At 39.3% G+C, this 144,179-nt stretch overlaps 1 protein-coding gene across 5 annotated transcripts; it reads right to left on the bottom strand.

The window, feature by feature from the left end:
- Positions 1 to 11,675: 11,675 nt before the first annotated feature.
- Positions 11,676 to 103,202, bottom strand: CHRM2 (cholinergic receptor muscarinic 2). 5 transcript variants are annotated; one of them, XM_061372006.1, is made up of 3 exons: positions 103,095 to 103,190; positions 102,654 to 102,805; positions 11,676 to 13,461 (listed from the first exon to the last, which is right to left on the bottom strand). In XM_061372006.1, the coding sequence occupies exon 3, from the start codon at positions 13,420 to 13,422 to the stop codon at positions 12,022 to 12,024; it is 1,401 nt and encodes a 466-aa protein (XP_061227990.1). In that variant the 5' UTR covers positions 13,423 to 13,461; positions 102,654 to 102,805; positions 103,095 to 103,190; the 3' UTR covers positions 11,676 to 12,021. The 5 variants fall into 5 exon arrangements, 4 of the variants coding, with proteins under 4 accessions (XP_061227990.1, XP_061227991.1, XP_061227993.1 ...); XM_061372007.1 differs by lacking the exons at positions 102,654 to 102,805; positions 103,095 to 103,190 and adding an exon at positions 28,276 to 29,521; XM_061372009.1 differs by lacking the exons at positions 102,654 to 102,805; positions 103,095 to 103,190 and adding an exon at positions 17,779 to 17,837.
- Between the last annotated feature and the right edge of the window lie 40,977 nt (positions 103,203 to 144,179).

The raw sequence follows: 144,179 nt of genomic DNA on the forward strand, positions 1-144,179 counted from the left end.
TCCAGAGGAGACTGGGAGACTAATGACACTCCTGGATGCAGAGCAAAGGCATAAGAACCAATTAATTTTGTTTTCTTCTTCCATGCAGTTTGCAACTTTGCATAATGGATTTCTCTCCTCCCATCTCTACTTTTTCTCTCATCCCTAGCACAACCCATATCAGGCTTACATTTGAGATTATGACTCTGACTGTGAGCACAAGTAACTAATTAATCATTAAGCAGCAAATTTTTTTCCAGCATAACACCATTTACAATAATTATTGTTACAGCTGCATCTATAGAATCTCACAAACACCAAGACCCTGGAGCTGTGCACAAGTGGGCTAGAAAGAATCTCATTTAACTGTAGCTGCTCAAGAGTCTTCAGAGCTAGTCCTTCTGGCTCTCCCTATCATGAGGCAGAAATAACTGTATCCAAAGAGGTCTTCAACCCATTTAAATAAGGATCCTGTTCTAGAGAAAATTTTATTTCTACATTGCTCCTAGGAGTGTGCCCTACTTTTGACAGATGAAATATGACATGCCTCATCTTTTCTTGCCATGGCTTCATAGCTCTTTGCAAACATCATTGAGTCACATTTCACCCCTTTCTACTCTGAAACTTATCTGCCCAGGGATTAACACATATTTTAACACTCATCTTTTAAAATATATATTCCTCCCTTTCATAAATACTTCCCATTTTCAGGGTCCAAAGTATTAGAGTACCTCTTAATATAAGTGTTCATAAAAACGTAATCATGCTGATTGCCTGCTTTGGAGTAGGACACAAGCATGTCCAGAAAAAAAGCCATAGTAATTTCTTTTCTCTGTGATGTGCTATGGAAATCTGGTTATGCTTGTTTTAGTATGGTGCATCTCTTTAACATCCTCTGCTCAAGACTATCCATAAGCCATATATCCTCTCCCTGTCCTGTTCAAATTTACAATGACGTGTTTGGATAGCAGTGTTCAGCTGGCTTTATCACCAATATCCATTTGTAGCTCGGTTATATGAAGTTTCTCCAGAGGCTGCCTGAAGAGGACCAATTTCAGTGTACTACTGTTAGGTGTAGCCCTCCCTGACACCCTGTGCTTAGCTGCACAAAACATCCACTCAGACAAGCTAGCAACATAGGAAGACCAAATTTAGGGAGGACTTCAGATCAGTGTAGGGACAGATGTGTTGTAAGCATATGTCTTTTGTCTCTTGAGTCATGTTTGATTTTTTCCTAGAACATTTCAACACCACATGATCCTTTTAAAATGACCCCTTCCCACTCAAAAAAGCACAACAAAAAAAAAAACAAACCCAAACCAAAACAAAAAACAAAGAAAAAAACCCAACAAAACCACCCAAAAACCAACAAAAAATCTAACAAATCAATATTTTATAATGGAAAAATGTTCCTAGTCAACTCCATTATTTTGTAATTGTCTAGCTCATGGCTTCTCAGCATGATGTGAAAGCTGCCAAACACAAGACATTCTTCTTCTCTTTTTTTCTTTTTCCATACATGTAATGGAAAATATAACAAAACCATGGAAAACTTCTGGTTTCTTTATTTTTCATTTTAGGAAGATAGCATAACAAAATCTGGGATTTGATGTCCATATTTGAATTGTCTCATTTGTATTTTCTATAGAACATCATTTTAGTAACTAAGTCTGTATACACTTCAGTTCTGCACTCATCCTTCTTTATCTGCTGGCTACGGGCAGAAAAGTTGAAGCCTAATGCTTCTGTTGTAACATATGCAATCACTGGCAGTTGCTTAGCCTTTGTTACCCAAAAAGTCAGCCTGGCCAGATGACCCAGGGGTATCTTCCTTTGTGCCAAAAATTGTGACATTTATGGAGGGAACTCCTTGCTCCTTTGGGCTGCTGGCACTTCTTAGTCTGCCCATCTGTAAGGCGAGCTGAGCTAAATCTTCTCTGCTGGAGGGATTTAACTGCTTTGACCTTGCTGCCTATTCTTTTTTATGCTGGAGTTTTAGCAGGAGGAATTTTATGATGCCACAGATCCGTTGTGCCCATACTCCCATGAAATGATTAGGTGCAGCTGCCACCAGTAATGATTCCACTTGGGAATATTTCTCCTGTGCCATATGGATCCAATCACCTTTGCTCAGTCCTGCTTCTCAGTGTTTTTCAATTGCAGGCAAAATCATAGTAGTGATTATGGTGGGAGTCAATGGAAGCCTCCGGTCTCTAAACATAAATTTACTCAAGAACTTTTTGAAGCATTCCTCTTTTTCTCCTTTCCTCCTACAATTGCGTCAGATTTTTAAACCAAAGGCTTTGCTTTTGCAGTGATTTATTCAGCACCTTTAGAAAGGTATTAAAGAGACAGTGAAACCTAGAGAGCTAGCTGAGACATTTCAGAGACAGGAGAGGAAGAAAGGGACAAGGGAAGGAGGAAGGAGCAAGAAAGGGAAGGCTGTCGGGGAGATGAAGCAGTGATTGAGGGAAGAAGTAAAGGGGTATTTTTGTCTCTCCATTTCTTTGATACCATTCTTGCTGGCTTTATTATTCTTCCTGGTTCTGTGTGTTGGTAGAAATTAAGTTACCAAGCTCCACTGAGAAGAAGGTGTCAAAGTCAGTTTCCAAACACTGCCAACTAGGTTTCCATGTCTAGACAGTGCATAGTCCGGTTGGCAAAAAGCCAGAAATGGAGTTAATGGATTTACAAAATAGCAGCATTTCTCTGTATTGATTTTCTCAGGGCATTTCCAGAACTCAGGGAGAAGCAGGTAGTTACATTTTAGATTTTTTCTGCTAATAAAAGCTCTCACAAGGAGCACTAATAAAGACACTTGTGAATGTGGGGGACATTGACTAAAGATGTCTCTCCAGAGGGGAGAGGGTGAGTATTGTTAGTTATTTCATTAACTGTAAGTGTTCCTGGCTGTAGGTGGAGGTTGAGGTGCAATTTTTGTGGTGTTTGAGCACAATTCTACACTTTTAAAGCAAAATGTAACATTTTTCATATGCCAGTGGTGAAACTATAAATCTAAGAGAACGGCTTAGGCACATCCTGGCACATCCAGGTCCCTTTTTCCCTCTGTGTCCCATCAGCTCCAGCAACAAAGTTTTAAAAAAATATGTGTTGCCAGTGAAAGGTACCTAAACCTCCTTTGGAAAGACAAGCAAAAGTTTAGCTTCAGTGCTCTGAATTTACAGGTGCCTTTAGCTGCAGGCTTTCTGTAATGTTAAGTGAACTTACACACATGTACAAGTAAATAAATGTGCATGCTGTAAAAAAAAGGGGTGCTTAGAGCTCTGCTTTCCAAAATATATAGAGCAGGAGATTACGTCTTGGCCTGCCATTCTGTGTTCCAGATAGGATTGGCACCTCCACCCTTCTGGAAGTTAACCCTCATATTTGCAGAAACTTACTCCATCTGTTAAAACTCTCACTGTCAGCATCTTGAGGGCCCCCTGAAGCCATATGTTGGCAATTAGAGGATGGTATAGTGTGTGTGAGAGAACTACCTGGACTGTAGAAGTATACTGACAGTTTGAGTTACACATATGGTCTGTGGTGTGATGGTTAGTATAGCAGGGCCTGAAACCAGGAACCTGTTCTTTGAAGGGCAGAGACAGATCAGAAATAGGTAGACCGTGACTTGGGAAAACAGAACTAAGGTACTGATTTGTATCTCTGTTGTGATCTTGGCAAGTGTCTTTAGAACATCAGGATCTACCTGTAGAAGAGACATTGTAGTATTTTCCCACTTTACAGACTGTTTTGAGAAAAAAAAAAGCATATTAAAAAAGTGACTTTTCTTGATTTCATTGTTGAAAGCCGATGGACAGTAAGGTGATGAAATGGTTGAAGGTGGTCTTGGACCAAAGAAACCACGGAGCAAATGGCAGTGGTGGGAAGTCTTAGACAGATGGGATAAAGAGAAGCATAAAGCCCTGAAAAGGTGAAAACAATGAAAATCCTCATTAACAAAGGAAAAATTCAGAAAGAAAAATTTAATATAGACTACCTTATTAAAATTATTTATTTCCATTTCAGAACTGCTGGGCTGATGTATCCTGATCCTGACAGAGCTGATGGATGCATTGAGATCCACTATCAGTCACATGTCAAATTGCTAGACTGACTGTGCACCAGATTTACATGGGCAAGATTGATCCCTAGTCACTCACACTGTCTTCATCTGCTGCATCTGAACCTTGTCTGTTGCTAAAGTGCTAGTGAGACAATATCCTGAGAGCCTGCGGAGCTGAAGATACACAACCTATTCCTACTCCCAGATGCTTTTGAGGTATGTCGTACAGCTAGGTTTGCATTCATAAGGCAAAAGAAGCTCAGAATACATTTAGCTGTTAGTGGTGTCATCTACATAATTAACTAAAAATTTCTTTTGCTTTGATATAACAGGATGTCTACAAGAGTCTTACCTATTCCGTGTTAACATTTGAATGATAGAAAGATATGGAGAAATGTCTTATGGAGGCCCTCCTCAGCTTGCGGAAGGGACCTTACAGTTAAAGTAAAAATCTTCTTAAGGAAGCAGAGCCCCTGGAGGAGATGAACTGAAGGAGGAACAGAGATGGGGACAAGACAAGGATGTCAAGGAAATGGTATTCCAGACTTCTCTTGAACTTGCCAGGAAGGCTTGGAAACAGAAAGTTAGATTTTTTTTCTCTTATTTTCCACAGGCATTCTCACAGCCCTGTGGCTGCTGTACGGAAACTTTTTTTCTCCTCTTACTATCCCTGTTTCACATTTCGCAGGGTAGCTCACTCAGTAAAAATAAATAAAATAAACAGAGATACCACATACAAAAACGTTTTTATTATTGTTATAATTCACTGTTTAATGCAATGCTTTAACTAGGAATACAACTCAGCAGAAGTACATATACATACATTGCATGTCATTTTAGTTGTGTCTTCAAGATATTTCAGACCCTCATCATCTCGGTCCTTCATCAGTTGTTTTGGTGAAACACATTCTTCCTTCAATCTGCATAACATATTTAAATGCTGCTGAATAACACAGATGTTTTTCTTCCAAATGGCCCACATTACATCCATTTTCCCAGTTAATATAACTTTATCAAACTTCGCTTTCACTGTATGAATGTTGTGTATAATATGTGCATATCTATACAGCATATATAAATATATATCAATAATCTATATATAATCAAGTGGGTCAGTTTTACACAGCTAACCATAAACTTGTGCTTATCTTATTTATATGTGATCAAATGTACGGCATCAAGAATTTGGCTAGTCTCCAACTTGTAAGATCCTCGGTTCCCAGTTTTGCCATATGATTTTGAATATCACATACAAGTAATGCATTCCCTTCTTTCTTGCAGTAGCCTTTTCTTTTGAAGAAAAGAATGCAGTTGTTATATAAATGAATAACAGGTTTTCCATACCCTTAAGGTAAAAAAAAGTCTAGGCAGAGATTAAGTTTGTCCTCATATACAGAGCTTGAAGAGTAATTGGACATTCATCGTAGATATATTTACATTGTAACCTTATCTGGATAGTATTACACATGATGTATTATTTGTTTATACAGTTAAGTTAATGGTATTGGTCATGTTAAAACACGTTACCTAGAGGTATTTACAAACTGTAGTCTCTAACTTTCCAAACAAGTTGCAAAGTGGTGCCAGAATTAAGGGATAAGATAGAAGAAGGTATCTTTATCGGCAGCCATGACACTCTCACCAGTGTCTTTATTATTATTACTACCACTTCTACCATGATGTGCTTCAGAGAAAGGCTGTCTTTGGGGTAGAGGTGTAGAGACAGATCCTTCAGTGGGGGCAGAAATTCCCCTCTGCTCCCTACAGCCTACCTGAGCTGGAGGAGCAGAAAAGCAATCCAACTGTGAACTGCCTGTCCCTTTGCTAGTTAGGGCATGACAATCTTGTCCCCCTGTGCTTTCTTCAGTGCTGTCAGGTGAGTCAGTCCAAACACTAAACATCCAGCAAAATCCTTCCTTCCAAAGGCCACTGAAACACAGACTGTCATCATACTGCTTCACTTATCACCCACAGCCACTTCTCACAGTATGTCAGAGCTCTTTAGGGAGCCTCAGAGAAAACAGTTTCTGTGTGCTTCTAGACAAATACAGTCAAAAAGAAACAAAAAAAGAAAAAAACTCACTGTAGAAAGATGATGAAAAAAGAGTTGTTACCTAATGGCACTTTTCAGGTTGTGGAGATCTTTGGAAAGCAAAAGGAGACCAGAATTTGTTTCCTTTTATTTTGTTAATACCAGAATGAAGTGTGTATAACAAATCTACACAGTATTCAGAAATATGAGGCCTGGGAGAATTCATAAGCTCGTGTAACCCACTGGTTCCACAGTGTAGCCAAAGAGGCCATAGCAAAAGGAGGGAAGTAAAAATATAGGAGAAATAATTGAACTGGTTGTGGGAAATGTTTCATGTCCAACTCAGCCTTGTTATAATTACATTCTTAGGCTTCATTTCTCAGTGAATACTCTGCTAGCAAGCACAGGAATGAAAAGGTATTCAAGAGAATGGGGGGCTGCGTTACCATTACACGTGGCATAAAATTAATCCATGCACATTGCAACATGGTATTTCACTACAAGAATATTCAGTCTTTGTCACTGTCCACGGTTGTTTCTTATGTGGAAATCCCAAAACTGGGAAAGAAGAGAATTGATTTGGCTTTGTTTCACACAAGGGTTGTTTGTTGGTTTTTTATTTTTACATCCAATTTAAAGCCCATGCAGAAAGGATTTATGAAACATCTCACTCCACACAGCAGTCTGGGCTTCAGTGGAGGGGGATTTGCAAGCTAGGGAGGGCAGAATTATGGTGGGGTTAAAGAGTCTGGATACCAGCATTCACAGTGCCTGAAATGGAAGAGAAACTGCACACCATGCAGCTGCATGGCATACTTAAAGGAGGGCGGGTAGAAAGCCTTTTGTCAATACTGTGACAAAAGAGGAAAGGCAGGCACAGAAAGAAGACGCCACAGCAAATTAAGGACCATCCCTCGTATTCCTTCAGGGAAAGATTTTTTATAAATAAATAAATGTTTCTTAAAAGTCTAGCACTTTTCATGATATACAAGAACAATGAAAGCAATAATGCATAGGAATCATACCGCAAGCAAGTGCCTCCAAACATGTTATATGAAACATCTGTAGACCCAGGGGTGAAAAAAAGCTTCTTTTTAGCTTCTCAATTTCTACCACCTGCACTACTGCCAACTGAGAGTACAGAGCCATCTAAGAGGGGATCCTTACAAATATCAAAGATACTAGACACTAAGCCCACTAACTGTCAGCAAACATCCCCCACATGGGACCAGAGTCTTTCCCTTCTCTTTGTTTCCTAAAACTGTAGCTTCTCACAAGCAGCACCCTGATTTGTCAAAACCCAAAGATATTTAGGAACTATTGTCAGGAGAGGGAGGGAAAACAAATACAAGCAGCATCCTTCCTTCATCCCCAGCCCCATTATGCCAGTTTTGCAGTATGATGGCTGTGAGAATGCTGCATTTTCCTGCGTGGTACTTAAAGGCCAGTACCAGGATGACTTTTGGTAGCAAAAGTGGAAGGAGAGGTGCTGCCATTCAAGGTAAAAAATTCTAAGTGGGCCACCTCAACACCACAGGAAAAATCAGGAGCTGCATCTTCAGGCAGCACTGGGGCAATCCATAGGAACGAAGAACAGGGAACAAAATCAGTCAAACAAAAAATTGCCCATGGCCTCCTGCCTCTTCCCTTCTGGGGTATCCAGAGTTTCCTCACCTGTGTGTGGGCTGTTCTCACCACAGCCACGCACACTAAAGGCAACACCTCTTATGAATATGTTTCTCTCCTCTACAATAATATAAAATAAAAAGCTGATGGGTTTAACGCTTGCTTTTCTCTTTTTGCTTTGTGGATGCCAAAACCTGATCCCTGATGTCCATTTGGGCACTCCTGTCCCCATGAGCATTTGTGGGGCATAAAAGAAAGACAAAGCAATCTGACCTATACAGATGTGTTTGTTGCCTTTGGAACATTTTTCATGAAGCAATGTTCAAACACTATGCTATCTCTGAGCATATCATCACGATTCCTAGTTAATCAAATGAAAATCCCAAGCAGAAAGGAGGCTGACAAAATGTTTTCTTAGGTTCTGTCTTTACTGGAAAACAGATTTCTTGACATTAATGCAGCTTTTTCTTTCTTTCATTCTTCCTTTTGTTTTCTGTTTTTTACTGCAGATGTCTTTAATACTCAGAAAAGGTGCCAGTTGGATTGACATATCTTCAGGCTGTTGTTCTCTCCCTGGAGAGTGAAGGTAGGGCTGGCCTGTGACAGTACAAGTCACACCCCATGGGCTGCTGACGTGACAGATCCTGCTGCAGCAGGGTTGCTGTCAAGGGCTGGTTGGGCCTTTTCAGTTTTAGCCTGTTTCTGGAAATAATTAAGATGAAGAAAAGGAGAGGGGCAGAAGTGCTAGCTGCAATTTGTTGTTGTTTTGTTGGTTTTTTTTTCTCATGAGTCACCCACAATTTTCTCAATCGCTATGTGAAACAAAAGTGGCCAGAGCAGCATATAGTGTGGACATGCTAACGCGACCCTCTGGCCAAGCCCAAGGTGAAGATGTGGCAGCACCAGCACGGCCACCTGAGATCTTTGGGGTGTCAGGGCACAGGTGGCATCCTGGGGAAACAAAAGGAGGTACCCAGGGAGTGCTGCTTTTCAAGATCAACATCTAGATCTTGCAAAGCTATCACTCAGAAGGAAAATAAAACCTGGTGAACACGGTTTGGGACACAAAGGAAAGACATGAGAATTCAAAAGGTGTTCAGAAGAATAAATTATTCTGTGGCTCTGAAAGATTATCCCACTTTCTGTCTTACTGAGACAAAACTACCTTAGGACCTGAGAGATTCCCAGAGACCTCAAGGCAGGCTCTGCCTCCTGTCTGCCTCCTGTAGGAGGTAGACAGTGTCATGAGTTGGCTCTGCACCATCCACCAGCTGCCAACGAGCACAACACAGACAACATCCCATGCAATATCTTGAATGATAGATGATTATTTTCCGTGTATATAAACCATGCTGGGTTGTGTGTTTGCACGTCAGTACATATATGTGTAGGTGCATTATGGCATCTATTTTTACATTGCTTAATTGGCTGTGAATGTGGATGTACCACAGAAACGTTTTTTCATTGAGCTGGTACAAGGTGGAAACACAAAGGATTGTGTGCCCTGCAAATCTTTTAAATACAGTATAACACAAACCAAAGCATCTTGTCCTTTAGGATTAAAAGTGGGGTGGTGCTAGGGAAGAGTGTTAGGAAGCTTCAAACTGAAGGTTTTTCTTTTTTTAATATTGTTATTGTTTGTTTGCTTCATGAATGCGGGCCCCAAAATGCCTGCTTTTCTCTATAGTATTTTGAATGTCCTCACATCACATGATAAAAAGGATAATTGTAATCTACATCTTGCACATCTTAACCTATAGAAGTGTCCTCAGCTGGTAGAGGAATCAATAATTTATGAACAAGTGACATCTTCAAAGATCAAAATACAGGATTTTCACTCCCATTGAAAAACTGAAGTTAAAAGATTAAATAGCAATATAAATCCCATTATTTACCAATTTGAGTACTTGTAGTATTTATACTCTCAGTACTTGCTGAAAGAAACAAACAGGTGTGTTTCTTTTATGAACCTTCTCTAAAGGAGTAAGATGTAGAAAATGAACAGATTTCATTGTATCTTTGGTTTTTGTCTGGATTACTTAACACTGTAAAAGAATGAATCATCTAAAAGTGATCATGTAAGTTTTTCCCTTGACCTGTCAAGATAAGTCTAGTGAATGTAGTTTTGAAAGACAAGCAACGCTGAGTTTTGCAAGCCTTATCACTGAGTTATTCTTTCTTGCAAGCAGGAAGATGAAAATAGTGATAGTAAATATGACTCAAGGCAAGTGAGGGTTGTAAAATTAGATCCTTGGCTGCATGGAGACACTTAGATATATTAAGATGAAATCACTAGGGGTATAAAATCAATGAATGCATATTAAGTCACATTAATCCTGAGTTTAATGTAGCCTTAATTTACTGAACTTTAATCCTCCTCATTTTCACTTTCTGCTAGGAACGTGTACTTTGAAACATGAAAACTGTCAGATTGCCAAAGTGCTTTGACACTGTATTCCAATAAGCTTGTCAAATGTAAATTTTAAGTCAGCAAGATTAATTTCCCTGTAATCTTGAAGGCCAGATATTTTGAAGTGCATTTTGGAAGACTCTAATGTGGCAACATGAAACAACAGAATAATTTGTAGGTGGCTTTTACTCCAGAAGACAATCCCTTGGGACACTGTTTGTGCAGCAAGCTACTTTTTGGGAGAAGAAAATCTGTAGGTGTACCTTCATAGTGCCTTGAAGTTAAGGTTACTAAGAAGGAGGTAACTAGAATATGCATAACTCAAACAACTGCTGTTTTCAGCAATCAGATAAACTTTGTCCTGTCCACACAGTGCTCAGTTGTGCTACATTAAATATCAAATATTGAAATAGTAAAATATTTGCCAGACAGAAAGAACTGGAATTTGCGCTGGTGTGAAATAGCAGATAGTATTTGAACTTGATCTTTGCCAGCCCCCCAACCAGACTATTTCAGTATCTGGTTTTGTGTAATCACTGTTTTCCTCTCTGCCTTTTTATTAGCATTATCCCTTGGCTTACAGTCAAAATGTTGCTCCCAGCTGCTCCAGAAGGAGATGTAGCCAAAATCTTTTCCACAAAGTAAGCATCTTGTCCAGGATACACCCAGGAAGGACTCTAGGTTCACACTAATGGCTTAGTCAGAGCTCGATCTGTATGGACACATCAGTCCATTTATTCTTTTCCTCAAAAAATGAGTGTGAATCCTTTTTTGACTGGTCAAAAGCATGACCATCAGTATTACTCCTGTGGAGTCTCATTATACCTCTCCATCTGCACATCCATCTTTAAAAGGATTTAACATCCATTTTTCTAGTAAAACCCTTGAATCTATTCTTCAGCTGAGGCCCTTTGTTTGGCCACCGTGGTGGTTGACTGGATGAGATCTTTGAATTTAGGACTTCTTTTGATATTCGGTTTGTATGTCCTGGACAAGTAAAGTACAAAAAACAAAAAAAGCTGATGGAAGTGAGAGACAGATCCACTGGTGGATGTTACATGACAAACGAAGTGAACAAAATTGTCTCAAAATCTTTCGTGCACATAGATGCTGAAATAGTCTTGGATGTGACAATCTGGAAAAGACTAACTTTATACTTTTATTTTGAGGGGATGAAGGAATCAAGGAACAAAAGCCCCTTAAACTGTGGTAAGCAACAGATTTTGGATAGGTTAAATAGGTTAAGCAATGATTACACATTGAGCATAAGTACACTTTCAGAACTGATGCAGTTTTGGAAATGGTAGTGTTATAAACAACATAAAATAACTTTCATCATGATTTACCTAACATTAAAGTTCTTACATGACAGTGGCAAAAAAGCTTTAGACAACTTTGAGGTTTAGAAACCTTCTACCATGATTAATTTCAAATACATAATGATCTTCCAAACTCACTCCCATGCTTCTTCCACACAGTTGCTGTTAAAATTTCTTTTTTTTTTTTTTTCCCAGATGAAAACATACTAAACAGACACGGGGGGGGGGGAAGGAAGGAAGAGAAGAACAAGGATTTTGCACAGAATGACCAAAAATTGTAGACTCTAAAGCCCTTCTGCAGAATACTTGCAGAAAGCAAGGAACTGTGCCTCCAGTCCATATCCTTGAATAATTCCTCAGACATCTCCATGTCCACAGGATTTGTTTTCAATAATTTAAAAAAATGTTTCTAAGTGTAGTTCTCAGGAGTGGAGCTGATGCTCCATGTCAGTATTTCCACTAACATCCTAGATTGCACATTCTGTAAAAGAGCATAAAGTGCTATGGCATTTATCTAGTTGTTTGTGTTTTTTTTTAACTTAATTTGGATCTTCTTCACCCTTTCCATTATTATTTTTTGTTACTATTTTTACCTTGTAGCTCCTATATTCTTGTAATGACACATAAGAAGGTGCTTAAAGGTCTTCTTGAAGGTAGCATTGCAGAGCGCATAACAAGCAGGGTTGATGGTGCTGTTGATATAACAGAGCCAATAACCTATGGTCCATACAGTACCAGGGATGCAGGATGTGCAGAAGCTGTTGATGAGCACCATCACATTGTATGGGGTCCAGGTGATGATGAAGGCCAGGAGGATGGCTAAAATCGTCCTTGTCACTTTTTTCTCTCTAGAAGGAGGTGGTTTCTTTTTGGCTGGCTGCTTTGTCATCTTGACAATTTTCCGGGCTACACTATTCTGCTTCTCCTCCCCACTAGTGCCTACAATCTCCACAGTAGTGTTGGTGGAAGCACAGCAATCACCCTTTTGGGACTTGGTGACTATCCTGATGCATGTCAGCTTGGAGTTTCCCACTTTGAGATGGTCTTGGGAGGCAGAAGCCTGGCTGAAATCTTTGGCAGCTTCATCTTCTTTCATGTTGGAAGCGACCACACTGACAGAGGTGGAGTCGTTGGAGCTCTCCTTCTCCTCCCCTTGAACACAGTTCTCCGTCACAGTCTCTCCAGTGGCTTTTCCATTCTGAATTTTGCTGTGTTCCAACCCATCACCACTGGCTGGGATGTTGTTATTGTTTGGTTTCACTGTTTTGCTTTGGACAAGGCTGGGGGAAACTGTATCTTGGTTTTGGGCAGCTTCCTTTTTTCCTTTCTTTATTCGACTCTTACTGGCTTGAGAGATTTGCCAGTAAAGGACAGTCATGATGATAACAGGCAAGTAGAAGGCTGCAATAGCAGTACCAAAAGTGACAGCAGCATTGGAAAAAAACTGAATGTAACAATCCCCGTCTGGGACAGTCCTTCCTCCCACAATGAACTGCCAGAAGAGAATTGCAGGGGCCCACAGGATGAAGGACAGCACCCACGCAGCTGCAATCATCATGCCTGCCATCTTAGTGGTTCGCTTCACAGGGTAGGTCAGAGGCTTGGTGACACAAAAGTATCTGTCAAAGCTGATAATGAGGAGGTTCATTACAGAGGCGTTGCTGACCACATAGTCAAGAGCCAGCCAGAGGTCACACACGACAGGCCCCAAAGGCCAGTACCCTATCACAGTGTAGAGGGTGTATAGGTTCATTGAAAAGATGCCGATGATCAAGTCAGCGCAGGCCAAGCTGAACAGGAAATAGTTATTGACAGTCTGTAGGTGCCTGTTGACTTTGATTGACACCATGACCAGGATGTTCCCAATTATGGTGACTAGGCTGAGAGACCCTGCTACCAGGACAATAAAGACCACCTCTACAGTTTTATAGGGACTCTCCAAAGCCATCACATTTTCAGTGGAAGAGTTTATGTACGTTGAGTTATTCATTTCTGTTCTGCTAACAAGTTACCCAGTTATCACTTAAGCCTGCAGAGGAAAGAAAACAAAACAGATACCATCACAGAATTAGTCCCTCTGCCTTTATGAAATGGATCCCTGAAAAACTACCTGGAAAGAGTTTAAAGGTAGAAGATGTGTTCAGCAAGACCAGTTAACTTTGGCTAATGAAAGCAGCTTGCAACATATAATATCCTTTTAGGAACAACATACCAAGAGGGTACCTCTAAATATGTGACAAAGACACAGCATTTGAACACAGATCTAGGTTCTTAAGTTCTCAGATGCATTTTTCTCTATGTCCTCTTATAAAACTAATATAGACTTGAAAATTTTGGAACCAGACATGTATATTGTTTTCTTTCCTACCTCTTTGACTATTTCAAACCATATTCGAAGTAAGAAAGTCCAGTCCTGAGGGTGTGCCATGTTCATAACCTGAGGTGAAGGTGATTTACCAGGAGACATCACGTGAAGTTGACTTACTTTTCCATCTTTCTTTCGTGTTCCACCTGAGTATGCTTCTCTGAGGTTGATGGAACAAGATCGCATTATATCTCCCTCTCATTCTCTTACAATGTAGTTACTTTTCTTTTTCAACACTTGCAAAGATTTTGGCACTGAATGAAACTAAAGTTATTATCCTGCCAATGAACAAGAGAAGGATAGGTCTGTTGAAGTCCATTGAATTAGTAAATTCACCTCAGTTAAGCATGTGGCTATTCTTTTTCATTTAAGTGAGATTAAGATTATTTTTTACATCCTTTAGACTATTTGTACCTGAAAAAAGGGTTGTTGTTTGTTGTTTTTTTTTAACATGATGAGTTTGTCTCTTGATGATTGCTTGCTTGTACTTTGCTATATTTTTTCAAATCACAGTATATTTTAACTGTATCACATAAAGCTACAACAGAAGCTCTGACATAGATAGCATGGTAATGATAAACAGTTACAAATCAGTTCTGTTTATGCACAGCAATTTTCTTTTGTGCCCTTTATAGCCTACCATCAGGACTCAATGAACAGTGATTAAACTACTAGCAATATACATTTTATAGAAGACCAAGAAAACAGCACACGCTTTTGCCTTCAGGATATGTGCTATCCTTTTGTGCATCCCCTGGAATTCAATAGAATGCACTGGAATTGTACAGTCACTCTCTGAGCACTCATTATTTATGAGCTCTGCTCAGGGGATTATTGAGGCATGAAGGCCAGATGTGACAGAGAAGTTAGGTTGTTTCTAATTGGAATGTTCTCTTTTTCCCCCCCACACAAGGCATAACTTCTTCGGACAGAGATTTTTAGAAGTGGTGACACAATCAAAGAAAGAAAAAAATCCATTGTGTTTGCCTCCTCTATATATCAGGGATTAAGGAATCCTCCTCTGGCCCCTGGAACTAACCTGCTGATGCACAGACATATACAATTCATGTCACTGAAATGGAGCAATGTATTTTCACTGTTATTTCAGCACTGCATATTTTCCTTCAGATGAAAAAGGAAGAAGATGATGCAAAATGTCAACACAACAGCAAATACCCTTCTAACCTCTAAGAAAAAATAAGCAAGTCTGTCTCCATAGAAAACTCAAAATGCTATACCAGGGTAAAGGTTTTCTGTCTGAGGCAACTCTGTAATCTTGTATATATATACTTAAATATAATTATACTTAAAGAAATACAACTGGCAGAAAGTGGGGCTCATGCGTTTGCCTTTGCTTTTAAAACCAGACAAGATTTTTTTGCTCACAGAAATAAACAAAGGCTAGACTGAATTTTTTTTTCCCACTGTCTATTTTCAGGTACATCCTTAAAATCCTTGGGATCACATTCAAGAGAACAAAACTGTGGGAATGAATGCTTTAATTACATATGTGATTTGTATAGCAAGAAAAGGCTGAATGGTATATAACAGAATTTATACTCCATGAAAAAATAGACAGGAGAATAGCCCAGACATCTTTAATATATAGGACTGTCTTTTCAGCAATTCATTGCGTGCTTTTGACCCAAAACCTCACAGCTGAGCAGCTGTTTAGATGTGTAAGATATCAATTTTTTGGGACAAGAACATTTCCCAAGCACAACTGTTTATGAACATTCCTGACAGAATTCATTCACTGAGATGTACTGATTTCAAAACAATTTCCTCTGAAAAGTTTGTGATCCAGGGCTCTGCAGCTACCTCTGGTGACAGAGAGTGAGAGGGTAAGCAGGAAAGGAAGAGAGTGAGAGAGGATCAGAGCTGAAAAAATTGTGCTTTATTGTTAGAAGTGTTTCCCTACAATTTAATTTTGACAAATGTTCAGAGGTTTTGTTTTCATTCCCCTGAAAAACTAAAAAGAATTTTAAAACCTTGATACTTGTGAAACCAAATTACTCTCTCCCAGCAAAATTTATTCCTATGTCTTTTCAGCTAAATTTTTTACCTACTTCCAGTGGAAATATTGGTAATTCAATATAAATTCCCTTGATTTTATTACCTGAGATGAAAAGAGCTGGATGAAAGCTAAAAGTTTATTTTACCTGTTATGAATAGGTTTTCCCTGTGTGGAACAGGATTTCACTGTCTTCTTCTGAATGGAAGCAAAGCAAAGGAGTCCCTTTCCCAGCGATCTCTCTTTGCACAAAACTTTCCTGCCATGAGAAGGCTGGTAGACTGAGACTACAAATTACAGTTACATCTTTTTTAAGTATGGAGAAACCTACCTGCTTTCACTTTCTCTGTTTGTTTGCATGAATATGATTACAAAGTGAACCATGGTTTTCTGTTTGCTGCTGAGAAGGTATAGGGCTGGAGAAATCTTACTATCTAAGATGGTAGTACTACCATTATAGGAGCAGAGACAGGGTTATGACGCTTTCTAACCTAAGACCCCCTGAAATCTGCCAGACTCTTTCTTGATGTTTCCACTAGGGTCTGAATCAGGTCTGTATTGAAGTCTCTTGTTACTCGCTGTGGCCTCTTGCTTGCTTGATATAGGGCTGTCTGTGGACTACTTTTGCTATTGGCATGCCATGGAGCCCATCTCTCCTACTGGAGAGGCAGTTGTTATGGGAACAGATGTTATTCATCAGGCAGACCTGCGGAGAGGAGGCTTTTTAAGGTAATATGACCTCCCGCTATGAGAAGTACCAGATCTTATTCTTGAACAAACAGAGCTCTCCTCTGCAAGCGCATGGGTGTTTGTGTGAGTTGCACAATATGACACTGGCTCCTATGGGATACCATAATTTATCCTTCTATACTAAGTGCTTTCTTGCTAAACAGAGAATACCCAGAAAAGGCAAGAAATTTCTCCTGTGACCTCAAAACCAAACAAGTTCATTTTTTGAAAAACATTTTAAAATACACATGACTTTCTGGAATGCAAACACAATAATCACCATATGAAAAATGACCAAAGCCAAGAAATCCGCATACAAAATAATTCACTGTTTGATATTTGATATGTACTTGGGAAACATTTCCAGTGCAATAGTTTCTCCCCTGTAAAGAATTCAGTGCTGAAAGTCATTCACTTCCTTTCTCTCAACTAGACACGGTGTTGGGGAAGGTGTAAAGTCCTTTTGCAGTGAGTGGTAGACATGTAGAAGCGGGGCATGAGTGGATTAACCTGGACCCCCGTTACCACTGAAGGAGTAACAGAGTCCAGGCTGTCACAGGCTGGAATAAACCTTCACATAGCATGCTGGCAGCCACAGTCCTTTTCCTCATTTACCTCCTTAGCAGTTGCTTGGAACAGCAAAACAGATGTCTAACGGGTGAAGTCTGTAAGCTGGTTCATTGTAAAAGGGAACCACAGTGAGTATAAAGAAGCAAAATGATGCTATTGAGTGTATTCCTTTTATTCCATTGCAGACCCTGAGGAGGAGGCCTGCAGAAACAGGAGGGCAAGGAGAAGAGACAGGAGGTACTTAGAAATTATATCCTTCTGACTGTACTTTCCACTTGCCTTGACAAGACTCCATCCCTTTAGTGCAAATGAATCTTGTAACAAGCATTGTAACTTTAAATTTAAGTTACATCTCCAGCATCTCTCACAAAACAGACTATAAAAATGTTGTGCATATTGAAAAAAATGCTGATATGCCGTGCCTGTCAAAGTTTATTAGACAAATCCTTCTCCTGTATTATGCATATTTCCAAGTTAAATATGGTCAGGATTTAATGGCTTCTTTGAATCCTCTGAAACCATATAAAGGTCAGGACATGAAAGAGGTAACAAACGATCTGTACCTGAAAGTAACTTTTGTGATTTAAATGGGATTACCCAGGAACGTATGTGCATTGCTACTCTGAGCACTTTTCAGCATTCAAGTCTCAAAGAAAAGCAAAATATACCTTTTAAACTTCTCCTCTTTGATCCAGTTCCTCTTCAGTCCAAACCTGTGTAAAATGGATTTGATTTTTGCTCTACCAATAATTTCCTTTTTTTTTTTTTCCCCTGAACTGATTTTGCTCCTTACGGCACTGGCTTTGATTCTAATATTCCTTCCTGGCACCATTTAAGTGGAAAAAAGGAAAAAAGAGAGAAACAAAAGCCCTAAGCCCATGACAGATACACAAGGCACATCCGTCAGAATTTATTACAGGCTTTATGAGACATTATAGATCTAGTCTGGGCTTTTGATAAAAAATAAATTTCAGAAAATTCCCTAATGCTGCAAGACTAAAACCTTCACCCCATGAGTTATCTTCTGCATTCCATTTAAAACTAGAAACATCTTTGCAGAGTGTCACTGCCTTGGTGTGGCCCATTATTTCTATTTCCATGCATTTTTGTTTTTCTTAATCAACACACGTCCTACAATGAAAGATATTCTGTGGTCCTGTCTAGATCTACTTTCCCCCATCTCATTGTGAAGGACACCTAAAAGCAAAATAAAAACTTCAGCACCTATCTTGAAACAGTAAGTGGATCAGAGTTGTAGAGCAGTAACAAAAGAGTAACACTGTGCCACTAACAACAATTGAAATCAAGCAAAAAGAAAAATATCACCCCCAAAGCAGCAGATGAGCAGTACCTGAGTAGGTGGCAGCACTGGCATCCACATTGCTGTCTCAATGTTATTGTTAGGGTCTGAGGATTTGTACAGCTATTAACTACATCTTACTCATGTTCTTGTAGGCTAAAACTGGCAAATATAGTTTCATGAGCACAACTGGCTTGCATTCAAAGTCACACAAGGAAAAGTATGGGCAGTGTAGGAAAAAAACAAAACAAAACAAAACAAACAAACCAAAACCCCACAACCAAACAAACCCTCCTCAGTAATCTCTCTAGTTTTGGGAATAAAACAAAAAAAAAAAAAAAAAGGAATTTTCCCTCAAAGGTATTATGTATTTCTATTATATTGGTACTGTTGTTACTATTACTATTGTTATGCAGATAGTCACCCAGTGGTACTAGGGCACTTAATTCTCTTTCTGTAAGTGTAGTTTTAGCTGCAGATATATCTTTGTTTTTCAGGACCTATGTAATCAAGAGGGAATTTGCATCCTGTCTTTGGGCAGCTGACACTATTACAAGCTAAATTCTGCATCTTAATGGTTCGGCAAACCTGAAAAATATGTTTACTACGCGTGTTTTTATCTAACTGGTTTTGATCCACAAAAAGGGATTTTTATCTCTGTACTAGAGGAGATAGGTAATTTCGCTCATGTTTCTGCTTACTCTTGCTAGGAGCTAGGGTTGTATATGAAGAACCCTTGGTTCCAAAATATCAAGCAAATAGCCAAGACTTGTGAAGTTATGGCAAGGCTTTCCTCTGCACTCTGATGGAAGCTTATGATAAAGTCACCCGTATAGGGTAAGGTAAGCTGTGAAGTCAGAGGGGTCTGAAAATCTAGTTACTGAGATCAAAAGAATTTTATAACTCAGAAATCAGAGAACAAACTAATTTTTGGTCTATGAACTATGAAAAGCAAAATGGAGTTCTTACTGAAGCATCACACAGTTGTCTGGAAGGTTGAGTTAAATGGGTAGGATCTCCATCTAGAGGCACAGAAAGGCAGCTACCACAAGCAGTTATTTCCAGCAGTAGTATGGATTCAATATGTGTTGAAAATTTAGGTACATTTCTCTCAGGTAGAGGAACCCCACGTTTTATTGCAATTTACATTTAATTACAATTAAGGAGCAGAGATAAAATTTGATGATATTCTGAAACCATTACAGTTACAGAATACATTATTAAACCAATATATTACAGTGTATTTGTAGCAAACAAGTCTGAATACTGAGGCATAATTATACTGGGGTAGCCACTGAACAGACACACATGCTCAGGCCTGAGCTTATCTACTGCAACCAGCATTATTTAGTTACCACTTTGGGCATGATGCAACTTAAAGTGTTGCTTCAGAGTAGGATGTAAATGGGTCAGAAGAGTGTCTGGTGTCATTAAAAGGTGGCAAAACTAGGGACTAGCTCCTGCCACACACACATTCCATCAGTTGATCTATGCTGATTTACATTTGCAGAGGTTATAGGCTAGCTAGAAAAGGAAGACCAAAGTGATTGATTTCAGTAAGTCACTTCTCCTCTCTGCACTGCACCACCATTGCTGGAAGTTGTCCAAAGCTCCTCACACCAGTCAACCCTAACAAAACAAGTGTTATCTGACTATGTCTTCTTCAGGCACTTTAGATAAAATACTCATATGAGTACTCAGACTGAAATTATAATCATCCATGAGGAGGGTTGCCTCAGCAGAAGCGCTCTTTAAGCTTCTCTTAAGATTGAATTGAAGATCATTAGGTTCTAAGATATATTCTCTGAAGGAACAGTGCCATGATAGGTAAGCAATCCCTCTGCAGCCCAGCACAATTTGGAGGCACAGTACTTCATTATCCTTGTATCAGATATCATGCCTGTGCTATTAAATAGAAAAACCTCATGAGATCTACTCAAAGTCCCTGGGTGACAAGTGGCAAAGCTAGTGAAAGAGGAAAGGGTTCAGAAGGCTGATGGAAACCAGTTCACAATTTATTCCAAATACCTGGAGATAATGCATAACAGAAATGCATCTCTTATTTAAAACACGTAGACCAAAAAAAACCAAACCTGGCAAAACAAAACAAACAAACAAAAAAGTCACTCAACAAAAAAACAAATGCACACTTTTCCTGGGTTTTTTACTTGGTTTAATTTTTTTCTTTGTTTGATTTTTTCTTGGTTTTTTTGGGGGGAGGTTTTGTTTGTTTTCCAGGGGTTGTTTTTGTTGGGTTTTTTTGACAAAGCCTGATGGAATATTGGTGATGAAATAATAACAGAGAACTATAATACAGTACAGGTGGGTCTCTCAAAGAACTGCTGATTAACCCCCTCTACCTGCCAGTATGTCCAGCAAAGATGCTGTGACATTTCAGTGAATCTCTGCAAATCCCTCCTAATCATGGAGGTTCTGGATAAACCTCTCACTCTTCATCATAGATTTTGCAGCCCTCAGTAGTGTCTCTGACAGGAATATTGCTGTGCTGAGGGCCCAGAAGGACTCTTACCAAACTTAAAGAAAATCTTTCCTTTTCGCTTGGTTGGAAATGGTGTCTGTACATTGCTTTCACTAGTAATTTTCTTATTCACTCATGATCTAGCAGACTCACTTGTGATGCCTCCAAATGATCCTTGAACCTGTTTTGGAAAGTACCCAGTTTCTTTACTCAGCAAATGTTTTTAAAATTCTTGTGAAGTCCATCATGGTCACTTTTACATGAAGTTCTCAAGAGCTTGAAAATGTAGTCCGTTCTGCTTCTGTGTCCATTAACCTTGGGGGTTTTTACACATCTTCCATCTTACTTAACCACTTAACCAAGATGTAGATTAGAAGCACAGAGGAGAAAGCTGACTCAGATTATAAAAGGAATGCAAGAATTTAAGCATATATTGAATCTGTGCAAACCTGTTTCTGAGAGGGCAGATTACCCATTTTTTATGTCTGTATTTCTGCAGACTGTATTTTAGGCAGTGATAGTGAAAGATAATGAAATTAATTCTTTACCTTACCAGAAACTAATGGCAACTTAATTCCCAAAACAGAATTCATATTTCCAAGCCCATTCCACAGCCTGAAAGTAGTTTGGGAAAGATGAACAGATGCTAACAATACTTAAAAAAATGTTTATAAAATGTTTGAACTGCTAGAGCTAATTATAAGCTTGTTGATCACAGCTATGAATGTTTACAGCTAGTCTGTAAAATAATCTTCCTTTTGTGGACAGAGAAGCTTAAATATTACATATTCTTTGCCAAAGGAATGAAGTATTTATTTAGCACTTTTTCTGCAGCATTTATGCTCAGTTACTACATTATTATAAGCTCTCTAAGTCTCTGACTGTGTTATGTTTCACTAAATGACTGCTACCGACTTTAATTATGTAGACTGTAGTTACAGGCTAATTGCATTTTTAATCCACTACAGGTTTAAGAAATCCATGGCTAATTCTGGCTCTGATGCATGACTCCAGATATTGGTCTCAGCACACTTAACAAGGTAAAATACCTTACTTTTGAATATGAATAGTTCACCATGGCATTAAGAGAAGCCCCTATCCTATGTTAAACAATAATGTAATGTTTAACAAGGTTAACCTAATAGAAACTGGGCAACTTGTCTCTGACGTACCTTCGGTTAAAAACACGTCCAGCATCATTGGGCCAGGAAGCCAAAATGCATAAGCAAATATTCTCAAGCTCTCTGCTCGTTTTGATTTTTAAAGTGACATTACAAAGGTAGTTCACAACAAACTTTGACCTCTCTTGTATGCTTACAAAAGAAACTAATGGGAACATTTGAAATGCAAGGTTTCAGAAGTGTCAAATGGGATTATTTGAAGCCAAAATTGTTAAAAGCTTAAAGGGCATTAACCAACACAAGATAGAGAAGAGCAGGCATTTCTGTATGCAAAGATCTGCGCTCTGAGGCATGAAAAGGTTACACTGAATGTAGTCCCCGGGTGCAAAGGCTTCAGCTCAGCTTCTTCCTCATGGGAGACAGTTTGCTATGATGACTAAACACAAAACTTTATGCCCCGTCACAGAAAATCCTTGTACACTAGTGTGTAAAGAAAATCCTGCTATCCCACACAGGGTTTCACAAACTGGTCTTGTCACTTTAGCAATGAAGCCTGTGAGATACAAAGCTTTCACAGGGCAATGGTGATCAATATACTTGATCTCCCTTGTGTGTTTCATTCTAATTCAAAGATGAGTTTTGTTGTGGTTTTGTTTCTTTGTTGTTGCTGTTTTTTGTTTGTTTGTTTGTTTGTTTGTTTGTTTTAAGAGAAGAAAGGCTTTTGAGACAAATAGAGACAGGTAGGCTGACTTTGAAATTCAGGCTTCTGGAGACTATGCTTTTATATTTACTGCATGGGAACCTCTTTCATGTCATGGCAAAAGCACCACGTCAGCTTCATCAAGACCATTGCTAGAATTATTTCACTTGTATGAATATACCCATTTCTGGTACTGAGGATTTCAAACTGTTTTTTTAATATCCAGAAATTCTGTAATCATGCTATAGATTACTCTATCTCTTCGTTGCCAGGCTTATCTGTCATTGTCTGTAAGTTTGCAATTTCTGTTTCCTCATCTCACACCACCTTTCCACAGAAAATACATCTGAGGATTAAAAAGACTACTAATGAATTTATTTTGTTTCCTGAGGTTTTACCTTACCCTCATCTTCTGCAGTGCTGCCTACATGGTCCAGTCCTCTCCATCTAATCCCATCTTTACTTAACAACTCTTTGAATTGGTAAAGAGCTGGTAAAGCAAGGAAGTGAAATACTACCTAGATAAGAACACTATCTAGTAATGTACCTAAGGAACAATCTCCTCCATCAAACTGCTGAGTCCCTGGGGTGTTCTGTCTGAGGTGAAATCTCTCCCACTGTGCCATTCCGCAGCAACAGAATCACTCAGCAGCGATTGCTGCATTGCAATGTGTCTCCATGCAACACAAACCTATTTCATGGGACCAGTGCCTGCTGAAGAAAGACATATCAGAGGTGTCGGGCAAGAGAAGAGAGAAAATAATAAATGGGCTGAAGCAAGAGGGAGGAAATGGGACAAGACTGAGAAGTGAATGCAAAGCAAAGTTAATGAGGAGAAAGCAAGAAAAGAGTGCAAGAGAAACAGAGTTCTGAAAAAGCATTCACCTGGTGTCTTTGAATTGTCATCCCTTATTACCTGTTTTCAGTAGAAATTCCTCACTGTCCCCAGTTTCAGCACCTATTTGTATTATCCCATACCAGCCCACAGAGACATTGGTTAGCATTCCTTCACAAAGTACACTTTGAGCAGCATTGTCAAAACACTAAAGTGACTTGAAGATCTGAAATCTCACTTCCAATAGCAATTCAAACATTTAATTTCTTAAATTCTGCTGCCATTCACTGGGACTTGGCCTCCATACCCTCTTTGGAAATGAGGGTGGAAATTATTTCTTTTCTTAAAATTACCCTTTTTCATCTAATTAGGAATTTCAGTGTATTCAGTTTTCCTGTATAGATTATTTTTTTCCCTGGTAGATTGCTTTTGTTGTTTCCCAAGCTATTATCTATGTTGTGGATATGAACTTATTTCCCCTTGCCTTATTCTTTTCTTGCTCAGTTCTGAAGCAAAACCATGACCTTGGGTCTGAGACCATTAGCAGCCATTCTGTGATGGATATGTCTCCAAACAGTATGAGATTTAGATAATCAAATAGGATTCATATATTTATCTCCAGGTAAGGCTGGATTTTCTTGAAGGGTTTCTATATTTCTCCCTCTAATCCCTGGGGAAGGTAAAATGGAAAAAAAGTACAAATGGAAAGAAATCGCATAAAGTAAGCAAAACTGTGACTGAACTCTGGGGACCCTGGGTCCTGGTGTCCAGCACACCACGTCCCTGCTGTCTCAGCTCAACTGTCAGAGGCACAGCTCAGGTCTGCAGAACAGTCACAGCTCTCCGTAAAGTCACGTCCAGGGTATTTGAGTTGTCATGGTATCATTTTTTGCCCCATTCCTGGTTATATCCGTGAGTGCTGCCTCACATCCTTGACAGCGACACTCCTTTCTTAGGTCTTTGCAGAAGCTCTGCTTCAGGGAGAGGCACTATCTGATCTGTAAACAGTGGTTCTGAGACAGACCCACATCATTTTTCCCATTCATACCCTTCCCATTTTTCCTTGCTGCCTATTGCAGCACCTTGTTACCTTCAGCCTCTCTGGTCTTTCTTATCTTGTTCTCCACTTCTCTGCTGTTCAGGTCAGTCTTCTGGCTACCATTTCCACACCTTATACTGTGTTGTTTCTCTCATCTTCTGGTCTAACAGTTACTCCTTTTGTTAGCAGTGCTCAGCTCTCTTTCCTCTGAGCACTTTAAACTGCAGAAAGTCAAAAAAGATTCATGCAGTCTCATATAAACCTCCTGGCAGGTCTAGCAGGAAGCAAAGCTATAATGACACACTGCAGTGCGGCCCTCCCACTTGGGATGATTATTGAGTGAGGCTGATCAGTGGCTCCACCAAATAACTTACAGAAATAGTTCTAGCTTTCAACAGATTTTCTTTGAAGTTCGTAAAAACCTGATACATCAGTATTGACTGCTCCAAAATCATGAGAACCAATTTTGCTCCCTGTTTGAGAATTATCAGTGGAGTATCCTTTTATAATACCCTTTATGTAATAGATGTAATGAAAATGTTTTTGAATGAGAAATGCAGAAGACCCGTGAGTGGATAATCAGCAGATGTAACCTGAACTGCCAATCTGTGTGTTTGATTAAGAAGTAAATCAGATCCATCTGAACAGGAATTGTTTTAGTAAGCATGAAAAGTGGTGTATTGTGAGGGTAGTTTGATGGGGTGACCTTACAACACCAGAGAAGTGGGAGTATATGTCTAACAATAGGAAAACGTACATCAGTAAGCAATAGCAAGGCTGAACTGAACAGAAAATGGAATCTATACCTAGTGTACACACATACAAGAATTATATTATATATAGAATTTATGTGTATGTTCTATTATTTCTTCATAAGCAAATTACACTAACACAGTCATTGCATATGGTAGCAGAGACCCCTCAAAAGTAGGAAGGTGGAATGAGAACGGGAAAAGTGATTTTTCCTTGCTGAAGATTTTAGTTCTCTGAAGCTCCCAGAGTTTGAGACTGAACAAAGCCTCAATAATGCCATGCTGATTTGCAGATGTCGTGTACCCCAGTCATATATGCCTTGTGATATTCTTTGAGAAGTACATGGCTCAAAGGCGCATTTCACAGCTCCTTGCTCTTAGTCACTCACACTATAAGCCTGTGACTTCAAAGGGACATCTGAAAGGAAATGTTTGGAGGAAAAAAAAGAGAAAAAAGAAAGAGAAAGATTGTCTGCCTGTCCTTTTTTTTTTTTTTTTTTTTTTTCCTGCTTATGATATAACAGGTTTAAGATACTTTGGAATAACTGCTTCTCAGTAGGTTAGTTTTAGTTCTTACTTTACAAAGACCATAAAAAATTTGGCAGTAAGAAAACAGCTGTGTGATCCCAATCCAGATGCTGTTATCTTAGCGTGGGCTTGTCAAACAGCAAGCAAGCAACTTTCCATCTCTGAGCAGGCTCCTTGTGTCAAGCTGGAATGATGTCCAAGATGGTTACCCTCAGACTTTCTCATAACAGGACTTGCAGTTGTAGCACAAACAAAAGCAGGTAGTGCTCCTTGCTGCATATCCAGTCATAAAGTAAATAAGAAAACCTCAGGGTTGGCAGTGCCTTTTCGGGCTTTAGGCAACATCACTAAGATAACATTTTCTCTTGTTTCTGAGTGTAAATGACGTTCAGTTCTAAATTCAGTCCATTTTATGGTTCTAAACATGTTACCCATAACATCATGAAGTCTTGAATGGCTTTTATGAAGTATCTACAGTGTAATTTCTGGGGCTAAGGGATAAAACACTATGTAAATTAGGATTAAAATTGTTTTTTGGGGTTTGGGTTTTTTTTTTTTTTACATTTTTAATGAGTGACTATCGATCTTTTTGTTTTAGTATGTGACATGCAATGCACTCACATTTGATGTCTGATGCACTGAATGGCACTGAATAGTTAAAGTGCAGACATTCTTGTTTGCAGGAAAACATAAGGGAGGGATTTACTGTCAGGTTAATGTTTAACCTCTTAATCTTTCTAATATTATGCCTGGAAAATGCCCTTTAAATTTAATTATCCACTTCTTTATATTTACGACTTTGCAAATGAGCATTTAAAAATGTCAGTCATCTCTGTTTGAAGAAATCTATAACAATTTTATATCAATTTATAGTGATGCTGGTTATTCTAAACAAATGCCACCAAACACACCATACCACTGACAGCATCATTTATTCTCCTCTTAACTGTCTGAGATTTGCATATCTCAGACCATGCAATTTAAGGCACAGTGTGCTTTTTCCTTTACTCCACCAGATATTAGAAACATTTCAAATCTGATTAGATTATGGCTCTACATCTAAATGAAAAGACTTCTGGTAATCCGTATAGTAAAAATCTCAGTAACTAACTGGGGATGTGTCACATTGTTCTGAGAAGAGATTAAACTGTGAAGTTTAACCATGCCAAGTGCAAGGTCCTACACCTGGGTAGCAGCAATGCCAGGCACAGCTACAGGTTGGGCAGAGAAGAGATTCAGAGCAGCCTTGCAGAGGAGGACTTGGTGGTGTTGGTCACTGAACATGAGCTGGTTGATGAGAAACCGAACATGAGCCAGCAGTGTGTGTTTGCAGCCCAGAAAGCCAACCGTATCCTGGGCTGCATCAAAAGGAGCGTGACCAGCAGGTCAAAGAAGGTGATCCTGCCCCTCTACTTTGCTCTCGTGAGACCTCAGCTTGGAGTACTGTGTACAGTTCTGTTGTCCTCAACATAAAAAGGACATGGATCTGTTGGAATGAGTCCAGAGGAGGGCCACGAGGATGATAAGGGTACTGGAGCACCTCCCATATGAAGATTGGCTAAGAAAGTGGGAATGTTCAGCCTGGAGAAGAGAAGGCTGTGTGAAGACCTCATAGCAGCCTTCCAGTATCTGAAGGGGGCCTATAAGGATGTTGGTGAGAGATTCTTCATTAGGGACTATAGTGATAAGACAAGGAGTGATGGGTTCAGACTTAAAGAGGGGAAGTTTAGGTTAGGTATAAGAAGGAAGTTCTTTACTTTGAGGGTGGTGAGGCACTGGAATGGGTTGCCCAAGGAAGTTGTGAATGCTGCATCCCTGGCGGTGTTCAAGGTTTGGTTCGACACAGACGTGGGTGACATGGTTTAGTGTAAGATGTCCCTGCCCATGGCAGGGGGGTTGGAACTAGATGATCTTAAGGTCCTTTCCAACATTAACTATTCTATTATTCTATGATTCTTCCAAAACAAGGTCTAGATATTTATGTTTTGACAAACAGAAAATTAATCTCAGGAATTAATTTAGTATGGATTCTATGTAGGATACAAACTATATCAGTATAGTATCTATACTTCCATATCATTTTCTCAAACATTTGCAAGAGCAGGCACCAAATTTTTTTATTTGTTTCAGGAAGGAACTGTGGGGTTCTGCTGTTTTTAAAAAGGGTTGCCACTGTGACTGTTACATCATTATACAGGAGTGAGAGGCTCCATGAGGGCCTGGAAACTCTCTGGTGAGACAGAAAGGAAGGGGAAGAGTGGTACCATCACTGTTTCATCTACATCAACAATATTGCTTATGTTTCTAAGACCCGACACAAGGGATGTCTGTTATCCACACAGGCTGGAAACAGGCAAGGGTCAAAAATAGTGCAAAGGATGTGGAAAAACACAGGACAACTCCTTACTTACATCTTACACAGAAGTGTATTAATTCTTTCTTCCATTACCTCCAATGTAGGTATTGCAAATTCAGAATCCATTTAGATCAAAGGTAACACATTTGAATTGCATGATTTGTGAAAAGTAGATCAAGCACGCAAAAAATTACATTCCCAAATAATATAATTATATCAGATAATAAGACAAATGTCTTTCCTAGCTACTCATGCTAGGAGTAGCACCTTCTGATGTACTTAATTCATGCCCCATACTTGAGCACAGTCTTTTTATAATGGGACATAGCTACATAGTTCATGCTTATTTTCAACTGTCAATTTGATAGAGAAATTGAAAGAAATGAACTATTACATCTTTTCTGGGACAACGTCTTCTTGCTGCCTTGTAGTCTTCACAGGTGAAGGGGGTCTGTTGCTTTACATTAATGGACTGATTTAGAACTCCAGATAGCAAGAAACTGATGCAATTTACCTTGAACTAATCTGAGCCAATATGCCTTAAACACCCATGTAAATACACATGGACATCAAACACAGATAGAAATTTGAGTTTCAGGCATTCCATTCTAGAAAATTTGTCATGAACAAGCTGCACATAGCTTGTGATACCTTCCATTTTTTTCAATACTAGGAAACAGGGTGATGTTAAAGAATTAAGTAAATAGTGATCCAGACTATTCTAATGCAAAGACTGTACTATATTTGGCTGAGAATAAAAATAATGTAGTAAAAAGAAGGAAAGCTCATAGCTTTCATACTTTCTCTTTTGCAATCTTGTGATGCACGTTGTGCTTCTGTAGTCAGAAAGTGGTTTGATCTGCCTGTTTGCTGCAGTCAGTATTAAAATACAGAGTGAACCTGGGTAAGTGAGCCAAAAGGTTTTTTTCTGAAAGGCTGTATACAGGAAGGCATGAAAGGTGTTCAATTTTTTCTCTTTCTGAGAAGAAAGTTCATTAGAACTTTAATTAGAATTTTATTTTCAAGAGAAAGTTGTGTAGAGACTTACAAGCAAACTGGCAGTGGTAGTTATTATTAATGGGGAATGCCAAAAAGTTTAATGCTTCACTTTAGAAAAGTAATTGATTGCTATGACATTCTTAAGGCTATGAGATCAAGATTGCTCATGAGAATATGACATTTCTTGTTCCTGGAGAGCCAAGACACACAGTTTGGAGCTTTCTCTTTAGAGCCCAAGAAAAGGACTGTGGAAAGCCTCTTGGGAAAAAAAGTAAATGAAAGCTCTCTCCAGCCTCAAAAGAACACCTGAGTAAGAGCTTGCCACGAATAAAGTATGCTTGTCTCTCCTTACCCACACAGTATCACAGTATCACAGTATGCTAGAGATTGGAAGGGACCTCAAAAGGTCATCTAGTCCAATACCCCTGCCGGAGCAGGAACACCTAGATAAGGTTACACAGGAACGTGTCCAGGAGGGTTTTGAATGTCTCCAGAGAAGGAGACTCCCCAACCTCCCTGGGCAGCCTGTTCCAGTGTTCTGTCACCCTCACTGAGAAGAAGTTTCTTCTCAAGTTTAAGTGAAACTTCTTGTGTTCCAGTTTGTACCCATTGCCCCTTGTCCTATCATTGTTTGCCACTGAGAAAAGCCTGGCTCCATCCTCGTGAACAACACAGGTTGAAACAAGTGTTGAGGCTTAAGAATTGTTTTGAATTCTTGTGATTTTTTTCTCTAAATACCTTTGTCAGCTATGAGAGAATCAGCCCACATGATTTTGCCTCACCAACGAGTAGTTAACACTGTTCTGACTCTAATGGGCTATTTCCTTCAGAGTGAGAAACTGGTGACACAAAGCAACTACTTATTACTGAAATTTCCTTATTTACAGGAGTCCTTTCTGCTTCTCTTGGAGGGCTGAGCCCTACCAAAGTCTGTCCCTGGCAGGCATGCCACAGGGGCCTTGGTGACTCAGAAGCCTTCTCCTTGATTTCCATAAAAATCACACTGAAGTGACATCCATCTCCCCCACCTCCAGCCCAGGCGGAGCCTCCCATCACCAGCTGAGCTCTGGGGAGAGCTGGGAACTGCAGATATCAAAGTGCTTCACATCTTGTATTTTCTCCTTGTATACTCTGTAACTCGGAGAGCTGGGGAAGGACTTCACTAACCAAATAGGCTGCTCTGCCCTACCCATTGAGCTTAAAAGCTTATGTCTCATCTACCTTGACATTAGCATGGTGGTTGTTTGGGGACATCGGGCATCTTTGTCCATCTTTGGGGACAATGGTCATCTGCTGGCAAACGGTTTCCTTTAGGAACTGCTACCTCTTGATGCATTAATTTGAACTAAGCATAGAATGGTGACCCACCATACAGTTTCACTGAATATAGGAATGTATTTCAGCTAGGATTTTTCCTAGAGCACCTGGGCAGTGTCCAGCACAGCAGATTCCTTACCCTGTCTGAAGCTTTCAGCTGTAACTAGGGTGTCAATTAGGGAATATTTATGTTCATAACAGGCAAATCCTAAACACATAGCAAAGGTAAATGGAGAGGTATTCTGGTCTCAAGATCAGAACTGCAAATGTACTTCTCCCAAAGTAAGTTTAATTGCAGTTCTTGGAAGTATCTGTTACCTCTTTATTCGGTACTTTTGACAGAGTAGACTTTGTTATTTGTACAGTCTTGCTTAGGTTATTACTAACATTGGGCAACAGTTGCTCTCCAAGATTTTCCTCACTTCCTATTTTCACTGTGGCAAACATATTGGCTGGACAGAATAGGCAAATTTAAATAGGCACCTGTGAGGAACTTTCAGTATAACGCAACCAGCACAGCCAGAGAAACAGCACAGACTTTTTCCTGCTACTTTGAGAACATTCAGAAGATACCTCTGCACTTTTTCTCTCACAGGATGCATGTAGGAAGTCTGTGAATATAAAGCTAATGCATGCTTGTGTTAGATATCTCTGGCATATGCTCTTTCACACAGCAGGAACGCTGTCTTGCACATTGCATATCCAATCTTGCTCAGCTCAGCTGACACCATCCTTATTCAGTATTGTTTCCTTCCTTTTAAGGAAGGGACTTGTGTGCTTTCCTTCCTTTACTCCTTTTACAGCCTGGACCCTAAAGCTTTATCCCTACTGTGTTGTCTCAGTTATCTCCTTTTGTCTTCCTATTTTTATTCAGGGACTTGTTATATCACAAACAGTGACAGTAGCTACTCCAGAAAATACAAAAGGTGTTAAGGGCTAATCGCTATTCAAACAACTATTTTTCCCATTTCGTTCAAAAGAATCTGTCTGCAACAGATAGAAAATCAATGCCTGCAGAGCATAATCTCTCTTTCTCTGTGTATGTATATATGGAATACATATTTATGTTCTGCTGTAGTTTTATTTCCTGTTATTTTTTGTTCTTTATTGATATATTTCTTGATGTAGCTGATCTGCATTGCATTTTCTCCTGTTCATCTGTCTTCTTATCACAGTGTACACAAGCGGTTTGGACAGAACTGTGAGTGTCAGACAAAAGACGGTAAATCCAGAGTAATTCAAACTATATGGGCTAATCAACAATAAGCAGTGTTTCTGTCAGCACACAGCCTTTGAATGTGCAGTGTCTCTGATGTGTCTTCCTATATACTGTTTGGTTTTGAGATTCACAGAATTAATCTGAGCTCCCTCCGCAGCTAATAAAACTACCTACTCATTACAAAAATGCACAGATAATATTTGCTTGTGTAGATTCACTTCATCTGCTCTGCAAACTTTCTACTTTTGTGCAGGTTTATATTCTTAAAAATGAATTAAATATCAGGTTGCTCATGAAAACAGCCACTGGGAGGATACTGCAGATATTTCATGAAGTGGGTTGTGAATTTTCACATATCGACATCAGCAGTGGAAGCCTGACTTGTAGAACACTGAAAGCGGAGGTCTACCATACAAGCCACATTACTCATCCAAACGTGAAGTTCAGAGTCTGAAACCCCATGGTAATTTGCTCTGAAAAAAAATAATAATCAGTAGGTCAAAAGCCTTGTGTATGGCAAAACTTCTGTTGCTTTTGGTAGGTTCAGGACAAACCAGGGAAAAAAGGGAAAACCAGGATTGGTGTCTGAGGACTAGCCCAACTTCATTGTTTTATTGGACATAGAACTATATTCTTCTGTTCCCTGCTGTAAACTGTCCTGGGATCACGCTTGCTGTTCGTCACCTGGGAGAAAACTCTTGTCTCCAGTGCACTTTTGTAGCATTTTGCGTGCCCAGCCACACATTTCCTCCTTCTGAAGGACAGCGCTTTCCCTTTTTTTAGCACAGGGTCACGTGAAACTAACTTTGACTGTAGCCAGGCAGTTGGCAGACATAACTTATTGCAAAACAATTCTACAAAGTATAACACTGGACTCAGGATTGGTGCCTGATGTGCTTCTGAGTATCCCAGAGGTGTGGATGCAGTCTTCTTCACATACATTTTTTCCAGATGTATTTATTTTACAATAATTCCCCACTTTTAAGCATCTGCTGCAGTTTGCTCAACACATTGTGTTTATGGCTAAATGGATGTCTACGTATATAACCATTTTAAGTTCATAAAGTAACATTGAATCCTTAACTGATAAAAACACTTTGTAAATGACAGAGACTAGGAAAAGCACCTTAAAAAAAGATCATAATAATAGTCTCATGACCAGACACAAGCAGCAAAACAACTAAGGAATAAAATCTCATCTTTGTGATTCACCTGTTCTGTGGAGGAGCTGTGGATAACAGACATTTCATTATAAACTGGAAATTAAAACTGTGGAAATAGCTGCAGTGGGATGGGATGGAGGAGGTCCTGGCAAAGATGAGGTCATCATACTGCAAACAGAAGGAGGGGAAAGAAATAATATGACTGCCATAGGCAAGTGTTTCTCTGAATAAAACAAAAAGAATCCAAATCTTTACCATTTTTACTCATCTCTTGATGCTGAGTGAATAGACAGAAGAATAAATAAATATCAGGAAGCAAATTGAACTCCCCCACATTTGCTCTCCCACCTCCTAAAAAGGAGAACCTGTTCCCTGTAGTAGAAACATGAGCACTAGATTCAGACTTTTCTTTAGCAGCTTTATGCCACTCCTGTGGCGTAAGGTAATGGAAAAGCTTCCAGGCAACTGAGTTTTTCCCCCCTGCTGGAAAAACTCTGGGTGGCTTAGACTGAACATTTAAAAACACTTAAAAATGTGAATAACTTCAAGATACCACAGGTGGCCACATCTAATGGTTTAACACAAAGGGCACTGATTAAACTCTTTCCTGTGTAAAAGGAAAAGCAAAAAGCAATGCTATATATATATATATGTTTCCCTCTCAAGGAAATCAATGGGGGCTACACGAAATTTCTGAGAGAGCTGTTGGATGGAAGATTGGTTCTTTCAGTTCAGTTACTGAAACCATACAGAGTGGAAGAACCGATGCAATATTCCCAGGGGCAGCTGGGCTCTGCCTGCAAGACTGGGGATAAGAATCACCACTGGGAGATGCTGATTCTCAAATTGTATTCTGTCCTTATTCTCCCAAGTGTTACCACTGTGGTGGCAGTGGCTGTCATACAATGGACAGGGGCTTTGCATATCTCTTCATTTCACATCAGCCATGAGACAGAAGGTATGCCCAGGGAGGGTTGTGTCCAGCACATCAGAATCTTCTGTAATCTAGCAGAGATTTTGAATTAAAAAATGCTTTTATCCAGTAACTGATCCATCTTGGAAAGTAGTTTGACAAAAAGCCCTCTGTCCAATATCAGTCATAGAGTATATATTATTTGATAACCTGAAGTATGTGACCTGTGAGGGAAGTTTGAGAGAAAGGGTCTTCTCTAGCCTGAAGGAGAGATGTCTTTTGGACTACCTAATAGCAGCCTACCAATACCTGCCTACAGGGAAGCTACCGAGAAGGTGAAGCCAGTCTCTTTGTAGTGTTGTGTGGTGGGAGGATGAGAGAAAAAGACATAAGGTTTTGATGGGATTTAGGGAAAAATTCTTTCACCATGAGGACAGCAAAGCAGTGGACCAGTTGCCCAGAGACAGTGTACACACTCCATCCTTGGAGTTTTTCAAGACACAGTGTTTAAAACCATGAACAACCTGGTCTGAGCTTAATACTGACCCTGCTTTGAGTAGGAAGTTTGAGTAGAGACCTCCTGAGGTTCCTTTCATCTGAACTATACCATGCTTCTGTGCTTATATAATTCTAGCATATGCCATGAAATTCTCAGTCACTATGGACCAGGGAGGAAGAAACACATATACCTTTGTTTAATATAGAGTCAGATGTTATGAAAGCAGCCCACATGATTGTGCAGAAAGCTGTCTGGGAGTCTGCCAAAAGCACACTGGAGAGGAAAAAGAATCACCATAACGCAGATCCTTGGTTTCTTACTCAGAGCTGACACATGCAAGTCAAGGCTCCCACAGCGTATTATCTGCGCTAGAATTAACTGCCCCAGGGTTTGCCCAGGGGGAGTAACAAGCCTGTGCTCTGCAAAGTGGAATGTCTGTTGCTTCCCAGGAGCTGAAGCCTAAAGATTGCCCCAGAGAATCAGTAAAAGATCCCTCTTGCCCCTATTTCCACAGCTTTGACCTGTTGTTGACCACCCTTGCAAACAGTGTGAAAGAAAGGGACACACGTATGAATGGAAGAGCCCACAGAAAGCAGCTTAAGGAATACAGATCAGTCTCTTTGAGTTCTGCTCCACTTCCACTTTTGTTAGTGCAGGGCGCAGTCTGAGCAGGACATTTATGATGGGAACAAAGCTGTATGTTGGTGATAATCAACCCCAAGAGTGACTACTCAAGTACATACCTCAGCTCATATCAAATTAAAAGGCCTTTAAGCACAGGTGAAACAGGCTCCATGTTTGCCCTTAGCCATTATTTTGTTCCTTTCCCTATCACAGGTTCACCTAACAATTGTAATGAAGTGATTGAGAAGATCCCAAGCTCTGTATTGGCTTGAAACAAGTGTTAGTGTATGCACAACCTAGAGAAATGGCTGTTTTAGCATGCCCTAGCAAACCCATAGAATATTAGTGAACAGGATCACACAGAGGTAAACTTTTCCATCCCTATTACATAGTGTGTATCTTTTCCCTTGCCTCCAAAATGCTTTTACCAGGAACAAGGATTGCTGTCCATCTCTGGTCCAAAGCATGCAGGCCTTGAAGGAACATCTGTTTCCTCTCTGGTTTATATTAGTTTTCCAGTGTAAAGGTTCAACACAGAAGCATTAAGATGATTAACCACATACAGTTCAAACACAAAGGCTTGCTGGAAAATAGTCAGGCTCACTGTATTACCGTTTTGGTTGTTAATATAGTGGTCCTGATATTCATCCAACATGGAAGATGATGAGCGTATACAGATTGAAGCATAGTCCAAAAGTTATACTGATGTTCAGTGAAGAGTTACCTCCATAAATAGTCCAGCTCTAATTAACACTCAGCTAAATCAGCATTCTTATTTTTTGGCTGTCCTGAAAATATCAGAAATATACTTTGCAAAATACTTGAGTATGAAAGAACTGGGAGGATGTGTCAAGGCAGACCAATTCCACTGTAAGTAACGATGATATTGCACATTGCACAATGTGACACACAGTTTTGCAGAAACAAGAGTTTTGCTATAAAAACAATGACTTAGATTGAACTTGTTTGGAATCATTGTGTGTTCCTGAATAATATGGACACAGTACATCACCTTAACCTCAAAGACACCTCAAGTACCCAAACACTATTCGTTATGGTAATCTGTTTCTCCATTTCAGTCTTCTTTCGACCATTTTGTCTCTTTCGCATGCTTCGAGTTTATCTTGCAACTCAGAGCTAACAGAACTATAAGACATGGGTGATCTTTCACATTTGAGTAATGCTAGGCACAATAAGTCTTCAAGACACTAGAGCTAGTATATAACTGCAGAGCATGCCATAATTCAAGGCAAAGAAGGGAGCCAGAGGTTTGCTCACCTTTTCACTTGTTTGTTTGCTTGTTTACAAGAAGGGCATCCAGTAAAATGGGTGAAGACTATCCCTGTGCTTCCGCATTGTTACACAGAGCCTATGCTTGCTTGGAAGTGGTGGGATTTTGAGGCTGATGTCAGGCATTTCTATGCACATATACAGAGCTTTTGCTAAGGGAGAGCTAGAAAAATGCCTGAAAATAAAGGAGAAGTCAGGGTCAGAGAAAAGACTAAGGGAATCTAAGAGGATTCATTTAATGCAATGAAGCTAAAACCTGCATCAAATCATTGAAATTATACCATGAAGTTGGTGTGAACTTGGCACAACTGATACAAGTAAGACTGCTAAATAATAAGTGATTCATGCTTATCATTCCACTTCTTTTTATCTTTATGTGTGCTGAAAGTAAGCGAGCCCTTATTCCATATTGCTTTGTCCAGTGAAACAGTGAATAAGCAAGGGTTGAGCTCCAGCTGTAACAGCAAGAACTGGCAAGAGCCTGACAGGTTTGCAGTATTTCCCCTAAAAACTGCAAGAATAAAGCAAAAACCCCACCACCCCCAACCACCATCACTTTCTTTATTTACTAAACTGCTCTGGAAACAGATAATCTCTTCAATTCTCTTATTTGTCTCACCTACCTTGAAATGGTAGCCACTGGCACTTTGAAAAATAGACTGTAAAGTTGCTGTAGCTTCTCTAACACTCCTGTATCCTCAGTCAATATGCCAGCTTTGTGAATCTACAGCAATTTAATTCCCAGTGAATTACTGCAAGGAGATTTCAGCTTCTTGCAAAGAGGGTCACTGGGGGTGATGTCTCTTTCCTTCCATGTCAGGGTGAAATCAGGGCAGTACCACAAAACGTTTGATCAATCTACTGGAAGATGAAGTCCTAGCAAGTCCTGATTTTGAAGATAAACTTCCATTATGTCCCAGAGCCAGATTCTAGCACCTCTTAGCTTCTCTATGCTTTAGCTGTCTAGCCTGCTTAGGCATTTTGTAAGACTTTTTATGAATACATACGTCTTGATGTACATGAATAAATCAGTAATACCTCTTCCTAAGAGTGAAAATAACCTCAGTGCCATGAAAATAACAGGACTGCTTGTGAGCAGATCCTCCTTTCAGTCTGCCCTACAGGATTTGTATAAAGTACAGTATCTGTACAAACACAAGATGGAAGTGTTCTAGGACACTTTCATTCAGTCAAAAAGTACTGGGGAGTATCAGAAGGAAGATTCTGGAAGGGGCGGGCTGGAAACAAATTTAAAAATATCCTTTCTGTAATCTCATTATAAGTGAGGACTTTACCACATAGATGTGTTGTTAGTTTAGCTTTCTTTGGCTCTTAAGTCCAGTATTAACATTCAGCTGTTTCTGAATCATGAGAAAAGATTACTTCTGTGCATTTGCAGAAGAAAGGTAGTTAATTATCCAGGTTTCATTTTGAGGAGCTATTTGACTATTACTGTAGTGACAAAGGCTCGCAAACCCAGAAAAGATTTTTCTCTCTAATGACAGCACATCTCAGGTGCTGTTTTAAGAGGTCAGCTCATGACTCATCCAGAAGATACGTTACCTCATTACTTTGTACAGGCCTTTCCAATACAGTTTTCATGAGTGCTTCATAAGACAGCTCTTATGAAAATTAGGATTTGAATATTTTTTTCTGGTACTGTATATTCATAGCTAATTCTCTATGGCATACAAGTGTTCTAAAACACATTTTCTTCTTAGAGCCTTTCCATTGCACTTTCAGCCCTTGTCAAAACTGCTAACATGCTTTTAGGTTAATCTTATATTTCACTAAAGAGTTTTGAAATTGTCCAAGATGTTCATATGAAGAGGAAAAAAGAAAAGTACTGAAGCAATGGGTGGATTTTGTACAAATGTGACCCATTTGAATGTTATAGTTAAAACATTATAATGTGTCACTATTCCAGTACTAAAGAAAGATAAATATCATTGATTCCAGTAAAGTTGCATCCTTCCAAAAGTGGAAAGCAGACCTGAAATGTGATCTCTTGTCAGCCACAAAGCGAATGAATTGTGTATACAGTTCCCTGTCCTAGAGGGGACTTGCAGGCTTCAGACCTCTAAAAATTGCTGTTGCTATTTGCTACAGAGTCTCAGATTTGTCAGATCTTATTTATTATGGAAAATTCTCTCTCTCTCAGGGCACCTACTAGGGAAAAAGTAACTTTCTAAAATTTGCATTGGTGAATTTCTTTCCTATAGCATCATGTGCTCATCTTTCCTGTTTTGTCTATATATTTTTTCACTGAATTGTTTGCTCATAAATCATACTTGGTTGTGGTCTGATGTCTACTGAAATCTATTTCTTACCCATATTTTGGTGAAGTATTTCTGCATTGCTTTCCTGAGGAAATTCTGCTACTGTGGATAGTGAATGTGTAAAGCATCAGTTGGTGATCAGAGACTGACATGAAAGATGGACCGAGTAACATGATGCAAAAAATGTGAAGATTGGTTGTGCCTCCACAGGACAGAGTATCAGGGATGATTCATTGCCACATGTGAAACTGCAGTAAGGGGCTTGAACTGTTCAAAGGGGGAAGCATGGGTATGGTAAAGAGGTAAAGAGCAGTAATTTTAGGATGAAGATGAAAGAAATGTTAAAGAATATGCTAGATAGCAGAAAGACAAAAGTAGGAATATAGTAGAATGCAAAGAAATAGAAAAAGAAAAAAACTAGGAGGCCAAGGAAAGATACAGTGAACCAGAGCTGAAAGCTGTGTATATTGTGATAAACAGAAAGAAAGAAGTAGGAAAGAAAATTCAGAGTGAGACAATGTTATAAAGTAGATTTTTAAACTGTGTTATTTGCTTATATCTGGTTCATGCATCATGTGGCGTATGTTTCTATTTCTGATTATAAGAAGAGTGGTAGAAGATAGTTGCATAGACTAACAAATTCTTAATTCCTCCCTTCAAAAAATAAAATTAAAAAACCTCAAACCTTTATCTCTTATTATTATCAAAATTGCAAACTTAACTAAATAAATTAAGAATTTCTGGATTCAAGTCTACTTTCGCATCCTTCAGTCTGTAAGAACTGGTGTTGGGAAACCAACTGGCAGTCATACAACAAAACCCTGTACCTAGCATGATGCTTGCAAAACATTAATTTTCACCTCTCCTTTCCTTTAAAAAATCTTTTAGTGAATTCAGTTACAGAAAAACTCCCATGAATGTCTATACATTCTGACTCATTAATTCATCCATTTCCATAACTAGTCCTCTGATGCCATTTGAAATAAAACTGTTGAAAATATTCCAAATGCATATGCTTCCCTAAAGATTGTTTGATGCACACCACAGCGTGTTCCATCTTTTGTATCCACTAAGCTGTGCACCATCTCTCTCTGTTCTGTTGCTTGCTGTCCTCCCTGAAGATTATCAAAGATAAGTTATTTAGGTTTTGAAGACTCCACAGGGCTGCTTTCAAGCTGGCATCTTTTTTTCATAATCATTTTTTTCTACTCAGAGGAAATATCTCTCTTTCTGGAACAAACTTCTAAACCACATTCTGACTGATATTTGCTTTCCCTGTTAATCTTTACATCCAATTTTGTAGATATTCAGGAAATAAGAGAGCCAGTTCTGAGACCTGAAGAGCTGTGGTGCTTAGAATGTGTTTTAGAAATCTCTTGTCAAATGATTGGTGTTCTTGGTTTGCAGAGCAAGTCCCCTACATTTGGCTGCTCCTTCTGCAAACATTTGTACAAACTTTCTGAAGACCCTTTGATCTTTTTCACATAAACAGACAGATGAAGGCTGGGTTGGACAGAGCCCTGGGGGACATGGTGTAGTCTGAGGCATCCCTGCCCATGGGAGGAGGGGTGGAGCTAAGTGATCTTAAGGTCCTTTCCAACCCTAACTATTCTGTGCCTTGTAGAAAACTACTTGGTTATTTCCTCCTTCTGCCTCTTCTGGCCTTGCAGATACTGTGTGAGCAGGAGCTCTACCATGCCTTGCTCTTCTGCTGCAAACTCAGCAGTCTACCAGCCTCTGCTGAGAATCTCCCAGCTGCGATCCCTCAACAATTTAATTGTCCAGCATTGTCATTCTCCACTATGTGATATGTCAGGAGGATTTGAAGCAGGTTGCCTCACTGGAGTGCTTTTTACTCTGAACAGTCTATGACTTCACTGATCCTATTATTTCTATGCTTACTCACTTATTTGATGTATTTTCAGGATCTCAAGAATTACTCGGGATGACCATCACTTTGTGTTACATAATCTAAAAAAAAATTATTGCTGCCCAGAAAACTTGCTGATCTCATGGTCTAAAATCTCCTTTATGACACTTAGATTGTATCATTCCTTAACCACATCATAAATACTTGAAATGCAACTTTAAAGTATACCTTAAATGAAGAAGATCACATCTTTAAAGAAAGTTACCTTTGTGACATTCTTTGCAAGAAATTTTACGTTATGGCAACTAATTCAAATCCTGTAAAAGAGATTAAAGTATGGGTGACCAGAGTCTTGTAATTTTTTTTAATTATTATTTCCAGGCAGACCTGATAATATTTAATAGGAACATGAGCATCTTCCTGCAATGATGTTCCAGTTAATAGTAAGTCTGGTTCTTTCACTACACAAACACTTCTGTGGTTTTCAGAATCCCCTTATGAGGGGTTAACCTAAGAATGTGAGCAAAGAGTTGTCTGAAAAGAAGCAGTTGATCTATTTTTCATACAGGTACTTCTTTAGCAGCCTCATGTGACTTACACAATTTTTTTCAGTGTGGTGGACTTCAGGGTTAATAGGAAAGAATCCATTCTGGATTGTCCCAGGAAATTGTGATGTTCTGTGTTCATTACATGTCTCCAAATAAGTAATATTTTTCAGCAGTGGGGTAATACCTATCTTCAGAAAAATCCAAAAAGTAATAACCCACGTTTATTATTGCTGCCAATGACATGCATTAGCTTATGAGACATTTCCAGGACAAAATTGGAAAGAGATTGGTAAGGGAATAATGTCTAGTAGGTGGGGTGACTTTTGCAGAGCAGCTGACAGGCATATAAGACTTCTAAACTTTGTCCTAATCTGGTCAGCTCACATAGTTCTGTTGACTTGGGTGTTGTTTTTTGTTTGTTTGTTTGTTTGCTTTGGTTTTTTGTTTGTTTTTTTATATATATATATCAGAACTGTGAACAAAGTCTTACAACTTTCATTTTAAATTATATTCAAATCTCTTTGGAAATATAGAAGAATGTATAAGGCAGGACATTTCAAGTGATACATGTGATGTATCTCAGCTTAGAGGAGATTTAATTTTGTTGGCAAGCAGGAATAACTTCAAGATTTAATGTCACTTCTGCACTGACTGTAACAGTGATGATAACAACCTTTACTGACTTTTTCAATCTTGTGAAGGTTGACAAATGAACAGTTCCCTCTTCTGATATTTCATGACCCTACTCAGGGTTCTCCACTCCAGAATTATGCAACTATGTTGTAGGAAGTAAAGAGATAAAGATTAACAAAATGTGGAATTCAAATGGAATAAAATAAGAAAAAGTCCTTGTCCATGGATAGGAATAAAAGCCATGCAGTTGGAATTGTACTATGACAAATGTAGGGTCTTGCTGTGCTAGTGTACAGTTAAATATCTGACTGCTATGGTTATTGGTTTACTGGTTAATTACTGCTGAGCAAAAGAAGGAAGGAGGAGAGAGTTTTCATACCTGGAACAGTTGACAATTAATTATACCCAGGTTAGCAGCCCATCTTCAGCTCTGCAATGGATGATAATGGAGAGGTTCTTTCACAATAGATTTGGCTCTTCAGAGCTCTGAATTAGCTTCCTGAAGTCTTTCTCTCTGCTCTCTTAGGCTCCTAAACTAAGCACCTCAGCTGGGTGCCCTGGGATGTGAAGCATGAATACTCATCATGCCAAAGAGTGAACTGTGCCGTTTAGTCTCTGTTATCCTGTTTAATCTTAGGGACTGTTTCAGTCTCTCATCTTTGTTTCATCTCCCGTTCATGCTTTACTGTGCAACACAATTTGAAGAAATATGACAGTCAATCAAGTATGCTATAGATACCTGGAAATGAGTAAACAGCATGGCAATAAAGCTGACCAGCCAGCCCCCCTTGTGAGATGATTTTTATTATGTTCAGCTGCAAGTGTCATTTCACTAATGTGCCCATTCATCTTGTGCTGGGTTACAAGTTAAATCTTCATGCACTCATGCTTTCTTGGAGGTGGAGATATCCAGCAATGGCCATCTTATGGCAAATAAACTGCGTCATAACACTGCAAGGGTTCCCACATAATTTTTTCTCCTAGCTTTTTATTTTGTTGCTGTGCAGTAGGTTACTGCAACTGGACGTTCCTCAGATGCATAGATTTGGCATGTCAGGCAGCTATGCATTGTTTATTTGAGAGGCCAGAGCAATAGCAAAGGGATTTAGAGTGGGAGAAAAAAGGAAAGCTCTGATGTAGTTGAAGCAGTGTGCAGTGGTACAGTAGTAAAGCAATGTGCAGTAGTTCAGGGTAGATACAGGATGACAAATACTACCTACTAGTAAACTAATCAGTTCAAATTTGTCAGTGCTCCACTAGCATGATAACATTCACAGAGGGGAGAAAAGGGTATATTTATGCGTTTTGTGAAGGGAGGGAAACAAAGAAATGAGAAAAATTCAAGCACATTGCTGTACAAAATAACAGTGGAAATCGTTATGAAAGCAGTTGCTCAATTTCTCACCCTGAGTCAAACTGAGGCAAAAGGTCAGTGAATGCAGCAATGGCAACCGTGATGGCAGTTCAGCATTTATTTCAATAAGCATCAAAGTGACTTTGCCCTCTTCAATCTTTTGACATGAAGAGTGACTTGATTTTTAGCACTTAATGAAACTAAATCATGGCCAGCTCTAGAAAGGTCAATAAACTTTTCTGGTTAATATATTTCAGAAACCCAAATAAAATCATCTATCTAATACCAAATCCTAAAGCAGATACTTCTACAAACTCCACAGTATTCATATCTTCTGATGCTGGCACTACAGCAGGCAGAGATTTTTTGTTCTTTACTATAGAAAAAGCTTTCGTGCTCTTTGTTTTTTGTTGAGTCATTGAAAAATTCCCTTCTAGAAAAGATCCAAATATAATTTACATTCATCTTTTCATATCCTAGTTCAATTATGTTTCTCATTACCTCAAAAGTCAGCTTAAATGCTCCCTGTTGCCCAACAAGTAAGTATATAAATAAATAAATAAGCAATTAAACTACAGGGAAAGGAAAGCTTAATTCCACCATTTACTACAAAATACTCTAAGCAACTGTTTCCAAGCTGTATAATGGCTACACTGAGTTAAGATAATTCTCTCTGAACATTTCAAATAGAAACATCTTTCACCTCTTCTGTTTGTATCAAGGTTTATTTAGTTGACCTACTGAGCCATCAGAGAGTTGGAGACTTCAACTTGGAGAAAAAAAAGGAGGGGATGCAGTGATCACATGAAAGGCACTAGTTTTTTTTAGTTTTACTAGTAACAACTGTTCATCCTGGTATTTATTTAGGAGCTTCTGATATCTCTGATGAGATCATTTAAAGCACTATCAGACACTAGCAGAGGGAGAATTAGAAACTCACTCGTCAAGTCCTATGTTGCTACTTTTTGGCTAGCACAGGGCATGCTAGGATCACCCCTGACTATGCATATCTTTCAGCCTTGGTTAGAACATTAGATCTTCCAGAGATGATATTTTCTTAAAAACATGTTTTCTTAAAAACAGGCTCTAGGGACCTTAGCTTAGTCTTGCTGTGAGGAGGAAGCAGGAAGGCTTGGAGGGGATAAGATATCAGGTTTTGTAGTTGAAAGTACTTACAGTAGCATAATTGCAATTATTAATAATGGTGAAAGGATGTGCCCAATCTGTAATTTGATATAATGTTTGGCAACTTGAGCAATATGAATCATGAATCATTCATTAACTGAGCAATGCTTTTAATTAGTTAGAATTAATTTTAAGATTTTCTCTGTTATCTTGTTGTGTAATTTAATGTCACGAGCATTTTTTTTTTGTATATTATAATTACATTTGGGCTTATATGCAGTTCCCACCAAATGCAAATGTATTATTTGATGTAGTTCAAACTCTTTTCATACTTACAGAAAAACCCTTGAGAATAGTAGTCTTAAAGATGAAGCCTGTGGTATCTTTCCAGTTGTATATGAAGTGCCATTCCTGTATTATAAGGTCTGAGAGCCATGATGCTGTAAAGAGAAGTTAGTGATATGTCTGCCTGCTTGATGTTTCATATTCTCTTTGGCAGTAAATAGGCAGAGCTTCATTGAAGCTAGCGAAGTCCTACTAGCTAAAAACCCAAAAGTGATATTATGGCTTTGAGCAGAGCTCCATTCCCCAGTCACTAGGTTTCCAGACTGCCTACCACTCAGCCAAACATCAGTACATTCAAATTAATTAAAATTCTTTTTGGTTGCTCCATCAAAAATTATTAAAGCTTTTGTGACCCCAGGACATGGTACCGTTATGTTGTATCAGGCCAAAATGGAGAGGCTTAGGTGGAAAAGCCCATCTTTTCAGAGATGCAAGGCACCTTTTTTCTGCACTGACTTAGGTTCCATTTTTCTTCCATTGCATCTGAATAAATTAATGAAAATACCCCTTCTCTTCTTCACAGTCCCATAACTTACATCTTAGTTGTACATTTGTACATGCTTTCTCAGTCTCTGGAGACAGGCATCCCCCCACTCCCAGAGGAATGAAGACAAAATTCCAGCTTCCTGAGAGAGCACTAAGACATCTTTAACCACATAATAATTGGTGTTTTTATGGAGTTCCAGGTCATTTACTGATATTGAACACTTCAGTGGGTTAATCCTTCCGCACACAAGGTGTGGACAAATAATAGCTTGATAGACTTCATCATTCATGAAAGGCACACAGAATGAGCAAGCCAGCATGAAAATATTTTAGTTATACTTTGTCAAAAGTATGTCACAGGAGATAAAAGTGCCCTCCCTTCATCAGTTTTATCTGGGGAATTTATCCAAGGCTAAATTTATTTACTATTAAAGACTGCATTTGTGTTCAAAGATTGGATTTCCAGAAGCTAGGAAGAAAGAGAAACAAGATAAAAACCAGTATAAGAATGAAGAGTGGCAGAACACCACAGACCCTGAGGACAGGGTCCTTTCCAGGCTTGGAAAAATAAAAAAACTTCCTAGAAAACGGTGTGTGTTATGGAAAAAGAGGATAGGACAGACCTCAGGTTTCACTAACTTTTTTCTTTATGCAAATTTAATACGGGAAAGTACGACATAGAATAATAGATTCATAGAATCAGCTAGATTGGTAAAGACCTTTAAGATAAGTCCAGCCATTACCCTAGGACTGACAAGTCACCACCAAACCATGTCACTAAGGGCATCTGCATGATTTTTGAGCACATGGCATCACTGGACACATATAAGCAGGGTCAACTCACTGCAACAAAAAATCCCATTGGTAGATGTTCTCCACACTAGTAGATGTTCTCTAGGCATTTCTGCCTAGTTTCCCCAAACTATATCAATAACGTATAAGTGTCTAGAAATGTAAATGAGTGGCACCTGGCATTGATAAGGAACATAGAAAAGTGGTTTTCTCATCAAATAAAAACCTTATGTCATAAATTAAATTTATTTCTGGAGATGAATCTAAGCTTAGCAAAGCCAGAAGGATTTTCTCCACTGTGTTTCACTAGTTTTGGGATTGGTGCCTTGTGAAACTATGCAAATTGAAATAGGGCATATTGCAAAATAGGGTTGTTGATCATTATACTGCTCAACTTCTGCTTCTGTGGGTATTATTATTTTTACATTCTATAAAACAGCCCTTGATAAACGTTTAAATTATTTTGCCTCCAGTGCAAACCTAGTATTGCTTTTATGTGTGACTGCTGATCTGTTACTGGTGGCTTATCTTCTAACAGCATGTCATTGTTAGGAGATGCGTAAGAATCAGCAATAATAAAATGGGGTAAACCATGTACAATTCTATTTTCTTTCTTGTCAGTTGGTATAACAGACTTCAGAGTCCTCATACTGCTAAGGTGATTGCATTGTAGGAATAAGGATGAGAATAAACTATTTAGCTGGCCTTTAGTGCATGCTGGTGCATGTTGATGGTTTGTCTGCCAGCTTGGTTGCCATTGAATGTCTCAGAGGGAGATTTAAAGAAGGGATTTCCAAAAAGGGGCTAGAATTTGCATTATTCTGTTACCATTGAAAGTCAACAACAAAGCACTCTTGACACTTTTACTAGTGGGGTCATAGCAGGATAGGTGCTTGATACTAGTGGGGTCATAGCAGGACAGGTGCTTGAAATTCTTCTGTTCCTAAAAGCTCTAAACATACTTTGGTAATAAGGGGATCAAGCCCCAGGTGTCCAGCCATGTACCTCATTCTGCAATAATGTATCATCTGTAATCAACCACTTTTCAAAACATAAGCATAGATCCTCCATGTAATTCATACAGGCACGATCTTTTAAAAAATGTTGCTAAGCTTTTAGCATCAGTAAAATTTCCCTGCAGTGAGTAGCTTCAATTTAATTAAATGTCGCATGAAGCTGTATTCCTTTTCCCCTGTTGTACATTTGCTGCCTATTAATGCATCCTGTATTATTGAACTCAAGGTAAACAGATATCCCCATTTAGCCTTATCTCTGCAATTCATTTATAATTCTATCATGATTGATATAACTCTTTTCGAAGTAGACTATCATGCCTCTTCAATTCCTTCTTTTACTGATGTGTCCTCTCAGTGCTTTTAGACCTTAGAATTTCTATCTTTTCTTTCTTAAAGACAACTGAAACTAAGGACAAGAGAGCTGAAACTACTGTGGATGACACACTTCATTCCATTTTACACATTTCCTCCCTCTTCAGCATTTTGTTTCTGATTAACTAGAGGTTCTTAATTGTTATTTTCTTTCAATAGGAAGGTTACTTTGATTTCAAAGCTTATCAGTGTACATGGACAACCTCAGGTGTGTCTATATTTACCACCTTAGTATGTAATGTAATACTTTGGGCGTACTTGGGAAACCTACCTATTCTATTTATCTAACTTAACTGCCATCAGTCAATTTTTCGAGCTCAACCTTTCCCTTTAGCCTATTGACTTCTTTAGATTGTTAACAATTGCAACTGCTTAAGAGCAACTAAGTCAGGTAGTAGCCCATTTATCTTCCGCTGACGTTTGATGTTACATTATTTCTGTTAGCTTACTACCTCTTAGAGAAAGTTTTTTTTTTCCTTAAGAATGTGGGTTCTGAGGGGAACTGAAGGATGGAGGTGAAGAGTGCTTTCACAGAACAGAAACCAAGTCTTAATAGGATATGAGAGTATTCAGGTACTTCAAAACCGGCACGCTATAGAATACACACTGTTCTGATTAACTTTTCAGTCAGAGAAATGTAGAAAATTAAATTGTCTTCTTGTAGGAAATATTAATAATTTGGTTTTGACCCACGCTAATGAAATTTTGACACCTCAACTATTTTCATATAAAAGAAAGTGGAAAACAATCTCAGTTTGGAAATATTGGACTGGAAAATGTTTGCATTCTTGATCAAAAGAGAAGGCTATTAATCTCCAAAGGCTGATGCATTTGATACTAAAAATATTTTACAGTACTACTGATGATGGAACAGATAGCTGTTGGGGGGTTTAGATTTAAAAAAAAAAAGGTTTTTTTTTAAATGTTCTCCTTGATGTATTCTATGACCTCTATTATAGGGGAAAAAGCTCTGTTTTGTTGCAGTCTTTTTTTGTTGTTTTGTTTTGGTGTGGTTGTTTTTTTTTATTTTCTTTTTGCTTCTTTGATATTCTAGATTTTTAAGGGAAATAGTCAAAAGGTTTTAGATTTCTCTCTGCTTTCCTACTCAAGCAGAAAAAAAATTAGAAGGAGCATCTTTGAGAGGACTTTCACTTGGTTCACTGAAGATACAGAGAACTTTGATGCTAGCACAACCATGCAAGACCTCTTTATGCAGTGTGTCGGGGAAGAGATGTGCATTTTGAAGAGATATGCATTTTAGGAAGACACCATATCTTTCTGCATGAACTCAGACATTCACTTATTTTCATTTAATATTCTTGGGCCAGAGAGTAGTGCTGGTCCTCTGGTTAAAACATTTTCTTAACTGTGTCTACTTTTCATTTTTATTAAAATATTTCTCGTAAATGATGGTAGTGCTGTCTTTTTTTTTTTTGCTGTTGTTAATACTAAAGGAAATAGAGGAGGTGAAATTATTGTTTTGATGTGGAAATGGAGCCTAATAACTTCGTAATAGGAACCAAAATCTTGCGGTTTGACTGCAGGCAAACATCTGTAAAACTGGAATATGTTTTTTAACAGCAGCAAAAAGAGTCAGTTGTTGAAATTAAGTGCTACAGTTATGTTAGTTTACTTGGATAAGAGAGTTATGTGGCAACGTATATGCCACCTTTTGGGTTTCAAGGGGTCTTCATCTCACCTCTGCCACCACAAGCAGGTTGCTCATGGTGCACTAACCCTCACTGCAGGCTTGGCTACCTGGGGGCGTACAGCAGAGGCAAACTGAATCAGTTAATTGTGTGAATTAAAATACATTAAAACTCCTGCAAGTGCTCTCTTTTTACTGTTATGAGGCTGTATGTCACTGCAGTTTAATCCTATGGGGAGGGCTTGTCCCCAGTAAAGTGTTACCATAAGGTATAGCTCCAGCACTGTTTCTGGCTCAGCTCCTGCACATACAGTGCAGCCTCTGCTTTGAATTAAGCAATGATTTAGATACCTTTGCTGAGTTTCCCATCCATGCTGGTGGATTAACTGAAGTGCCTGGTGTCTTCCTCATCTGGGTGTGGAGGCTTGCTAACAGCTGGAATGCAGTGCGCCATACTGCAACAGAGCTGAATTAGCTGGCTTGTCACAGGCCCATGCTAAAGGTTGAGTAACTCTTATTTTCAAACCAGCAAGGGAAATTCAGCCACTTATTGCTAATCCCTGCATGGAGTGTGTCACTAACCAGTCTCTCCCCACAGCTTCAATGTTTGCAGCATGACCATGTTTGACCAAGGGAATCCAGTTACAGAGGAATCATGATGCCTCTGAGGGTACATGCATATGACTGGAAGCAATTGAATTACTGAGGCTTAACAAGTTACCTCTAATCAGTTGATCAGCTATAACGCAGACACAGAGATTTTATTGCTTTTAATTGCATGTCTCCATCTTTGGTAACCTGAGTTAACCCTGCACTAGAGATGTTTCCTGAGAAACTACAATAACATATGAGCAGAGAGACATGAATGGGAAGGAGAAGGATTCATTGCTCCCACTTTCAGTGAAATAGCTGGCTTATTTCTGTAGTCTTCTCTAGAACCAAAGAAAAGAAGATCCTCTGTGAAGTGGCTTTGAGTATACAAAATAGGTGCTTCCTCAGAGTCTTTCTCTGCAGGAACGTAATTCTGCACTGATCACAGAAGTCATTAGGAAGAATAGCTAATTTAGGCACAGATGATCATTTTGGGTACTATGCCTACATAAAATGAAAACTGGGGTTTTGGAAGTCATTGCCATATGTGTCTACTCTACCAACAACCAGTAGATGTTTCCTCTATAAGTCAGTGTCTGATGTCAGGTCACAGGTTTCCATTTAATTACACCATTTTGCATATGACAGAAATTTAATATTTTAATTAAACTTCATTTTCTGTCCTCATAATTTTTTTTTCTCCCTAAATTTGTCCTGTACAAATCTCTGAAGACTTTCATGTTTGTCCTGGAAGTGGCAAGCTTATGCTGATTGTTATTAGTGGGAATGAATGGCACCAGGTGAGGCACAAAGGTAACCAACAGTGCTACCCTCCAGCAGAGCCATCTGAGGCAGTGGAAAGGGATTTTTGGTTTTTTTGGTGATGAAATATGGGGACATCAGATCAGGGAAATCAGATCAGATGTGATTGAGGAATTTGGCCACAGAATAAATTATAATTAGGATTTTTTCTTTCCTCCAGCTGCAGGCTGCAGCTACTGTACTTTCAGACATTGTCAAACTGCACAGTGAAATGACATCAAGAATCTATTTCATTTCCTAAATCAATATTGGCATTTCATTCACTTTTCTATCCTCTTGAGTTACTCAACTCCATATTAGAATTATTTAATGCCTTGCATCTATTCTCCTTCATTGTTTATATAATTGAAAAGTGTCAGTAAAACTGTGATTTTGTGGTTTAACTTTAGCTGTTCTTACTGACAACTGTGTAGAATATTGTTATATATTATAGTTTAGAAAATCTCTTGTGTACAAAAGCTTGTCTTAAATACCAGTTCTGAAAGCTTTTCTACAACTCCATGGGGTAGATGGGCTTAAATTTACATACTTTGCAAGTTAAGGGAACTAGTGAAGGTTATGGTAACCCAGGGTGGCTTAGAGGGATTTTAGCAACAGCAGTGTAAGCACTTTTCTGCGAAGTTCTACTCATGCAAAATGCCTCTGACTTGTTTCACAACATGTTTAAAGCCTGATTCCTACTCATCATCCTTCATATCCTGGTTTTGGAAATATGGAGCCTTTTTCAAGCAAACTTGACTTCCCAGTGAAAACTGGATGCAATATAAGGTTTCATTTTGATTTTCTGGGATATTTAAATGTTATATTCAAAATCAAGTTATTAATAAATAGAGAGAGGTCTGTCATAACTTACAATGAAAAACGCATATACCCTCACAGTTGAAGTCCTGATGCCTCACTTCTTGTTCTTTTTATGTGAAAAACAAGTATATCAAGTTTTATAATCATAGATACTTAAGAGACCAGTAATGCCCCTAAAATCATAGTTGAATCCATAGCACTCTCTTATTATGGTTCAAATTCCAACTGAATTCTCCTCTATGGGAATTTGCTTGAGGAAAAACATTGCAAGTCGACCATCTGCTGGATTAGACAACCACTTCATTCCCAAAGCCCAGCCTCCCCAGTGTGTCCTTGTTGCCTGCCTCCTTGCAGTTCCATGCAGCACATTTCAAAGGCTAAAAAAAAAAGCAACACTGAAAATTCTTTACCCCAGAAACCCAACTGTATACCCTGAGGAGAAAACTTCTTGCTTGGGGGCAAGTCGCTCCAGTTTTAATTCCCATGCACTCTTTTTTTTCTTCTCCCATAGTGGGACTATATATTGGTGTTCACAGTTTCTCTTCACAGGTTATCCTTGCTCCTTTTAAAGCCTCAACTGCTCTTCAGCAGATGTGAGACTCTCAGGCTTTCTTGCTCTCTGAGCCACAGAGAAGAAAACCTGATTATACAGAAATAGGTATTATGTAATTTTAATCAAACTGCTTAGCTTGAATAACTGCTGAAGGAAAACTGCAATAGATGGATAGATAATAGAATTGATGTCAAGAAACTGAAAAACAGTTTGAAAACCAGAAACACTGGGGGTAGAAAAAACAGCTTTGGAGGGAACTGTGTTGCACTGACCAACCCTCCCTTGAAGGATTTTAGCAATTCAGATAGAAGTCTTTACAGGTTTAGCAGCTGATTGTTGAAAATACACCTCTATACTGCAATGCTTAATTCTTAATTCTTTTGTCAAGGACGTTACTAGAAATAGCTGTCCGCTGCTCCCATGGTCTGCAGCCTATGATTGCAGTATCACAGCATTAGATACGTGAACTCTTACTTCTACCACTATGCTGCTCTGCTACCTCTTGTGATACCTGTCAGTGCCATGACTACTGTCATGGGAATCATGGTGCTGAATTCCTTGCAAAAACCAAGGTCTGATACAAGGACATTCAGACTCCAGAGGTCAACACTGCTACTCGTGTGACCTTCCTCTCCATCTGCAACATGCAGCATATAGATGCTTTCTATATTAATCCACTTTTATGTTGGCATGCCTACATTAATATGTTATATTACAACAGCACGGTGCTGAAACAAAGCAGTGATGAGCCAGGTTTCATACCTCATAACTCAGTTTATTCACACCTGTCCTTCAAGTATGTGTGTAAATACATATGCATCTATACATGTATGTAGTGTGCGTTTGTGTATTTGACTGCACATAAATATTTATATTCTTAAAGTTTGAATACTTTATCAGGAAAAGGTATATTGAAGTTAAAGTTAGGCCAGTATCATTAGAAAATACACATATCTGTGATCATTCCATGTGTCCATTTGTTTGAGCTGGGCTCACAGTCCTTCCCCCATCCCACTACTTCTCCCCATTTCCTCTGGCTTAGGATGAAAGGCATTTTGCTCCTATAGGACAGCTTCAAGGAGCTCTTAAAGCAAGAACTTAGTAGGAACAGTAGAGGCTGTTAGTTATAATAAAGTCCATAGACATGAACTCCAGAAAATAGTTAACAGCACAGTTCAGGTAGGTGTGTTTCAAATTATCCTACAGAATTCACCATTCCTCTGCAAGTGTATGGCAACAATGGGTTCTTTCACACTTGTTGCTGGTACTATCCTTTGTGGAGTTTCATTCAAAGAGACATGACAAGCAGCATCAGCAATTCCAAGGCTTCTCTACCAGCCTGCTGTCCTGCAGTCTCAACACTGGATAAGTATCTCAGCACTCGGTGTTTTGACAATGACAATTTGAGGTTTTTCACACAAAATTAGAAGCACACAAATGCATAAACCAGCTTAATATTGAAAATCATGAAACACACAAATGCATTACTAGTGATGGTACCAGATATCTAGGTTACAGCCTTCTTAATATTCAGTGCTGCATATCTGAATAAAAGAGGAGAAAATATTGTACTTTTTTTTTTTTTAAAGACCAGGGCGAGCTTAGGATACTAGCATTAAAAAAAAAAAATAAAAAAAATTATAGAATCACAGAATGGTTGTGGTCGGAAGGGACCTTCAGAAGTCATCTGGTCTACCCTCTTGTTCCAGCTAGGGTCACATAGAGAAGATGACCAGTTTGAACATTTAATCGGCTTCTTTTATTTTGAATGTTTGGGGTTGAACTTGCAGTAGATAATCCTTCAAGTGCTTAAAGAAATTTAGATAAGCATCCAATAGTTCAGAATTCTGCCTGAAGACGAATTGACTGTCTCTGAACCTTGGTAAAAAAATCCTACTGAAAATCTTGTGAAAAACAATTATTTCATCACCATGAACTAAAATACAATAGAAATCCACATGCTGAATAGCTCTTCCCCTTGTTTGTAAGAATCTGAAGTGTTGCTGGCCTCAGCAAATATCTCAAAGTTCCTTGAAATTTTGATCACTTTTTCCCTTGTTATTTCTAAGAATTCCTGTTTCTTCTGTTCCTTGAACTAGATTGATGAGAACAGTCTTTATTTTTCTCTGTTGGTATTTTCATGTATGGATAAATAATAAAAGGACAAATGCACACATGAACCAAATCTTTCCATAATTGAAAATCAATTTAGTTTGAGTTTTAGGTTAATATTAAGGTATATTCTCATTTTAGGTAAACAGTTTACTAATCAAACATCAATCTTAGCTTCAGCCAGAACCTAAACTGAATGTAAGCTTTTTCCTCAATAAGAATAACTTTTCTGTTTATGGATTGAAAAAGAGCTGCAGTTCATTAGCATTCTCCTGTATTCACAACCACAACTTTCTCCAAGTTTCAATTACTTTCAAGTAACACAGTTCATGGCCAAACCACAGTTCTAATAGAGAGATTAATTTAACTCTCCAATGTATATAGACAGTACACTTGTTCCAAAAGTAAAACACAGCAGAGAAAAGACAGAGGAACTGACACTGTATAGTAACTTCATGATTGTCTTGACATTGTTATTAACTTTTCAGAATATAATGGAAAGGAACAAGGTGAGGAGGTACAGGGTGACTGCAGAAGACAGTATTGAACATATCTAAAGCCTGGAGAGTGCAGAGATTTCAACACACTTCTTGTCTGAACTGATGGAAGTAATTCTTATGTTTCAGGGCAGAACAGATTTCTTCTTCACTTTGGGATCAGAGGTCTAACAGGAACAGGATGTGTTCCTTTAAAACTTTCAAGGCAAAGTCACCAGCTCATATAAATCCATATAACTCCATTGTGACTTGAATTCAATTATGCCAGTGCCTGAGCATCTTGCCCTTGAATATTTAAAGAAGGAAACTCTTCCCTCTCAATGAGTGTATCAATGAGAGAGGTAACATGGAAGGAAATATTACTGCCTGTAATAAAAAATACTTATTACAGGCAAGTAATTGTGGGATAAAGTCATAGAGAGCTACATTTTATTTTTCCACAAAGAAATCTGTGCAATAGAATTGAAGAAGACATCAGCAACGTGACTGCGGCACACTAATTCATGTGGTCAGTCAGAGACAAGTCGTATCTTGTAACAGTTCTTATGCCTGGTGTCACCTAAAAGGACTTTCCATGGCTGGAAGAATGGTATAAAAGAGATTTTTGTCTCTGCTTCCTCTTTGAAATGGAGAAGGAAGGTGACATGTAAACTGCTATTACAGTTAATTTGCACTCAGAAATCCCCTTTGGGCATAAGCAGCAAGGACATCAACCTATTTCACAGTTGTGTGAATTAAATGAAAAATAAGAAAATTTTGCCCTAAACTTTTTCCAAAGGAAAGCCTTGAGAGTCAATAACAGTACAATTTGGAACCCAGTTTTCTGTATGTTTTTCACTCCCTTGTTCATGAAATTGTCCTTCCCTCTTATTTATTTCTATTATCTTTATTCCTGGTTATGGAAATACCTTGTAATCCAAAACATTTTTTGTGCAAAATAAAAAAATTCATGGCAACATTTTGTCAATCACATACAAAGTAACCAGATGCTACAAGAATAAATGGGAACATTATTCCACTGTGACACATTTAGAGATATCTTAGCTACTACTGCATTTGTGTCCTGATATTTCAATGCAACTTCAGTTTAGATCACAGCAACATAGATTTTAACTTACTATATTTTCTTCCTGCCTTTTTGTTTGTTTATGTCTGTATACATATAAAAAACTTCATCTCTTCTCTATGTAAAGTGAATACTTCTAAATTTCCTCTTGACTTCTCCTTTTCCTCCTACTTCTAGTCATTGACCCTGTTAACAAGGTCACTTTACACACTAATAATTGCATTCTTTAAGCCTATCTGAAATACCTTATTAGAACTGTTATATTTTGACAATTTTATTTCCCTATGTACATGGTCCTACCATAGTATCATGCACTTAGACATATGTAAACCACCCTAAAGGAGATGACACTTTCTGACTTTCAGTTCATTTAAATCCATTTATTGTATACAGGGTCTGTGCCTGTCATGTTATTTCCCATTTCTCAGAAGGAAACCATTCTGTCTGAGGACCCCTTTAATGGTCTTAATACTGTTTTTTATTCTCTGCTGAAACAGAGCTAAGACTCTTCAAACATTCCTACACAAATGAAACTGTGCCAGACCAGGATGCCTTTGATTCAGGAAGACTGCTACGTATATTATCTATTTTCCCTTTAAAATCCTAGGTGATGACATTATGGGGCTATTATGTGACTCTGTGGAGTCACCGATAACACATGTAGTAAACCACAAGGTAATACTCTTATCAAATATGGACAGGTATGAGAACCCTAACTGTTTTTCACCATCCTACCAGCATCACTCACTGCAGTTTTCATAGAAAATGATGTCAACAACACCTCTGTCAGCACACCTCCTTATGCAAGAAGATAGTTTTACTTCTTGCTATAAACATAAGGCAGTCTTTTGCCTATCAGTAGATTTTAAAAGATTTTGGATATGCTTATTGCAAAAATAAGACAGCCATTAAAAGGTAACCTACACTCAGGTGGCAGTGGTTTGAAAGCATCACAGTTGCATAAATGTCCATGTCGTATAAGAAACCCACTTTTTAAATGACTACACCATTTAAAATAGCAAAGAAGAGGAAGGGGAGAATGGGAAGGAAAGCTTCTTACCCATAGGAAAGTAAGTCCAGTTGAGCACAAGGATAAAAGCTACCATGGCCCTGTCAGTTGACCTGCAGTTATCAAAAGCTGGATCTGAGCTTAACGGGGTGAGGTAAATATAATTTTGTGTTCTGCCTCATGGTGACTGTTCCCATTACAGGAATGAGAAAGAATGTGCTCATCAAAATGTGAAAGCACCTCATGTAAAAAATGAGGTTTGGAACTGTGGTGTTCTAGGCAACCTGTTATCAGGGATATGGAAATTGCAACCACAAGTGGCTGATGACCCGCATAAGCCAGAGCATCCTTCTGTGGCCTCAGCCAGCTCTTAAGCAGTCTTGCTGCTGGGCTTACTGGGGGCTGGACAGGTACACCAGAGGAGTCACAGAATGGGGCACAAACTGTGGATGTCCCTGTTCAACCTTCTGCTTCATATTGGCAGGGAAGGGACCAGTTCTACCAGTCTACCAGGTTGGAAGATGAATTCTTCCTGAAAAAGAACATGACGCCGGTCTGCAGTGGTTGTTATAAGGGAAAAAACATGTGGTCAGTGAGATAACTCACTGCCTCATTTAACTACCTGCATTACTGGAAATGTCTGTTAAACTACCATTCCTTGGGGAGAAATGAATAACAAAGAAGGAAAATGGTCAGTCAAGCTGAACAACACCAATGGTATAATTGACATGCATGTTGAAGAAGTATTAGTAAATGAAGTGTGCAAGATGATTTACCTGAAATCTGCTCGGTGAAAATTTTACACTGCGAGACATGGGACAATGCCAAGGTTGATCATCTGCATGGCTTGTCCATAGCAAACACTCCCCTACACAGACATCTATTTGCTCTTTAAAATTAAAGAAACTGTAAACTGTAGTCAGGGAGGAAGAATGAAAGATCTGACTCTCTGCATCATATATGCAAGACAACAAGTGATGTTTTAAATTTCCACATGTTACTAATGAAACTATGAAGCTAATAGAGTGTGAGAAAAATAACACATCATCTACTATATGAAGTTTGCATTTTAAAGAACAATAGGGAATGTCTTTAGATGTAAGAGACTTTGTAGAATATAACTAAAAGATGTTTCATAAGTCAAAAGTGTTTCCGTACCATTATACTAATATTAAAAATGAAAAAAACTCTTCCAAACTACTGTATTTCTCGAGTCTAATTTGACATTACAATTTATGGCTAGTTTTGTATTTATCAGGGAAAATATGACCAACACTGGCAAATGTTCCTTGAATTAGTACAATGCCAGACACTGCATCTGGTCAAAAAGAGAAAATGTATTAATTTGATATTGTTAGAGGAACCAAAATATCAAACAGCCCATTTCATGGAGATATGCATGTTAATTTCATTGTTTACAGCAACTGCAAGATTCAGTTCTGGTTTACCAAGGTTTAAGCACTTGACATTAATGAAGTGTCTGTAACTAGTTAAGATGTATTTTGCAGATTATCTTGTCTTCAGAAAAATAAATTTTATTAAGTCACATTTCCGCATAATTGATATGCATATAAAATAACTGTTATCTTGCAATAAAGGGCTGCCTTCAAAATATTAGTTGGACACCACTAAGAAACACAAGAATGTAAGAAGGGACAAAGAGCTTGGATATAACAATGACAGAATTATCTTAAACATTTATAAAATATTTTGAAGTAATTTTCAGTTAGGAGATATTGAAGGGTTTATTTTAATGGTATAGGTGTATATACGATTTTACAGAACTGTAGTGTAAATTCCCTGTTTAAAAGGGTAAAGAACAGATTTTTGGTTTAAAAGCTATTTGAAAGAAAAAAATTGACCAAACAGAGCAAAACTTTGAAGAAAAATTACCACAGAAATTTGATGTAAACTGCAAACCTCTCTGTTTCTGTTTCTTCTAAAATCTTCACCAAAATGCAGAATTTCAGATTCTGATAATGCAAATTATGGTGTTTGTCATGTTAGGCTTGAGTATTTGAAGTCCCTTTCCAGACAACATATGGGTAACAGGGAACTGTGAGAAAGCGTCATTTTCCTCATGGAAAATGATGTTCTCTGTAGAGGCTGTTTTTCCAATAGAAACAATTCTCAACTGTCATGTCTTAAACACACATGCGACGGTTGATCAGGGAGAAGCTACATACTAAAAACAAGGAAGCACTTGGGAATGATTTCTTCTTTTAGCCTTTTGCTACAGAGAGTGATAAAGGGTGAAAGAATCTGGGGATGTTTAGCAGTCAGAGAACCTTGACTGTATAATATATAGATTGAGCCATATCTGAAACCTGTTTAATATACTTCCATCATTGGTCCCCCACACTTTTGTGCAGTCCTCAGTTTGTTCCTTAAATATTTGTGAGTGACAGAGTTGGCATACTTCAAAGCAGGTTCCTGCTTGCAATTTCTAACATAATTTTATCTTTTTTATTCCAGCTGAATCATGCAGAGAGACTTTACTAAAAGTGTGAAACCTCCCTGCCTGCACACGTGAGGCTGAGGGTCACCTCTGTCCAGAGCCCTGCACTTTAGGCCTCAGGTGGTATAACAATTCAACAGGATTCATACCTTATAAAAAGTTAGGGAAAGGGTCTTATAAAGATAAGGATTCATTACAAGCATTCAGTTGATTCATTTATCCCTTTATGCATCCCCAAACTTTATCAAAGCAGATATGGCTGTAGTCAACACCAGCACTAAAGAGGGTGAAGAATTTTCTTTTCAATTAGCAGTGACAACTAGAAGATGTAGCTTTTACCTGTGCCCTAATAGGGCGTGTGGTACTGCATCATAGCTGAGCTTAGTGTTTCTTATCACAGACCCCTTTCTCAGGAAAGGTGTGTGATTCAAGATCTAATTGCATCATTTTCTCTATACTTAGTCTAAATGCTGACCTGACACTGGAAGTCTAATATGTTTAAGGAAATGAAAGATGTCTGTCCCAGCTTATTTATATTTGTAACACTGTTGTAGATATTCTTCAGAGAAAACATTGCTTCTCTCCTCTTGCCAGAGACAGGTTTGACGTGAATGGCAACCTAATTGCTGGTTCTGGGCTAAGAATAAGGTGGGTGAGGCTGAGGCCCTACTGCAGAAGCACAGGGGGCAAAATATCTTGGAAGTAATGAGCATGTTTCAAACTATCTGCACCACCAATGCCAACGTTTCAAGGCTACATGAAATTCGAGTAAAAGGTCACAAAGAAGGGTGGCTTGTGGAATTTGAATGGTCCTTTTCTGAGAAATTGGATCTCACAATAAGTTCAATTTCTATCTGAGAGATTGTGAGTGAAATGAAACAAGATCTTATAGTTGGCTCTTTTTCTCCTCTCTTCTTGTCTAACAATAAATACAAGGAAATTCTGTTAAATTCCATCATGATTTCTCTCTAGTTGTGGCAGGCTGATCCTCTGCCAAATCTTCTGCTGGCAAAATTCCACTATGCAACTGGAGAAATTCATCGATTATATGAGCAGAAAACTTGGCTCATAATTTCCAGTCATAAACAGATGTAATTGCAGTTTCTGAGGTGTGCCCAGGATGATGGAAGTTATTGAAGTTCAGTACTAGAAGTAATAATGCTATTTTAGGTAAGAGTTTTAGTATCTTTTGTCTATTCAAACCCAGTAGGAGTAAATGAATACGTAAATAGTTGAAAGTCAAGAGAAAAAATTGGACAATCCATTTAATTTAATGAAATTCCACAGGACAAGGAAACCTTTCTGGAAAGAGAGGGAGGGAAGTGTCAACTATTGTTCATGGAACAGGAAATCATTGCTTTTAAGAACAGGAATGTTGCATGTTTGAGAAAGAAGTCCTTCCAGAAGGTCCACACATGCTGAAGTAAAGAATACTGTATTGATTCAACCTGAAATTTTTGCAATTTTTTATACTCCACTACTAAGCAAATGTCTCACTTAGCTGTATTTTTTTTTTCAGTATTAAAACTCAATAAAGAATATGTTTGGCATTTGTAAGCCTGAGGAGACAATAGAAAGCAAAATGTGTTCCAGGTTCTTCTCCTCTCCGTAATGTTTTCTGAAAGGAGAGTGATGGGAATAAGCACTGTATTTTAGCTATGTTTGCAAATGTGGAACCAAGTTTTTATTGTAGGGGAATTTGGACGTGCTCTCTGCAAAGGTACTTTGAAAGCTCTGTCAGCAGGACTGCAGTTGAGCCCCTCCAAGTGTCTCTAAATGGCATGGCATTTTGCACCAGCCCAGCAGTAAGAGGCTAACCTGGTGTGACTATAATCTCTAGTTAAAGATTACGGGAATCATATTAGCAGTAGAAAAAGAAAAAATATTGAAGCATGCCTAGCTGACTCAGAAGACTACAGATTTAAAACAACAATACAGTATCTGCACTTCTCATTCAGTTCCAAAAAGCATTTGGGTTCCTACATTTCTCCCTAACATACAGAAGTGTGAGGAAACGTTACTCATAGTAGCGTATAGATATTTCCCTGCAGCTATTTTATTAAAACAATTATGTTAATTGTATAAAAGGCATCTTTTTTGTTTTCTTTTTACCACTATTTACTTTAAAGGTTTGACTGATATAAACAGCTTCATTGCCATTCATCTTATTTAGTACCCAGTTACAAGTTTCAAAATGACCCAGTATTAGAAAAGAAATAAAAACATCACAGACAAAGAATGAAAGTAAAATGGTTCTATAGATCATCAGACTCTCATTTGCCCCTTTTATTTGTACTAGTATTATGGCGTAGTAAAAAAAAATGTAGATTTGGAAAAGAGTACTGAGATACTAGACACAGAGGTTGACCACTGAGCGTAAATAAGAATTTAGGAATCTGGCACTGAAGAAGTCATTAATTGGGAATGTGAGGAAGTTGCAAATTAGAAAGAAGAAGGAGAAAAAAAAACGGGTGTCTATGCTTTGTGCAATCTCCATGTCACGTTTATCTGAACATTTCACAACCTCAGTATAAGATGAATTATTTCATCCTACCATACTCCTTCAAATTGAGTGATGAAAACTTAAGTAGAGAGTGGGGAAAAAAAAGCTAGAATAGACAGCATAAGGAACTATTCACTTTTTGGTTTCATGTAGTTTAATTTTGACATTATGATATGCCCTGAATAAACAGTTGGATAAGCAGGAACTATTAGGAGTGAATTTTGGTTTATTTACACTTGATATTTTTCATTGATTTTTCTGAATTAAGTCTTATGTGGAAGAACCAGAAATTCTTTCTCTGCTTTCTAGATCTTTGGGTGTTTTGGGTTTTTTTTTCAACTCCCTGCCACTTAATAACATTTGTATTCCACATTGGGTCTCAACTTCTTAGGACACGGCTGGAAAACCTTTCATCTTACAAAGGTGATGTGGAGGTGACACTGCTTCCAATGAAAGCATGCAAGGACTGGATATCCTGGCCTTTCTTCTTGAGACCCACAGCATGGGCACCCTGCTCACACACCAGGCTTATGCCCAAACCTATGATATCTTGATTGCATGGCATGCACAATATTCAGGCAGGAGACAAGAGGGCTCATTTCTGGTCAGGTGATACGACAAAAGAGTACAGCAAAGGAGAGGCTCCCAAAAATAGTTTAGTTATCTCCCACCTCACTCTACACCAATTTCTGCAGTCTCTTAGGACTAAATTGCAGGCTAGGTTATCTGCTCTAATGGTCATGCTCTGCCTAACAGCTATGGGGAGACCACGGACTGAAGCATACGCAGAACAGTGGCAATAGTTCCTTGCATTAGCTGCAATATAACTGAAAGCCATATTATCCTTGACTTTGAGGATTGTCCCTGGATGAGGGTTGATCCCTGAAGGTCATGAAGTGCTGTTAAATATGCAAAATTTTGTTATGCTGATAGTAGCTATGCTATGAGGCAGTGGACTTTGTTTCTCAGTTATCAGTTTAATAGCGTCCATTAGCACGGAACAACCTTGAAGAAGTGTAATTTGATTAGGTTTTTAAAAAAAACACATTGTTACCTTAAGAATGTTAGGAGATGATAAGTATCTGCCTACTGTAATAATCCTTTACAGAAGAAATGACACATCCCAATCAGGAATTCTTTGGGGACAAGACCTTGTTTATCAAAACACTTGTTAGAGAGGACCAGTGGTCCTAGAGGCTTCATGATGAATGCAGAACAACTTGCAACATAAAATTATTCCTGTTAAAAGCTTCCTGCAGCCTCTGATAGTTTGCTCTCCTGCAATAAGAGGAACTTTATTCTGCAACTTCATCTCTGGAAGTTTCCGTGTATATTGATTAACAAAACCTCACAGCAATCTCCTGAGGTCACTGGCTGTACTTTGCTGGGTCCTACCAGGGATACAAACACTGAAGTTACTGGGGGTCTCTGAAGTCTCGGGAACTGAATTGCAATGAGTATCTCCTCAATGATAGCTGAACACTGGCATCTGATTGTGGCAAGCTGAATGTCTCTAAGCTGTTTTGAAATACCTTCTGTGAAAACATCCCGCATCACAGGAATGAAACTTTCCCATAAAAGAATGAAGGCAATGGGAAGCATATGACAATACAAGAGTAGAAAGAGGGACAGAGGAAGGAAAACTAGGGATAAAGGGAGAAACAACGGGAGGATGAAAAGCATGAAAATGGGGAGACAAAAATTGAAAGAAAGAAAAGTGAGATCTTCTGAAGCTTTTACAGACACACGACAGATTTTCTCTGGAGGATTTGTACAGTGTTTGCTGTTGGTGAATTATCCCATGTTTAAAGCTTCAGATGTTTCAATTAGTTTCTGGCTACACAATAGCTGGGAGCAGCCTAAAGATTCTCTAAGATCTTGTTCTTTTCATGTGTATGAAGAAAGGCTTGAGCCTGTTGATGAAGACAAAATTTTTTTTCCATTTTTTTTCAAGTTAATAAATACTAAAGACAAAAATTGCTGTTGCAGGCACATTGTTAAATAAAAGAGCTCTGTCACTTATCTCTACTTATATCAGATCACTAAATTCCACCTTAGGAAAGGTACACAGTAGATCTTGATAGAGGATACTGATAGGAGAATGAAATACCATTAAAAACTTGCTTTCTCACTGTGCTTCAGGCTGCTCCTGCTCATCCTAATGATTTTAAGTACAATTGAGTGTAGTACCGTATTAATATCGGATATCTCTAAGTGGAGACTGCATCCTACCCCCAGAGCACTTAGCGGTATTGTGTTTTCTATGTGTAAGTGATGTGAGCCAATACATGACATGAGAACACCACATTATACCATGCCACTGTGACACCATGTTTCACCACCACCACACTGAGATGCAGCCCAATGTTGTTATCATGTTGTTGACCTTAGTCCTGAAAATGAGCTCTTTAAAGGTTATAATTATAAATAGACCTGGTACACTGTCTTATCACCTCTGTGTCTTGAGCTGAGGGGTAGCATCTGGTACTCGCAATGAAATGAGATTGGCTGCATATTCCCAGCCTGCTAAGAGCAGATCACAGCAGTGCCACCAGGGCCCTGTGTTTTGCCAGCCTTATGAGAAGTTGAATGTTTCATGTGCTGGAATCTGGGATGGATCCTATCTATACCAGAGAGTGGTATCATTTTAACTAGCTCAGTAAAGATCTAACAAGTGTTTGGTCTCAGTACTCTTAGGCACAGGTCTCATGCTGGGCAGAACCAACCGCTGTGTGCAGTGCCAGATAAGCAGAGCAGTAGCAGAGCTCAGGGCTTGCTGCTGGCTTTACCAAGGCCATAGCTCTAGAAATCCCTGTTGCTACTGCCAGGGGAAAGAATAGAAGGCACCTAAAAGCAGATACTGCTGCAGTGATGACTCCCGACGGAAGCAGTAGCTGCTGACTGCTTCCCCAAGCCTTTCACCCTCTGATTTCCTTTCCTAGTTGTGCCTTTTTTCTCTACCTTGTTCTGGCCCCTAGGCAAGACATAGTAAGTTTTGGTCTTAACTGGGCAGCTATAACCCAGCACTTAATTATGCGCATCAACAGCATGTAGTTTCACTTAAAGAACACATGTGTTTAAGTAGCACCAGAACCCTCAGTTCAGTATCTGCAGGTACTAAAAGATAAATCAGTAATAGGTTTTTCAGTTTTCATCTCCATATTAATTTCTCATATAATGATCTAAGAGGCACAATATCAAATAGTAATATGTTAAAGTATCTAATGTAGACCCTCAGAAACCCCATCTGACTTAAAAAAGAAACACTATGGTGAAGGAACCAATGAAAAAAATAAAGACTGCAAATAAAGTTGACAGCTCTGCAGTATGTCTGATCCGGGAGTGATATCCTCTAATGTGGCTACAGGGAGAGCTGTTTGATTTAATTTTATTTAACATATTCATTAATACAAGAACATCAACAGCTTAAAAATGAAATAATGTGAATATAAGAAAAAATAGAGCAGATAGAAAGCTAATAGGAATTGACTTGAGCTCTCATTTGGAAAAACACTTATTAGGGAAATTCTTAAAATCTCCTGTAAAATTTTAGGAATATACCTGTAGACCTGGTGGTGGCCAGGATATGGATGGAAACATTGCACAGTGACACCTCTTTTTGTCATATGTCCTTGTGAGTGCACTTAACCACATGAAAAAGAGAAGGGTAGGAGTTTTTCCCCTTACCTGTGAAATCTGATGCTGTAATTTTTACTTTAAACTCGGGATTACTGTTAAACATCTTGTTAAAGACTTTTTCAGGGGTATATTTTTATGAGTTGGTTTCTCAGGACATTTGGAGCCAGGACAGGAGAAAAGCTACATCAGCTATCAAATTTGAAGAAAAATAGTCAGAATACAAATATGCAATGAAAGTGAGAAGAAGAATATACTGAGAGTCCTGAGCAAGAAGTAACATTAATGAGATAGTATACTGCACTGCAATATAGATAACAAGGAACAGTGTGATTTAACACTTTCCTGAGAAAGGTCATTTACCAAAAAAACCATAACTTGGAGTAGCATATTTCTTTTAGTGAGTCAGGTGCAGATAAAACAGATATGGCTCCACAAAGATTCCCCCTAAATCTCTTCCCCCCCAAATCCCTAGGTATGCTAGTGAGAACTGACCATTCACAGACTATACCAATGTCAGTACGTGTGTAAGAATTATAAGCACCTAGCATAAGGGGCAGAATTCCAAATAATCAAATACACTGAAAAATAATAAATCATAAACCAAAAATTAATAAGGACCAGAACAAAATGTTACATAAAGGAAGTGAAAATTAGATAGACAAACATAAAAGGGAAAATAAAGCACTGAAGAAGATCTGGATATTAGTAGAAGCCAATATAAAATGTTGCTATGAAAAGATAAATACTACATTCTGTTTAACATGTCACTTTCACAAATGCACAGACATATTGTCAGGTGTCTGGGGCAGGAGAATTAAAGTGATCAGAGGTTGAGAAACTATGCAATAGAGAGAGAATTGAGAGAAATGGATTTTTTTTTTAATTCTAGATAAGCTTGAATTTCAGAAAGCTTTTTCAAAGTGTCAGAAACTGTTCTCTGTGGTGGTAAACAGTAACACAAGGAATAGTAACTTTGACCTGCAACTAAAGAGATTTTGGTTGCTAATTAGGAAAAGTTCTAACTAAAAGGAGAGTTAAATACTGGACCAGTGTATCACAAGAATTTTTTAACACCTCCATCCATGAAGTTCTTTAATACCAGGTTATACAAACATCTACCAAGGATAATCAAAATACTCTTGGTACTCCTTCCAGAGAGGTAGAGTAAAAGCATATATGTGAGTACACTTCTAGTGTCTACTGGTACAATTTCTAAATCATGACACCATTAAAATGCTTGCAGGAAAACCCTGAAAGAGAAGAAACATACACCAGTAGGTGGTTTAATAGCTCTTTTCCATTTTTACTCCATGTGATTTTCAACTTTACCTTGCTGAACTTGTTTGATATTGCTAAGGATGACTAGCAAATTCACACATGATTTTACTCTAGTGAATTTCTATAAATGCAAAAAACAATAATATTGTTCTGTATTACAGTGTGCTAAATTATATAAAAAATAGTAATTCTTCAATATGAAGAAGAGGGTTCTCTCATGTAATATGTGAACATACTGGAAGAAGTAGAGAGATCTTTTCCACAATTTCAGTATAGCCTTGTAATACTATCTGCATATACCTCTATTCCTAGAAAATCCTGGAATGAGTTTAGGAAGGATAAATTGGAGCAATCAGTGGTAGAAGACCTACAGATTTGGGGTTGAAGGAAAGGCTGTAAAAGTGAGGAGAAGAGAACAAAACAAAACAATTTTTGGTGTAGCTATAAGCAAGTTATCTATATTGGCATAATCACACATAACAGAGGCACAGAGAACATTAAGTTAGAAAAGGGGACTAAGATCATTGACAGCAGTATCATAGTAGGACATTGGTCATTTGCTTATTTCTGAAAATAATTTATTTGTGGAGCTTTAATGTCCAGGGAATTCAGCTGTCTATAGCTGAGCTGGAACTGACTGTGGGTTCAGCATCTAGTACAAGGTAAATTTTCTTGGGAACTTTGAATTCTCCTTTAGTGGCACCATTAATTAAATAGGAATTAGGTACAGCAATTTTGGACGTACCTTATTTGTTAGGAAAAAAAACCCTCATACACAAATGTAGTTTGCTCTGTGTCTTACAGCTAAGACAGTATTAGCAAATATTGCGCTGGGGATTAGGATATGTTCCAGGCTCAGCATCTGATATCATAGACGTTTTCTTTATGAAAAGAAGAGGCTACTAAAATGCTTGCCATAGTGCAAATGTCTTCAGAAATACACCTTTCCCTGTTGGTAAAACTCCTGCTGAAATCAATGAATCAGCTCCCAGTAATTTCCACATAACTTTCTATAGTCTCAGCAAACAGGGTGGCAGGGGAGAAGAACAAGCACAATCTCTTCTTTCAAGTACCCACCAGGACATTTCTGTCTCCTTGACAGTATCCTTACGGAAGCATTCAAACTTATCTGACGACAAAGTATCTCCAGCTGATCATCCTCATTTTCTGCCTAAAAGCCAGTTCCTGCTTAACTTCAAAACAAGCAGGACAAGCCTTCCTTATGAACCAACTCACTCTCGGAAATGTTCTGCAAAATGCCATGACTGGCAATCTAGTCTGTTGGCAGCTGAACTGACATTATTATTCACTGTCTGTTGGGCTACAATCACCAACAGGTCTCTGTCACTAGGATATTCTGCCTGTCATTCCTTGCTCTTCATACTTCACTGTAAGTCTTATATCAAGCATTATGGGAACATGCCCCTTTCCATCTGGAATAAATGTTCAACGGGATTTGGATCTGGAAAGACACAACATGCAAAACGGAGTTCAGAAGTTATTTTCTTTCACCTTTTGTTGGATACTGTTTACTTGATTTTAGTGTTCGGAAAGCAGGGTCCCACTACAGTAAAGCACAACACTTTAGATAGAAGTTAATCCCCTTAGCCCCACTGTAGGATGGAATTAATTGACACCAGTGGATGTTTCTTTAATGTAGAGAAACCCTTAGCCAGACCTTGTAGACTAGAAGCCCAACTTTTAAGTAGACTTTGAAACCTAACTGGGAGGAAACCCACCTCCAGTACTAAACTGGAGTACCTCATTGGGCTAAGTAGATTTCACTTGTGAAGCTTCCCACTATAAAGATGAGACATCATCACACCTGTGTTATGAAAGCCTTGGTGCTCACTAAATAGTAAAGGTATTATCCATTTTCTTTGACATTAGCAAAGGCTCTTAAAGCAAATAGATTTCTTTGGCTATTGTTAGGTAAAATGTCAACCCTCTAGCCTTTGATTAGAAAGCTTTCAAGCTAAAGGTATTATTTTCTTCTCTTTATTATGTCTGTGAGACAGAGCTCACAGTTGGCAAAAATGAAATGGAAAGGAGTTCTGGAAACAAAACAGAGTAATAATGGTATTTTTTTGCCTTCACTGCAAAGGTCAGTAGTAACCACCAAAGTCATACTGTAAAAGTATCAGGCAGGGTTCTCGTCCGTATTCACTGGCTTGTATGGATTTCTATGCCGTATTTGCTCAGTCCACAAGTAAAAAGTTAATCTGAGTGTCTACAACCCCTGAAAATACAGCCTCATGTCTAAAACCTCCAAAAATAAAAGTGCAGTGACGAAGACATAGCTGACAATTTTGCTGATGGTGCATACATAAGAACAGAACACAGCTTGCTCTTTCAGATTTCAATAGCTCTGCATTGCTAACAATAGAAAATCTTGGTTTGACCAGTAAACTGAAGTAGGAATCTTCAAGGGCACATATATAATGTGAATCAAGAATTGCCTTTTTTACACTTTAGACTGATACTACATTAACTGTTCAAACATGTGCTTTACTGTTCCTTCATGGCTTGGTAATGGTATTGCTCCACCACAGCCCATCAATAACACCTACCGAGTAGTGCCTATAATGAATATCTTTGATACAGGGGAGTAAGAAAGCACCTCCTGTATATCTTCAAGAAGGGAGTAAACTGTATGACTGGTCTGATATGAGCTCAGGCTAGGACTTTAGTGCGGGATCTATCCTCTCACCTACCTCTGAAAGAAGCAACCTGCATCCAGATGTTGTAAAAAATGAGAAAGATGGAACATACATGATGGTTATGGTTTCTGCACTCCAGATAGAAAATACAGCAATGAGAAGGCTGCATCCTTTGTGCAACTAAATAAAGAAAGAGAGATCAATAATCCAACTTATGAATAGGTTCTGTTCCTATTTAAAACTGGCTTTCATCTTACTGAAGTCCTTCAAAAGAGTCTTAATTTTCTCATCCAATAAAGTAATATTGAACAACAAACAGAATTTTAATCTCAGCAGCTCCAGCTGGGAGAAGCAGCCATTGCTGAGAATTCATACTTATTTATGGGTTTGGTTATTTGCTGTTTATTGGTTAGTTTGGGGGTGGGTTTTTAATTTGGTTGGGTTTTTTTTTGTGTTTTTGTGTTTGGGGAGGGGTGGTTTTTTTTTTTTTTGTTTTTTTATTTTGTGGTTGTTTTTGTTGTTGTTATTCCTGAAAAGGACAATAATAATTTATAGAGCAAAAAACTCTATAAATAAGATGAAAGAATCAGTACTGCCAGATTCTGTAATTTTAACACAAATTATGTTTTCTCTTTTTGTTATTTTCTTCCTTAAAATCCCAGTTCTGTGGATCAGGTAATGATAGCATTTAATATTTTGAAAGAAAGTAAGTTTCCAGTCCTCATTCTGTTCTATCAAAATATTCCAACACCTGGAAGGATTGAGAACAACCAAAATGTTTTGTATTAAAAGACGTTTGGCGAGGGACAACCTTCAGCAAGACTGATCTGGGGAGATTCCTGGTGCTGAGGTGAATCTGCGTCTGTACCTAATGTTTGTAGAAAGGAATCACAAATGAGCTATCTAATGCTAGATCAAACCTTGATACTGTGTAAAGGCTTCTGTGTTGCTCTGTAGTGTCCTGTATCTGAAGTGGCTTCATGCTTCTAGTGAGGAAAGACAGCAAACCTTCATGTGGTGATGATGGCATAACTTTAAACCTATACTCTATTAGCTTACATGCTAGAAGATGAGATTGTCTTCACTTACCTCTACTCCTTTTTCTTTCCAAGTGTGTATGGTGAAAGGAGGGAATGGGGAAATTGAATTCTAACATGTATTAAGCTGCACTATGCTGAACAGATTAGAAACATCCCCCTTGCCAGTAAACTGGATTAATCTGACGGATTAGTGTTGCAGTTTGTTGTACCTAGTTTTATATGGGCCAGTTTCAAGCAGTTGCTTTGTTGTTTATCCAGCCATTCCAGAATGGAAAGGATGGATTTATAACCCTTATAAAATCAGCAGGTTGAGAAGGGCAACTTGATTATCCAGTCTGGAGTATGCCTTACGCTTTGCAAACTAAACAAACCAGGTGGAAATACTTAGCCTGCAAACAAATACCCAAATGCCATGAAATTTCATAAACAGTGAAAATGGTCATATTTTTTCCATTTAATTCAAAACGTAATCTACTTTTTAAGTATGTTTGTATTTTTAAGAGACTATTGCAATGAGACAGAGAGTGACTGGAGTTAAAGCTACATCTATAACACATGAATAAGCAGCTGCCATGGTGTATTGTAATTCAGCACCAATCACAGGCTAAAACTAAAAGCCATAAATAAGGGGAAAAAAAGGCTTAAACCTGTAAAAGTTAGCACAGAGTTTCTTAAAGGAGCCTGAGGGAGTAGGAATCTACTTTCTTCTTCAGAAGGCAAGGGAAAACAAGGATAACAGCATACTCTCTCCAGGCGTGCCTATACATATTGGTACAGACGGATCTGAGTCCCTCTGTTTCAGCAAGGTCCCATTCTGCTCCAGGGTTTGTTTGAGGACAATCAAAGACACATTAATAGATGAACATAATTTTCAAAAGCAACAGCAATCTCCTTGAGCACAACCCTCTCACGCAGCCAGAATTTAACACACTACACCACAAAGCTCTTCTGAACAGGGGTAGGATGTACTTATTCCTCATTAAAAATATTTTGCTTAGTAACAATGATCTGGTGACTTGACTGGAATCCAAAGTTTCTTTTGTGACACTAGGTCACCAACAAGAAAATGACACCCAGTGTGCTTTCTTGCTCTCTGTATGCTGCTGCAGGTCGAACTACTGCAGATTGCTTTGGAGAGGGCTGTTACCCCCATGTCATCTAGCAGTATGCTAATAGGGCATATGAAAGTGAGTAATACACTGCATCTACTTTCCCTGGTTAACAACTCGCCCCTCCTCCTATTCATTACCAACAGATTTAAGGGCTGAGGTAAAAGAATGAAACAATGACCACTCAGCTGTGGGTCCCATATCAATTTGTAACACATGGAATGGCCGTAGCAAAACAGAGAGCAAGGGAGCTTGTAATTCCATGTAACTCACAGGCTTGTCACAATCGATACTGTATAATACAGATCCATTGTGCATCCTTGGAAGTCACTTTATCCCGTGAAGAATCCTTTCTCTCTCTTTCTCTTTTTTCTTTATTCCCCCTCCCCTTTTTTTTTTCCTCCTGAAAAGCCTAATAGAAAGCAAAAGTCTGTGCAAATTCCATCGCTTTTAAATTGCTCATCAGTGGCAGTCCAGATATATTTAAATTATGGTTCAATTCAGCATGCATAAAAATGCATCCTGCTTTATAGAGTTTTTGCTCACATCTATTCTCTTCCAACCTCCCACTCAACCCTCAGATAGAAATCCTGACTAGTAAATACAAAATGTAAACAGGTCTAGTAGACAATGGCCTAAGCTTTACCACTGAGAATTTCTTAGAGCAAAAGTGTTTTTCAATGGCTCATTGTCTGTCTCCTTGAAAAGCATTAGTGCTCTCAAGTGGGCATGACCCAACAACACCAAGGACTTTGACCTGAGCAGCTGTCTTCTGCTCTAAGGTAATTCCCCTCTTCCAATATGCCAAGAGTTGCCTTTACCCAGAGGAACAGCAGACTGCTCAGTACTGAATTATACCAATGCATATAAATAGTTACTATCATGAAGAAGACGTGATCCTCTATATGTATGTCTACGCTTTCAGGTGAAAAGAGGCTCAGAAGTGGATGCAAAGACACTATTCCCCATGACCTCAAAGGTTTCCATCCACACTTGTATTTATAGCAAATATGTCCACATTAAGCACAGAAAAAGCTCTACTTCACGTATCTGCTGATGCTGTAAAAGCATAAGATGCCCTGCCCCACCACAGCCTGGTTTGTCAATATCACTTAAACAAAACTCTGGTTTCACACAGAGGCTGGGAGTGGACTCAAGATCTCCTTTCTCAGAAAAATCACAGAATAACCTAAATCCAGAGCTGTTAACACCCCTTTAGGTAATCTATGTGGATGGAAGACAGGTATGGGCTTGAGAATGGAACCATACTCATATATTTTGATAGTGTAGGCATACCCTTTCAGAGCATGCCTGATTTCTTTGCTTTAGATAGCTATTAACTTCACATTGGTAGCTGTTTCACAGAGGACATCATATACCCATTCAGCTTCTCCCTTTGACAATGAATGGAAATTTACAGTATTCACAGAAAAGTGTAAGAAAATCCACTGTAAAAGCAAGTACACATATGCACACACTCAGTAATGACCTGGAAATCACCTTATCTCCTTATCAATATGATTATGCTTTAGTCCCCAATAGACACGGTTTGCTCCTCTCTTCAGTTGTGGAAGGTTTTTGGTGTTCTCCATAGGTAAAATCCTCCAAAGTGATAGCAAACAATGCAGTCAGCAGAGCTCCATAGGCAGACAAGGAAAATAACCTGGTAGCTGAGAAGAGATTTTTGGCTTCCGCTGCTTATGAACAGCTCAACAGCATGGAGTCCTCCAGGTTGGTGTATCTCTATAATCTTGACCCACCTGGAGATCCATGGTGTCGAACCATGAACTTATGAAATCAGCACTGCTTCCAGTGGGTGCTGGAGCTCCTCTTCATCCTCAGCATGTTGAACAGTCCGAGAATTCCTGAATCCTTTACCATTTCTTCCACAACAAGGAAGTTCCTTTGTTTCTTTTACTACCCCTTTTCCACCATTGTAAATCCTAATACACATGGACAAGAGGTGGCGCATATCTTTCATTTCAGTATTTGATAAGTGGCAGTCACTTTACATATTCCATACTCAGTAGCTTGTGTATCTATTAGACTATCAAAGTGGAAACCTTCAGCAGTAATTACAAAATCTCTGATTCCTTCATGTCCTAAACATCTCTAAATAAGTTTGTTGGGTGACTGTTCTCTTTTGTAGGGATGGTGAAGGAATTGAGAAATTATTACGAAAGTTATTTTTGGTTGGCTTAGGAAGTTTTATAAAAGAAGGAGGTTTCTCAGTATTTCTCAAAGATGGTCAGGCTCTGGATTGTCTTTCTCCTTCCTAAACAAATCTTTCCAATACCAAATCACATACTTATGATCAAGGAAAACCAGGTGCTCTGGCAGAATGATAATGATCTTCCAAAATAATTTGTTACCATTACCTAACATGCAAGTACAATGTCATAAATTGGCTCTATACTTCACATTTGTGTCCCTAATAAGACCTCTTTTTCAACCAAAGCTACTATTTTCAAGCTTTCTGGCTTGCCCATTTCTCTCCTACAGTTTGCTTTTGATGTATAAATAATAAATGGTCAGCATGATGGCTATAGGAGCTTTATGAAAAAGTCTTAAGAAATCTTCTTCCCTGTGAAGGTTTAGATAAATTAATTTCACTTGAAAAGCAAATTTTGTCAGACTGCTTGACATTAATTAGCTAAGCTTTACAAAACCTCTGCAAGGTATTATATGAATTTTACAACACAGTATGTGTTTTACAGATGGGTATGCTAGGGTCCACGAGACGACTAAATGCCACATTACTATTTTATGCAAACAGATGACCAATGTTTTGATTAAATTGAGTGGTGGTACACTCTTGGCAAGAGTCTTTAGCTTGTTCTACTGGGGAGCGATAGCAAGACATTTTGAACAAATATATTTTGGTTCTCATCTCTCCTACTCATTTGCAGTCTAGGTTTCTTAATTTTTCAGTGCCTGTGCAAATGCTACCTGTTTAAGCTGTGCTTGCCCTTGGTTGGTTGGTTGGTTGGCTTTGTGGTTGCTGGTCAGTTTGTTGGTTTTGGGTTTTTTTAATGAGTGAAAGATAATGTAAAAAAAAAAAAAATCACCAAAAAGGGTGATGGCTGGAGACTTTGTGCCTCACAGATATCTTCTCAGGTTACGGTTACATTAGTGGAGAGGCAAACCTTGAGAGGTAGACTTAGAATAAGTTATGCAGCTGTACAAAAACAGGTCACATACACATAGAAAAACATGCACTAGAAAGCCCTGATACTTGTAATTTTACAGGTAAGTTGGACATTAATTTTCCGTGACCCCAATCACCTTTCTTTTTTTTTTTCCTTTTTTGGGGGAAGAAGGTAGTAATTATTCACTACTGATACATAATGACAACACATGACAGCACTTACTGACAGATAGAGATGTAGAGACAAGACTCCTCATACATGCTCCACCAACCTGTCACAGGGAAGAAGCACAAGGAGTAGGCTCACTCTGTAAAAGCCTGGAGAACTCAGGAGAAGCTTGAGAGGAAAACTTGCACCCACTTAGAGTTCTGCTCAACAGCATAGTAAAAATGATTCCCTAATCCTCTTTTTCTCTCTTTTTTTTTTGTAGAAAAAAAAGTGTTGCATTATCATTACAAGAAAGCACAATCTAACATTTAATATTGATATATATGTTACATATTTCTCAAAATACATAAAGAGATGCCAGTGACAATCCAGTTTAGAAAACTACACTGTATTAACAACATACTCCTTAATTATTGCTGAATTTTGCAGTGCATCCCTATAACAATGCTTGACATGGATGTCTTTGAAGTATTTGCTTTCAAGAAATTTCTGGTTTCTACAACAGCAGTGTGTGGTGTTTATTTTATTCTGCAATGGATTGCAATAAATATTTGTCCAGAGCCAAAATGCATGGGGTAAAGCTGAGGGTTTTTAAGGATGTGTATATATTCTTGCTGCTTACTCTTAATTTGAAATTACAAGGCTCTTTATGCCATTAACATTAGATGCTTATGATGTCATGGCAGAGGCAAATAATGAATATAAGCATAAAGGATAAATGAACTCTTATTCTTTCAGGCACTTGCCAGTAGTCATTTCAAGCAAACATATGCACAGTAATTCAAATTATGTTGATTACATATATTCAGTTTCTATAGCAAATAGTACATTACTTCCTGAGTTTCTGTAAGGAAATGTATGGGATTCCTGCTTACTAAGACATTATTCTTCAGATAGCCTAATTGGAATATATGGAATGCTGCTGAGCAAAATCCACAGAAACTTGTGAGTCTGATGGGAAGAGTAGCTCTTCTCAGGATGAAAAAAATGTGGCAGAACCTAACTGAAAGGAAAAAATAAATAAAAGACATAGTATCTGATAGATCAACTAAATTACAAGACTGCATTTTTGAATGTTTCCTACAAGGCATCAGCAGCCCTTTGATCACTTTACTGTGTAATGGCACTGTAGGTGTTGTCCTCTGTTTAATTTCCAAAAAGCATAAATCTGAACAATGCTTTACTAAAAGAATTGGCATCAGAAAATCTTTAAAGAATGGAGACAGGGAGCTGCCATCAAGTACTAGGGAAGATGAAAGACAGTTTAAATTTGTAGTAGCAGCTTCCAATGCTTTTTGCGTTTTCACTTACCTCTCCTGTGTATTTCATTTCTCTTCTAGGACTGTAAACCTATACTTCAAATTTGCTGCAGTGATGACTGACAGCAAGATACCATAGTACTGTGGAAAGATAATTGATGTTGCATTCAGTTACTCTCCCTTATGATATTATCACTGTAACAGCAAATTCCAGTGCACCAACAGAGAAAGTTCCTTAAGAACTTCCTGACTGTCAACAACAGAGCAGACTGATAAATGTGCCAATAAAAAGCTTGAAATGTTCTTTCTTGGGAAAGAAAAGATACAGAAAACATTTAAATTTTGTTTCTGTTTATGTCAAACATCCTGGCTGGGGATCTGCTCCAAGTTTTCTTGACTTGCCTGGTTGTGCTTAGTAACTGCTTGTTGACTGATCACTGTCCATTTCCAATATTAAGCAGAATTTGCTGCTATGGAGAAGTGGACAAACATCTTTTGCAGATCTCAAAATACAACCTAGTCTTTGTGATTTCCTCTCTCCTCTAAGAAGGCAAGGAGGAGTTTTAAGTGAATGCATTCCTTCCAAAACCCATGAATTCTGATAGTGTGTTTTGGTTTGGAATAAGGAATTAAGATTAATGGTTATTCTGCTACAAACATTATTGTCCACAAAATACCAGGTCTCAGCTGTATGTTACTGAAAAACCCATCCATGAGTGATTTTAAGTTATGTGAAAGGCATTCCTAAAAGAACATTTTTTATTTATTTATTTTTTTCTTCTTCACTTATTCCTTTAAACCATTCTGGTTTTTAGTCTTTCTTTTTTAACATTGCAATGGCTGGATGTTTTATCCAGAGACCTGCCTCCAGAGACCATTGGTATCACCAGCAGTAAATTACCAGCAATTGTGCTTGACTCAGAAGTCTTTCCTCTCAAATGATAATGAGCTGGATTAAAAGAGATAAAGAACTGCTACCCTAATACAACCTGAATAATTAAATTTCAGTATTTAAAATTCTACCTAGCATTGCAGTGGGATACCATATTCTATTTCTCATACTTTGATAACATGCAATTCTGTTAAATACTCTGAACCAGCTGGCATGTTTCAGTCCAGAAATGTATTGAATATGATGCAGTGGGGAGTTTTCAGTCTACTGAAGTCCAATCAATTGGTAGCATATTTTATTACTCCCTTAAGAGGATACATAACATGAAAATGTAAACCATTTCCAGTAGCATCCGACTAAACACAGTGGAGATTTAATACAATTCATGGAAGAGTTGAGCTTTAACAACTCCAACTGAAAGCAAGAGATTCCTAAAATCTCAGAAAATAAGCCTCATAGGTTTCCCTAAAATGTTACTGAAGTCTTTCCTGTAATTATGGCTAGTAACATAAGGGAATTCGGCACAGCAAGATGAAAGCTCTGTTTAGATAGTTATTTTTATAATTATCACAGAAGTGAAGGTTCCTGGGTGTAAGTTATGCCTATAAGATGAAAGCACTGCCAAGTCTAGGCTTTCCTGCCTATGTCAAGTTACTAGTCAAAGGGATATGTCAGAGAAATAGATTAGTATTAGCAGGGTGAAATCTTCGTTGGGTGAAATTGAATAAAATATTTTCACTCACTTCTGTGGAGAATTTGATCAAAACAGATACTTGTTTTATAAAGGTACAGCCTTCTTTCAAGAGTAAAAAAAGAAATCCTTATCTATTAGGAGCTCTGGGGGTTCATCTTAATTTGGAGAAAGATGTTGTTTAATACTACCTGTCCTCAAAGGTGTAAGATGAAGCTTTGTGATGACCAGAAGAGAAAGCAGATCTACTTTGGCCTCTGTAAGCCAGATTTCTCCCATGACAGCTGCTTGTGACTTGAGAGTTCTACCTAATGGGCAAAGCCAGGCAGAACTTATTTTATATGAACTGTATACTCTGCATTATTGGACTAATGAATAGTTGCTGATGGATACTGTATCTAGAGGGCATTTCACTCTGCTGAGTCATACAGTTTTGCAGCATGTCAAAAATGAAATGATTCTTCTAATGGCCAGCATTTTTCTGAAGACAGATGAAGACCAACGTGCAGCTAAAATCTTTTTAAGGGACAGCACAATCCATCATTTCAGACATGATTTTGACATTATCCGATATCTTAGCAACTGACCATGCAAACTGTCTGTCCCCAAATACTGCCACATGCCCTCCATCAAAGAGTTATAACCAATACTGAAATGATGAATGGTTTATTTCAGTTGCTTTAATTGTCTTATAAAGCCAAGTAGCTATCTGGCTACACAGGCAGAAACAGAAAGAGAGGTCCGAAATAACTTCACCCACACTGCAATGTGTAATTAAAGACATAGTCATTATGAAAAAATTGCTCATCAGAGATATCCGTTAAAGGAGAGAAGAGAAGAGAATTTGGGTCCTGAAGAGTTTTGCACTGGGAGGTATTCTAAAATATTTCCAGCCTGATAGTTATCCACAGAAAAATCAGAGGCTTGAGTCACTAGAGGAATTTGTTTGCAAAATAAGAGACTACCTGTTTGCACCCTAAGAGACAATCCTACCCCAGTCTGTAGGTGGTCATTTCCTTTAGGGACTTAAATCAGACAACTCTTTGATAAAAACTCCTACCAGCTGTATCATTCTATATTGAAAACAAATAGCTTGCTGGGAGTTGGCTACAAAACTTGAATCTTTGATGAATTTAGCTTCTGGTGTGAGACATGGCACATTTTATCTTGATCAAGTGGGACAAGGAACACCCTAGTGTCCCTGGCATTTTCAAAAGAGATTTTAGTTCACATTGATGCTTTAATCCCTTGTCAGCTCACTTATCTATGTGATAGTCATTTGCTTAATGGCCAACAATGAGCCACCTATGTACATAAAAATCTCAAGCACAGCACAAACCATTTTGTGCACTAAAAGGCTGAAGCTCAAATTTGAAATAGTCCCATGGTATTTTAACAAACAGTGCTCTATCCATTACACTATCAAAAAACTTTGGCCTGGCAGACGTCATATTTCATCATACTACTGTTATAGAAATACTGTGCTTCATAACTATGTTCTATGTAGGACATCAGTCCTCACATGTAGAAGACAATTTTTCACAGGAACATAACAATGGCCTCAGGATCTCGCCTAAAGAGAAAGTGGCTTTTTAACATAAGGAGTTCTATTGAAGGCTTTAGAGTTTTGCTTCTTATGCAACTTTTGATGTTTGTTTGCTTGCTTAACTTGGCAAACAGTTATGATGCCCAGTTTGGTGAGAGTGAAATTGGCAAAACTGAGAGGAAGGTAAGAGCATATCTCATTCTCTCATTTCAAAGCCTTGTGATTCTGCTGTAATGCCAAGCTCGGGAAATCAGGTTAATTTTCAGGAAGGCATGCTGCTTTGCCAGTGTCTGAAAGCTCCTAATTTCTGCAAGTCTGCTACACATCATTTATGACAGATCACAGAGAGAAAGAAAACTTGTTAAAGCAGAAAGAACAACCTGAGGGACATCACTCCTACCCAGTAAAAATTGTATGCTGCTTACTATAGAATGTGTTAAATTAAAAATATAGAGAGAGAGTATGATGATCTTTTTTCTTGTTATTGATACTGACCAAACTAAATAGAAAAGTAAACATTTATCTAAAAGGAAAGTTGCTCTTTCAGAACAGAAATATCTCCTGCAGCACATTCTCACTTAAAGATGGTCTTGTTTGGAGACCTAATTGGAAATCTAACTTTGGTTTGGTATGTTTTTCTTTAGGTTTCCCTAGTTTGTAATGAGTTCATCTAAAAGTGAAAAGGAAAAACGGGCAGGCAGAGAAATGTCATAGTTAAAGGATAAACCGATTAAAATAGAGAAAACAAAATTACATTAAAAGGCTGTGATGTATTGAAGAATAAAAATCAAAAAAATTAACAACAGAACAAACCCTGGAAGATGAGCAGTTTATTATTTTTTGCTTTCAGAAAATGATTGCTCTTTTTATGTATGTTTCCTAGTTGAAATGTCTTAGAAGAACTGATTTTTCCCTGTTAAATGAGTGGAAAGCTGATTTCCTCTCTGACTACTGAAGCTCCCAAGAAATACAGTATTTTTTGGAGCAAGCTTCTGTGCATATCAGAGTTAACTGGTTAGAACAGCCTGGTAGAGTACAGGATATGACTGAGAAATTCAGAATACAACTCAGCTCAGTGTGCATCGTCACAAAACCGGAGCAGATGTGCATCGAATCTGCCACTGTCATGTTAATTCCTATAAGAACTATATTACATAGGGTTAGTTAAGCAGTACCATGAAATATTTTGCATCTTCTCAAAAAGCAGATAATGGACAGCAAGCAACCTCTTGTTAATATCCTGGAACAAGAGACCTCTTTACAGGTATTTTGACTATCCTTGCTCTCGTGGGACTTTTTGTTATCCCAGGCTTTAAGTAATTTTCTATGGGTTTTTATTTAATAAACAGCAGCATAAAGTGTCACACAGAAGTGCCATTTACCAGCTGTCAGGTAATTTTCCAACATATCACAAAGGTCTTCTCCTTGGTAGAGGACTGTCTGTGAAACTATGTAGGTGTCTACATCATCCATGGACTGCAGTTATCCTGTGAACTATTTTCCAGTGAAAAGACCTAAATAGTTCCTAAATAGTTCCAGGGTAAACTAGAAGACTTGTTCCCACTGTTCTTGGGGAAAAGGTTACTAGCTGCAAACAGCCATGGATGACAAAAAGGTTTTTATTCAAACTTTCACATGAACAAGGAAAAGTCTCACTTTGAAGAATACTACTGAGTGAAGAGCAAGAAGGACTTTAAGATTAATCTTTTTACTTCTCATAAACCTTCCAGGAGTTTCTTCAGTAAAACTTGAAGAAAATCCATAAACATATGGAGCATTAAAAATGAAAGTGAAAAGCAGAGAGAACATATTCAAAAAAACCCTCCGAAAGTCAAACAATCTTTGCTGTAGAAAGCATGAAGATTATAATCAATAAAAACATAAAGAATAAAGTTGTGTTATCTTTTATTTCCAGAGCAGCCTGGGCTTTAAGAATGTCTCTTCCATCTCTGCAGCATCCTAAACAAGTACTTATGTTTTACGGTGATATTGATAAAACATGATCACCCTGAAAGGCTTTAAACTGTTCCAAAAGACAGAACAAGGGTTACTTTCAAACTCATACATGCTCACTTTGCTCAAACACTTGAACAGTCCCACAGAAGCTACAAAAAAGTATTTTTGTTCAAAGTCAGGCATGCCAAAGTGTTTTCAAGTTCAGAAAGTGTATTTGTTGCAAATCGATGCTTTCTGTTCTAAGAAATTCTTATAGTATCCTATTCACAAAAGAAATAGGTAGAATTATCTATTGTATAGGAAATTGCAAGGTGTTCCAAATGGAAATGGATCCAGCCAAAAAAAATGTTATTCCATTTTACTCAAGAAAAATACCAAGCTTCTGGGTCACAATATTAGCATTTAATATCACAGTAATAACAAATACATGTCTTTTATCAAATTATCATTTTAAACATATGTGCCCTTATTCTCTTTGCGTTAACTAATTTGACATGACATTTTATTTTGCTTCTCCGCATATACCTTGCACACTGCTGAGCTGGCACTTCCATCTTTCAAAACAATATTAAGTAAAAATATCTGCAAGGTTTAAAATTTTGTTTGAAAATTAAATAAATTAAAAGCAAACAGTTTCAATGAGGTGCCTGAGAACTGAGAAATCTTTTTTTCTAATTTTTAATAAAGCAATTTGTCTTCCCCCCCCGACAGATATGTTTTACTAGAATTTTTAGCGAATAGAAAATCAAATATTTTACTGATGAGAAGTATTTAATAAGCATATTAAAGTAATTATTTTCTTGAGTGTCTCTTCTTTTTACATTCATTGTTTTTTAATACAAATAAATTACTGTTATTGGCAGTTTGAGCTGTTTATTTTGTATCTTGCTCTCTTATTAGGTGTTTTCTAGAGTTTATACATAGGAAATTACTATGTCTGAAAAGAAACAAAACCGGTCTGCTTTAAAATACTTTATTTTGTTAGAGACACAGTAATTCTATAATACATATATTAATAAGGATGTTTAATGCATAAAGAAACACTATAATGATTGAAAATGAAAGAGGCAGACTATTTTAAAAAAGGCTGAGTCTGAAATGGAAAGGTCCTTGCAATTGTGGAGTCAGCTCAGAGTCTTAAAAATTAATTAGGAGTACAAAGAGAGAGGGTCAAAAAACATGAACTAAAATGGTAATACTGAGTCCTAAATCTGGACATTCAGTAGAAGCAAGCATAGATGAAACCTTACTCTTCAATTCCATGTAGATAGTGCAAACACTTCTCAGGCAAGAAACAAGAAACAGATACATGGAATAAACATGGTGAATTATTTCTTTTTACTCCAGTTGTTGCCATGAGCTTTCAACTTAGATTGGTTCATGTAGAGCAATTACTCAGTCAATGACATGTTAACGTAAAGCAACACCGACACTTCATCAAAGCATAAAAATAAGATTATTTTGGTCTCAAACAACACATGGTAAAACATGGGGTGAACATTTTGTCTTCCAAGACTAGCTATGTGCTAAACCCAGTATAATTAATGGGAGCAGGGAACAAAACTCCAGCAGTGGGGTGCAGTGAAACCAATGCATAACTAACCTAACTGGCTTGTTCACTACCAGTTTTTACAGTGAGCTGACACTGAATACTAGCAGATTTTCTCATGTTTGTCCATGTACACATACATTCTGCATTTTCTAAAAATAACAATTCCTGTGCCATGTCACTAGCAGCCTTCCTGTGTAGAGTTACAACACTCAGGTGGGAAATTGGAGCTGGATCCTCCCTCACTATTTAGAAACAGTCACTGCATGCAAAGGGAGCTCCTCAATCCCATTTAAGGAGCCCTATTCTGCAGTCTTCACATAAACAACCTTTAGTCATGCAAATCTCCTACCTGCTTCTGAGACTTGCTTGAGAGAGTGAGTTTCAAAACTCTGTCTACAGGAGAAAAACACTCTACCTCAGGCTAAGGACACTGAAGCTGCTTTTAAAGACTGCAGCTACTCAAAAAGTATAACCCAAAGCACTTTGCTGTTTGCAGAGCTTGAATAAAATAAGCCTTTCCACCAATTCATGGGCTGTATTGCAAATGTTGCTCAGTTACCAACTCCTAAATAACAAGCCCAGGTATAGTGTGCTGGCACAGTAGCAGGTCTAACAGTTATAACTGTTGTAATAGATCAGCTATTGGTTTACACATAGGTTTTAAAATAAAAAAAAAATATTTATAATACAGAGATTTTTTTTTTTTTTTCTCAAGGGCAAAATTCAGTATTAACACTTGCTTTCAATGTAGCAATGTAGCAGAGAAAGAGCCAGCAGTCAGGCAGCCACCATCTTTACATCTTTCTGCTTCAGGTATTTTTTTACTGCTGTCTTGAAATCTAGAACTCCTAATGACATGTCTCTGAAACCCTTCTGTTATCAAAACTTGATATTATGGAATTGCTCTGAAGAAATTTGCTGTTTTTTTAACTGCTAAGTTAATTCATGAAAGACATTTTCAAAAATTCAGTACTGGAATATTTTGAGCACTCATATGATTTGTTGTTAATGTCTGAACCTGACACTGATTAAGGAAGCAGTTTACATTAAGAGTGCACTGCATGGAAGTCCCACGATGGTTTATCCTGGCTTTTGATGTGGCTGAGTTCATTTCTTCTCAGTCTACACTCAGCACGGGCTAGTAAAAGCTCCTATGTAGCTTTCAGCCTCTCTCCTGCTGCTTTACGATAGAGATACCACAAACATAAAATTACATTTTACTTGAAAAATGTGAAGACCCGTAAACATTAAATGTGAGTACAGTGAGGAGATTTATAAAGTGGATAGATGGCATTTATTTCAGATCAAGCTCTGCATCAGTCAGGAGCTGGAAAATAAAAACAGTTTGTGACAGGCAATGACCTGTTCCAATGGTTCAACGGCCCTTGTAATGAAGCTGCAATCACTCTTCTGATCTCCCATCGTCTTGTTTCTTTCTTTTCCATCTTGGGGAACTGGCACTTCCAATCTATTCTAATTTCCCTGATTCTAGGCTTTGATTTATACTGCTCTGGCTACTGTACATCCTGTCAGAGGAAGGAGTTAAAGATTCAAGGCAGAGGGAGAGGCAGCACTGACATGAGGGTGAGAAAGAACAGAGAATAATACCAGAGATTAAACTATTCTGACGGGTGACGTTGTAGCCTGTCTCACTCTATAAATATACATAATATTTTTCCTCCAGTCCTGGCTCATGTGAACAAATATCCCCCACCCAATAAAAGACCTCAAACAAAACAACCAAACAAAAAAACTCAAACCCAACCACCTATATGTAAAATGATGATCCAATATAGTGAGAGCATAGTGAATTCAGAGTTGGCACATTAGGACATCTAGGTTCTGGTCCTCTTGACATCAACAGGAAAACATTTATTCTTCCTTCTGCCTTTGTTTACTCTGATGCACAGAAGTGGATTTTCATAAGCTCTGCTTTGCTAAAACAGTGCACCAAATGAAGAACAGATTCCTTAGAAGTGACATCTTAAATAGAATTTCTCAACCTTGCTTGCTGAGACAACTTCTGTGTCTATTTGCAGGTCTCTGGTGCCCTGTCTGTGTCTTATACTCTTTTTTTGTCATGAGGCTGAGAAATTTTTGAAATATAAGAATCTCCATGTAGGCATAGATGACTGATGCCCCTACCTGAGAGTACAGTAATTACACATACTGATACGTAGTAAATATTTATTCCTGCTTCAAGGAACATCATGCACTTTGTTCATCAATCAGAAGTCTTAAGTAGAAGGATACCTTTTTGAACTCTGACTTAGCAATCAATATAAAATCAGGGAGGTAAGAACTAATACCACTAGAAATTTCAATCATAGGAGGCATAACAGTATACTTGGAGGTGATACATATTTCCATGTTACTTACCAAGGCTTCTTAAAAACCTGCTATGTTGCTTAGTTCAATAACTGTCACTGAGCAAAATATCCATTGCAAACATTTTCAGATGTTATACCCTTTATTTTCAGCATGTGTGAACAGGTTGTATGCGTGGGAGAAGTTAAGAAATGTGGGTGACAGAAATCATGAAAGACTTTGCACTCTTTTCTCAGACTGGATACCATTTCATTCTGTCAGTATTTTGTGCCAGACCTGGGGACTGTCACTCACAGTATGTAGCAGTTGATATGGCAAACATTTCTGGGGCATTTCTTCAACAGTGATGTACTACTTGAAGTGAATAAAAGAGCAGTAGCATCTGTCCTACAGTGAGCAGAAGAGACAGCAGGTGGCATAAAAACATGGCAGTGCTAAGTCAGCGGAAACATTGTAAGACTGGAATCCCTTTGCTTACTTTGCAGTTCCCAAGCATTCCAGAAAGGGGATGAGGGAGCAGCCAGATGCTGAAATGAAACTGTGAAACAGAAATTACCTTCCCAGGGAAGCCAAACCTGTCTTGGAATCACACATTTTCCGTTGGGACACACACAGGCAACCAGATTTGTACTTTTGGAGTGGACTGAACCCTGAGCTGCAGCCAGGATGGAAGAGATGCAGCACAGTTTCTATCCTGTGTGGTGGTAGTCCTGGTGTAAGCAATGAAAATGTCCCCAAAGGTAGTTTCTAGTACTGCTTACCATTTTCTTGAAGATACCCACAGTGTGGACCTGCACTTGGACTTAATGCCTCTCTAAAGACACTTACCTTTCCCTTTAAAAAGACTAGTGGACAATGCAAAATAATATCCCCTTTAGCCTTAAATTGTAACGCATCAGCATTATGGTCAGAGCATTATGGTCCTGTTGCAAACCATCTTCAAGAACAAGCTGAGATATGGAGTCAGCCAGCAGAGATTTGCAATAATTATCTAATGTGGAAAAAGGGGCAATAAATACAGTCCCTGCAGAACAGCCCACTACTCTGGTTTTGTCTTTTCTCCAAGATCTTTTTGGTTTCATATCTGTCCTTTCAGCTATGATGCTCTTGAGCCCTTCTTATAGCAAAAAGGAACAGTTGTTGGCCAGCTTATCTGACTGTCCTATTATCTGGAGTACTTTCAGCTTCTGCTTATAAATATCAAGTTATTAAATATCTTTAATTAAGATGGGAAGCTATATCACATGAGTTAAGCAAACAGACATATGCAAAAAAAAAAATAAATAATTCTAAACTAAATTCTTAATGATGAACATGAAAAACTTAAAAGTATCCCTTTGCCTTGACGTGATCATTGAAACTATTAATCAGGCTGCTAAGCTTAGCCAGCACACTTGCAGATGGACAATTCAAAATATAGGGGGAAAATATCCAATGGACAAATTAATGACAATTAACAGATTGTTCAGCATATGTCATTTTATTGTCAGTGGTCTGACGGCAAAAGAGTATCAGCTGTCTGATGAGACCAGTGACCAGTCACTTGGACTCAGAGAATGTTCTCAGAAAAGCCCATCTTCAAACAACTTTCTTTGAGGCTATTAGGCAAAAATATTCTCTCATATTGCAGGTTAATGACAATCAATTATATACAGCCATTTTCCTGTACAGAAGACTACTAATTATGTCTAATAGCCATTTGTGTTGACACTATACTCCAGTGCACCAGCCTCATCAGATGACTTGCTTGCAAACAAATTTCTTTACCATTACCCCAGAGGGTGGCACAAGCTTATAATGACCACATGAGCAAGGCTAAGTGGAGAGAGTGACAGTCTGGAATATAAGAGGATTGCATGGTTTTGTCTCACATCTATTCTTATCTATAGCTTCATGACTTTTTACCTCCTGCCTTCTCTTCCTCAGACTGGAAGGTCAGAGGTAACAACCAGACAAGCCCCACAGAACAAATTGCACACTGTTCAGAACAGTGATGCTTTCCTGTAGTGAATATGTGATACCAAGCAAGATAATAACTCTTCATGTGACTGGGTTTTTTTAGGTGATTATGTAACATATTGAATCAAAGACTTAACAGATGATGTCATTTGATGACTGGGCTGCCTCTTTTCAAAGGGTGTTGAGAAGTTCATGTTAGAAAGGAGAGGTGTATGGAAAACAAAACAGTAAGAAAGAAACTGAATGGGAAAGGTCTCTGTTTTCAATCTACTGGATGTAGATTTAAAAGAGAAATATTCCTCACTCCTCTCCCTATCCTTTGCTCATCCTTTGTCTCCCATCAGGTCTCATTACCAGAGTGTTGCTTTCCATAGAATATTTTTTTGCTGGTTTTCATAAAAACGTTGCTCCCTTCGGTTAGATGTTTAATTACAGAATTGATAGATTATGTAAAAAGAAAAAAGTGGGAAAAAGTGGAGCAACATTGGCAAAATTTATTCTTTGAAGAAACATCAAGAAAGGAATGATTTTATTTTCAGATTATTTCTCCAATTAAGCTTTTCATTTCTCACTGTGTGGCAGATAGCATAATCATCTCTGCATAAATAACAGTAAGATCAGCTGTATGACATGATCTGCTCTGTTGAGGAGAATGCAGAGTTTTTTTGCAGATTGTTTTTTTCCCTTTTCCCCCTGAGGGGCTGTAGGTAGTAATTTCAGCAAGCAGCAAGATAAAAAAAAAATGCATGAAATACAGGTATTGTATCAAATCTCATCTAGTCATGAGCTGAGCTGGCTACAAAGGATCTGGTCCTGCACCTTCAGCATGCAGGACTGCAGGATTGAGCATACAGCTGGGACGGCATGCACATAATTACTTATAGAAACCCAAACATCTATGTCATTATATTGTAAATTCTTTAAAGAAAGATCAGTTCTCATTTTCCTCACTGTGCAATTCACATTGAAGTTCAAGGAACAGAGGGATCGCAGACAACATGCAATCCTTCTCCACACTGGCACTTACCCACCACTTTCAAACAAAGGCAATGATGTTCTCCCTTTCTAGCTAAGCAACTCTCCCCCATAAGAGGACCAACAGTTGGGTTAAGATACAGCAGCAGCACTGAGAGTTACATGGAAAAACACATTGGCTCCTACCAGAGAAAGCAAGAGCATCTGTGAGATGCTACCTTGTTCTAGCACCTCTCCCCCTCTTCTCATGTCTCTCTCCTAAACACCTATCAAGTCCCAGCTTGCCAAGCCCTGATATCAGAAGAAATGTGCCGACTGACAAGGACTGGGTTAGACCCCTGCTGAAGATACACTTTAAGCACCCAGAGAGGTTCACTGTAGAGCAGCAAGAGGTCTGGCACTCAGGGTACGTGTTAATCCTTTCAGGTCATGGCAGGGAAGCTTGGGCTGGGCAAGAGATAGCAGTCTTTAAAATCCCTGTGCCTGTACACACTAGATGAGGCTGTGGTGCTCTTTTAGTGTCCAGGATGCAGCAGAATCAGAACAGGGTGTGCACAGCCTGGGTGCCCCTCTCCAACTCTGTGGCTGATTGTTGCAGCAGAATAGAGCAGGTTAAATAAGGATAGATTTGGCATGACAACTGCAGAAGTCTTCTATGTGGCCTGTGCAATAAATAATCATTACACAGTAAAGGGTAATAATTACTTCTTAATTCTGCAGTGCAGGAACTGGCTTCATGGCAGAGCACGGCAAATTGAAGAGATGGGGTGCTTCTCAGTGCAACAAAAATAAATAAATTGTTGAGATCCCTATCAAAGAGGTCTTTATAGGCCTTCAAAATAAGTAAATGATTCATCTTTATGTAGTTATTACCTTTTGTCTATCTGCTCAGCTGCAAAAAATATTCTCCCTTCCTGGCTGTTGTTGTACTTTTAGTTTTCTTCCTTGGTTTATGAAGCAATAAACTGCAGCAAATGAAATCTTTACTTAGAGCCTTTTTTGTGAAAATAAATAAAGAAAGAAAGAGAAAGAGGAAAAAAATAAGCCACCACAATCCAAACACACCAAAACAAAAAACAAAACAAGAGAGCTCTCCTGGGGTTTTCTCCTTGTTCTTATTGTTGTATTGCATTAAGAACACTTCCAGAGGGTTAGGAAACAATTTTAACCACAGCCTCCTCATGCCTTGAAGGAAAGGACTGAAGAACCCTTTCTTTATACCACCTACTCAAGCTGGAATAAAAGTTAAATTGAGAGGTTTTCACCTACTAAGATATGCAATCAGGAGTTTTGCTCTTCCCCATTGATTCAAACTGAATGTTGCATGTAAAGTGTATCAGAAAAAGCAGAGAATGCATTTCTCCTTTGCTGTTGTGCTGTAGGCATTCGTTATGCCATCACCCTTAGCACTGAATCAACACATGCTCAGCTGGTCTTGTGGGGGAAACTGCAGTGGGGAAACTTGATGTTTCAACTGTTACTCAAACAGTGGGGAAAAAGAAGGGGTAGGTTCTCATTCAAGTCACAGGCAGAAAGATCCCCTTTGAGAGAGATAGCAGCCAGTCTGTGCCCTAGATCACACAAAGAAAAGGTGATTCAGTCTCCAGTGAGAATGATTCTTCAGAAACTGCACCTTTTACTCAAAGCAGCCATAGCCAATGCCTCTCCCTGAACCGCAGAACATTTGACTTCTAGGGTGCCACTATGTCAACTAGTCACATCTTCCCATACAAGGAAAATACTGCTTTTGCTGGTTTGTGTGGTTAAAGGCTTTCTCTCTGCAAATCTGCAGCCTGCTTTCCCTCACAGCCCTGCACACTCCCATTCAGGTTGCTGGGGTGTTGTTTTCAGATGCCCTGGGACAGTGTTTTCCCCTCACTGTTCCCATGCTGTTATTCTCATGCTGCTATCTTTACAGTCATGCACTTACACACCCCAACAGTGTTTCTGTGGTGGGTTCTCGTGGGCAGTTATTGCCACCAGTGAGAGACTGAGACTTTTCCCCCCACTTTTGCTACATTTTGGTTATAGCTTTTGAGTAATGCAGGGAACACAATAATGTTCATATGCACATAAGCAACTGACCATGCAGCCCCTGCCCCTATTAATGCATGTTCTCTCCAATCAACACTAACAGTAAGTAGTAAGAAGCTCAGGGTTTCAGCATGTGTTGCTGGAAACTCTATAGTTACTCTAGAAAGAGTGTTAGGGGTAGAACCAGCTTTTCCACATCAGAGGACAGCCAGGAGAGGTCAGGAAATCATTGTTTCTCTTCCCAGCTGAGTGCCATGAGGAAAACTTCCCTTCTCCCTTCTATTTCTCCTCTTTGTTTTATTTTCCCCTGGCTTATGTTTTCCCCAGTTTTTCACAGTTAGAGTCAACGTAGGCCATCAGCTGTGGACTCCACTAATAAATCTCCATGCATGTAAACCTGTCTCAACATCGCTTGAGCAAAAAGCTGTAGTGGGAGGGAACTTCTATTACACTAACACATATAACATAGACCATGTATTAATTTATGTTGTTTATTTGGTTTACATATGTATCACCACACATATTGAGGAAATCACCAAATGACTGAAATGGGTTGGGAAAAGTAAAAATATCAATTCTGGCGATAGATGTAGGAACTGATAACTTTGAGGTGAAAGGCATGCTAAACTATAAAACAACCTAGCAAACTTAGCTACTAGCTACTAGCAAAGCAAACTCAACTACTTTCCATTGTCCTCTTTTTAGAATAACCTGGAGAATGCTATTGAAATATTTATTAAGAGAAAAAATAACTCACTGGGGCCTGTCATGCTATATCACCTACCTGAACATTGCCCACTGGTTTCTAAAACCTACAAACACTGCCCCAGAAAAAAATGCATTGCTAATTTGTGTGGCATGGGCCTGGCTCTCCTTTGCCTCTCGTATTTTGGAACATCTATGTATATATAAAATAGCTTTGAAGTATAGCCCAAGCAGAGCTGCAGCTTTTTACAAGCATGTGGGTAGCAAGGAAAGGAATTAAGTTCCAGATAAAATGGAACCAAGCACATGTTTTTCTTGAGATTAATTTTGCTTTGCTTGTTGAAGATTTTGGCGTACAGATAAAAATATTGTACCTAAACTTGGATTTCTAAAGCCAGAGTCAAGAACACACACTAACAGCTTGATTTTTTTAAGCAAGCAATATGGCTAGAAATCGTTTTTACAGATATTCAGTAGAAAATGTGGGGCCTTCAGCTATTACGAGCTTGGAAATTTAACACTGTTGTTGTGTGGGTTTCTTAATAAACAGAAAGCTTGGTTTCTACTCATTTCAAGGCTTTTCAACTCACCTTTAAGTTCATGCCTTTAAATTGGCATGTAGTTGCAGAACAAAGCAATGCTGCAGAGGTGAAAGAATGATGTTGTGATTCCCATGGGTTCATGGTCATAACATGAAAACTCTGACCTAGACAGCTTTCCAATAAGCCTATGTCTCAGCACTAAGAGAAATAGAAGATATCAGTAAAGCAGAGATCATCTTCAGAAAGTGTCTCCATGATAAATTCAGCTTTAGTTTTCTGTTCTGTAATGTTCTTGTTTTCTAGGACTCACTAGTTAAGAGTATTGTGTAAGCCCTGATACAGAACATGATACAGAGCTTTGAGAAGGCTGTGATTTTGGAGCTCTCAAGTGAAAAGCAAGAAGAAGGAATCATCTCAGTGTTTGGAAGGGGCAGGTTTGCTCTAATGAAGTAAGAAATTGCATACATGCAACTGCTGAGGGAGGCTTCCTCTTTATCATATTTAAAGGAGTGCAAAGGTCTCTCTCAATGCCTGTCACATCCTTCCTTATTTTTGGAGTGTATAGATTCATAGTTCCAGTTTATCTGTTGGAAACAGAAGACTGAATAAGAAGAGTTGAAAGAACAACTCTCCATAAGCCAGATCACCTGCTGTCCTTTCTCAAAAGCAGCTAGTAAAAAAGAGCAAAGGCAATGGGCAAACAGTGATTCTACGCCAGCATACATTTCAGAGGCTAAAACAATTGGTGGTGTAGGGAACTCCCTGTGACTTTATTCACATCGCAAAGCTTCAGGTAAGTTTGTTTGGGTTTTGGTTTGTTTCATGTGGGGGTTTTGTTTGGGATTGGGTTTTGGGTTTTTTTCTGTATTGTGTCTAATTTGATCATTTTTACTCATTACAATTTGGAACCAGAAACACATCCTGGGACACTGAGTGCCACAGCTCAACCATGCAGTGTTTCTTAAAAAAATTCTGTCTGTTAATATCCACCTGAGACCTCTGCATCTGTGGTTGTGGAAAAACCCAAACAAACCCTGTTCACCTTCTCTGTCTCTTCAAGGTTGCTTAGACCACATGTATTCTTCATTAGTCATATCATCTCTGGGATTATGTGTCCTAGTCTGTTGAGGTCTCCTCTCTGGAAGGCAGGTAATTCTCACCACTTTTTTGTCACGTTCTTGTGTACCTTTCTCGGTTCCTCTCTTTCCTTGCAGTGCTAGCATGGATGGATAGAACTGCTGAGGGTTTAAGGAGATCTATCATAGACCTGCTCCAGATAGATGCTGCTGGGAGATATCCCATGTATAGCTGTCTGTATCAGCAACACACAGGGGTGAAAGGAAAAGCTATTACTCTCTGAAGAGAAATATCAGGTTCATGCTATAAGCTAATTTTCATATGGAACAAAAAGCAACCAAATGTTTGAAAGATACGTCATTCGTTTCTATGGATGTCCAAAATTTAGTTAAACTTCCTCTGTGCAGACTGTTACAAAAGTGCTCGCAAACACTTTAAAATCTAAAGAGGAAGGGCAGACAAATCATGTGAGAATGCATGTGTTATCTTACACATTTTCCACGTTAAGAGCTGAGGTACAGGAGTTTGCTGAGTTTGTCCAAGGCCATTTCAGCAACCTGTTGTGAAACCAGGAATACAGCCTTTGCCACTGTTTTCCAAAAAAAGTAACAAGAAAATTACTCCTCATCTTTTTAGTTATGTGTCATTTCCACACCCCACTTTGATTTTTAAGAGGCATTAAAAACAATAATGTAGAACATTGTCAGATTTGTCATTTGAAAGAATGGCAATACTTGAGTTATCTTTGTTTTTTTAAACCAGGTATTTCGCATTCTCCTATACTTCAAAGTAGGAGATAGTCTCACTTTTTTGCTAAAGAAAGGAAGAGAGATAGTTACAAGCTCTTCTCAGACAAAATAGACAAAATGCTTTTCTTCATCTTCTTTCTTTCTCTTTCCTTACTTATTTCCAGTTGTATATTCTTGGGTTTTTTCCCTTTACTGAATCACATCACAAAATGATTAATAACAGTAGGATATTCCTTGCAGGGAACTGCTTCTGATATCAAAACCTTTCAGTAAAGTTCCCTACGTTCACTCCCAGTGGAGAAGATTGTGAAAATGACTTGCAAACATCAAACAGACATTTTTAATGAGAATTTAACAGTGACCCCCTTCATGTGTTCTTTCCTTCTAGTGGTTGGTAAGTGTGCTGGCTATCACAAATGTCAAAAGCAGAAGGGCAACTTGTATTACCTTCCTTATTCTCTGTTTTTCCTTATATTTAAGAACATTCTACGTCTGGCTAAATGTAGAAACTTTACAACCAAGTTGCTCTGCTTATACCCTTACTGCTAGGGCTCAAGGTCAGACCTGCGAAGGCACGACATTGCCAGGTTAAATATAGCATTTTGATTGGTGATAGTAGCCTCTCCTTTCATGTCACTCATGTTCTGACAGCTTTCATCAGCTGAGAATACACTGCTAGAAAAGTGAAATTAGTGTGGGTGAAAGACGCCAGTAGTGGATCAGATCAGTTTGCAGCTTACCCTTGTCATGGAAAAGCAACAGCAGAGAAGACAACCCTCTGGCTAGTTCTCCTTCCCTAAAAGCCAGTCTTCCCTCGACATGCATGTTCAGCAACAGTTCTAGAGTTCAGTCAGGAAAAAGTTGTCTGTATACTTTTCCCTATTAACCCCCTCACGAAGGTTCCCACAACCAACCCTCATCTGCCTTAATTTTCCACACATATATTAATTTACTGCCAAGCAATATTATGTATAAAATGGAGTGAACCGAATTTCCTACCATAGCAGAATGCTGCTCGATGCATAGGAAAGTAAGTCTCAGAGACAACCTTTTTTAATACATCATCTGGCCTTGGTATCAATTGACGTGTGTGAAGTACTACACTTAATCTACCATAATAACAATAATGAATACATAGACATGTAATATTCCTCAAGACTAGTAACAATAATAGTCTTCAAGAACACTAGGTAGTGTTGGAGGAAAAAAGTGTACCCTCTCTGTCCACACATGGACATTGCTCCATCCATGTGCTCTGCTCTCAAATTCCACTGAATTAATCTGTTTTAGATGAGAAATTAGTATTGGAGCAGCGGGGAGCAGGAACATGAGCAAGTCCTTATAATTTTTGCAAACAGTTCTGATGCAGTTTATGATCTGAGCAAGGTCATGGCATTGTGAACCCTACTTTGGTAAGTTTACCTCTGCTTAACATTGGCTAAGCTGAAAATACACAGAACTGCGTAAAGCCCCAGGCCTAGATCCAGACATTAAACATTAGCTTTAGTTTATTTCTCTCTTTTCACTTTTTCAGATAATCCTGATTATGAGATCTGCTTTATTACATGTAAAACTGGCCTTGTTGACCATTTATTTTCTCTTATTCCTCACCAAAATCTGGAGCAGTTAGGAGCTTCAGTTTCTTTTTTTTTTTTTTTTTTGAGAGATGGTGAACATTTTAGCTTGCCCTCAGTTCTGAACAGAATCTTTCCTGATAATCAGTTCCTAAAGACTCCATTTTCCAACACCCCAGTGCGAAGAAAGTCCCTGTGGATGGAGTTTGTCTGGTCCTGTTTTCACGTGTCAACACCACAGCTGAACCTCAATACTGGACAAAATGCATTCAATGAATCCCCACAGAACTGTCATGAAACCAGGGAGAGTTACACTCTCCACCTCAGGCTGCCAAACCTGAGCATACCTGGAGGGTAACAAGAGTTTGTCTCTGACCTCAGCAGGCTTTGTGTCAGGCTGCAGGAAAGAGTCAAAGATCAGGCAGGAGGTTGGTGGCGTGGTCAGGAGCTTATCCATGATCATCTTGGTCTTGGTGCAGTGTGCTAGGTATAAAAATATCCTTCTTTGATTAAATCCTAATGCTTGCACAAAGCATTATCGTGCTTAGTCCTGGAAATGTCTGGGATATTGAATGTGTTATATGGAGAGAGATCAAAGAGGTATTTAAGTCTAATAAAATGGTAATCATGGATGACTTCACCCACCTCTACCTTGGTAGGTTGACTGGTACATGAGGATTAAAAAAAGTGATTTCTAGAATAACTGGAGGATGTAACAGTATGTGTTCTTAACTTAGTCTTAAGTAACTGAAGAAATCAGACAGTCAAACCACTGAATAGTAATGAACTTATTACTACGTTAAGAGTGTGAGGTTAAAACTGATAACAGTTATTGAACTGCTTTAAAAGTAGTGGAGGTAGAAAAAAAAAAAGAAAAGCAAAAAATAAAACAAAAAGAAAGAGAAAGTAAAACCCATAGATTTTACCAACAGTTTCTGATTCAGTGAAGTCATGCAGAAAGCAAACTGAAAAGCAAGTTAAAAAAAAAAAAGGTATTGTGAAATGTTAAGGACCAAGGGGTAGTTTGAGCCAAGCAACCAGCTTTCAGGAAATGACACTTCATCTCTAGTGAAGGCCTTGGCTCAGAGAGTGAAATTATAATAAAACACAAGCAAAATATCAACCATAAATAAAGAGGTCCAAGGATGAGCTAAATGACTTTGGGGGCGGGGGACAGAAAAGGGAGCTGCAGGACTTTTCTGAAAAGTCTTAAATTCACCCAGTTTAGGAGGGAACCAATGGGTTCTGTTGCATATCCAAGAGGATAATGGGAATAATTAAGGAGCAAAAGGAATTTGAGGAGGTTCCAAATGATTCATTTGGGTAAATCTTCCCCGCAAATGATGCTGTACCATTGTCTACGCTACACTTATTCTTTTCAAGACAACAAAGGACATGAGCTATCAGAATGTGAAACATTGGAAGTGGAAACACTGGAACAAACAGATAAACTAAGCAGCAGCATATCACAAGGACCTTACGGTTTATATATGCAAGGGTTTGGAAAGCATTTGAAAATGAAGTGGCTGCACTGATAGCAAAAATAAGTAAGCTGTTGCTGAAGTCAGATACACTACAGAAGGACTGCAGGGGAACAGCAAGCATACCTATCTTTAGGACAGGCACTAGACTGATCTTAGGTGTTACATACTGAAAAGTCTTATTTCACTTCCAGGTAAATTGATTCAAACTAACAAAAAAAATAGAATTACATACAGTAGCGAAAAAATAACCAGTTTGCTAAAAAAAAAAATTGTCTCTTCTATAATTTTTTTGAAGCATCAAGCTAATAGACCAAGAAAAACAATCTGATAAATGTGTGTATATGTATAATTATTTGCATATCTTCTTAAATTGTTTGACAAACTTCGTTTGAAAAATATAAATCTTTGTAAAATAAGTACCTTATTATTGCAAGTTGAAACACTTTAGGAGAAAGAAAGCAGGAACTACACATGATCATTTTTCACTGTAAAAGATCAACAGTTGGGTTGCCTAAGATTCTATACCATGTATAACTTCTTTACTGAAATTATTGCTGTTAGAAAATGGGAATAAGAATTGAAACATTTCAGAGTATAAGTAAGCTGGGTGAACCTAGCATTTAAATGGCAGATGGAAATGAGTGTTGGCTGATGCAGAACCATCACAGGTGGAGTGAAATTCTTAGAATCCTTCCTGAATTCTAAGCCAGCTGTGACCACTCAAGGAAGGATATTGGCATCATCATTGACAACTCAGTTGCAAATCCTGTTCAGTTACAGCAATGGTCAAAAAAACCCCGCAAACCCAACAGACAAAACAAAATTTCCATTAGTGGATAGAAGGAGTACAAGGTGTTAAAATGAAAAAAAGTTTTATTGTATAAACCGGTACAAGCCAATAGTCCTCACCTGGAAAGCACTGGTCAATACATCATCAAAAAAAGGAGATAGCAGAATTAGCAGACTTTAAGTCATGCAAAATGAGTGGCAACCCTGGGACCCTAACTGAGAAAAGTAAATGACTTGAGTAAATGAATGGCGCCTATATAACGAACTGAGTGCTCCTGTTAGCCTTGTCACACCATATAACAGAGAGGTAGCAATAACATTGAAAGACAACTAATTTAAATAGAGCAAAGGTTGACTGAAGTGTGATTTTTGCCAAGAAAATATGTAATTAACCTACTGAACTCACTGCTGTCACTAAGGTAGTGAATTTACTAGGAGTCAAAACCAGATCAGTTGCTTATCTGGCCAGTGAGTATACCTGCAGTTTGTCTAGAACTGCCAGAAGTTTCCATTTGGTGAGGAAGTCAGGTATCTGTTTTCATTTGAAATGGTCTCTGGGCTGTGAGAAAACACAGGCCAGTGGGTATTAAAACATTTTACTTGAGGGCATTGCGTATGTCTAGGGCAGTGTTCCCAGCACCTGCCTCTGAAGTGTGTGGTAAGGGACATTTATAGAGATGCTATATTGGACAAGACAAAACACCTGCCTGATCCAATGTTGTTATCATTATCTTTCAATGTATTTTAACTGGATGACTGATGCATTTTGAAAAGGAACATAATGAATAATGATAACAAATAACAAAATTTTTGTTAATTATTCATGCTAACATTCATGAAACTCTAGAGATGTATGAATATTTTCATTAATAAATCATCGGTCACCAGCTTGCACTAAATGACCTTAGAAATCATAGTGGAATGAGCTTGTTTCCATTATTCATGAATAAATGTATGAATAATTTTCAATATATGACCACTCTGCTTTCTAATTGACTAAATATGAGATAAATAAGCATAAAATAGGCATCAGTAATTCATTGCAATGCCAGGAGAAAGCAGGAACCTCTGAAAATCCTGTGTGCTGCACCAGAAATTTACTGTTTTCCATGGGCAGATTTTGCTATTTTTTATTTCTCACATGCTGGAATAGATTATAAAAACAAAGGGTCTGATCTCCAAAGTTTAAGGATCATCCTATTTCCACTGAAATTAAAAGAGCTTACATATTCAGGCTACCTGAAGATTCTGACCCAGAGAGATTACTAAGCAAGAGAATTCATTTAAGTTACTAGGTGTATTTTATCTCCTTGGTTCCCAACGCTAATTTTCACAACGATTCAGAAGAAAGATCTATGAAGACATTTTTTGTCTCATTTCACTTCTTTCTAAAAAAAAAAAAGAACAAAAGAACGAAAGAACAAAAAACAATAAAGAACCCAACGCCTGCCACAGTTTACTCAGAGCTTGAGGAAAACCCTAAGAGATGTTGGTTTACAGAATTTCTCACCTATTTGTGCTGTGGCAGCTCATAGAGATCTTTATTTTCACCACTGTCAGAGGTGCCCCATACTATTCCCATTGCTGATCATCACATTGCTTTTCCCTTTCAGCAGAAACTGGTGAAACAGAGCTGTTCCATGAATGGTTGTCAAAACACTGGCGTATTCTAATTACAACACTTAATATGTTTTTGTGAAAGTAAAATTCTGAGCTCAATAAACCAGAACACGAGAATAAACCAGAAGTAATTAAAGTCAACAGAGTCACTCATGATTTGAAAGAATGTAATTAAGATCAGAATCCAGCCCATGAGAGTCAAAAGAGATACTGGAAAGACAGAAATCAGAGAATCGTCTTATCCAAAAGAAAACAGAAGGCTCTCAGCAAAGCAGCTGGCCCTAAATTATTGTCTGTTTCATTTTATCCTTATCATATTCTTAAAAATGAATACATGAAGCCCATGGACTACTGAAATCCCATTGTATATCTTACTCCCATTTGCAAGCATTCTTTAGGAAGTGCTCAATGAAAATGAGATGAAATTTATTTCACCCTGTTCCATCCTCCTGGGACTTACACTTACATTATATGTAATGTAAGTCTTTTTGGAACACCTGCTGATATGTGTCCTCTGCAGGGAATAGATGGTATTAGATATAGGAAATAATACAGCTTTAAGGGTAGGACAGATAGCTCAAAATGCCTGGCAGCTCCATAGGCTAAAACATTTTTACATAGAAACAAGCTTAGGGCCCAAGGGAAAGGGATGCAGCGCTTTAATACAACTGCAGGGATAGCCTTATCTTTTAATTCTGCCCACTTGCATCAGGGAGATGTGGGAAGGCAGTGGGATAAGTCAGCAAGAGATCCCTACTCAACCTGGTGTGGAGGGCTAGACAATACAATCTGCTAGGCACAGGCGGCTGGTGTTCAGCTGGTGGGACGAGGGCATGAAGTAGGCAAGTCTACATCTTTAGGGCATCTCTGATCCAGGAAAAGCCATGGAGACCCTGGCAAACATAAAGCTATCTTTACCAAAATATAGGAACTGGAAAAGATGGCTAGGGTGACGTGTGGGATGTGCTAATTGTCTCATTTAGTTACAGCCGTCCTCAATGCTTGATCCTTTGTGCAACCTGGTTCTTTAAGATGGGAAACCAGGCCCAAATTTAACAGGGCTTCAAAAGCTATCATACAGTTTAAGCTTTTTAAGATTTAAGGCTACAAGCATTTGTGAAAAAGTTACCCCTGTCATTCATATGAGCTAGATCTAAGCTCCCTCAGCTTTTCTTATCCTGATTGCCATTGTCTATGCACCCAAAGGGCCCACAGAAGGTCAGGGGTGTGGTTTCACAGGTGAGTAATCCTCTTCTATGCATTCAAACCTCTGAGAATTAGCTGCAGGTTGCTTCAAGCTGTGAAGCTCAAACCCAGAGAGATCCAAAATTTGTGAACAAATGGCTAGATAAAGATTGGGCTTCCCAGATCTTATTTCTTCTTACTGCTTTCTCCACAATTTAACCCACCCCAGCATTAATTTCTGGGTGACCAAAGGAGGACCAGTTGAGTCCCGTCTGCCTTTTATCTTTTGTAGCTTGGGATTTAGAAGAAGGAAGATCTGACTGGAGACAGACACTGGAAGGAATATCCTTAACTCACACCACTTGTTCCTCTCCTTCCCCCGTAATGTGATAGGAAGCCTCACAACTCTTATGCCTGGGGATGCTTTCCCTCACCCTCCCTCTAGCACTAGAGGGCTCAGAGATCTGAGCTTTGGGCTGAAAACCCATCTCTCTGTGCATCCTCACTTTCCCCTAAATTGAACTCAACTTTCAAAGAGGTCTTGATGTCACAGAAAGAGAATCAGCTTCATAATTACTAGTTTGTCTGTGTTTCCCCATGCTCTACTGCTATGGAAACGCAACCAGAAAATAAGTCTTTTGCACGTGGGTCACAATATTAGCGGAGAAGTCTGGGTGAACAGGTGAGTAGGTTACAGGAGTAAAGTAGGGCAGAGTAACTGCCTGGGACTGTATCAACAACAGTGGGAGATTTCATGATAGGTGTCCTCAAAAGATTACTGAACTAGACACCCAACAGGCTGAAACATCTAAGCACATAGTGCAACTGAGAACCATGAAACACACAAAGGGAGTCAGCGCAGAGATGGCAACCAAAATGATAGTGGGACATGAGACTGAACATGCAGGCAAAGAAAAAAAAACACAAAACAAACCATGCTTTTGTTCACAGATGCTATATTTCATTGATGTCCTTGGTTTTTCCCTTTTTGTGTCTTAGTCTCCCTCTTGGGTGATGGCACAGCTTGGCACAGCTGCCACTCATTCCACCTTCCCAGGACACTCCTGATCACACATGGTCCAGATCTCCCCAAATTCTGCCCAGATGCAGAGTTGCAAACTTCTCAGTAGAGAGTATTACTTAAAATCTTAATTTTGGATGGGAGAAGAACATGAGCTCTCCTTTTCATTATTTTGCCCTTGATCCAAAGCAACTTGGGGACTTCCTAGACCTCTCTTCTCAAGTATTAAGCCTCTTTCCTGAGCGGACTGCAATGCAGAGATCATGGAGTGCTGCAGGAAGGGGCAGAGAGGGCAGTTTAGTGGGGCACATGCTCGTCAGGTGAATGAGCCAATAGAACTTCTCACTCTCCTGATGCGAAAGCGAACAGCACTGCTTTTGCAGCCCAAAGGTCCTTCAGAAGGGAAGTTCGACAAAAGTTATAAAGAGCCTGAAGGAGAGAGGGAGAGGATTCTGTGTAGCTTAACGCAGTTTATAGATGAGTCACCAAGAGCGGCTGGTGTCGTAAACCGCATGATTGAGGCTGGTATGTATTTAGACAGAGGCTGTGATTGCAGGCATTGCAATACCATAAAAACAGGCAGTGAGCCTACTTCTGATATCCTGTGTTATTATCTTGTATTACCTTCCTCATTAGCAGTCTTTTTTTTTTTTTCTCTTTTTTTTTTTTTTTTTTTTTTCTCTTTTTTTTTGGGGGGGGGGGGGGGGGGAAGTGTGGTTGGTTTTGTTTGTCTATTTGTTTGTTTGTTTGTTTTTCCCAAAACTGAAGAAGCAGGCTGTCAAGCATAGGTTGGCTCTTCTGTTTTCTGCCCTTGTCTTTTTCCCTTTTGGCAAAAGAAGATATTCCTTAAGGGATAGGGACAAGCCGATGTGTGCAACCACACTAGCTGACACATAAAAATGGGGAGAGATAGATACTATTCTGGCTAGATTTGCACTGAGAATGATCCTATCCCCAGAGTCCTCTTCTAGTTGAAAAGGAAGCTGCCTGTTCTTGCCCTAAGGGAACTTTAGCACATGAAAATAGAAGGAAAAAACAATCTTACAGGGGAGGGAGGAAGTTTCTCTTGCCCTTTCCCCAGTGAAGGGGTAAAGATTCTCCCCTAGGCCCGAGGGAACGAGTTACAAGTCCTGACAGCCTCTCCCCAAAGCTGGCATGGGACCCACTCTGTGAAGGCAAAGCCCCTCCACGGCAGCACCAGCTGCCTGGCAGGGGGACGGGTGAAGGGGAGAAGCCATGAAAGCCTTGCCACTTCCAGCCTGCCAGCTCTCCCATCATCCTGGCATCTGGCCAGCTGCGCGGAAGGGTCGAGCGCGGCGCTGGGTGCACACCGATGGCGAAGAGTGAAAGCAAGAGGGGCTCTAGCCGGGCAGATGTCTGGGCGCGACTTTTACATAAGAATAAGCACCCCGGAAAGCACCTTGCCCCTCCAAAGCCTCCGAGGCTCTGGGGAGCACCAGCACCTCCATGCCTCAGAGCTGTTTCGGGAGGCAATTTTCTCCCACAGCATACAGCAGCTCGCTCCTTCTGGCCGCAAGCACCCCGTGGCGGCAGCACGAGAGAAAAGGAGCCCGGAGTCACGGCAGTGACCGGCTCAGCCCTGCCGAGGGCTCACTCGGGGCGAGCCGGCCGGCCCTGGAGCACCTTACCCCTTCGTCCCTGGCTCCCTCGGTGCGCAGGGGACCGGACCCCAGGCGCATGGAAGCGGGTAGGAAATGGGCCAGGGAAACCCCATCCCTTCCCCGCCTCCTGCAGCGCTCCCCCTCCGCGAGGCAGGACGTGAGACCTGAGGCAGAGGAGACGAGCACTGACCCCGGGCAGGTGCACGCTTCACAGGAGGGAGGCTGAGGGGCGAGGGACCGCACTGACATATCTGAAGCCTCCTCCCCTTAGACCCCGAATCCCTGCACGGTCCCTCTGCTCCGCGGGCAGAGTCCGATCCCCGGGGACAGTTGTGCTCACCGCTCCCGATGATATTTTGCAGGACTCATCAACAAACATGTCACAGCGGGATTTAAGGATAGTCCGGGAGATGCCCCTGTGCCGGAATGCAGCATTTATAGATATAAAAAAACACGTGGACAGCGCTTAGAATATGTGAGGATTCCTCTAATTCGAGCTACTGCGTCTCTCCTTCTCTGCTGTACCATGCTAGACTAGATCCTGGGATGAATATCGCAGTTGTAACTCAACAGAGAAAGGCTGGGAACAATCCCTTTGCCCTCTCTCTTCTTGCTGCCTTTCCTCTGTGACCTGCACCTCTATGGAGTCTTTCAGGAAAAGTTTCCCTATGTTTTGTTCTGCTCCTTCTAGCAGGAAGTAAAACGTAAGCTCGTTTCTTGGACATGATTTTCTTGGCGGGAGCTTTCCTATGACAGCAGCGGATGAAATCCTATCTGAAGCAAGGAAGGGGCGGAGGGTAGAGGACGAGAAAGAAAAGCGGCGGCGGAGTGGGGGGGAGTGTGTGGGTAAGACAAAAATAAAACAGACAGAAAAAGGAAATTCAAAACAGGAGAGAAAAAGTCAGTAAAAGCCAAAGCTTTCCTACCTGCGATCCAGTTAGCAGAAGTTGCATCCCATCCCGCTGCGAGCGGCTGCTGCGAGCGGCGGCTACAGCGTCGCGCCGGCTCTGGCGGCAGAGGCGGGCGGGCTGCGCGCATCAGAGCCCCGGGGCGGCCGCTTTATCTTTCTCTTCCATATCTTCCGAGAGGAGGGAGGGGGGTTGGGGTGGGGGGAAAGACAGATTACTTGGTACCGTGATAATGGGGGGAAACAGTTTGGAAGCTTTAAACGAGAGGTAACATTGCTTCGGCTGACGGAGTTTTTGTCTCTCCTTTGCTCGCCCACTCCCTCCCACATGCACGGGCACACACACACACACACACACTCACACCCTGGTCGGCCCTGGGGAATCCCTGCTTCGGCTCAGCCAAGCTGAGGTTTCGAAAAAGGAATCGATAAATAACGCAGAGCAATAGAGCTGTCAAACCTGGCTTAACGGTTTACACAGGACTGGAGAAAACAAACCCAAAACCAACCATAAACTGGAACTCGTTAAGAGAGCTGCTAATAATTCGTACTTCCCCCAGCGCTTCTGAGACAAGGAGGGCAAGCTGCCACTTTGAGGGAGGAGGGAGGCGGGGAAGAGGCTGGGGAACGGGAAGCCTAGGTGGGCATCTCAGGTGAATGCCCTTTCTAGGGTGCTGTGGCTGTGGGTCCCCTTGCTGCCTACCGGTGGGGCTGGGAATAAGAGATGCGTGGGGGTGTGTGAGCGTGAAGTGGGCTCGATTAGCTGCAATGGGCAGACAATTTCTGCGGAGAATATTTACAATTTTCTTTCAATATGACAGGATTAGTTGCTGTTGAAGGTTCTCCTCCAATGAGATCAGCACTGCTTTCTGATTTGGTGGCTTTGCTGAATAGAAATTACTGGTTCTTGTTATCTCTCAAAACACTCTCCCCTCTTCTTCATTAGACACTCCTCTCTTCCTCATCAGAAGTCTTTATCTACAATTTGCACATCAGAACCGATTATTTTTTTTTTTCAATTACCTCTTCCCCATCTTTCCCCACAACACTCTCCTCTATTTCTGGTTACTTTTCACAATTCCATGATAGCTATAAGTCTAAAGCAACATACAGGAGGAGAAGAAGAGAAAAGATCTTGCTTTCAGATTATTGCAGGCATTGGAATCTCCACACACTGAAAAAGACGTTGTTGCACTAACCCAGTTTAGGTTTTTTAACTGATTATTGTGCTGAAATATTCACAGAAAGATGCTTCCCTGGCACAATGACAGACAAATTAGGGGAAGCATATACATTTTGAGAACAAGAGTTAATTCTCCTTGTGTGTAAAGCAGTCCCCTTTAATTATTAGTCTCTAGGCTGAGAAGTACTTACTTTGCTTGAAGGAATTTACCAGTTCAATGGGAATAATCTAGATATAAACACCTTTAGGTTTGCTTTGTCTTTGCCTCTCTCCTGGACCAGAATTGATTTGTAAACTGGAGTGATGAGTTTTCCATTGGTAGAAGGGCTGTCGGGGTGGGAAACAGGAAAAGGAACCCATCTCATCTATTGTCCAAAGAATATTAAGGGAGGAAGTGATAAGTGAAGAGGTAAGAGAGGCGCACCTTATGAAGGTGACCGCTGCTTCTGGCTGCTGCCTGCCCTGCCTCCCCTGCCCCATCTCTCTTCTTGAAGGGCTGATGGGATAGCAACCCAACCAGTCCTTTCCTCTCCACTCCAAAACCCCTCTTCACTTTGCAGAAAGTATTTCTTGGCCTGGGCTTGCCCAGGCAGAGGAGCTGCCTTCACTACTCACGTATATTTAGCTTCTACTCCTGGAAGGATCTCAGTAGTGGATTTATCCCCAAGAGGGTGATGTACCTCCAGGGTAGCAGAAGCCTGGAATTACTCTGCCCTGGGGTGGGTATTTCTCCTGCCTTGGGTGGTAGAGTTAATTTGGGGGTGGAGAGCTCTCAATTCTGGAGGTACTCATGCTTCAGCCTTGTACAGATACATTTTCAGGTAGGTTTCTCTACCTGAAAGCAGTTTTACAGGATTTGAAGGTTGGGTCACTTTGAGAGCATCAAGCTGAGACCTGACATCTGCCCCTTGATTCCTTTGCCTTCATAAAATTTTGCCTGGACTTCATAGCAGAGTTAGAAGACAGCTCTCTAGGCAGCTCAGATGAGATTTGTCACCTCGAGGTTGAAAGCAAACCATGAACAGGCTGTGGCCCTGTAGGTCTGCACGGCTGCAGGCACAACCACGTTGGGAGGGGAACAGTTACCCACAAAGCCTGACTTCGAGAGAGAGACCCAGCCTCAGCCCCGACCACCACCTCCTACGGGCAGTCTCCGGGACCTTGGTGCTTAACATATTTTAACATTCATTAATCAAGATGATCAGCAGCCTCAAAAGGAGCAATGCCTGCCTCCTCTTGCACTTCTTTTTATTGTTGTTGTTATTGTGATTCCCCCCACCCCCACCCAGTGACGTCGCGAGTGTTCGATTGTGAACGTTGATTTCCGGAGATTTAATTAGAGTTCAAGCACCGCGAGCACCGCGATTTAGCTCTTCCTAAAGCGAGGAGCGGTGAGAGCTGTCGGCCCTGCCCCGGGTCGACCCCGGCAGCACGCGGCAGCCTTCGGGAGGCTCCCTCCCTCCCTCCATTCATTGCAGGAAGGGGACGGAGGTGTCGGGGCAGTTGGCTGCTCCCCACCCCTGGAGGGGAGGTAGAAGGCTCCCCCGAGCTGGGGCTGGGGCTCGGCGCAGCTTTACCCAGCTGCAGGGGGCTCCCCAGTGCCGCGCTCCGCGTCTAGTGGCCTCTCGACTGCAGAGCTCGGGCCGCTGGAGGGGCATCCTCAGCAGTGGGAACCTCACACAAGCCGCCGAGCACCTCCATTCCTCGGCCCATACACCCCCGATTCCTCCGTCCCCCGTTCCCCGTCCCCCCCCTTCCCTCTCCTGTGATTTTCTACGGAAATAAAAGGCCAGTGTTGAACCCCCTGCCGTGTGACCCCCACTTCCACCTTGCCTTGTTTGCAGCCCGCCAGGGGGGAGCGGACAATCTCCCCCCTCCACCCGAAAGGTATGTGAGCAGCGGTGCCTTCCTGAACCAGCGGAGCTCTGCTCTTCATCAGTCTCAGCAGATACGTCTCGATGGCACCCAGTCACTCCGTGGTAAGAAGTGCCTTTTAAGTTTGACAGAGCATCTGTTATTACCGACTTCTCTCTTTTGAGCGCTATGTGTTAGACACACCTCCTGAGGGAAAAAAAATGCTGCTCCTGAGTTTAAAACATTTGAAATGCATCTCCCGCCTCTGGCTCACGCAAGAGAATGGAGGGCGGGAGAGCCTAGTCATTTACAGTGTGCTAAGCTGCTGTAGAGGTAAATTCATCGTAAAACGACAGAACAAAGTGCTCAGCCTTTCGCTGGCAGAAAAAAAAAGGAAGTGCATGAGGAAGCGAATATTTGCTAAGAAGGATCTCCCCTTCTTAGGGAGGGACTGAGGGGCTCACCCAGGAAAGTAAAGATAGCAACTTTCAGCCAGGAGATTTCCAAAACAAATGACATTCATACCCATCCATACCCCGTAGTGCCAATTGATCTCTAAGGAGACTTCATTGTGGGCCGTCTCCTGTCCTCAGGGTTTTGTATCTTGACTGGGCTACGGGCAAAAAGGGAGGAGAGGTATCCCTGGCACCACTTCCAAGGTGATCTCTTCTGTTAAACGCAGGGGGGTTCAGTCCCCCTCCTATTCAGCCTTCACTCACTCTGGAGGGCCACAGAGATATGTGGAGAGACTCATGGTCCCCTCAAGGGTGAGGGAGGAAGCAGACGGTCTGGGGACAAAAATATCCTGGTTGGGTCATCCTTTCACTTCCACAGCATCTACTGCCCCCTTCTCAATGCCCAGTCTCAGTGTCACGTCTGCTTCACTCCCTTGAAACAGGCCTGGGATTATAGGTGGCATGAGAAAATAGCAGATCCCAGGCAAAACCGCTGGTTTCCCTCTCATTCCCAGAGACACTCGTGTCCACATGGAGCCAGGGCAGACAAGAGCTTCCTTCCTATTAGCTTCTTTTTATCCCTATATGAATAAGAATGTCCAAGGAAAGTCTCCTGGATGACTTTGCATGTTGTTTCTCACTTGACAAGTTTCCTCAGAGGAGGCAAGGAGGGAAGGTGCACCCTTACACATGTGGATGCCTAGCAGAGGGGGTCTGAACGGTTTGGCTTCCTTCCAGCTTGTTTGCAATGTCTTAGGTGACCAGCTTCCTAGCCAGGAGATGGCTTTCTTGAAGAACTGAGAGAGCAAGCCCAAGAGACAGTCAGCTCTGCCAACCAAAATGCTTGATTTCCCTTCAGAGGTCTGGTCCCCAGTGTGGTCCCTGCTGGAGGCGGACATGTCACCTCCCAGGAAAGAGAAACAGCTGAGAGCCATGGAGCATCTCTTCCTTTGGAGTTTTTGCCACCAGTTTTACGCTAACAGGACGGGGAAGAGCAGGAGGAAGACTTAACCTCTTCGCAAAGAAGAGACATCTTCAGAGAGCCACTTGACCCAAGCAGCACAAGGCAGTTAGGGTGTAAAGTGAAAGAGGGAGGCTACTGGGTTCACTTCACTGAGCTGTACACCTCACTCCTGGCAAGGACCAGGGCAGGCTCTAGGTGTTTGACAGACACTGAGAAAATGCTGGCAAGAATGGGACAATGGAACAGAAAAGCATCCTGATGGTGTGGACTGCAGAGAACAAAAAAAAAAAAAAAAAAAGAAAGGAATGAGCAAATCCAAACCAAGACAATGATGAACCAGACTCCATGCAAATAAATTGCTTATAGACATTTATCAGTGGAAATTAAATGAGTTAAATCAACTGATGGTCAAACCTTTAACAGAAAAGGACATGTAATCACTTAGCTGTGTCCAGAGCAGTGCAGCCACAAGAACGTTATAAGGAACACTTAGATCTTTCAGGGGAAGGAACTGAAATACTGACACATTGCAGCCAGGGGCTCACTAGTGCTAGAGAACTGAGAGCATATCAGTTTCTTCTTCCCAGTTGAAATCTTTAAGACCTACAGATCAGCTAGCAAGGTGGTGTGTTGTTTTCACACCCCAGGAACAGTGATTGCCAAGCTTTTCTTTCACTTTCCCCCTGTACCGAAACAGCATTCTTGTGGCCTCTTTAAGACTCAAAGCCTGACATACTAGGAACTATGCAAAACAGACCACACCAATGAAATGGAAATTCCCATCAAGTTTCGATGGGTCTCAGAGTCCAATTTTCAAAGCCAAACTGATCCTTTCTTGCAGAGCAGCTAGGTGGCGAGCTGGAAAATAAAATCTACAATTTTATTAAGGATAAACACAGTATCTAGAAGAGCATCCTACTAGGCACAGTAAGCTGAAGGGGCAATTTTAAATGCATACATGCAAGTAGTTTACCTATCAATAAAGCCATATGAATTGCAGGGTTTTGTGTATGCTATGCATTTTTGTGTAATTGATAGGAATAATTGTTCTTTGCAAATGTTGCAGCGCCTCAGGTGAGTAATTGAATATGTAAGTAGGCAGATGTGAAAACAGTTACAGAACAACCTGCAAATATATTTGCTGAGAGCCAATGTCATCTTTGTCCAGACTTGGAAAGGCAGCTGTTGAAAAGGATAGTATAGGATATGTTCAAGTCTGCCAGACACTTCTGAATACAGACAGAAAAGTGATTTTCAGGAAAAAGAAAACAAAAAGGAATTATATGCCTTCAGTTTATGTAATATGTGAGTTTAAAAAAAACCCCTACATTATCAAGCGGGCAAATAGTCATACAATTGTGATTATAATAAGATTTTTTTACAGCTGTGGCACAAAGCTCTTGAAAGGCCAAGAGTTAAATAAAATCCTCTCTAAATTGTGTGCCAGTGGAGTGGGTTATGCGCCGCATAAAAGCTCTACTTGACGTTGACCATAGAAGCATAGACCCTCCTTGACCTGCAACTCCGTGATTTATAGCCTGAAACGTCTCTGATTTTGAGGAAACAGGAAAATCCTGCAACGGGTAGAGCAGCGGGAGCCCCCGGAGGATCGCGGGGCCGCCGCCTGCAGCACCATGGAGAGCGGTCTGCCCGCCGCCGGGGGAGCTTCTGTCCCTGTGTCCGGGTGTCCGTGTGTTCGGCTGCTGTCTGTCCTGGTGTCCGGCTGTGCACGCACACACACCCCCCTCTGAATATACGGCCGTTGCTCGTATGTGTATTGGCAGTTTAAGCAAGTGCAAGCCAATAATGAGTTGCGCACTGGTGTGATGTGCTTTGAGGTCACATCTGTTGTTTTAAATGTGTTTTAAATGTGCTCCTGGGAAGATGACACCCTGCAGCAAGCTGGAGAAAGTTGCTTCTGTGCATTGAATGTACCCATTAGCTGCAGTCAGTGGCTAGAAATGAGGAAGATTTCACTGTCTCTTTTACAATTTCAGAGAAGCTCTAAGGTACATTGAAGAGCACAGTAACCTGAAGCTCAGGACTATGAATATCTCCTTCCAGTAATATTCCCTAAGTAAATAGTTGTGTTATTGCAGAAGTGTTGGTGGAGCTTTTCTTCAGGGAGTCTTTGTCACTGGAAACCTGCCCGCTTTGCTTGCATTACACTCGGGGATTATGTGTGGACATAGGAAGGCAGATTCAGTCAAGCCATGCATTCTGTTTTATCTTAATTAGCTGGTGAAAGATCAAGAGGTATTTTAAATGGAAATTTTTCTCAGGGCAGCTAAACTCTTGGCAGCTTTATGTGCAAAGCTGTAGTGACTCCAGAGGGGTTTTGAGGACCACTGGTTTGGTGAAGAAATTTAAAGAGGGTCACCATTCTGTGGGAAATATTTTCCCCAAAACATTACTTTACAAGCAGATTCAAGAATTCATCTTCACCAGGAATGAAGTCAAAGGCTCTTGCTGCAGTTCAAGCCCAGGACCAAGCTCTGTGGTAGCGTAACTCTGCAGGCATTTCTCCTTTGTACTTGTCATTCTGCTACAGGGCTTGTACAAAGTCTCACTGGTACTGATACTACTCACCGAAACACGCGTAGAGTGAATGGTTATTGGAAGCCCATCCAAACCCCATAACTCCAGAAACAGAATCATTAACAAGAGTTTCTGATCACTTTTTTAGCAAGCTACTTCTGCAGGAAGTTCAGATCCATCCTAAGAGAAAATACAAACAGGGAAATTGATGCAGTTCCTTTGGGGTAGGGAGAATTGGAATCCATATCTCTTAGGTTGGCAGTGAGCATTTTCCAATGGGATGTTTGTTTTCTCTTGCTTTCTCCTGAAAGTGTTATATTTTGTGCCTATTGTCACTTACTGGAGCAGTGACACTTGCAGGAGAAGAACATTGCCTGTTCAAATAGCTTGACTTTACGGTGGTCACACATATACTCATAGGATGAGAATTCAAACAACAATAGCAAGAAGTAATCAGCAACAAGAAAAAGTTTGCTTAAAACCAAGCATTAACCAAAAAGTTTGCTTAAAACCAAGCTTAAAACCAAGCTTAAAACCAAGCATTAACTATGTTCAATAAGACCTCCTCCTTAATGCCCAGCGAGTTCCTGATTTGAATCAGACTGGAAGTAGTTCTATTTGTGCTGTGTGCTGTGCAGACATGGCTCACCATAGGCAGGAGCAATATCACGCTGTTTTATCCTTTTCCTTTCACCCACTGGTAGTGCCACAAGTGACGCACTCACCAAGGCTTTGCACGGCACAGTGCCAGGAGTCTTGAGCCATGAGAGACAGAGGTGCTCCTGCAATTAAGCATGTACATTTTCTTATTAGCTCTGCTTTCAGTACCTGAACTGGTATCTCCTGAGTCATTACAATGTACTGTATATTTTGCCAGCTCTCTAATGTCCTGCTTGGTAGTTTCTGCATTACACTCTACAGTCCTCTGTGGATGTGGCCTTAGAAATACATATTCTATTTGTTTACCTTACTCTTCTGAGTTCAACATACATAATCAATACATTTTTCATGTCCTTTCTTTCACAGCTGGAATTTCTTTGAATTTTTTTGTGTGTCTGACTCACAGCATGAGGAAAGTAAAGAATCCCCAGTGTGTAGACTTGCAAATTTAGCAGCCGTCCTCCAACAAAAACCAGAATCCAGATTTCAGTGGAAAGAACAAAGCAGTTTCTGCCCTAGACATGAGATAATCTGTTTCCTCTAAGAAGTGTCCTGCTATTCACTGAGAATCACAGCTGCATAAATTCTCTTTTTTTTTTTTTTTTTTTATGTTATCTCTTCTGCTGTTTGTCTTAGCATTAGCTATTGTAACTTAACATATCACTAATCTGTCTGGATTTATACTCAAGTCATTAGGATATTTAACTGAAAAACTGCAGCAAAATAAATCAGCATCTATTTTTTCTTGTTCGGCATTTATGGCTTTGTATTTATCAACACTGGTTTTCATTCATTGTGCTGTTGCTCAGTCACCAAACTTGTTAAATGTATTCAACTTTCTTTACTTTTCCTACTGCTTCCAGTCCAGCACAAATGCCTTGCTCAATTCACTGCATTCTTCTGAACTGCTACTAGAGTCCCTTTGTCAGAACTAATTTCCAAACCATTTTATTGCTAATAGTTGAGTGCTAAATTCTAACTCCTAATAATTTTATTATAACAATTCTCTCTTGTATGCTTATTCTTAAAAAAAAAAACCAACACAACCACAAAATGGAGTTGTTTAGGCTTCCCCTCTATCTTATTTCTAGAGTTTCAATGATGTTGTACTGACTTATATCAGATGTGCACCTACAGATTCTCAATCTTCAGTTTATGAATCAAGATAAGATTAGTAACAGTTAATGCCACATATTCCATAACTCATATTTTTTAATCTTAAATATTTTTTCCTGTGCAGTTTTTAACTGTAGTCAATTATATCTTTCTATAAAAGCTAAAAATCCTGCTATGTTTTTTTCCTTCCTTATTTTCATTCTCTTCACAAAAAGAACTTAAATATTCTCCTAAGCATCCTGGAGAATTTATTTGCATCCTCTGTTGAAAACTGTGCCTTGTGCACCAATACACTTAGTGAAATGCACCTCGAAAAGTTGAAATGCATTTGTAAATATGACAGGAAGAAGCCATTCTTTGCTTCCTTCTATTATTTTCTTTTTCTGTCAATAGGATAACTTTAATAAAGGTAATAGTAATAAAAACAACAACAAAATTTTCTGCTGCAGCTTAACTCAGCAGACATCGAATGTAGAATACATGGGTTCTCTGACAGTATTTACATATTGTACATCTTAAAATTGCCTGTTTTCACATTCTTGTGCAATAGCTCATTGGGGGAATTGCTTTTCATGGAAAGGAACAAAATCTCTTGAGGAACCATGACAACAGTTTTGTAGCTGAAGCTGGTATTAAATCAAGTATAAGCAGCCTTTCTAATAAGCCTTTAAATTGTAAAGAGAGCAGTCTCAGATTAAGTTCTACGTTGCTGCAATGATTAAGAGCAATGAATCACATGTGGACAAGCTCAGCCAGCAAACCAAATGAGCTCCAGAGCTCTTCAGCAGTGTGACTTGCAGGAACACTTTTAATAATGTTTGGTGGTCCAGTAAGGCTATAGATCACAAAATGTGGTAATCTTACACAGAAAGAGACCTGGATCCATTGGTATATGATTTCTGTATGAAATTTTAGAATGAGGAACTTAAGTTTCATATGTTCTTTCATCTTCAAAGTTATTAGTGTAGCCTGCTAGGTCAAAACATAGTCTTTTCATCAAACCATCTTTTCTACCACCAATAAGAAATTACTATAATTTCTGTTCTTTCTCATTGTACCATACACACATCGACACCTGAATAGCCTTTGCTAAGAGCAATTCTTTCTTGCACCACTTGTAGAGCCAACAGATGATGCAGTGAAACTTTGTATAAACCCTCTAGAAAGAAAAAAAGTATGTTTTTTTCCTCCAGAGTAGATAGATAGACCCTTTTTTACATTAATGACAAACATGCTGAAGTAAATTTAGTGGCATTTAATTATGAGCCACTTGGAATATTCATGTCAAAGTTTTTCAGAACTTTTAGAAAAAAGTCACTTAATAAAATACTGAGAACTTAAAATTTTGCTCTTGATTTGTTTCTTCAGAGAGCAACTGTACCTGACTACTTAAACTGCTGAGTCCAGTGCATTATCTTTTGAAATATTATAGGTACCATTAAAGCTGAATTTGCGCACGGCACCTAACCCAAGTAAAGAGGCTACTTTCATAAACCATGAGGGAGAGGTTTTTTCATTCCTATTTCCCTTTTAAGACAAACATAAGGTCTGTGTTGATAACTTTTGTAACACCTGTGGGATATTCTGTCGTGAGTCCCAATAGCGTAATAAGAACATCAGTTCATGAAAAGAGGAACTGTGAACACCCATGTGAGTGTTCAATGCTCAGCACAAAGTGTTGGTTTAAAGGTTAACAGATCTTTGGCTGCTCTTCTGCATAAGGATGTTATGCTGTTAACCTCAGGGATAAAGAACAAGTTCAGGAATCAGGATCATTGCTTTAATGAATAACTTAAGTGACAGATTTCAAAATAGTTCCTTCAAGTATGTGCATACTGCACCTGTGCTCCAAACACAGCGCTGCTCTGGCTGAACTGCTGAATGTTTAATGTGTGTGCAGCTGTTGTGCAGAGGAGATATTGGTGGGAATCAAAAATTTAGCATTGCAGGCTAGTGGTTAAAAACTGAAGCACTTAGCAGAAACATAGGGTACAGTCTGCCTTGTCTTCCTCTTCTAATCTGCAAAATCACTACAGTGATTATCTCATTCAAACGAGTGTTATGAGACATTACTAATTAAAGCGTTTCGAGTAACATGTGGAAAGATAAATGTGGAAAAGGTGCTATAGCACAGATTATTAAGAGAGTAGTAACCAGGCACGTATCTATTTAACTTAATGAATGGGTTATTTGTTCCTCCCACTCACGTCTCTGCTTCAATAAAGTTAAGATTTATGTGCCTAAATACTCATGAAATAGGGCTAGAATTAAGCACATGATTAATATTATGTCTCTGTACTGGTGTTTCATTGAATTAAGGCCCACCTACTGTACCAGTAACTAGAAACTTTGATAATGTAGTTTGGAATGTTCTTTAAAATCAAAGAAAAATACATCAGGAAATGTTCATACTTTTTTTTTTTTTTTATATCTCTGGGATATGGTAGTTTGTTGGTTTTTTTTGTTTGTTTGTTTGTTTTTCTTGGTTTCCCACCTGTCATGGGCTGATTGGAGGAAAAACCCCAGTGCCAGACCTGTTTCAGTTCGTGATCCCAAGAGTGAAATTAAGACACAAAAGAGGTCAAGTACTGCAATTAGACAGTTTGTTTATTACAAATTGCAAAAAAGACAGTTATTGTGAAAAAAGGGGAAATTATTGTAATAAAGGGGATAACAGGACAGGTTGGAAAAAAAGGTAGAAAATGAAGCAAGAATTTGGGGTAGAGAGAGAAAGTTACTCACCACCTAGTGATGATAGATAGTGGATCCAGTGGTGTCCTGGGAATCCACTGTTGTCGTCTTTGGTGGTGGGAGTTCTCCAGGGTTTGTAGTTGGCATCAGAACAGAGTAACCCCCAAGAGCCTGTTGGCGGTGGGTGTTCTCATGGACGCGTCCTTCTGGAGTCCCTTTGAAGGTATCCAGTGGACTGTGTCTCATGGAGTAGCCCTCATGGTGATGTCTCATGGAGGGTGTCCCTCAGGGTAGTCATCGGTGGAGAGTGTCCTCACGGAGGTGTCCTCTGGAGTCATACTCACGGTAATGGCTCCCTGGAGCTGTGTCTCTTGGTGATGTGTGTATTTGGTGATTACCTTTTCCCCTTTTGCTAAGAGCTGGGGGGAGTATCTCTGTCTTGTCATGTATTACACGTTCCTGGTAGACCAGTTTCCCTGGTGTTGCGACCAGCTCAACTGCACATGTCTGCACACACACACACATACACGCACACACACACAGACACACACGCACACACACAGTGTCTGCAGCAACTCTTGGGATAATGGACAGCTATTCCTCACACCAGTCCTCAAGGCAATGGAAGGAAGAGTCTTATCTCAACTTCTACCAGTCTTTGAGACAAGGGATAGTGGAGTCTGACTTCAGATCAGTCTCTCACACCACCCCAATTTTTCCCTATTTTAATGTATTTGTGAATATCAGCACGTTTTACAGACTTCATGTTATTCTCTAATAGTTTTTCCTGAAAGAGATTTCCACTTCTGGTCTAGATCGAGCATGGTTTTATGAAAAGAAAATAGCAGTACCTGAAAAAACATTCCATTTGTCAATTCCAGTATTTTGTACAAACTGTTGTCTGAAATGAGCCTAAGCAAAACATGGAAAACAAAGACAATAATCTTCACTTCCAGGCAATAACAGTATGCAGGGAAACATATACAGAACAGTAACCCTTTTTTCATCATCCCAAGCCATCCTCTGGGGCCTTTGAAGGACAAACAGCTAGGTCTAGTCCTGCAAATGGACTAGTTTGTACCGCACTAATTTGTAGACAATATAGCCTTGAACCAGGTACTTGGGTCTTCCTGGAGAGGTTTAAGACTTAAGATTCTTAAAAGATTACTCAGTCAGTAGGCAACTGTATGAACTGACTAATAAGAATTCAGACAAAGAATGACCCTTTGTGCTCAATATTTCTAACTATGTATATGCCACCAGATTAAGTTTCAGCCTCTGTGCATGTCTATGGGCAAGGAGACTTGGGGCTTTTAGCTGTTCAGTTCCTGTACACAGTGTTGGTAGCTATGTGTATTGGTTTTGGCTAGGGGTTGATTTTCTTCATAGTAGCTTGCTATGGTATGTTTTGGATTTATGATGACACCAGTGTTGATAACACACTGATATTTCAGCTATTGCTGTAGTGCTTACACAGCATCAAGACCTTTCCTACTTTTCATCAAGAAGTTGGGAAAGAACACACCTGTGAAAGATGAACCCAACTGATCAAAGGGACATTTCATACCATGGATATGCTCAGTGAGAGATACAGTGGCAGGAGAAGTTTGCCAGGGTTGCTATTGCTCGGAGGTGGGCTGGGAATCTCTTGTCTGTTGGAGAACAATTGGATTTTTTTTTTTTTTCATTACTTTTTTATCATTGATTTTGTTGTTTTTTTTGTTTGTCTGTTTGTTTTTTTACTAATTAATCCGTTTTTAGCTCAACCCATGTGTTTTTCATTTAGATCTTTCTGATTCTGCTTGCCATCCCACTGCTGAGGGGAGTGAAAGTATGGCTGTGTGATGCTTTGCTGCCTGCCAGGATTACACCACAACACAAGCCAGCCATAGTTCCCACACTATGATGAGGGACTTCTGAGTTCTAAATGTCTGCTGATGTGCTCTAAACCTCTGGGCTCAAGTTGTCCAGACTTTGTGTAAGACATCTGATTATTTATTTTTTTTTAGTAGAAGTGACCATGGGTAGGAACGTGGCCAGATTCACTAATTGCTGCTTGTTTATTGCTGGTTTTAGCAGAAATTTATTGCTAACATTTTAAAACCTGGAAAAACTAAGGTGATAAAGCTGTGCTGCTTATTCAGGATTTATGAAAGGAAAAATAAACTGGACTCTAGGTTATCTTTTTCTTGGACAAATTTATGAAATATTAAATAGCATTTGAGGACATTAACATTACGTGGCGGCTCATGGAATAATGGCTACATAGGGTGTCACAGTTAGATGGATTCACAAGGGACTAAGTAAGCAGTTAGTTAGACTACAGTGGAAATTAGAGTTGGCTGGAAAGGCCAATTTCTTTTGGTGACACCCATCAGTGTTTCACAATTTCTTTTTGCTCTGCACTGTAAAGATGAGAGCACTGAAAAAAAGTTTTTTTATTCTTAGGGAGAGCTGTGTCAAAACATCATTTTGTGAATCTAAGAAACCAGCCTTTCAGAAGGAGAAGGGAGGAAGGGTCTTTATCCTTAATTAATAGTAACCAGAAAGATTTATGTCCCCAAAACAATCTGCCTTGAAAACACCTTGAAAACAAATAAATATGTACTTCAATAAAATAGAAAAAAGTACATTCATCACACAATACTTCTACTGGATCTAGATGGTAGACTCTGGCCACTAAAAATAAGGAGAGTAAAATAATTCTCTATCCTCAAACAGGTAACAAAAAAATAATAGATTTATTAGTATGCTATACTTTGACAGGTAAGAAAGTACACCTAAGAGCTGGAACTCTGGTTCTGCAACAGGTAAAATGATAGGTTGGGAAACAGATCTGATGCGATTTGTGTAATGAGCGTATGATCTGCTTAGCCACAACACCTCTATGGAAGATAAATGTTTGTCTTCACTAAATCATACAAATAACTGCCTGTTGCATGGTCCCCTGTGTGGTGTAATCAGAGTCATTGCCACAAAATGAAAATATGTCATCTTTGTTCATGACTTCTAGGGTATAGGTAATTAATATCCAACACACATATATGCACAAAAAAAAAAAAAAAAAAAAAAAAGGAAAAAAAGTATGAAGAACAGTTGCTGTTTTGTTATAATTTGTTTCCAGGAGAAAGAAAATGCTCTTTAGCATTAGCATAAATGTGAAGCGTGTTCATCCTCTTTGTTTTTACAATGATCAGCTGACATCTTCCGAGCTACCTTTGTTAGGAAGTCACAGAGCAGGTTCAACTCCTCTTATACTGTATGATGAGTATGGATATGGGATATTTTATATCTGACCTATTTTTTGTGGCCTGAACAAGTATTACCTTTTTTTTTGTCTGTTACAAGATTTATTCCACCTTTTCTTTCAATGCAGAGAATTCGGAAGACCTCTTCGATAAGTATTATTTTTATCTGTGCATTCTTTATTTAAGCTGTCATCCAGGACCCAAGGCCCTCTCAGATTAACCAGGTTAGTTGAGTGAAGTCACTAATGGGATCATTATTCTAGAGCTCCTCATGGCTCTCTGGACCCACAAAGGACCAGGATCCTTTTGCTTTTGGGATAAGGATTCTCAACAATAAGCAGGTTCAAGCATAGTTTCAAAAAAGTGTGCTAATATGAACTAATTTATTCTGCCTGAATTCAGTAATGGACAGCTAATATTGGCATCTCCACTGTACAAGGCAGGGAAACGAGGTAATATTTGCTCATTATTTTAAGCCTTTAGGCCACACAACCTCTCAAAATAGCAAAGCACAGAATTGCATTTGCTCTGGGGACTATGGTTAACAAGTAAATTGTTGCCAGTGTTAACAGCTGTATTTTTCCCATGCCCTTCCTAGCAGGCCGTGCAAATTTTAGGCCGCATCTGTAAGGCAACTCAATATCAAGATATCCAACTATCGGTGTACTGAGCAAGGCTATGGTTCCTACAGACATTGCTCAAAGAAAATGGTAATTCTGGGATTAAGAGCACAGCACAGGGCACTGACTACTTGCAGTCATAAAGTATTCTGTACTTTCATGTAAGCATTTGTGGGGCAGAGGCAGAACTCACCACTGCTTTCCAACAGAGACAACCTATTTGTGAACATGTTCAAACCTACTCAGTGTGTTCTTCCTGTTGCATAACTACAGTTTACCTCACTGAGTTATATCCTCTTTAATAGGCAGTACCATTACAATGGCTCCCTCTCATCTACAGTGAAAGACAGCATAAACAATCACCTGTTGTTTTTATCAGAATCAGCCCAGCTCTGAGAGAGCAACAGCAGAGCTATTGTTATGTTCTCTGCCAGATCTATTTATACACTGGCATATGGAATATTTTCCCTGCATTGATATTTTTCTGCTAAACTATTATGGTTTGCTTTTTAGTTTATTAATAAAAATAGCAACAACAATAACAGCAACAATAATAATAATGCCATCCATGTCAACATCTGCAACTTCAGTAAAAATCCCACTTACGGATGAGGAAAAGAACATCCCCCACCCTGAAGCTCCTAGGAATTTATGTGTTTGTTCTTATGTCTTAGGGGACAGGGGAATCTATTAACTAAGTGGGTAAATAGGACTGATTCAAGAATGCAGCTGCTTTTTTAGAAAGAGCAAAACCCTACCTAAAGTCAATGGTCTACTTCATCACAGCACAATCTAACCTTATTAGAAAGTCACTGCTTTAAAAAGGACAGAATAAGCCATGCATATTTCTTTATGAGATAAAACACAACCCATTTAACATGATTGCTGAGATGTCAATTTTTAATGTGATAAATTAACGGATCTTATTCCCTCCAGCGACATCCTCTTCACCCCAGTTCCCTTGTGACTTGTCCTTCTTCCATGGACTGCCAAGTGCCTGATGTCTAGACTGTAAGATCCTAGAGCAGAAGTTTTCAAGCTTTTGTGGTTTATATATCCTAAAAAAAAAATTCCTAATGGAGCTGTAAATATACGACTAGTGAGAACAGATTTGTTTTTCTTAGCTATACTTCCTGCCTTCCCTAGAAATAGCCAAAGTATCTCCAGGGGGTTGTGGATGAGCAACTGGAAAGCAGAGGCATAAAATATGAGTTTTCTTTACCTTGAGGCTAAGCCAAGCAAAATTTTGGGTATTATCTGAACAGTAGACCTTTTGGGTTTGAGACAGTACGTATACAAGGATGTGGTAGCAAGACACACCTTGTGGAAGAGAGCTGATGCAGCCCAACATGTAACAGAGAAACTGTTTTTTTATACTAAAGAGAGTAACAGGGCTTTTTTTTTTTTTTTTAAGTTGGCAGGAGCCTACCTCTGTCTCAAGGCAGACAGTGTGCACTAACATAGAAAGCTGTTCTTTACTGAAAGAGTGAGAGGTGCCTTATGGGACTTGGGTGTTCAGCAAAAGTGCATTGTCCACTATGACTCTTCCTTCAGAAAAATGCATTGGAAATTGCACATAGGTGTGTATGGTGTTTTAACTGCTTGCAGGACCAGCACTTGTTGATTAATGTAGTATATAATATTTTTTTTCATCTACTTATTCCAGATTTATATTTCTCAATAGGATATCAGTGACAATATGAGCTGATAAATAATTCAGTGATAATGTCACCCTCAGAAGATGGCTTTTTGCCGTAGTGAAATAGATTTATGAAAAAGACAGTGTTTGTTATTCCTATTTCAGCATATGTCTGAATATAAAACAATCCACTTGCATTTGTTTTCCAGAAAGACTTCACACTTCAAAATTAAAAATGACAGTTCAATAGAAATAAAAACCGAGATTTACAGACTCAGTAAGTGTTCATATTTGAAAATAAAAATTAGATAAATAATTCCAGGTTTATTGAATAATGGCTTCGGAAGGGCAAATGTATGCATTGAGGGCTCATTAGCTATAATCATTGTGAGATATTTCTCTGTACGTACACATGCATGTATAACTTTCCTTGTTTGCATGAGGAAGGATAGGTTCTTTTTTCTTTTGATAATAAATGTATTTTATGGCCTAAGGTCTGCTATATTTTTCTGAGTTCTGAATTGCCCCAGAAGTTTCAGTAGATGTTTCTGGGGTTGGACTTTGCCTGAAGTTCCCTTACGAATTCCATAAAAAATGAAAAATGTCCATGGGAAAGCAGTGCAGGCAATGTGAACTTTCTCTTGAAGGTGAAAGGAAAAAGTAGTGAAGATGCAGTGACTGGACTGCTGTTGCAGCTGTAGTGGGACACTTGCACTCTGACTCTCATGAATCAGTGAACCAGTTGCTCTCCCTGTCTGTAAATGCTACTAGGTGTGCTAGATTTTACACTTCAGATATTGTAATAGCTTGGTAAGTGAAGGAGAAAAATGAAAATCTATTCTTAACAACAGTGCTTCTTTGTCTGCAGCAGGTTCCTCCCTACTGACCTTATTAGTCAGCTCAGGAAGCCCCAGGGAAGCTCATGCTTATCTAGTAGAACAATCCCACTCATCAGAACAGCTATGGATTTGGATTGCATTAGATTACCTATTGCTCATCTTTCACAGACTGCACATAGTAACAATAAAAAAAGGAACAAAACACCAACCAACAGACAAACAAAAAGATCTATAGATCTAGAGTGTCTAGACTAAAATAGTGTTTAATTGTATGTAGTAAGCACTAGTCCTTTTCTTGCTTCTGGCTAAATCCAAAGGGTATAGCCTTTCACAGTCAGTGAAAAATCTGAACATTGGGTTACTAAAGAGGAAAGTTTCCACATCTGAAGTATCATCTTTGCTTTCATTTCTCTCCCCATGGTAAAGATGAAAGTACACCACTAAACAGAGCTTTGCAACCTACTGTCTTTTCCCTGTAGGCAATTTAAAATCCTGAAGTATAAAAAGTTATGTGTTAGGTCCAGAAATCAGCAGTCATTAAAAAAATACTTCAACCAGCCTCAAATTCTGCTGGAGAAGTGCAACTCCCAGCATCATATCCTTGGCAGATGAGCTGCCACTGGCAAGGGTGAGTGGGTACAAACCTTCCCAGGGAAGATGCTACTGCCCAGATCCCCAGAGCAAGTCCAGGTTGTAGAACAGGTATGATAGCTTCAGTTGGGAAACTGATTCTCCAGCTAAGATATAACTGAAATCTGTACTGCAAAGCCTTTCTTTGGCAGTACTTGATAAAATAGTATCAACAGCCATCATTTGTGTGATTGATCCTCACCATACCAGCAAACTTTGCCTTTGCATATGCAGACCAGTAACATTCAGGAGATTTCTAGGAACTCAGAAATTGCAGTCATGACCAGGTCTAGAAAAACTTTTGTTGCTTCCCTAGGAGAAATGTGCTTTGATTTCAGGGAGCTGGAGGGGTCTTAAGTAATCTCCACTCTACTTAATTAGATGTTCTAACAGAAACTTCCATGTCACTCCCTGAGGAAACAGTGGGAGGGAATTTGAAAAGGTTCTGTTGGTTAAAAGGAGTAAAGATTTTGTAAGACACCTCTTGTGCCTGCCTAATTACTCATGATATGAAGACACACAGCTGTGTCCAAGATGCACCAGAACAAACTGTTCTACAAATTTACAGCAGTTTCTTGTGAATACCAGAAAATATATCAGACTGGCTCAAAATATAAAGCGTCACTTGCACCTAGGCAACTCTGTTGAGTAAAACAAAGATTATAATAGACAATAAAACCATTCATTAAAAAAAGTTTTAATTCCTGCTAAGATGTTGGATACTTATCTCCCAAGGGATTAATTTGTTTGGGCAGACAGTGAATGTTCCCAAGCTTTCATTGATAATTCTCTGCTGAATGAGTGTTAAGCTTCTAAAGCTTGTACCAAAGTGGAGATCAGTTTAAGAAGCTTGTAGCTGTGTGTCTGAGAAAACATACTGGGTCATTTTCTTCTTGCTTTGAAAACAGAATAGGAAATTAAAAGAAGATCAAGCAATTTTATCATCAAGGAATGAGCATAAATCTACGAAGCTTGATTTTTCTTCCAAATACACTGGTTTTGCACCAGGCAGCTCTATAGATTTTGAGGTAATTATTCTCAGTGACTGCTGATATAAATGAAAGAAGAATTATAGCCTTTGGTCTAAGAAGAGAAGATTGTAATAAGCACTGGGTACTTGCTATAGAAAATATTTTATGTAAGTTCAAACAAATTCCTAAGATATATTTGGTTCTGTTTTAGATTATTCTTAGTGTATTCACTGTTACTTCAATTTGCAAGAACATTTTAGCTAAACTCAAACATCTTGTGAAGGCTTATGAAAATAATAACTAACATGCAGGCTTGTACAATGAGACTACATCTACCCTTTAAAAACTACTTTCACTTTGCATCTTCATAAAAGTTCAATTCCTTTATACACACAAACATCACTGTACATTTGAAGTGACCACAAACCATAAATAAAGATGTTCAAAGATGTAATTAAAAAAAGAGAATATTCATCATGGTTTGACTTCGCGAACAAAGATTTGGGAAGGGCATTTACCCACGCTTACTACAAGCGCGCTGATGACTAAGAAGGCCAATGTGGGATAGGCAAATTCGGCTACAAAAAGCACAGCAGAAGGTCTCCTTGGGTGGAACAGGTGGGACACGATTCTTCCTGTGTTGTCTTTTCTCCTCGAGACTAGTTCTTCGTGAACTCTCAAAGGAGTCAGCGGCATTATGTATGGTGTGCCTCCAAGTCTCCCGATTGGAGGCCAAGGTGGACCACTGATGGTAGTCAATATGGCCAAGGCTAAGGTATTGTTTCAGGGAGTCCTTATACCTCTTCTTTGGGGCACCTCTCTTGCGGCTACCGGGGGCAAGTTCTGTTAAGTAAGGATTATTCTATGTGTTGGTACCAGGGAACAGAAGACAAGCTTTCTTGTACTTGTTACCATGTCATTGCTTTCTATATGGAGAGAGAAACAGGATCCACAGTGCAGAAAGTCATTTGCAAGACAGATTATTCCTGCCCAGATGATTCAAAACATACCCCAAAATGTAACTGAAGGGAGGGAGTATGCTATTCAGAGAAAGAGAGAGGGGAAGAAAAAAAGGGTTGGTTTGCTAAAAAATAAGTCAAAATAATATGATTCCTTTCATTTTTTCTGTTTGGCTTTTTTGGCTGTTTTTGCTGGTAAGCAGAAGGTTTACTATGCAGCACTAATATGACAAACTTTTAACAACCTTTCTTTGTGGTCAGAGGGTCAAGTCCTGGCTCTGTTAATATGAATTGCAAAAGTTTCATTGATTTATAAAGGGTCAGGTTCTCATCCATAATCATGGAAAACACAATTGTTTGGGGTTTTTTAGTTTTCCAGCAAAGGATTACTTTGCTTTCAGTTCTGTTTCCAAACACAGGAAATAGTTGTTTTCTAAAACCATGATGAGCTCACTCCCATTCTTATTAATTTGTTTTGCATAGGTATCCTTTGGAACATAACAAAACCAACCTCTTTATTTATATAATCCCACAGAGTGTTGTTCATTCTGGGAGGACTTAAAATTTATACAACCTTTTCAGCAAGTATCACCATGTTTAGTCTTTGTTCGGAATACTTTTGGTAGTTTTTTTATGGAATTTGATTCACATTTTCAGAGCAATAAAGCCACCAAGAAAACTAGTTGAATACATTATTATGGAAAAAAAAATAACAACATGCCAATTATTATTTTTTTTATTTAAGTGCTACTGGAGATTTCTAAAGAAACCTTCTATATAAAATACTATTGTAGACCCAGGTATACCTTGAAAAAAGCTGGTCAAAGTATTCATTCTACAGACGTTACCCCTGGGTCTGGCTGGGAAGCAAACTGCAAGTGCATGTTAGTTACAGCCTTCATCAAGTAGTTTCTAGCAGTAAATTTCAGCATATGGCAGCTCCACACGCAGCTGGCTTTACTTACATATTGCTTGTTTCTCACAGGGGGTAAATAGTTAAGTCACATGACAAGGTTTGTTCTTCCTGGTCCTAGTTTTCATGTTCAAATGAGTATTTAAGGGTGCACAGTTATGCTTTAAGCATCCATGTGAAATGCATGAAAGACAAGAGAAGCAAACATGACTGATTTGAAGCCTTTACTAAATAATATGGATGCTGTTTATATGGCCTGTAACCGCTTCCAATACAGAGCCATGTAGACTAACAAAACAGAGGTAAGAGCCTTAGAAAGACCCTCTCTTCTTGTACCTGCTGAAACACAACTTGTACCAAAGCACATCTTTATCACAAGTGTCAAAGCTTTCTCTGGAAACACATGACCATTGCCACTGATGGTGGGGAACAGAAACACATGGCTATTTTAATGAAGTACAGCTTAAAAGGCAATCCTTTGAGAAAGGCCAGAGCAATGCTGTGAAAAAGCATAACATTGAATAATGCCCACACTGCTGAAGTGATGGGAAATTCCCTTTGGGTGATGGGTTGGAGAAGTCACATGTGAGAATGCTATTACCATCTTCTCATAATTTTGAATCTCAGTTAAGGTATAAGAGGGAATAATGTTTCATGTAAGCATCTGAGCCAAACCCCCAGATCTACACATCTGCCAGCCTAAGGTAAATTTGGTTGTAGAGTCAAATTTTGCTGCCTGGGCTCAGTGCCAGTGATCTAGTGTAGTGACTCATTAGTAGTATGTCCAGTGTAAATGGAGTCTCTTTAGAGGTGTGAGCATTTTGACTGAAAGCCCTGTAGTACCCTTGGAAAGACTGTCTCCCAAGAGTTTTAAATTATGCTGTTAAAACTGGATTCCTAGGGATATTATTAAAACTCCATTATATATCTTGGGCCCCTGCAGAAATGTAGCCATCTGTCTACTTGATAAAGCGTAGAGATTTCTGATAAAAATATCTAATCTTATAGTGACCTGGCCAATTTTTATCTATTTTAAGTTCCAGCAGCTAGTTACAATCCAATATGGTATAAACGGCTATATTCTTAAAGGTATCTTATACATGTCAGTGATGCTCTAATGCGTTTTGCTCATACTTTGCGTTCCTTTATTTAAAAAGAGACATTAAAACCTACCTCTGCTATTAGAGGTTGAAGCAAGTATCCGTACCATCAGGAAGGCAGGAAGCACTTGAAGAAAGAGCAGCAACTTTGCTATTGCTACTTAGTATTCAAAAGACACATCCATATCACCATTATTTTCTAACAAGTAAATAACTTGTCAGAAAAAGTGTTAACAATAAATTTCATGCCTCAGAGCCTCAGCTTCCAGATGTAGATACAATGGCACTGGAAGTTGAGTTTTTAGAAGCAAATAATTAAATATGAAAATTATTATTTTTCAAATTGAAAAATAAAAGTTCCAACATCAGCAAAACATAGGAAAAGCATTAGTTGCCTCTGCTTTGAAGTCTACTCATCTTTGCTGGAAAGGTTGCAAATAGCGCAGAATACTTTGAAGGATCCATTTATTGTTGGAATGATGCTAGGTCATTAGATGAAGTTTATAAATCAAGTGCAACATATGTAAATGTGCAACAGAATGTTAATGTATGTACGAATTATAGAAATGCAGGGATGAAGGTGAGAGAAGGAATGAAGAAGCACACAAGTCTACCAGTTCTGAGTTGTTTGAATACTTAGTTTGATTGAAAGGATTACGCTTATGTAAGCCAAAGGAATATGCCTTGGTCCGTGTTTCCATGGAAAGAAAAGTATGAAGGAAATGGAAACAATTTTTAATCAAATGCTGTACTTGCATTATGTAATGGCGATAGCTTTTTGCCCAGATTTCCGTCCTTAAAAAACAGTCACTCTGCACATCAGCTCCTCAGCAAATACAAATTATAGTTATAATAGCTTGTTACTAGACACAAAATTTTGCCATTTTCTCAGTAAATTTGGTATTTCTTGGAACACATGAGAAATGTAGAAGAGTAGGTTTTGATGGTTTCTTGGTTCTGATAAATGTCTCAATTTGGAAGGAAAAAAACCCACATGAGTTTCAAAGGTGTAGGAGTATCTCATATAAAACTGAGTCCTAGATAGAGATTAAAATTCCTTTCAATTTCAAAAATGTTAAGTTTATTACTATTTTGAAAAAAGGCATTTTTTCTAAATATATATGGGAAGACTATATCTCTTTATAGTTAATTATTTTCTCCTTTTTATTGAAATTTTTTTTTTTTTAATTGATCTTGCTCATTTTCAGATCACCACTGCTAATGTAAAAGGCAATTTGAAATAAAATCTTTATAGAAATGGAATATTTGTTTCCTCTGTGATGAAAACCAAATCTCCATTGCACCTATGAATATATTCTACCTGAAATTTATTTACTAAAAGAAAGTATTTGCTAAAAAGAGATGTGTGAAATATTATCTGTGACTAGTGGAGTCCCTCAGGGGTCGGTGCTGGGACCAGTGCTGTTTAATATTTTCATCAACGACCTGGATGAGGGAACCAAGTGTACTCTAAGCAAGTTCGCTGATTACACTAAACTGGGAGGAATGGCTGACACACCAAAAGGCTGTGTTGCCATTCAGCGAGACCTGGATAGGCTGGACAGGGGAGAAATTTGATGAAATTCAACAAGGGCAAGTGTAGAGTCTTGCATCTGGGGAAGAACAACCCCATATACCAGTACAGGTTGGGGACTGACCTGCTGGAAAGTAGCGAAGGGGAAAAGGACCTGGGGGTCCTGGTGGATAGGAGGATGAACATGAGCCAGCAGTGTGCCCTTGTGGCCAGGAAGGCAAATGGCATCCTAGGGTGCATTGGAAAGGGTGTGGTTAGTAGGTCAAGAGAGGTTCTCCTCCCCCTCTATTCTGCCTTGGTTAGACTGCATGTGGAATATTGCATCCAGTTCTGGGCCCCTCAGTTCAAGAAGGATAGGGAATTCCTTGAAAGAGTCCAGCGCAGAGCCACAAAGATGATTAAGGGAGTGGAACACCTCCCGTATGAGGAGAGGCTGAAGGAGCTGGGTCTCTTCAGCTTGGAGGAGACTGAGGGGTGACCTCATCAGTGTTTACAAATATGTAACGGGTGGGTGTCAGGATGATGGAGCTAGGCTTTTTTTCAGTAATATCCAGTGATAGGACAAGGGGCAATGGGTGTAAACTGGAGCATAGAAGGTTCCACGTTAACATCAGGAAGAACTTCTTTACTGTGAGAGTGACAGAGCACTGGAACAGGTTGCCCAGGGGGGTTGTGGAGTCTCCTACGTTGGAGATATTCAAGGCCCGCCTGGACAAGTTCCTGTGTGATGTACTCTAGGTTACCCTGCTCTTGCAGGGGGGTTGGACCAGATGATCTCTTGAGGTCCCTTCCAACCCTTGGGATTCTGTGATTCTGTGATTATAATCTTTTTAATCAAAGAATCATATTAAAATTTAGGCCTTGATACTTCTATAAAAATATGTATCTTGTTTTCTAAAACATTTTAAAGGTTACTGATAAAGACTAACATAGTAACAACTATTTTAAATAAAATACCTTAGAACCACATTGCTGAAATGTGAGGTATGCATTAGCAATGATAATAAGCAAGCCATTAACTTATATGACTTCACAATGATTTATTACCCTTTGATAAATTTGTTAATAGTTTATTAACAACACTATAGCAGAATGCGACCCTAATGGAAAAATGCAACCAGTAAACTATTCAGACTACAGATTAAATGCGAGCACAAAATAAGACAAATCCTCAAATGGTATGAATTACAGTCTGTTTAAGTCAGGAGAGGTGGACCAGTTAATGCCAGCTGATTATGTAGGTTAAGTCCATTGTCCTCTCATTAATGGTGAAGCAGCTAGTGATCTTAATGCACTGAACTGTACTAAGCCTTTGCTTAGTTAAAATCACATTATTCTTCTGGTATCAGAAATGGAATTTGGAGGTGTGAAGAGGTGAAGTGATTTGCAAAGGTCATAGAACAGATAAGTGGCAGAGCCAGGAATAGATCTGGTATGTCATGACTCCTGTGCAGTAACCACAGAACCATCTGGCTTGTCACAATAAATTCACATTTAATTATGTGATGTTCTAAGGGCAAACAAAAATGTCAGCATAGGTTAAATGTCATCTAATAATTTGTCCTCACAGCAGTTCATCTAACAAGACATTGTGTAGCCCTATTTCTTATCTGTTGCATCACAACTTCTGTTACATGATGGTTAAAAAAATCCTTCATCTTTGTCCTCGAATGCAAATTCAGAAGATGTAGTGCTGATTAGGCTGTGCTTTGTCTGGAGGTATAAACAAGGACCTTTTTTTGATTTATTCCAAGCAACACTGAATGCAAATACTAGATCATTTGCCCTTACTGCTCTTTCATTCATTAAATGTATTAACAAGCTGGGAAAGAAAATCTGCCTGATTTTATTGAAGGCAATTCTAAACTGAAATTCAGTTGAGCTGCTGCTGTAACAGCAGTCCAGCACTGACTGGAGTGAGGAGTCCTGCTTCTATTGCAAATGGGATAGCTCAGCAAGATCTGGATCCAGTATTGGCCAAGACACTGGGATGTCTCTCACTTATCTTGGCTGAGTTTGTATTTGACTTACAAATCCTAAGCTTGTCAATGCCAGACTTCTTTTTTCCTCTGCTACTTCCATTCCCTTCTGTTTCCTTACCTGCTGCCTCTTGTCATGCTGCTCTCTAGCAGCCACCTGGTAGAGCTAGTGGTGCTGTTATATCCACTCCTTGGCTATGGACACAGTTTTAGTAGCAGGTTAACTCTCATCCTTCTTTACATTAAGACAATAAATCTCTGAGCATGTTTTGGTCAGATATTCTCTTTGATTGCAATTGGCCTTTTTACCCTTTACTCCTGCACTCTCCTCTCTATAGAGGTTACCTTGATGAGAGGTCTTTATTTATTTATTTATTTATTTATTTTAGTTTCCCTGACCATCTCAGAACATCTCATTTACCTGCAGAATATAAAAGTGTCCATAAAATATTCTGCAATATTAACAGTGCAGAAAAGACAGTACATAAAAATAAGGGAGGAAAGCTTCAGACATCGTAACTCATTTACAGCAACCCAAAATTACAATTACTTGCCCCAGGTGAGGACCTGACTTACAATCTACAATAATAACTGGCCTCTAGATTGAAGTGACCTTACTCCCATTTCATAGTGAAGCTCTGAGGAAAGTTCTACATCATTTCTCAAGGAAGGAAAAGAACTTCAGGCTTTTATGCTAAGACTAGTCATTGTTACCTATGCCAATCACATCCTGCTCCAGCAATAATTACCACCGACTATGAGAATGTACCTGTAATCATAAAGTAAATTAAACATATAAATAAGTTTCATGCAAGTAATTGCAAGCAAAATGTAAAAAAAAAAAAAAGACAGAGCCACAAGAGAGAAACAGAAAGGCACAACGAAAATGGAGACTTAAAATGAGAATTTGATTAAAGACTTTTAAGATCTTCTACCCTAATTGATGACTTATATTCATATTTATGCAATTTGTGAAGAAAGAATTGAAAGGGAAATTAAAAGAATAAATTTAAGGTGTACTTTAAATTATTCTGTCTGACTGCTTTTGCTGTTGCTTCATAATTATCCAGTCCACCCAGCTGATCAGAAGGACATGATTCATTCCCACCTGGCACCTTTTCCCTTTCTGTAAGACCCTATGCCAGCTAATAAATGCCTGGTACTGCCATGGGCAACAGTGTGACTGAGGTTTTCGGCCAGTACTCTGGACATGTAATCTTCCAGGTGACTATCGTGCTCTGAAGACCAGCATCTCCAACATAGAATCATAGAATAGTTAGGGTTGGAAAGGACCTTAAGATCATCGACATGCTTCCAAGTATGACCTCCAAGAAGGAAGAAGAGATCTGTAATCCTCATCCTTCCTTAGTGCTTATTTGTGCAGCCTAACCTGCTAGCTCATTCACATTAGCTCTGTGGTCTGGCATATCTGCAAGGTAACAAATCTTACTCTTAAATCTTCTCGCTGCTTCCTTCTTTCTCTGTGCCCAGGAGTGTGACTATGCACTTTGATTCTCTAAGGCCATAAAACCCTGAGAATTAATTAAATTATTTTTTCCATTTTCTTTTGACGAACTTTGTTTGAAAGTTTCATCCTTTCTTTAAGGTGGCCTGCACAGGATTGCTTTCTGACTCCACCAATCACATGTGTTTAACTATGTGAAGTCATCATTGTTCAGAGAATTGGAGGTGAATACTTGGGACTTGGATTAAACATATATGTGGGGCACATGGTGGCCTCTGACAGTCCAAAGGGTAGAGGAGCAATAGGGGAGTAAGAATTAACTAAGTTTTCTTTACTAGAATCATAAAATCATAGTCAGAATCATAGAATAGTTTGGGTTAGAAGGGACCCTTAAAGTTCATCTAGACCAACATCATGCAGTAAACAGGGACATCTTCAACTAGATCAGGTTGTTCAACCAACCTGACCTTGAATGTTTCCATCTACCACATCTCTGGGCACTCTGTTCTACTGTTTCATGACCCCCGTCATAAAAAATTTCTTCCTTTAAATCCAATCTGTATCTACTGTCTCTGAATTTAAAACCAATACCCCTCGTCTTATCACAAAAACCCTATCAAAAATTCTGTCCTGATCTTTCTTATAAGCCCCCTTTAAGTATTAAAAGGCCATGATAAGGTCTCATCAGAGCCTTCTCTTCTTCAGGCTAAACAACCCGAGCTCCTTCAGCCTTTCCCCATAGAGGAGATGTTCCATTCCTCTGGTCATTATTGTGGCCCTTCTCTGGACCCGCTCCAACAGGTCCACATCTTTTCTGTGCTGAAGGCTGCAGAGCTGGACACAGTACTGCAAGTGGGTCTCACCACTGAAGAGCAGAGAGGTGGAATCACCTCCCTCAACCTGTTGGCCTTTTGATGCAGCTCAAGATATATTTGGCTTTCTGAGCCATTAGCACACATTGTTGGCTCATGTCCAGATTTTCAGCCACCAGTACCCCAAGTTCTTTTCCAGAAATCTTTCTTCGATCTTTTTGTCCTCCAGTCTGTATTAATACCAGGTGTTGCCCCTACCCAGGTGCAGAACCTTGCACTTGGCCTTGTTGAACCTCATGAAGTTCACAGAGGCCCACTTAAGGATCTTAAGAACCTGAATATGAACAAGTCCATGGCACCCTATGAAATCCATCCACAGGTCCTGAAGGAGCTTGCAAATGAAGTTGTTAAGCCACTGAACATCATATTTGAAAAAGTTCCTGATGACTAGGAAAAGGGAAATATAATGCCCATTTTCAAGGACGGGAAAATGGAAGACCTGGGAAACTACAGACCAGTCTCACTTCTGTGCCTGGCAGCATCATGGAGCAGATTCTCTTGGAAACCATGCTAAAGCACATGAAAAATGAGATGGTTGGTGACAGCCAATATGGCTTCACAGATGGCAAATCATGTCTGACCAGTTTGGTGGCCTTCTAGGATGAGGCTACTGAACTGATGAGTAGGGGCAAAGCAGTTGATGCTGTCTACCTGGACTTGTGCAAAATGTTCAACACTGTCCTGCATGGCATCCTTGTCTCTAAACTGGAGAGGCATGGATTTGTTGGATAGGTAAATTTGATACCTGGTAGGTAAAGAATTGGCTGGATGGCTGTGCACAGAGGGTTGTAGTCAACAGCTCAATATCCAACTGAAGATGGGTAACAAGTGGTGCCCTTCAGGGGTCGTTGTTGGGAAGAGAAGGGAAGGGAAAAGAAAAGGCTATAGAAGAGGCTCAGTTTAACAGTCTGTCAATAATGCAGTGCGACTGTATTTTTCATAGCTCCTTTTGTGTGAACTGTATTCTAAAATCCTTTACAAGTTTGAATAATACAAGACCATGGATATTATGTTGTATAAATTACAGACAAACAGTGGCAGAAAGATGCTGCCTGTAGAATATATTAAAGAAAGATAAAGGCCAATAAGGGAGAAAAGAGAGTGAAAGAAATTAAGAAGTAGAGTCAAGGGAATGAAGAGATGTTTACAGATGAGATCTGAAAAGAGATGGAGAGTTGATGAGGCAGAGAGATACTGCAAGGCTGTTCCAGATGGCAAGAGATTATGCAGAGGGACAGAGAGGAAGCTGGTGTTAAATGGAGGAGGGAGGAAGCAGGGGAGACAAATGTAAGGTCTAGAAGTGCTCTAACAACGTGCGTATTTTGCAGCTAGTGCCTGAGATGAATGGGAGGCTCAGGAATTTCTCTGGAAAGATGGGGTATGAACTGATTTTTTTTGTGTGACAAGTACAAGACAGTGGACAGCATTTTGCTTGCTGCCAAGAAGCAGAAAAACCTGGGGGAGGCTCTGCAGTTAAATCAAAGAAACCTGTAAATCTACAGAAAAAAAAGAAAAAAAAAAAAAGCTCACTAGGGTCTATCTTCAGAAATAACATAGAATGGTTTGGGTTGGAGAGAACCTTAAAATGATCTAGTGCCAACCCCCTGCCATGGGCAGGGACACCTCCCATTATACCAGAATGCTCAAAGCCCTGTCGAACCTGGCCTTGAACTTTTCCAGGATTGGAGCATTCACCACTTCTTTGGGCAACCTGTCCAGTAAAGAACTTCTTCTTTATAGCTAACCTGAACTTCCTCTGTTTAAGTTTAAATCTGTTACCTCTTGTCCTATCACTACAGTCCCTGATGAAGAATCCCTTTCCAGCATCCATCCCCTTCAGATACTGGAAGGCTGCTATGAGGTCTCCACGCAGCCTTCTCTTCTCCAGGCTGAGCAGCCCTAACTTTCTCAGACTGTCTTCATATGGGAGGTGCTTCAGGCCCCTGATCATCCTCGTGGTCCCCCTCTGGACTTGCTTCAACAGCTCCCTGTCATCCTTATATTTGGGACAAATCAGTTGTGGCTTTTCTTTTCATCTGCTGTGGCTCTCCAAATTCCCTTGCTATGCTTACTGTGCCTCTGACCTATCCTTCCTAGTAGTTTCCCTATGACAGTGTCCTGTCTAGCAGAGAGTAAACAGATATTCTGGATGTTCTGTGTTTTAGAATTTGCTCCCTTTTTAGCATCTGCAGTTTTAAGTGCACATGTTGAACATACTTGTGCACATGGGACTTGCACCCACAAATATTGATGGTACCCTCAGGCTGATTTGTTCAATACTTACTTCTGCTCACAAAAACCGGGGGATGCTAGAAGCTGTGCAGATTCATTTTCCAGCATATGAACCTCACTAATCATGACCCCTAAACTTTTTTTTTTTTTTTTCCTTCTAGCATTAACTGTTGCACATTTTATCTGACCCTAGTTCTGTCCTGATTGGGTTATATCTGAACAGTGAAGAATATTTTAGTCTGTGATCAGAGGGTTACCATATGGTGTACCATTGATCCTGAGGCCTCATGAGATTTTATTTTTCCAGAAGCAGTGGAAAGCAAATATTCCTGCATCAATTCCTCCATTCCAGCCTTACTTCCAAATTCATCATGAGGTCATTTCTGTGCAAGAGCACAACTTAAGAAAAGTTTAAATTTATTTATGTAAGCAAATACTTACAGAAAATGAATGGCTTCTCCAGCAGCGGTCTGCTGGCTAGTCTGATGCTCATTAAGCCTATAAAACTTATTGCTATGAAACCAACAAGCTTTAAATTAAGACCTTGATTTTGATCAAAAGATAAAAATTCTACAAAGACTTAGGAAATTGTTAATAAAGTATTCCCCTGAACTTCCCAAATTTTCAGACAGCAAAACAAAACAAGGCTAACTAACCAACATATTTGTTTTTTCTCCAGAGGTTTAACATCACTCATCTGTTCTTCTTTACAGACTAATGTAAATGTAAGGCAAGGAGTCATGCCAAAATGTGCTGCAAGTGGATGCAAGTGAACAAAGAACTGAATTCCACCTGATCTGTAGACCACTCCCATGATATTAGGTACATATAATCTGTACCAAAATGCTTCTTTGTTTTGTCAGAGAGTTTCGTTTTAATGAGGCTTCAGTTATAATGCTAAAGAGTACTTACTGGGCCATGTATTTGTCAAGTGATTTTGCTAAAACGTACAGTCATACTCTGGTAAAATTAATTTCCAAAGCAACAGCCAAAGTGTAGTATTCACTTGAAGATCTGTCTCCTTATTTTCTTCCCTCCTCTGCTGCTACTGCAGTTGTCCATTTCATGGACAATTAGTTTTGTTTCCCAACAGTGTGTAACAGTTACATGCAACATGTTACTGACCAACTTGTAATGTAATGAAGACAGTACTGATACAACAATTGGTATTTATTTAAAAAACAGAAAGAATGTCAGTGTAACAGCTTAGGTAATTTCTCCAGTATTTTTAAAAGCCAACTGGATAGAGTGGGCACCTTATGCAAGATTCATGAATGTACAGGGGACATTTTGGGTAATATACAGTTGCAAATGTATTCACGAGACATATGTCAGGAAATGTTTGCCTACAACCACATTTGAATTGCTGTTCTTTTAAATCACCTGAATGTTCATCTCAGGATATACATGTTTTTTCTAACTACACTGCTCATATGCAATAACTAAACAAAACAAACAAACAAACAAACCCCAACAACTAGCTCCAATTCTCATATCTTCAGGCAGCAATCTGGAAAGAATTATGAGTTTTGCAGTGTTTATTAAATACTGTTTGGCTTGGATGCTTGCAGCCAATGAGAAGAATAAATGGAAGAAAATTATAGAATCATAGAATCACAGAATAGTCAGGGTTGGAAAAGACCTCAAGATCACCTAGTTCCAAGCCCACACATTGGACCATGTCACCCAAGGCTCTGTGCAACCTGATGTTGAGCAGTGCCAGGGGTAGAGCATTTACTATTTCTTTGGGCAGCTTGTTCCAGTGCCTCACCAGAAGATGTTTGGCTAGCATTATTGAGGTCTTAGACCAACCACATCCCCGATTAAGTTATGGCAGCTTTCTGATTGCTAGTCCCAACATAAGTGGCATCAACATCTTAAATTAATCTAAAATTAATTAAACATTTATCTCTGAATAAAGTAAATCCCCATTTTCAGAAAAGAAAGTTGTTATGATTCTGATCTGTAACTTGATTTGGCACACATAAACTAGCTAACTTGTGTACCTGGTACTGCAGTAAAAGATTTACAAGTGTTGTCCTGTGTAGAGAGCAGAATAGTCTGAGCCTTTGGACATCTGATTCTCACTAATTAGTGGAATTGGGGTTAATAGTGTGCCAACCAAGGCCATACTGAGAGGACATATAGAATTACCTTGTTCTGATTTTTCTAGCCTGATCACAGTAAGTTTAGGAAGAATACAGACCTTACTTCCTTGTGAATCTTACCACACGACAGCCCAGAATGACAAAGAATGGCTTAAAGTTCACTTCGTGTCTTAAAGTACGATATAAGCAAGAATTAAGCGGTGCATATGATATTCTTAGGGATTACTATTTTTCTAGAAGTACAAATTAAATATTCTGGGGTCAGCCGTTTCAGAACTACTTCCAAAAAAGGAGACAGAGTACGACTGTGGTTAATCTGCATGGAACTGCTGCTAAGCAGAACATCTTGGTACACTAGAGAAGGATTCAGAGGATATGCGGAATGTTGAGCAAATCATAATATTGCTTTCAGCATTCCCGTTGAGTGTCTATATCCCATAGGGCTAATGAAACTGCTCTTTGGAAAGCACTGTCCAAAAACTCAATTAAAAAAAGTGAATGTTATCACAAATTGTGAAAGATGCATTTGGGGGAAAACTGCTGCAGACTTTGAATATAAAAATGAAAGTTTCTTGGCAGGTATTTGCAGTACTTTCAGTTAAGCTTTTCAAACACACTTATGCAAGGAATTGGTTTAGTTGCAAGAAGGTTGTCAAAAATGAGACTGCCACAAATTCTCAAGGAGATATCCAATATCTCCGGGCCAAAGTATGCTGTTGCTAAAAAAACAAGCTTCTACTCCAGGCCCTGCAATGTACTGCCTCTCTCCTCCATTGTTTACCTCATGAGAGCTTGGCACTTGTCGGACCTCTTTTTGAGCAACCTTAAATCATTAGCTGAATTTTCTTCTAATTTTCATTAGAAGAAAAAACAACTTGAAAACTAACAAAAACCCAAACCCTGGAGCCTAGAAAATTTTCCACAGGATTAGTGGATTAAATCGGTTCAAAAGAGGTCTAAAAAAGATGCAAAGGCAGAGCTATCACCATATATTCAAGAGTATGGGTGGGACAGAAATAGTCGGTTTCCGTTTTTACAGAGATTGAATTTTATTTCAGTTCTTTATCATGTGGCTTGACTCTCATTCACATACCACACTGAAAAAAAAACTAGACTTGGTAGTCATGTAGCTGCAGTTTTGAAAATCCTTTACAGACACAAGCAGAAGGATTACTGTTAGCACACCATAAAATCTTCTTGGATTCAATCTGCAATGAAGTTCTTATGACCATCTATCAGACATATGGCTACATTTTTCCTGATAAATTGATCCTCTCTGGGTCATTCAAAGCAGACCATACGGACCTAAAAAGGAAGAGCAGGGGGTAAACCATACTTGCAAGAAGATGGAAGAAGTACATCTGTTTCATCTGTAGTCTCCATGGGAGTGGGCTGACTCAGAACTGACACATTTTTGGCTGAAGAATAGAATGGTTACATTGTTTATGGTGGGGATATTATAAACATCAAACTAAAGTTAATCCAAGCCAGTCCATGTTACCACTCCTACCTGAACAGGATCCAAGCTATGAGGAACCTGGCTGACTGAATCATTATCAGGAGCAGGAGCTTTCACAATGCTTCAGGACAATGATAAGACTGTGGAAAGAGCAGCTTAGAAGCATAGAATCATAGAATAGTTAGGGTTGGAAAGGACTTTAAGATCATCTTGTTCCAACCCCGCTGCCATAGGCAGGGACACCATGCACTACGGCATGTCACCCAAGGCTCTGTCGAACCTGGCCTTGAACACCCCAAGGATGGAGCATTCACAGCTTCCATGGGCAACTTGCTCCAGTGCCTCACCATCCTCACAGTAAAGAGCTTCTTCTTTATATCTAACCTAAACTCCTGTTTAAGTTTGAACTCATTACCCCTTGTCCTATCACTACAGTCCCCAATGAAGAATCCCCACAGCTAGAGGGGGGCAGAATGAATTTCCTCTGTATTCCTGCATTCATGTCCATTAAAAGTGAATATTCAACCTTAAAAATGCAAATGATGATAGCAAAGGAGATAAAACAAAAGCAGTAACATCAACAGCTTCCCATAAGCTTTTCTAGCTCTCTGGAGTGATTACATCCTATTTACTTCCTCTTCTTGAAGCTTTGTTATTGTATTCTGCCACAGGATAAAAAGGAGAGAAAGAGAGAGAGGAAGAGAAGGAAAGAAAAGGAAAGAAAAGGAAAGAAAAGGAAAGAAAAGGAAAGAAAAGGAAAGAAAAGGAAAGAAAAGGAAAGAAAAGGAAAGAAAAGGAAAGAAAGAAGAAAGAGAGAAAAGAAAGGAAAAGAAAAGAAAAGAAAAGAAAAGAAAAGAAAAGAAAAGAAAAGAAAAGAAAAGAAAAGAAAAGAAAAGAAAAGAAAAGAAAAGAAAAGAAAAGAAAAGGAAAAGAAAAGGAAAAGAAAAGAAAAGAAAAGAAAAGAAAAGAAAAGAAAAGAAAAGAAAAGAAAAGAAAAGAAAAGAAAAGAAAAGAAAAGAAAAGAAAAGAAAAGAAAAGAAAAGAAAAGAAAAGAAAAGAAAAGAAAAGAAAGAGGGAAAGAGAGAAAGAAAGAAAGAAAGAGAGAAAGAAAGAAAGAAAGAAAGAAAGAAAGAAAGAAAGAAAGAAAGAAAGAAAGAAAGAAAGAAAGAAAGAAAGAAAGAAAGAAAGAAAGAAGGAAAGAAGGAAGGAAAGAAGGAAAGAAAGAAAGAGAGAAAGAAAGAGAGAAAGAAAGAGAGAAAGAGAGAAAGAGAGAGAGAAAGAAAGAGAGAGAGAGAAAGAGAGAGAGAGAAAGAAAGAAAGAAAGAAAGAAAGAAAGAAAGAAAGAAAGAAAGAAAGAAAGAAAGAAAGAAAGAAAGAAAGAAAGAAAGAAAGAAAGAAAGAAAGAAAGAAAGAAAGAAAGAAAGAAAGAAAGAAAGAAAGAAAGAAAAGAAAGAAAGAAAGAAAGGAAAGAAAGAAAGAAAGAAAGAAAGGAAAGAAAGAAAGAAAGAAAGGAAAGAAAGAAAGGAAAGAAAGAATTATCCTTCCATGCTTTTTGCCAGCCAGGCCTTGTGTCCTGGATTGAAATCAATGTTAATGGCTTTTGAGACTCCAGTATAAATACATTTTTTAATTGATGTCTCCTCTTCCTCCTGCTGACCTAACTCTCTTTTTCATTACATTCAAAAACACATTGATGATCCACTCATATCTGATCAATTATTTTAGCTCCTTTCTGCAATAACAGAATTTAGTAGTGCTTTGCTGGCACAATTTAATTACTGGCACAAACATCTGAAATTTGTGAAGAACAGCTGAGCTGCAGTGACAGAAAACAGGTGGTCTGGTGACTGCTAGGATCCAAGTGGAAAGCCAACTACGACAAAGCAGGCTACTGGGTGGACTCATTACTAGAATTTTACTGTTTGAATGTCTTCCTTATCCAATAGCTGTAATTTTTATTCCATCTTACAGAGTGATGGCCATGACAGCTTTTCCCTGTGTGACTCTTTATAGTTATGGAGAAGGCACATATTTTTAAAAATGTCAGGTGAGGAAAGAGGGAATGGAGCAAAAGTAGAAGAGGTGTTTAGAATGACAATAAAATTATTTGGGATGTTAAATGTATGGAGGAAAAATGTATGAGGAATTTCCTGTAAACAGATGGTGAAACAAACCCTTCAAGGGCCATTGTGACTGAATTTCTATTACACTGTGTTTTCCAATTGTTTTTTCTGATACCCAATGAAGCTGGAGCCTATTCTGCCATGTTTCCCTTTACTGGTGTGCCCCTTCTATAACACCTCTGCTTTTTATAGTATCCTAATAACATGACTTCGTGTCTTCTTTTTTCTTCACCACATTTGGTTGAAGTACTGTTCTGAAACAGCAGGGTTTTTTTGCCTTTGGTCCTCCCTGTTGTGGGAGAGAGGCAGGAAATTCTACAGCTCAAAGAGAATAGTAGGCAGTTAAAGTTGGCAGACTGAAGGAAGCAAAGTACACCAGATATTTCTGTGTTATTTGATACGGTTTTGGTTCTAATCAGGAGGGGCTTTACCAGGATGATATCCCATGTGTAAGCACTGCTTCATGTAGAGAATACCATTTCATGCAAAGTCGTGGGAAATGTACTGGCTCCATAGCTTTGCTTCCATGAACACTGTCTGCATGTAGCTGTGTTCACAGCTAGTTCAGTGTCCACAAACCATTGGGGTTTTTGGTGTGCCAAGCAGGAGGGCAAGCTGTCTGTGGCAAGTTAACTGAGCTGATCTGTTGCCTTGGTACTGCCAGGCCCAAGACCTGTTTTTTCCTGAATAACACCACAGTGAATCATGTCCCTCAAGAGCAGAAATATCCAAGCACAAATCCTGTAGGAGTCTTATGAAATAGTTTACTTGCCATGTCAGGCAAAGAAGCGGGAACACTCAGTCCCTCAGAGACTTTCCGATAAAATTTGTCTACTTTAACAGGAATTTATTTCACCAGAGAAGAAAACTAGCTCACTAAAAGAACTTTTAGAGAAAACTTCATTGTTCATGTTATCATTGGGTTTGCAGTTATGACTTGGCATTAATTTTTACTAAATACAGGGCAATGCCACCTGTTCTCTTCTCTAAGCTTTTCAGCAAGAAACAACAGGTGAATTCAGGCAGACAAGGAAACACAAGGAAAATGTCCAAGAGCCTTATATTGCCAAAGTGGAGATAACAGTAGTCTTAATATACCAGAGTCAGCCTGATTTTTGCTGTTGCTCACTTGAGAGATAATGGACAATTGTAGGGGAGCTTTGCAGATGTTTCTGGGTAAGTCTGTCTAAGCACAGTGGATTGTATGGGTGGAGAGTTTTGTCTGATGAAATAAAGAAATCATGAGGCTCCTAGATAAGATTCTGCTCTTTGTTGTTCATTACTTAAGATTGTTGTTTCACATCTGGATTATTCTGACTGAAAACGCCCACACTTCACAGCCTATTGAAACTGGTTCATGCATTGCAGCTGGAGAGGGCAGAAACCTGATAAATCTTGGTTTTTTTTTTTTTTTCTCATTCTGGAAGCTGGTTATCACTAACTTTCTTTGCTGACACAAATCCCCAGTTAAGGGCACAACATAGGCATACAGTGGTGACTACTAGATGGATGGAATAGCCATTACAAAAAAAACCCTTGATGTTCTTAAAATGAAATTCAGAGACCTGAGTGAGTCTTGCCACAAATTTTGTGCATCTGAAAAAGCTGATGGCATATTTCCAATTGTTTGTGTATCATTCAGCATTGCTGTTGGAGAGGAAATGTCCTTGTTTGAAGAGATCTTATACATCAAATTTATGTTTCAAACCAGTGAAGATGAAGAGGTAATCAAGGGTGCTAATCATCACAGTGAGGTGTGATAAATCTGGACAAAAGTAGTGGTTGTGGGCAATAAATCCAACACCTTGCTGGGCCTGGCAGAGAGCCACTTGAGATGGGTTGATTGCCAGTAGTTTTGAAGGAGTGTAAAATGAAGCATTCTCTAAGTTAATAACACTCACAAAATGAATATAATCTTTTATTAGAGCATGAGGTCTATGACCAATGAAAAATTAGTCTGCCTGAGTGCATGTACATGTGCGTTCAGATGGAGACCTTGAGAGATGCAAACACGACGATGAATGCATCTGTTTGTTAGGTTTTCTAGTTTGTATTTGGCAGCTGTATTCTCAGAAGGCTGTTTAGCCTTGAAACTAGTGTCTGATTGTAGGATTATACAGTTCTACTGAGTTGGAGGTAAGTGGAATCTGGCCATATTAGGATCAGATACTGGGACATGCTTGGGAGGGTGTATCCTATGGATAGTTTGGATGTCAGTGGTACAAAATCAATTATTACTGTCTGGGCTGAAGAAAATAACACCTACAATCATCACTGTGGGTTTCCAATTCTAAGGTGAAGTTGGGAAATCATTAAAGTTGTCATTTGTTTTCCAGGATAGAGGACTCCTTCCTGATCACCAGTGACTACTGGCCACAACACAACCTGTATAGTCTTCTTCTCTCAACACCCTGTTCTGCCAGAAGATCAGGCATTCCTGAGGGCCCTTCAATAACTCCTTAACAAAGTTTGCATGTCTTGAGAGGCTGAGCAGCCTTGGAAGGCTTGTACAGGTCATGGTAGGAGAGACATAGTTTATCCTTGCTTCCTGAAGTAACTTGCTGATGCTGGTCAGAAGAAGAATAGAAGGAGGACAACTTAAGGGAAACTCAGTCCTGAAGCCTTGTACTCAAGAACTCTTTTGTAGGATAGCAGGGACATAATGCTAAACAGTAATATCTGTTGTGGTGAGGCTAGAGGTCTGATAGAACTACAGGTTGATCTCAGCTCTGCTGACAGTATAACTAAGTATTGCTGTGCCAGGGATAAGAAGCATTCACACAGGTGTGTGAGGCGCCTCACTTTTCTCCTCTCCAAAGACAGCCTTGTTGATGATGAGGCTCATGGTGCCACATGAGCACAGTTCTTTTGATGATCTCTTCAAGTACCCATATCCTGGGCAGCAGTGGCTTCCTGTCCCCAAATGGCAGGAAGAAATGAGAGTGGTCATTTTGTCATGGACCTTCTTTCATTTTTGTTTGTTATTAGTTTTTATCCTGCACTAGTGTTTATATGGAGACAGGTGGAAAACACCTTCCTCATTCAGATACCTCTTTTGGAAAGATTGATGTTTTTATTTCATACATATGATGTTGTGGATTGGTCCTCTTTCCAGATTCAGAGTGCACAATGTGACCGCCTGCTGGAGAATGTGTTAAGTATCATGACAATATAAATGAGAAAGGGCATATCCTACCTGTGTTGAGAAATTTGTGACCAAGGCATTGTACAGGAAGATGCAGAAATGCTGGTGCATGGCAAGAAAGTACTGTGTTGTGGGCTATGCTTCACAGCCTTGTGAGGCATGCATGCATCACCTGGGACACTTCCCAATGAAAATTTTTCCTGTACTGAGTGTGAAGGCAACGTAGCAGATTCTGCATGGAGCAGATACTGCTGCAGTTCTGACCATGGTTTTTCATTGTGATCATATTCACAATATCCTGGAGGGCTCTGTCAAAGGTGTTTGAGTGATCAGACCAGTTGGATTTTATGACAGTTCTGTGAAGACCTGAATTACGGCAGTACTGGCACAATGACTGCGACAGATGTTCCTACAATGTTCTAGGAAGAGGAATGCAATTGAATAGGACTTCTGCACTAACGACATGAGGTTTATGCTGCAGCACAGTATCAGAGAGTTATTTACCTGCCTCTGCTGTCACTGCATATCCATTCATTAGAGTCCCACATCTCCTGGAACTGCCCCCAAAAGCTACAGCTCCCTGCAGATTTGGAGATGCTGGAAGATTTTAAAAAAGGGGTGATCTAGCGCCCTGATAGTCTCAGAAATTCACTTTGCAGTTTTTGATGTCCCAGGTCTCAGTTATCACATATTTCTGTCTTTCTGGATAACATATTACACCATTAAACTGCAAAATGCCTTCAGGAGGCAAACAGGATTTGTGAGGTATTATTAAAGCACTACAGATGCAAAAAGCTTCTCTGTGACAAAAGTTTTTGATCCATTGGAAATCATTACCGTAGTGATAGATCTGCCAATTCACAGGGTGATTTGTAGGTAAATAAAGATTACATACATATCTCTGGCAGCTTTATTCTCCCTCACTTAGCTGTGGTAGTGTAAACCATCAGGCTAATGGGATTACAGAAATATAAATGAAGGAGAATGTGATCTGGGATTTCCAGCATAGGAATGCCAGACATCTAACCTAACATCAAAGGATAAGGATCTTCTAATTAAAAACTTATTTTTAAGAGTAGGTCAAAACACACTGCATATTTTCAAACAGCAGCTTGTTGGTATTATGGTAGTATAGGTCTGGCAATATAATGAGTAGCTGTAATGAGCAGATAAAAATGGTCAAATTACTTCAAATTTTCAACTGGGCTTTTGAATCAGAGCAAGAGATACATTGATCCACAGGCTTCTGAGGATACTGCAATTAAAATCAATGGAAATGAGTAAAAGGTTTTAATGATGGCATTTTTAATGATTCCCAGATACAACAGTTACAAGAGAAAATGGAAAAAGATACACATTAGCAGACCAATGAACATGTTTTGGGGGTTTAACTACTTCATTATCCTTGTCACTTATGGACTTTTTTGTTCACACCTCCACTAAGTGACTTTCTACTCTTAGTATCCCCCCATTAAGTTAGCAAATGTGATGCCCATCTACTAGAAGGCTCAGAAGGAGGATCTGGGGAACTACAGGCATGGCAGTCTGACAAGTTACAGAGCAGACCATCTTGAGTGCCATCATGTGGCACATACAGTACAATCAGGTGATCAGGCCCAGTCAGCATGGGTTTATGAAAGGCATGTTCTGTTTGAAAAACCTGATCTCCTTCAAAGACAAAGTGGATGGGTGAAAGGCTATGGATGCTGTCTACCCAGATTTTAGTAAAGCCTTTGACAGTGGTTCCCACATCATTCAGCTGGAGAAACTGACTGCTCATGGTTTGTATGTGATGCACTTTAAGAAGCTGGGTAAAAACTGGTTGGAGGGCTGAGCCCAAAGGGTGGTGGTGAATGGAGTGAAATCCAGCTGTCAACTGCTCACAAGTGGTATTCCCAGGGCTTAGTATTTGGGCCATTTCTAATAGTATCTTTATCAATGATCTGGATGAGGGGATTGAGTGCACTCTCAGTAAGTTTGCAGACAACACCAAGTTGGGTGGTAGTTTTGATCTGCTGGAAGGTTGGAAGGCTCTACAGAGGTATCTTGACAGGATGGATAGATGGGCTCTGGCCAGTGGTATGAGTTTCAAGGCTCAGTGCTGGGTCCTGCACTGGAGCCACAGTGGCCCCATGCAATGTTACAGGCTGGGGGAAGATCGTCTAGAAAGCTGCTCAGCAGAAAATGACCTAGGGGTGCTGATTGATGGAGCTGAATATGAGCAGCTTGTGCCCAGGCAGCCAAGAAA

Source organism: Neopsephotus bourkii, unplaced genomic scaffold, assembly GCF_033783945.1.
Source record: "Neopsephotus bourkii isolate Nb327-2 ecotype Australia unplaced genomic scaffold, CSIRO-AGI_Nbou_v1 NB_1589, whole genome shotgun sequence".
Lineage (NCBI taxonomy): Eukaryota > Metazoa > Chordata > Aves > Psittaciformes > Psittacidae > Neopsephotus > Neopsephotus bourkii.

Coding starts and splice junctions, on each gene's coding strand:
- CHRM2 (XM_061372006.1), bottom strand. CDS start 13,422: ATGAATAACTCAACGTACATAAACTCTTCCACTGAAAATGTGATGGCT.